The sequence below is a fragment of the Rhinolophus ferrumequinum genome, chromosome 13, assembly GCF_004115265.2.
Source record: "Rhinolophus ferrumequinum isolate MPI-CBG mRhiFer1 chromosome 13, mRhiFer1_v1.p, whole genome shotgun sequence".
Taxonomy (NCBI): domain Eukaryota; kingdom Metazoa; phylum Chordata; class Mammalia; order Chiroptera; family Rhinolophidae; genus Rhinolophus; species Rhinolophus ferrumequinum.
In genome coordinates, this window is record NC_046296.1 from 37,692,790 (window position 1) to 37,836,968 (window position 144,179).

Consider the following 144,179-nt stretch of genomic DNA (forward strand, 5'->3'; position numbering starts at 1 on the left):
CATCCTCAGAAATAATGACACCTTCACTGGTGTTTGGTTTCTGTTGTCCTGACTATGGTTTTCTCCAAGCAGTCCCTCTCCTCCCAGGCACCTTTGAAAGACGGGCATATGGCTGTGGCAGGGGGGTTGACCAAGGTATTTCCTAACCTGAAGTGAAAGAAAGTTGCTTGAGATTTATCTGGGGAGAAGGTGAAGATTTCAATCACCCTACAAGGATTGTTTATATTTGTTTATTTTACACCCCTCTCGCTCCCACAGGGGTTCAAGAAAGCAGGCCTAACTCCTGGCACAGTTCTACCCACAAAGTACGCATTCAAGCAACATCTGTGGATTGAATGGAACGGAGTGACATGATTTTAAGAGGGTCATAACACTCCCCCCCACCCCAATTGTTTTACAAATGAGGAAACAGAGGTTAACTTGCTTACGTTTTACTTGCCAAAAGTCACAAAGCAGCTGGATCACTGAACCCTGTCCTAGAGCTGCAGACCATCATCTGCTCCGGCTATCTTCCCAGGAGGACCCCACTCGCCTGAGGATTTGCACAGGGTTCTCCGTTCCCCCAGCTTTGCCTGGGCCAGGCTCCACGGGGGACACTGCCACTTTGTGTCACCCTCGTTGGCATACGATGAAATCAGGTGGTCCCCATTCTTCCTGTTCCACTCTGCCAAATCTATCTGAACACATTTCCTGTGCGCACAAGCCAGCTCACCAATTATCTGCTCCAATTAAGGAGTGTGAGATGTGGTTAATTCAGTCACTCCAGCGGGGTGACCAAGGCAAATGGTGTGCTGGCCGTGCTGCTGCAGGTCCCCTTAGTGGTCCGGGCCATGCTGTTTTCCTGGCATTCTTCCCCTACCCCCAGATGGCCATTGTAGTGTCTTCACCTTCCCTCTCTTTCCTTGCTGAGTCTCTGGAGTTCCAGAACTGTGCCTTGCCCTGCCTCTCCTTCTATCAACAGACCATTCTGTCCTAATTCTGTGTCCTCTGATAAACAAATTTGTAGAGTTGTCAGTGGTAGATCACGGATTAATACTCAACTCTCTCAGAGATAATTGGCTCTCAAATGATATTGCACATGAGGCATCTTCTGCATCGATGCCCAAAGCCCAGGTTGCCACAGATGAATATAAAAATCATGCCTCTTTTGCTTGGATATATAGAACCCAAACACTCAGCTCTCTATTGCCAGTCCTTTCTGCAGTAAAACAAAGAAGGCAGACAGAATCTGAGCGTATGTTAGTCTGATCATATAGGACAATGAGCACCATCAAGACCAATGGCTTCTCCCCACTTTTCAGAGTAAATATTATTATCCTGAGATGAAATGTGTGGATAACATAAGCAACCTATACCTACCTTCTCAAAAATAAAATCAGCATCATGCCTTGATTGGAAACATTCAAGAGAAATAAAAGAAAGTTTAATTTATAACAAAGTAATATGTATTTCAATATGGAAATGCTTGGACCCAACTGCCTTAGGAGATAAAACGAAGGAGTCAAATGCTGTAATTGTTTGTACGTTCACCATGAATGGGACAACCAAACCATAAACACACATCAATACAGGTGTGGTACATTGCGTACAACTAGTGTTGCCATTGGTGGTGTAATTTTGTTGCCGTTGGTGATGTAATTTTGCGAATGGTGAACAAATCTTAGTAAGTTCCAAAAAACAAAGCACAAGATTTCTTTGTTTTACATGGCAGTTGCATTCCGGGAAAATTAGGTGTGTATGAAACTCATGCAAAAAAATACATTTTGTTTATATGTAAAATATAATTAAGTTCAAGACACAGGTAATTATAAACATTTTATTATTGTTTTAATCTACATGAACATCTGGAATAGGACATCCCAGGCTCTTGTCTACTATATACAAGTAGTGCTCCCATTTATTGTAACAACAAAAAAATACAACCCTACCCAATTTTTTTTTCTACAATGCTCCGAGAGGGTAGTACCGTGCCCTTAACCCCACAGAAAGTTATTCCATTAGCAATTACCTTTAGCCTCTACTAAAAGCATCCTCAAGTGACTTTAGCTTAAACAAGATAGGGGTTTGTTTTTCTCTCAAGTAAAATAAATCTGGAAACAGGCAGTCTTGGGCTCATTTGTCCAAGGCTCCTATCTGCTCTAACATCCCTCATATTGATTTCCATCCTCAAGTTTATAGTCACAATATGGTTACTGGAACTCCAGCTATGGTATCTGTGATCTAGGTAAGGAGAAAAAAGAACAGAAGAAGTCAGGAAGAGTAAAGCCCTCTTTAAGAGTGAAGGCTCCTTTAAGAGTGTTCATGGACATTTCATTCACCAGCCCCCTTTATATCTCATTGGCTACCCCGTCCTCAAAGCAAACCTGGAAAAGTAATGTTTTAGTTAGGTGCTTAGCAATCTCTAATAACATTAGATTCTCTAGTGAAAAAGCAGAGTGAATGGACATTGGGGAGGCGGCCGGCCATCTCTACCATATTGTTTCACCTACTGACAACGTCCAGGGAACCTGCCAAAGCCCAAATGCAGATTCAACACACAGGTCCTAAAAGAGGTATGCAATCTTTTGGGTTACTTGGCTCAGGGTCTCAAGCTTATATGGGCTTCAATTTTTTTTTTTTTTTTTTGTCTGCAATTCCATGCAAGGGAGCAGAGTGAAGCCTCCTCACGATGATGTATTCTGACTAGATCCTGGTACTGAACAAATGTGGGGATAGCCGAATGATCAGAGAAGGGGCTCAAAACCCTAAATCTGCCTGAGCTTCTAGTGTGAGAGGTCAAGATGACAGAGGTTTAGCTTCTCACATTTGACATTAGTCATTCAAATATATGTACGAGTATGTGTGTATATTTTCCAGAGTTTGTGCCAAACTTTTTAGAATTTTCCTAGGGGATTTCTGTTCAGTTTCACAAACATGTATTGCATCTACTGCATTTCTCCTGCTGTGTGCCAAGGATGGAAGATGAAGCCAATCAAGGGTCTTCCCTGGAGAATCTGGGCATGGGGGAGGGGGAGGGGAGAGTGGGGGTGGCAGAGACAGGCTCTCTAAAGTGGTCAGTGCACTGGAAATGGATGTGTTGGGCACTGTCTGTCTACGACAGCCAGCACCATGCCATATGCAGTAGGTGCTCAATAAATAGTTGTATTTTGACTTGGAATTCTTCTCCTCTGTGATGATTGGAGAGGAATCTGTTGGATTCCAAGCAAAGTTTTCCTGGGCTGAGGCATTATTCACCACTGCTTCTATACTGAATGCTCTGTTTTTCTGTTTCAGCCATCTATGTATGCTCTAGTAAAAAGTTCCTGAAATATGTTTTTATTTTCAACCTTGCAGAAATCCTTCTTGGATTGAAGCCATGCCAAAACTCTTGGAACTGGGAAATATCCAGAGATATGCAAAGATGATAAAATTAATCTCTGCACTTGGAAATTCCTAATTCTTCGTTAGCGTCAAAATCCCTCTGGATGGTAATTTGGCAACAATTTTCAAAGTTTTAATGAAAAATTCATACCTTTTGACCCAGCAATTTCTCTTTTAAGAACTTATACCAAGAAAATAATTAAGTATATACACAAAGATGCAAAAATAAAGATATTTGTTAGAGCCTGATTTATAGTATGAAAGATTGGAAACCACCTAGATATGGTTGTTTTCAATGTATTCTAACCAATAATAGGAGATCAATGAATAAATATAGTATATTCCATACAACACATTGTAGTCACATGAAAATGTTTCATTTAACAATTGTGTATTGATTACCTGCTATGTATCAGGCAGTGCTGTAAATAGAAGGACGTATTAGTGAATAAAAGAGATAGCATAGATCTCACAACTGGCTACATGCCATAATTGTACTTATTGACATGTGTGGGAAAGATGTTAGGCTAGGGAGATGTTAGGTTAAGAAAATTCGCCTTCATTGGCTGATGCTAACTTTTGTCTGTTAGGAAAATCTCCTTCATTGGCTGATGTTAACTTTTGTCTGTTAGCTTTTTGTTCCGTACATGAGATGCTGTTGTTTTCCCCTCATGTGAGGTAATGGTTAGCTTTTTGTTCCCTTATATGAGGTGCTGTTGTTTTTTCCCTCATGTGAGATGATGGTTAGCTTAGGGTTAAGAGAATTCTCCCTCGACTCATCCCCGGCAGGAGGGATATGAGATGATGTTGCTTTCTGTCTGTTTCGCCCACATCAGCAGATTGAGGTGAAGTAACTAAGTTATATCAGAATGACGTGACAGGCACGTTGCCAGGCTTTGGAAGGCCTTGGGCCGATGGTCCCAGGCAAGAGCAGTAGATATCGTTTGTCCAAATGAACTGGACCTTCAGCCAGATAAACAATATTTTTATCACAGTAACTGCCGAACCCTCCTGGAACTGGCCATTTCCTTGTAGAGGAGGCAGGAACAAGGAGCTTGGCTCTATGGTACATCTGAAGAGATATATAAGATAGACCTCAGTTGGCGGTATATTCATCATTCGTCACTGGTGATTCTTCATCATTCTAGCATGCTTGGGAACTTGCAAGCAGCAGTGGGAGAGGCTTCAGTTTTCCAGCTGCGGACCTGACAAGGTTTTGATTCCTGACCTTTCCAGATTTGTTTCCCCATGGTTTGGTGAGCTTCTTTGGCATAACATTGTTATTAATGTGTATAGTTTAGTCTTAACTGCCTTTCTTGAAAACTTGTATGCAGCTTGCAGCATCAGGGGACGCCCTGATCTCCAGCCGCGGGCCTGGTGAGATGTGAGCAGTTCCCGACCTTTCCAGTGTTGCTTTCCCACAGTTTGATGAGCTTTTGGCATCTACTGTAATAGTTGCTATCCTACAGAATTTATTACTTCTTGTGGATGCTCCCTATTAACTTTCTTTATATATTTAGCCAAGTGATTTTTGATCAATAGTAAATATATATATACTAAAACCTTTTAAGCTTGTGTATGTGTGTATGCCTTTGTTTTCCCCATTTGTCATTACAATGTGAAAATATATTTAGGCTATATTGTTAAGTGAAAAAGGCAGGTTACAAAATTATTATTATTGCTGCTAATAATAATAACAGTTAATAGTTATATAGCATTTATTATGTGTCAAACACATCATGGTAGAAGCTTTACATATACCGTCATTTTAATTATATAAGAGCCTGGGTATGACCCAATACTTGGTTTAAAAAAACTTTTGTATTCATTACTATTTTGTTAAAAAAGATAGCACAAATGCAATAATAAAGCAACTGTTCCCCTTCTCCCATATTTTCTTCAAACCTGCTCTCTGGATTTGTCCTTTTCCTGTCCCTGGATGAAATCTCAAGCAGATCTTGAAGCTTTTCTGGCTCCTTTCAATCAGCTGGACAGTCTTACTTCAAAACTTAGAATGTCTAGTCCAATCTGAACTTCTTTCCTCTGAAAGGGAATCCCCTCCTTCAGGCCAGCTTTCTGTGAGCTTAGAATCCTAGAAGGGTTAGTGGTTGCTGTCTCCCTCTCACAGCTTCTCCTCTCCGATCCTTCCAAAGCAGGGCCCCAGGATGGGACTGAGGGAAGGACAGTCTTCCCTAGAAGACATACCCTGGACCATCATTGGTTCCCATGGATTTGGCAGGTGGACCTTTGTAGCCTTTTTCTTGGGCAGGTGCCTTTGCTGGTTGCTCCCAAGATTCTTTGTCAAGGATGCCATCTCTCCTCCAGCTGGAAGCTTCCAGTTCTTCCCCCAGCCCATAGGGTTTCCAGCAGTCTCCCTCATACTAAGCCTCTCCTTTGGGTCCTTTGTCCTCCCACTCAGGAGTCCTCTTGTGTGGTTCCCTTTTGAAACAACCCAGGCCAGGTCCTTCCTCAGGTCCACATAGTCCTTGGTGAAGCTCATGCATCTTTGCCTGCCACTGTGGAAGTGCAGTCCCTCTTTCTCCTTGCTAGCAGATATGCTGAGTTCCAGCCAGTCTCTCACCTGTAGGCTTCTCTTAGCCAAAGGAATACCAGTCTCCAAAGTCCAGAAGGCACATGCCAAGCTTTCTGAGTGGGTCTCTGAAAGGCCCTTCCCCTTGATTTGGGATGAGGAGATGTACCTCTCCTCTTCCCCTGAGAGGTAGGGCAGAACCCAGCCCACATACAGGTTACCCATGAAATTTTCTCTCACTGCTCTTCAACCCTCACTTTTATAAGCTGGAAAGGTGATTGCTTAATGCTGGTAGAACCTGTTTTCATAATCTCTCAATCTACCCTGCACAGGTTGCACAGGAATTACAGCACCTCAATTTGGATATTTAGGATGTGGGTTCCTTGGGCACCCATTGTATTGTTATCAGCCTTTAGGGCATCAGCCTAAAGCAAGCAGAAAGACTCCCCTTTTAACATCATATATATATGTATATATACATATATATACACACACACACACATATATGCATATGTATGTATATATGTATATACCTACATACGTTTATATATGTATGTATATACATATATACATACACATATATATATATTTTATCAGATGTGTGTGTATGTATATATACACACACATACCTGAAAGTTTTACTTTAAAATGTTACCAGTTATCTCCTGGTCATGGAGTTATTTTCCTTTTTTTTCTTTATCTTTACTTTATCTGTACTTGCATTGAACATGTATTAAGAAAAACAATTCTTAAAAGGAAAATATTCTTCCACATGCAAAAAAAATAGACCCAGACTTTACACCCTTCACAAAAATTAACTCAAAATGGATCACAAACCTAAATGTAAAATGTAAAACTGTAAAACTCCTAGAAGATTACATAGGAGAAAATCTACCTGACCTTGTAGATGACCTTACGTATGGTGATGACTTTTTAGATACAATCTAAAGGCACAATCTATGAAATAAATCATTGATAAGCTGGGCTTCATTAAAATGAAAACCTTCTGCTCTGTGAAAGATAATGTCAAGAGAACGAGAAGATAAGCCACAGTCTGGGAAAAAATATTTGCAAAAGACAATCTGATAAAGGACTGTTATCAAAATACACAAATTCAACAATAAGAATTAAAACAACCCAATTTAAAAATGGGCCAAAGACTTTAACAGATACTTTACCAAGGAAGATATACAGACAGCAAATAAGAATATGAAAAGATGCTCCACATCATATGGCATCAGGGAAATGCAAATTAAAACAAGACACCACTACACCCCTATTAGAATGGCCAAAATCTGGAACACTGACAACACTAAATGCTAGTGAAGATGTGGAGCAACAGAAACTCTTATAAATTGCTAGTGGGATGCAAAACGGTATAGCAACTTTGCAAGATAGTTTGGTAGTTTCTTAGTAAAGTAATCATACACTTACCACACAATCCAGCAGTTGAGCTCCTTAGTATTTACCCAAATGAGTTGAAAACTTATGTCCACACAGAACCATGCATATGGATGTTTATAGCAAGTTTATTCATAATTGCCAAAATTTATCCTGGAAGCAACCAGGATATAGGTGAATGGATAAGTAAACTGCAATACATCCAGACAATAGGATGTTATTCAGCACTAAAAAGAAATGAGATATCAAGCCATGAAAAGACATGGAGGAACCTTAAATGTGTATGCTAAGTGAAAGAAGCCAATATGAAAAAGCTACAGACCATGTGATTCTAATTATAGTACATTCTGGAAAAGGTAAAATTATGGAGACAGTGAAAAAAATCAGTGGTTGCCAGGAATTGGTGTTGGGGGAAGGGATTAACAGGTGGAGCACAGAGGATTTGGAGGGCAGTGAAAATACTCTGTAGGATACTATAATGATGGATACATGTCATTATTAATTTGTCTAAACCTATAGAATGTCCAACACCAAGAGTGAACCTTAAGGTAAACTATGGACTTTGGGTGATAATGATGTGTCAGTGTAGTTGTATCAATTGTAATAAATGTATCACTCTGGGTGTGGGATGTTGGTTTGTGGGGGAGGCTGTGCCTGTGTGAAGACAGTGGGTATATAAGAAATATCTGTCCCTTCTTCTCAATTTTACTGTGAACCTAACACTGAAAAAAATTAAGTCTTTAAAAAGAGGAAAATATTCTTTTAGAAAAAATGTTTATGTATATACATTTATTTTCTATTTTATCTTGAGTCAGTTTCAGTAATTTGTGTCATTCCAGGAATATGTCCATTTCACCTAAGTTATCTAATTTATTGGCATACTGTTGTTTAAATATTTCTTTATAATTATTTTTAATTTCTATAAGGTTGGCGGCAATGTCCCTATTTCATTCCCATTTCAGTGATTTGTATCTTCCCTCTATCTCTTTTTTCCCTTGGTCAGTCAAGCTAAAAGTTTGTCTATTTTCTTGATCCTTCCAAAGAACCAACTTTCGATTTCACTACTTTTCTCTGTTGATTTTTATTTCCACTCTTATCTTTATTATTCCCTTTCTTCTGCTTCCTTTGAGTTCAGTTTGCTCTTCCTTTCCTACTTTCTGAAGGTGTAAGATTAGGTTATTAATTTGAGATCTTCCTGCTTTTCTAATATAGGCATTTAGCTATAAACTTCCCTCTCAGCACTGCTTTAACTGTGTCCCATACGTTTTGGTACATTGAGTTTTTGTTTTATGCATTTATTTTTCTACTTTTCTTATAAGTTTCACTTTTAAGAAAGCTTAGTTGACCAGAGTCAAAATAATAAAATGGGAGAATAGTCTAGATTCAACCAACCTAATAATGCCTTTTAGACCGTGTCCTAACCTGCCATGATATTTTGGCTGTCCAGGTTCCTGCTGGGATCGGTTTGAACAATGGGTGCTGTTTTACATATCTAATTTCTGCTTAAAATTGCTTCAAATCCCCTTTTGTTGACTGGTTCTAAGGTAGCCAGCTACCTCTTCAGTACTAAAAGTCTCCCATGGAATAAAAGCTTTGAAAATTTAAACGCATTTTTGTGTCTATTCTTTTATTTTACCTTTATATTCTCTTAACAAATATTTATTGAGCATCTACGATAGGCTGAGTATTGCACCAGTCCCTAAAGACACAAAACTCGAAACGCAGTTTATGTTTTTATTCGTTTATTTTTAAGATGGGGGACCATATTAAAATACTTTAAAGTCATGAACTTTGAATATATAACACATTTATCTATACTTCTACACATAGAAATTTGGAAAAACTTTTCTAATCTTCATTCAAAGGTTTCTAATAAGTTACAGACAGCACAGAAATTAGAGTTTGCCAGTTACTTTTCACATATACTTGGTTTTGGCTATGCAAGGGCGAAAAGTTTCATTTAGACATTTTTCATAAGTAAGCTAAACATTATACAGATATACAAGGACATCAGATTCAGACTCGTTGTGTACATCTATCCAAATTACAATAGTTAAATGCAAACAGGGCATATGGACAGGATACAGACCAAATGTTACAGTGTGATAGTGCCATGTCTGGGTGCAAAGGGATCATGCAAAAGGGATGCCTAGCTAAAGTTTTGGGGTCAGAAGCAAAATGACATCTACTGAGATCTGAAGGTTGCTTGGAAGTCAGCCTCTGGAAGAGGCCAGGGGTGTGCCATCCTCCCACATGCCACAAAAAGTGTCACCTAGAGACAGAGCTCAGTTCAGCCACTGGACTTGTCTAAAAAACACACAATCTTAGAAGCTCACATTTAGTGGTTGAATCCATTGGAGTCCCTGACCTTGCGGTCTTTCTGCACTTACCCTGTCATCTCTTCATGAGAGAAAGTCTAACAGATACTTTTTTTTTTCTTTCTAGAAACAAACCAAAACAATTTGAATGAGATGATTCTGTAAATCCGGTTTGGAAACAGTATCACCACTCACACCTGGCTCTGTCCAGCCCTGTGCTAAATTTTCTAGCATAGACAAGTGTAAAAGAGGAGGGATAATCTTATAGAACTTTCTGGCTAGTTGGAAAAATAAGCTGTTCTTGCTGGGCCTGAAAACTCATACAGCAACTTTGTGCAAATTACAAAAAAGCACCCCCTCCAGGCACACAAATTACAAAGTGGTGCTCCATCGGGACAGCAAATTAGATAATGACTCCTCTCTTAAGACTGCTTGCACAAGAGTGTGTCTTGGCCCATGGAGCACAAGCTGATTTCAGCCCCACTCACCGCCACTCTCCCTCCAAGGCACAGACTACACACCTGTGTGACAGCCTGGCTTATGGGGAGCAACTGAGCATTGGTTTTAAACACACCAAGGAGATAATCATGTGGCTTACACTATGACCCCTGTGAAAAAGAGGTTGCAAAAATTTCTAACTTTACCAATCTTTTCAAACTAAGTTAATATCCACAGTCCTCAACAGAAAGATTCCTCACATTGCTTCTAGAAACATAGCATTAGTAAAAAAGCTGCATTATTCATATGAGGCCTTTTGTCCAGAGATTACTGCCATTTCAATAACAAGAAGCCCCGACAGCGTGAGGGTTAAATGTTTGAAAATTCTCTTCCATTGAAGGCTGGATCCTGTTGCCTAGTGACTGTTACGTTCCTTGCTGCTGTCACTCACCTTGTCTCCAGAGAGTTATCCCCCACTCTCATAAGGAAGGTTATGATTGGACAAAGGTGACATCATAGCACATAGAAGAACGGCATCTCTTTGTCAAGACAGCACCAATAAGATGACTCAAGAGTTTGTCGTAAAGTGTTTTGGTTCCTTTGTTTTGTTTCTTTAATACAGAGCTAACAAATTTGATGAAACATTTTCTTTATTTCTCGCAGAGCCAATTTTGCAGGTGTCATAGTGGATTTTTGCCCATAAAAATATTCCTTGACAGCATATGGATTATTACCTTCACATCTATTTAATCAAACGCTATCCCAGCCAAAGCCTTTTACCCCTCAAGCACTTGGTCAGCACTTGCAAAGCTGAATAGATTACAGGCAGAAAATGACGACCCTTTCGCTCATTATCACACCATTAGTTTCAGAGTGGAATTTCACACAAGGCAGGTTCTTCTTGGTGCTTATCTGAGAAGTACCTAAAGGGGTTCCAAAGCATCAGTTTCAAGGACAGCCCTATAATGACTTTAGGCATCAAAAAAGTTTTAAAAATCAATTAAAGTTGAAAGCACATATACTTTTAAAATCAAGCAGTTGGAGAAATCTCAGGAATTTTTGATAATAAACAAATATAAGATCTTTGATTACTTTTGAAATTTACACCACACGTTTTCACTGCTTTGAAGAGCAAGCCTGATAATCTTTTATTTATTTTTTGCTCTGACTGGAGCTACCAGTGTACTCTTCAATATTTCAGCCCTTGAAGACACTAGCTATGTGACTGGAGTGTCAGTTGCAGATTCATTATGCCAGGCTGCTATATTAAATCATCTGTTAAATGCTTTCTTTTCTCGGTAAATATTCAGTATACAGCACAGTCACAGCTGGTATAATTGGGTAATTGCTTCCAATTAATGCTCTATTTTGAAAGCTGCAATTCCATATAAAGCTTATAGTTGAGCTGTAACAAAGGCACCCTCCTCCCCCAAACAGAAGAGAGAGTGAGAATTTCTTTCTGCAATTCTACTGGAAAGCAATTAGAGAGAGAGAGAGTACTAATAAATTATATATGGCCCTGCTTTTACTTCCACTGATAAAGAACCTGTAGTGTGCGAGCTGAAGTGTGTAAGTACACCACTGCCTCTCCCAAGAGCTGGCTGCAAGTATTTGAATATTGCAATTTCTCATTTGAATAATCAAAATTGTTTTTAAAGTGAATTACAGCTGACCATACATTTCATGGGGAAAATTCATCCAAAAGAAGGGAAACGTAGTATTTACCCAGAATCAAATTTCGAGGAATCACTTATTCTCAGAATTATCATCAAACACGTACATTCAGGAAATACCACTTTCCTATATAATTTCCTTTAAGAATTCAGATGGGTGTGCAAGTGAAAGCAAAAAGTGGGTGGGAGGTGTTTAAATGAAATTAATAGATGTGAAGGGAAAGTTCTGCTGCTGACATGGTTCATTTGACTAGAAACATATCAAACATCTGGTTCTTAACGTGTCTGCTTAGTAGCAGTAAATTATGGTGTTCTGGAATCAATAGTGCTAAAATTTGATCAAGATTCAGTTTTATATTTACTTTACCTAGTAAGACATTTAATGTTGTAAACAACAACATGAACAGGGTACAAGCAAGTATGTCTGTCTGACCTCTGCCCTAGAGGGAGCCATTATCTTTATTATACTAGACATCAAACTGTCCCTGGAGGGAGAAACTGTCTTCTATGGCTGTTCACTATACAAACATCCTTGAAAATGTAGTCTGGAAGAAAAGGCTGTCAGTGCCTCTGTTTTAAAGACATGCAAAAACGTGAGACACCCTCTTTCACCCCCATCAGAATGACTATTATAATAAAATGATAGAAAAGTATTGGGGAGGATATGGAGAAATGGGAATACTTGAGCCTTGCCGGCAGGAACGTAAAAGGGTGCAGCACCTGTGGAAAACAATATGGTGGTTCCCTCCAGAAAGTTAAACATAGAATTACCGTAGCAGCCAACAATTCTACTTCTAGGTATATACCCTAAAGTATTGAAAACAGGGATTTAAACAGATGCTTGTACACCAATGTTCACAGCAGCATTATTCCTAAGAGCCAAAAGGTGGAAACAACCCAAATGTTCATCAACAGATGAATGGGTAAAAAAAAATATGGCATGTATTATGGTATGTATACACAATACACACACACACACACATATACAATACATATTATTCAAATTTTAAAAAGCAATGAAATTCTGATACATACAACTGCATGAATGAGCCTTAAAAACATTAAGTGAAATTAGACACAAAAGAGCAATTATTATGATTCCACTTATACGAGGTATCTAGAGCAAGAATACAAGGAGGTAGATTTATGACTGTTGATGTTGACCAAGGTCACCAGGCTGAAGTAGTGCTTGTCAGGTTCCTTCACTGTAAAATTACTCACCTCCACCCTGCTCACCCCTCGCCCCTTCTCCATACTCTACTCCTTGTAAGGAAATGTGCAGTTCACACTCAAGAAGTGAGTCATTAGGCTCCCTGCCCTTTAGGGTGGCCTAGCTACGTAATTCATTTGCAATTCTTCTGCATGGGATATTTGTCTCTTCTCCCCCATTTACTTTATTCAATCATTATTTATATCATTGCAAACATGTGGATATTTACGTTATACTTTGGGTTATAATCCAATACCATTTAGTTTATTTTGCTGCTTAAAATGTTGCAGCTTTGGCCATTGGGAGCTCTCTCAATTGGCAGTATTTTTTGTTTTTGCTTTGTTTTTAATTAATAGACTTTACTATTTTAGAGCAGTTTTAGTTTACAAAAAGATGAATGGAAAGTACAGAGGATTCCCATATACTCCCTTCCAGCTCTGTTCCCCCCACCCCGAGTTCCCCTCTGATGAAATCTTACATTAGTGTGGTGTATTTGTTACAATCGATGAGCCAATACTAATCCATTATTATTCACTAAAGTCCATAGTGACATTAGGGTTCACTCTTTTCTTGTACATTCTATGGGTTTGGACAAACGTATAATGACAAATGTATGCACCATTACAGTATCATCCAGGGTAGTTTCACTGCCCTAAAAGTCCTCTGTGCTCTGCCTGTTCATCCCTCCCTCCCTTTGATATTCCTGAACACTGACCTTTTTACTGTCTAATTTTGCTTTTTCCAGAATGGCATACAGTTGGGATCACAATATGTAGCTTTTTGAGATTAATCTCTTTCACTTAGCAATATGCATTTAAATTTCTTCCATGTCTTTTTGTGGCTTGATAGCTCCTTTCTTTTCTCCCCTTCCTTCTCCCTCCCTTCTTTTTCCTTTCTTTTTTTCCTTCCTTCCTTCCTCCCCCCATCCTCTCTCTCTCCCCTTCCTAATTGTGGTAAAATATACATAACATAAAATTTACCATTTTAACCATTTTTAAATGTACAGTTCAGTAGTGTCAAGTACATCACATTGTTGTGCAACCAATCTCCGGAACTCTTTATCATCTTGCAAAACTCAAACTTCGTGCTCATCAAACAACTCCCCATTTCCCTCTTCCCCCAGCCTCTGGCTACCATCCTTCCACTTTGTTTCTATCAGTTAGACTACTCTAGGCACCCCACATAAATGGAATCATACAGTATTTATCTTTTTGTGGCTGGCTTGTTTCACTTAGCATAATACCCTCAAGATTCATCTGCAATATAGTATGTGTCAAAATTTCCTTCCTTTTTAAGACTGAGTATTTCATTGTTATGTATAATACATTTTGTTTATCCATTTATCTGTCAATTGCTTTCCTTTTTGCTACTGTGAATAATGCTGCAGTGAACATAGGTGTACAAATATCTCTTTGAGAACCTTTTTCAATTCTTTTGGGTGTATACAAAGAAGTACAATTGCTAGATCATATGGTAATTTTAGCTTTAATTTCTTTATACTTCCATATACTTTCCATAGCAACTGCACCATTTTACATTTCTACCCACAGTGCACGAGGGTTCCAATTTTTCCACATCCTCATATGAGGTGGTATGTCATTATGGTTTTGATTTGCATTTACCTAATTACTGGTGATTAGCATCTTTTCATATGCTGTTATCTATTTGTGTATCTTCCATGGAGAAATGTCGATAGCTCATTTTTTATGGCGGAATAACATTCTATTGTATGAATGTAATAGTTTGTTTTTTATTCATTTACATATTGAAGGACATCTTGGTTGCTTCCAAGTTTTGACAATTCTGAATAAAGCTTCTACAAATACCAAGGAGCATGACTGCTGCGTTATACAGTAAAAGCATGTTTAGTTTTGTAAACAACTGCCCACCTGTCTTCTGTAGAGGCTGTGTACCCTTTTCCATTCCTACCAGCAGTGTAGGAGAGTTCCTGTTGCTCCACATTCTTGTTAGCATTTGGAATTGTCAGTGTTTCCGATTTTAGCCTTTTAATAGGTATGTAGTGGTATCCCATATTTCTTAAAATTTGCATTTCTCTAATGATATGATGTTGAGCATCTTTGTGTAATATTTATTTGCCATCTGTTTATCTTCTTTGGTGTCTGCTCAGATATTTCGCCCATTTTTAAAATTTGTGTTTTCTTATTGTTGAGTTTTAAGACTTTTTTTGTGTATTGTTGATACCAGTCTTTTTTGGTGTTTTGTAAATTTTTTCTCCCAAACTGTGGCTTATTGTCTCATTCTCTTAACAGTAACTTTCACAGAGAAGTTTTTCATTTTAATAAAGTCCAACTTATTAATTTTTTCCCATGGGTTGTGCTTTTGGTGTTGCCTCTGGCTGAAAGGTTTTTAAATTACTAATAATTATTAATTCAATTTTAAAAAGGCACTAGATCATTCAGATTTCTAGTTTTTGATTTAGGTTTGGTATGTCTTAAGAAAGTTGTTCATTTCATCGAAGTTGTTGAATTTATTAGCATAAAGTTAACAATATTCTTTTATTATCCTTTTAATATATGTAGTATCTGTCTTTATGTCTTCATTTTTGATTTTGGTAATTTGTGTCCTCTCTTTTTCCTGTTAATTACTCTGGCTAGATAGAGGTTATCACTCTTATTGATCTTACCAAAAACTGTTGCTTCAGGGCCGGCCTGGTGGCTCAGGTGGTTGGAGCTCCATGCTCCTAACTCCGAAGGCTGCCGGTTCAATTCCCACATGGGTCAGTGGGCTCTCAATCACAAAGTTGCTGGTTCAACTCCTTGAGTCCCGCAAGGGATGGTGGGCTCTGCCCCCTGCAACTAAGATTGAACACAGCACCTTGAGCTGAGCTGCCGCTGAGCTCCCGGATGGCTCCGTTGGTTGGAGCGCGTCCTCTCAACCACAAGGTTGCCGGTTGATTCTGGCAAGGGATGGTGGGCTGTGCCTTCTGCAACTAGCAATGGCAACTGGACCTAGAGCTGAGCTGCACCCTCCACAACTAAGACTGAAAGGACAACAACTTGACTTGGAAAAAAAAAAGTCCTGGAAGTACACACTGTTGCCCAATAAAGTCCTGTTCTCCTTCCCCAATAAAATCTTTTTATACAGTTTTCTGAGTTGTTTATCAAAGGAGCTTAAGTAAACTGCACTGCGTTTACCTTTAGTGGCTTCCCTAGGTTCTTAAAAGTCAAATCTTTAATTTGACCCACTTGGTTTTGTAAAATCTGGCTCCAGCTCTTTGCTCTGTAGCCACACTAGCCTTTTAATTCACTGAAAAGCTCATGTTTTCTCCTATCACAGGGATCTCAGGTGAATGGGCTTACGTCCACCCAGAACAATTTGCCATACATTCATTTCCAAGTTAATACCGGTTTAAGATCTCAACTTAAATCATTCCTCAGGGTAGCTTTCCGTAATACGCCAGGTTAAATGTTTTATGCTTTCTTAGCTCCCTATTCTTTTCTTTTATGGCAATCACTATAATTCACAATTGCATTTACGTTATTAAGAGTGAAATTGTCTATTTTTGCTTCTCAGTGTATATTATACATCCAACACTTAAGGCCCAATGCTTGAGTGAGAAGATGCTCAGTTCACCTCAGGTGTGAAACTTTTTCACAATTCCTCTCCCAATAAACAAGATTACTGATATACAAGATTATCATCTGAATTTAGTTACATTGCAGAGTACTTTAATCTGGCTGAAGTCTCTACTTAGAATTCTCATTCAGTAAACAGCAATTTTTCTTCAGGTTCTTAAATCTCATCTAAGAGATTTAAACTCTCTTTTCTAGCCAACTCCTCGTTTCCTCTTTTATTAAATTTTCCCAACAGGAATGATTTATAAGTATTTACTTGAACAAAAATCTCAAGGCTGAGAAAAATCTATAAGAGAAGCCATTTATAAAAATATTTTGTCTAAGAATCACTTTCAGTTAAGTAGGGATTTTTATTCACTACATTATGAGGTAAATAAGGCTTTATAAGTTGCCTTGAAGGTCAATGAAAAATGTTCCTATCTTTTCAACAACATATTTGCAAACAACTTTTGGAACACAAACTATCCTTAAATATGAGTTATATTCGGTGTAGCACGTGGCTATTTAACTTTTCAGTTGACAGTTTCTAGATATTTCTAAACTTAAAAATTCATGAAGCATAATACTATTATTTTTAAGATTAGTAATTGTTTTTATTCTTGAAGATTTTCACTTTTACATCTAAATTTTTGTACATTTTTTTGCTAGCTTTATTTCCAGTTAAAAGAAAAAAAACTATTAAAATCGTACGTCCTGAAATTCTTGAAGAAAAGACTAAATGTATTTTTAACCCTATTTTAATAACAGCTATTTTTCTAAACATGATGTATCTTTCCCCTTCTGAATTAGTATGAGCTACAAATGGCGAATGCAATGGTGAGAATAAAACTCTCTTAAGGAACAAATACATGATTCCCAAATGGCTATGATTTTTAAATAACTTTGTATTTCAAAGGGATGCCTTGGAAGGAGAGTTTAGGTTGGTGGTAGTTTAAATCCCGATGGCTCTCTCATTTGACTCATTTTAAATAAACGACTCTATGCAGATAATACCATTTAAATAATTAGCATAGAACTTCAAAGGGAAATGGGTGGGTGGGGGGAACCAAAATAAAAATGTTGGTTGTCAATTATTCCATTTTAAAATGGATGCTTCAATTTTTAAACGTATGGTATTACTGGTATTCAAAAATAATCTTAAGAACAAATTGGGTGTTATAAAATAGTCATGGGGATGTAGGGTATAGCATAAGGAATATAGTCAACAATATTGTAATAACTAGGTATGGTGCCAGATAGGTACTAGATCTATCAAGATGATAGATGGGAATAGGGTTGGGGTCAGGGTAAAAAAGGTGAAGGCATTAAGAAATATAAATTGATAGTTAATATAGTATGGGAAATATAATCAACAATGTTGTAAAGACCAGGTAAGCTGCCAGATAGACACTGGACTTATCAGGGGGATCACATCATAGACTGTGCCTGGCCAATGCGCTATTCACCTGAAGAGCTGAAGTAGAATAATATTGAACGTCAACTACAGCTAAATATATAGGTATATATAGTCACGGGATGTGGAGTAGAGCATAGTGAAGATAGTCGATGGTGTTGTAACAGCTATATAAGATGTCAGAAGAGTAGTAGATGGGGGGGCGGGTTTATCACTTTATGAGGGGTTTAAATGTCTAAGTATTACGCTGCTTTGTATACCTGAAACTAATAAAAAAAAAGTTATGTAGCAATTGAAAATATTATTAGACTTGAATAGAAGAGCCCTTATTACATGCAAAAACAACCAATAATAATTTCATATTACTCAATTCTTCTTAGTTATATTTCAAGATATCTCATATATATGTACGCAAATTAGAAAAGGTGTTCAGCGTTAGAAAGAATAATTTAATCAACACTATTTTAGCTTTCAATGATTAAATGACATGTAAAAACCAGGAAAAACAGTATTTAAAAAATCAGATTTTTTAAAATTCTGGAAGATTTTGTTACTAGACTTAATCACTTCTACAGGCATATAAATGCTGAACAACTATGCTGTACAGCTGAAACATTCAATATAATATTGTATGTTAGCTATATTTTGATTAAAAAAATCTCTTTAAAAGAAAAACCCCAAAGCCAAAACCACCCATTAAATTCAAACTTGCCAGCGACATTGGATTTACATACTTCAAAATAAATGCAGAAAAGAGAGAAAAAATTCTGAAATTGAAACTTCATTTTTCATCTGTATGACTCCAACCTTCTAGCACTAAAATGGAAAGTGTGTGTGTATAGGAGGATGAGTCACCTACATCTATCTACACACACTATCCGCCCCAAAAGAACAGAGAAAACACAGCAATTTTATAAAACAAGGTTTATTCTGCAATACTTTATCATAATGAATTGCATCTCTTTGGTAAAAATAAACTTTATAAACATTTTAATAATCAGAGATTAGATACAAAAACTAAACATTTGTTACATTGTTTTTAATAGGAGCAAAGACTGGCAACTGAGAAGTGGTTCACTTGGACTGGTCATCTACTGGCAGTTAAAACTCAAACTCAGGGCAATTTTTATGCTACATTAGAAAAGAGGATAACGAAACGGTTTAATTCAAATTTCTTGAATCAGATAGCATTCTTACACTTTCATTAAAAATAAATAATAGTTACAATGAATTGGCAATTATACATTTTTATACAATATATGATGGCAACATAATACTTTAAAATTAAACACTTAGTTTAATAAGAAATGTACAACAATTACAAAAAATTTTTGACAATGGCACTGGCAGTTAGGCAAAAAATGTGCTTTAAGAAAAAAAATGGCAGGTGTAACATTAAAATACTCTGTTTTTCAATAAATATTTTGATTACATCATTAACATATTGAAGTAAACTTTGTTTAAATCAAAGCTTACACATTTCAACTAACAAAAACTATAAAATATATGCAAACCAGAAAGCCTCAAATTTTCTTATTTAAATGCTATGGTCTTCACAAAAGGTTGTTAAGTTACTGTAGTATGTAAGACAGTAGTCTTTACAGATTTGTGAAGTATTCACATCTGTCGCTTAAATTGCTGGGAAAGGCCTCCTGGTCTATCAAGACACATATATTCCCTCTTTAACACTTTCTCTAGCTTTGAATTCATGCTAACATATATTTAACTGACCATCTAATATGAACCCTTTACATAATGCCTCAGAAAGTAGCAAAAGAAAAAAATATATATTCTAAACTTTGCTATATACAAAGAAATCTAAACTAAGAGAAGTCATGCTGGCTATAAGAAAAGGAAAAGCTCAAAGGTGGAAAAAAAGGAGGTGATCCACCAATATTTAGCTTTTCTATGAGTAATGTTTTCTTTCTCTGAATTTTAAGAGTAAATAAAATATTAACTAATTTAGTAATATATTGCACAAATAAATTTCAAAAATATAGAGTATTCAAGAAACACTGATTCTATGTGGGATATGAAAGATGAAGATTGTGTTGAGGCAAAACTTTTACTAGGGATCTATTTATAAACTGGAATTGGTTGTAACGATTTGTATTGATGTAAGGCAAATTATAGGTTAGCTTAAATCACAGTTTTAAAATACGTTGGAAAGTATATAACTTCTCCAGGATTGCCAAGTTGTTTTTATTACAGTAAAATTTGTTAGTAATATGTTATTGGAAATACAATTTCCAGTCCATAGGACTTGAAATGACTTTCATTAATTGGGTGGTTATTAGCCATGTTGTTATCTCAATACACCTGAGAAATAGGATCATAATGTCTATGGAAGTAACAATAGGGGGCTGTAATTAAAAAGGTTCTTCCCCTTGAAAATAACTGTGTTGGTAAATCAGCAAATGGAGGCACTGAATTCTGTACAATAATTAAATGTACAATATTGTGTAACCACTTCCTGTTAGCTTTTAGTGCAAAAGTGTTTATTGCCCTTACTAGTGATGAATATAACTTAAACTTAAATTTGTGGGAAGAGTAAATGAAGAGAGAAAATCAAGTTTAAAGAGTTGTTATTATTTATATTAAGACAAAATAATTTTGCAGATCCCTATTAGAACTGGGAACAACTCTCCCCCTCTTTATCTTAGATCATTTTCCTTTACTTACAAAGAATAATTATCTAATGGACAGGAACCAGAGAGAACATTTGTGGTACAGAATTTCAGTAGAACAAAATAAACTGGAACCAGATCATTGAAACCCTGTTACTAAGGTCTACCCAGAGGGCCATGGTAAATAGCTTAAAAATATTGTTACTAAAATGATTTTTATAATCAGAGTACTATTTGATACTGTGGTTAAATAATTTTCAGCATTATATTCACTGTCTACAGTAGGTGGTGTTCACTTGGGTTAGCCACTTTCTGTAGTAGAGGTGACATACAGTAAGGAAAAGAATCCAATACCTCATCCTGCATACTCAGGACTATTTTTCATTATCATCAACAAATTTAAAAATTACCAAATTTCAATAGCACCGATTCTATTAATGTGGCTATTCAGGTTCAATTACAATTAACAGAAAAACAGGACAGATAATATTAATGTTGCTATCCCTGGCTTAAAGTCCTGCCAATTGAAAAAGATGTTTTCATTATGCTTCTCATTTGACAGTTTTGCCCTAATAGAATTTAGAAGTTAAAATATTTGTCTCTTAAAAAAAATTCAAGGAAATGCGTTATAGTCATAGAAACAGCTGAAAGTAACAAATAAAAATCATGAGACTGTGTGTGTGTGCGTAGCGTGTGTGTTTGTGTATCTATGTATGTATGAAATTGTCAGAAAATGAAAACAAGGTTACTGTCTATGAAACAGGACGCAGCCTAAGACTGAACTTATAGAAAGTTACTTCTGCCATTTGTAAAAATATATTTAAGTTTAGTTTTATTAGTATCCCTTATTCCATTTGAATAATATAGGCTATACAAATAATATGAAAAAATGTCTCACAAGCAGATTTGTTCAAATACTTAAAATGCCTTAGTCAATGCACATTTGGAACTGTAATATAAAATCTTTTAGCATTGATTAACGGTGCATAATAGGTATTACACCGCCTCCTCCACAGGGTGTATTTATAAGATTTAATTTTATACAAATTTTGAAATCCATGAAGGTATTGTCTCTATAGTTTTGTTACATTCTTTTAAATTTAATTGGGCATACATACAAATTTAATTCATACAAACTTGGACAGAAGTTTCTTTCTAAATGATCTACCTTTATTTATGATGACATAAGTAATAAGTATTCAAAATGTTTATATTAGATTACACTCCATTCCTATTACAAGATTCTCAGAATGCAGTACATTTAACAAGCAAATTAATGATCCTCTTATTGCAAAAGTGTGTCAAATGGGTGTTAACTCTGTAACATACTCTATGGCTATATCCTCTCATGGGATAGTTTCTATTCAACAAAGAAAGCTTGTGGCTAATATTTAAACAATGGTCGCAAAGCACTCTGGGAAAGAATAAAACGCCCCAATAAATGCTATGCAATATTTGGGAAGTAAAAAAGTTTCAAAGAGAATAATGTAATAGGAATTGGAGTACTCTTATTTGAAATTACTCCACAAAACTGCCTTTTCTAAATCTTAGAAATCCTTGCTGTATTCTCTGCCTGTGTAACCAAAAAGAATTTCGAGACATCTAGGATCTTTTCCAATTTGTATTTAACTTTGTCAGGCTTCAACAACAAAAAAAATTAAGACAAAATAAAAAATTCAAATCTCATCCTACTGGATTACATGTATTAGAAGAGGAATATGTGAGAAAGACATCAGCAAAAATTTTAGCTGGATCAGCAGTTAATTACAGATTGAAAAAGAAAATAGAGTTGCCAGTTCTTTCATTTTCATATATTAATAGAGTAAAAGATTTTTTCCTACAAGTTTAAGACAGAGGCTAGGGATTTTCTTACATAAAAATTTCAAAATCTTGGAGACACTTACCACAAAAATTATGCTTTTAGGACTTCACATCATATTTATGGTTCGGCATTATCCTAAGAGCAATTAGTTAATAAAAATTTAAAAACAAATAAAAGTTTTGAAATAAACAAGTAATTAGCATCCCTCCTCCACTCTAAAACAAAAGAAGTCCATATGGCTTTGATATCCCTTGTAAAGAATTAAGTAGAAGAGTATTGCCGCACATTAAAATAATTTCTGACTAATAGGTATTTCTATTTTTTCCGCTGCTTTTGATTTTGTGTCTTTGCAGTACTTATTAAAGAACCCAGACATGTACGAATTCCAGCAAGGTGGAGCAGAGACCCAGCTGCCTCTTTGAGCTCCTCATCAATTTCTTGACATGACTGTTTCCGCATCTTTTTGCCTGGCTGTCCTTTTTCAGAGGTATCTGCACAAGCCTGTGACACATAGCCACTGTCTCCGAGAGGATCATCTTCGTAATCGACGTCTGTATCTTCTTCACTGTGAAATCCTTCACTGCCATCACTTCCCACATGGCTACTCTTTGGGATAAATTCATATACTTCATCCACAGAAGACAGGGAAGACATGCTAGACCGGGACGCACAACGCTGTGCTGCCATGCTACTTGCACTGTAATTGTGGTCTTCTTTTGGATCAATGCTGGTGGCTAATGAATCATTTTCTTGTAATCGCATAGCACTGGGATGATGAAACGCATTGCCATAACTCCTCTTTTTTTGCATTGCTGTTTTAAGAGGAAGAGGCTTCTCACCTGTGGAAAATAAAACTTCTACCAATAGGTCAAATGCATTTGATTGCAAAAAATAGGCCAATTAAAACTACTGTATCATTCCTGGATAGTAAATGCTATAGATTAGTAATGTTTTGTAGGTTATTTTCTTTTATGCAGACCGTATCATCCTACAGGTATTCATCTGAAACATTTTTAAACCACTTAATGATATGTCTTGACCGTCCCATGGAAAATATAATTATTTTGAGCTGCTTGCACAGAATGCCTCAATATGAATGTATCACTACACTGAATGTGCCGTTACAATGGTTTGCTAACCATTTCCTTGTTGATATTTAGGTTGTTCCTAATTTTTCACTACTACAAATAACACTGCAATGAAAATACTTCTAGATGCCTTTCCTCACACATATGCAAATATTTTTCTAGGAGAAATATCAAGAAATAGTTATTAAGTAAAGGTATCTACACATTTAAAATTATACTTGGTATTTCTAAATTGCTCTCCCAAATGGTTGTTCCAATACATCCTACAGTATGTAACAATACCAGTTCCCATACTTAACACCTAGTAGTATCAATCATTTTAATTTTTCATAATTTCATGGACAAAAAAAGTATCTCGATATTGTTTCATGATGCATTTCCTTGATTTCTGGAAAGGTTGCATATCTTTTCAAATGTGTGTTGTCCATATGTTATTTCCTCCTCTGAGACGCATCTACTCATATATTTTGCTGGCTTTTCTGTTGAACTGGTTTTTTATTTCTTACCTATAGGACCCTTTTATACATATGTTCAGTATTACCCCTTTGTTTTATACAGTAAAAAAAAAATGTTCTCCAGGTGTTTTGCTTCTGTTACTTTTCCTAACAATATCTTTTGTTGTCAGAACTCTAAAATTTTGATGTTTAATTAAATTTACCCATGTTTTCTTTCATGGATTTTGCAGTTTGTACTTTAAAGAGGGATTTTCCTATTCCAAGGATTTAATTATACTTTCCTACATTGTATTTATAGCTTTCATTTTTATTTTTAAATCTGCAAGCTTAATTTCTCAACATGCTATTTATTTCTTCCTTTCTTGGTCAATGTAACATGATCTATCATAGAATTAACCTCAATCTCTCAATTGCTCATCAAATTTATGGAAATATAATAGAACAGAAACTAAGTTATTCATATGAAAACAATTTAGATGGAAAGAATAATTTTGCTATAACATTTAAATATCTTGCATTCTAAATTACATTTGAAAAGGCACTCACAAAAATGTATTTTAAAAAGAAAAGCATGATTACTTACATTCTAAAATTCCTTGTTGTATAGAAGTATTTAAAAGCATCATTGCAGTGGCAGCATCAATATCAGATTCTGAAAAAGGAAAAGAGTGACAACATTAATGTCTTTTATCATAAGTATCTGCATGCACCCAAAGGTAACCAACGTTAAGATTTTGGTGTATATTCTTCTACTTAAAAATTAATTAATTAAACAAAATGTAGCACACATTATTTTGCAATCTTCTTTTGTTCATTTAAAATTATGAATAGTTTTGCAAACAGTACTGCTGTGTAAAAGATTGAAAGATACTATAGATAAAGAGTTCTCTTCTTTATTCACAATGAAAATAAAAACCTAAACTGCCTTTCAATAAGGTTTGCCCTTAAACAGATTAAATTACCTAAGAATGTACATTAAGGCATTATTACTTTTTAGCATTTAAAAAATATTCTTTCCTATGCATGTCTGCAGTTATAAAGTACTCCATTAATCACATGCTAGTTACAGGAGATAAAAAGTACGTAATTGGTCAGTCTAGATCATGTGAGTCTATAAAAGCCAAATGATTAATTACTGCCAGCACAAAAATATTAGTACTAATGTCTTTAGTCTTAATTATATATAAGCCTATAAGTACTACAGATTTATATAATACTCAAGAAGTCAAACATAATTATGGATATTCCATAAGAAAAATGAGCTTTAAAAGACTAGTAAAATCAGCAGGTTCTCCTCCAGATAAGGTCATATGCCCTCATATCTACTTTTATATTGAAAGTTCCTCTCTATCATGGTGATCTATTAGTCTGAATAATTGTGATTGAATAAAAGTGAAATGCTATAATCTAAAATGTGAAGAAAAAGTTAGAAAATATTTAAAAATTTTGATTACAAAGGATAAGTTTAACATAACACTCAGATATGAAACCTCCCATTTCTATCTCAAAGCTGCAAAATTTTTACTATCCCAAAGTTTCCCATTTTATTTGCAGTATCTAATTACAAAGTTATTTTAGATAATAAAGCCATAAGGATATTGGCTTTTTTCCCTAAGTTGACTATAAATTCTGTGAAGGCAGGAAAATGTTTTTACTGTTATTGACTTCAATAAACAAGCTTAAGTAAATCAGAAGATGGTTGCCATAAGGGAGCACATAATATTATAGCTCTTTTCCCTTAAGTAACATGTGACCTCATGAAACAGTCTTTATATGAATATCTTTCCAATTAGACTGTCAGCTTCTTTAGGGTAGCAACCATGTCTTATCCTCTATCTTCCATAATGCCTGGAACAGTAGGTCCTTAATAAATGTATAAAAAACAAGTATATTACATCTTTGCTCTCCTTTCTTAGATTAAGCTAATTATCACCAAATTACTAATATTGAATACTTTCAAGGTCTTGCCATGTTTTAAATATTATTAACTCATCTACTACTCACAACTTTATAAGTACTATTAGTATTTCCATCGTAAAGATGAGAAAACAGATATAGAGGGGTCTCTAGAAATGACAGAGGTAGGATTTGAACCTCAGTAGTTCACCTCTAGAACCCAAGGATTCAATTTGTACTCCAGTATCATCCCTTAACACTTAGTAAGGATCCATAACTAGCACAGGAAATTCCGCAGAAAATTACAGAATATACTGGATATTTTCTGCTATTCATTCAATACATTGAGTGTCCTGTTATGAGCCTGACATCATTCCAGGCTGAGGGAATACAGCAAAAAACAAAACAGGAAAATCCCTAACCTCTCAAAACACAAGAAATAATTAAAATACAGTATGTCAGGGAGTGATAAACACTAGGGAGATAGAGAGTATTGGGAAAGGTGGTTGAAATTTTAAATATAGAGGTTAAGGAAGGCCTCAAGGAGAGGGTAACAGTTGAGCAAAGATCTCAGGAAGGTCAGAGAATGAAACCATATGGCTATCTGAAGGAAAAGCATTTCAGGCAGAAAGAACAGCAAGTAAAAAGAATTTGAATCAATGATTCCCACATGTCATGGCCAAGAGGCTAGCAAAACAAAGACCTCTTTAATTCCTGTCTTTTAGAATGAGACCTGACTTCAATTTGATAGAGGTTCAGTATTTTAACATGTTTTTGAAGAGAAAAAGGTACAGCCGCTCGCCCATATTGTATCTCTGTGTGAACTGGAAAAAAGGCATCTCTGCCTCCAGGTGCATGCTTCCCTGCATGCAGGCACACAGCGTGAAGACGGGAGTGTGGGCTGGAGTTCAGACGCCACTCCCTGTCTCAGCCCTTGTTCTTGTGCCGGCACAACTGCATGGCATTATGCAAAGGCCCTTACAGAGGAGACTCCTGCTCCAGGAAATAATTTTTATTTTAATAGAAAGAGGTCTTCCATTTTCAAATTTATTTTAAAAAATTTTTAAAAAGAGGTGGTGGTGAGGGAGAGACTAACACTGAAATGCATTATAATGAAGAAACAATTTCAGAAAATTTCTAATCTTATAAATGAAACACCCATAAAACCTTATTTAGAATTTTAGTATATCTCTAACTTGACTTCTTAAACTTTCATTACAAATCAAGGAATCATATTTCTGAAAACTGTATCTAAAACTAAAGAAAACTGATAAGAGGCTTATCCTGACAAGAAAGTTTCATGAATACCATTTATTTTCTTAGTATCCAAATATTTAAAGTGATAACAAAATTAGGTACTGTTTCTAGTTATAGAAACACACTGCTGTTAAGCAGAATGATATGTGTTTCTTAAATACATTTATTTCTTTTAGAAAATTTATTATAGCCTAATTAATAAGGACTCCCCCATGAAATTAGCTTTATGGAACCAAAAACTTCTTCACAAAAGGATTTTATCTACATCTGATTGGTTTGGAACATTTGTAAATATGCTTCCCACAATGCCTTGCTATAACTCTGATAAAAAGTTTTACTTCAATGTTAAAATATGCATTAAAGAAATGACCCATAACATTTGGTAATCAAGAACACCTGATTATCAATGATTTATCCAAGATACAATCTGAACTTCTTGGAACAAAAACAACAAAAATTCTCTGCATAGGCTTTACAACAATTTTTATTTATAGTATCCAATCTGTGTTGGTATTAAAATTAAACTGAAAACTTATTTGTTTATTGTCACAATTTAAAACTTCATGTTATTTTTTCATTGGTAAATATTTAACGTTATTTTAAAGGTGGCTCTATTTTTAAAACACATACTATTAGCTATATTATCTAATATATCCAGTTCACAAAGAATGAAAATTTTTTTATCTTTTGTATATATTTTCTCTGACAGATTAAGCAAATAATTCACTTTCAACTGAAAGTCATCTGTCATTAGTCTCAAGAGCCATCCGAATAGTGTTTTGTATTTAAAAAAAAAAAAAAAACTGAGTTCAAAGTCATATTATTTTCCTTTTTGTCCTTCATAGTTCTGACTGGAGTTCAAAACATGATACTGATTTAATAACTGGTTCAAATAAATTTCTGTCAAAAGTGTTAACTTGCACCTTCTGGTTTATATTTCCCTAGCCTTGTTGCTGGGAAATTATTCACAATAGTTGAGAAAAAATTTAAAAGACACCAATTTTAAGTCATTATGAAAAACTGTAACTGAAACTAGCAGGAAAGACTTGTGGAAGCGTCTGCTCCCCAAAGAAAGAAGCAGAATTTAGATGGAATGGAACAAGAGCAAGACAAGATTCTAAATAAACCCTAGAATTCCCAAAGAAAATGTTTTCAAAATGTTTATTTGAATTGAGCTTGAAAGACTAAGGGTCAGAAATTAATGAGGTAATAAAAAGATAAAGAAAATTGAAGCACTGCCAAAATGTAAAGAGAAACCATATTTACCCATCAGGTAACAGGAAAATGGATACTTACCTTACGTTAAGACAACATATCTGAAACAGACTTCATATCTGCCTAACTTCTTTGCAGAGTTCTCTTAAGCTTTTTCACATTCTTTCCCTCCCTTATTTTTACAGACCATCACTGCACTGCTTCCTATGCTCAGCTTAGTAGTTCCAAAAGAACCAAATGTCTCTGATACACAGAAAGACTTTTGGTCAGAGAATTTCTATTTTTAAAGGTCATAGGAATGCCTCTAGGTACCAAAGAAACAATGCTAGTAAGTTTTATGTTAATACATCACTACTCTATAATAATAATTATGAGTCGGGGGGAAAACACTAATTCAGAATTTTGGTATAAAAAAGAAGCCTACAAAATTCTAAAAGTTAACTTACTGTCTTCTTAAAGTTATATACACTTAAATAACCTACAAAAGAAATATTCCGAACTATATTCTAGTCCAGTGGTTGGCAAAGTTCTTCAGCAAAAGGTAAGTAAATATTTTAGGTTTTACAGTCCAAGAGGCAAAACCAAGGATAGAATACAGAAGTCTCTGTTGCAACTACTTAACTCTGCCATTGTAGATAATTTTCATAAGCCTCGAAATATTATTTTCATTTTTTTTCAACCATTTACAAATGTAAAACTATTATTAAATTACAGGCCATAAAAGAACAGGTGGCAGGCTATAGTTTGCCAACCCTTATTTTAGTCTAAGACGTACCTGAAAAGATAACTCTCTACTGAGGATAGTACTGAGAAATATTTTCCTATTCTCTAGGGAAAACACACATAAAAGAAAATGAAAAATGGGATATAAAACTGTATATACAGTATGAGCTCAGTATTTGGAGAAAAAGTGTGTGTGTGTGTGTGTGTGTGTGTGTGTGTGTATGCATGCAAACATATCTACTCACACGTAAGGCATAAAAAGGACCAAAGCAATTATCAAAATGTTAACATTAAAGGGCAAATTTTAGTTTCTCTTCTATAAGTATTTCTATTTTCCAAATTTCTGCAATAAATGTGTAATTGTTTTATAATTTAAAAAAATTTTTTTTTAATTTTTTTACCTGAGTTTTTAATGATTCAAAATACATACATCTTATACATACCTTTGAGGGTTCGCACCTGGTTCTGCTTGAGTACAGAACTTAAGTAGTGAGGTGATAAAGAGCCACTGAAAAATAGAGAGATATAACAAATGTGCTTATAAAAATATTTATTTCATTTTTTATAGAACTTAGTCACAAACACAATTTGTTCAAAAACTCCACCACAAACTATTTTTACCTTGTTTTCTTTGCTAATACAGTTTAAGAAGAGCATGCCAAAGCAGAAAGAGCTTAAGATCCAAGATTAAATCAACCATTTGAACATTCTTAGACAAAATAATTAATCTCTTAGTTTCTCCATCTGTAAAATAGGAATAATTAAACCTCCCACATAGGGTTACTGCGCTAATTAAATAAGAATAAAGGGTGTTTTTGATGGTATACAAAAAGTTGTGCCAACTGTCCCATTTAATCTTTAATAAAAATATAATATAGCTAAATAAAACACAAAAGTAACCACCACAGAAATTATCATTAGTTTCTAATTATTTTTTAACTGGAACATAAGCACCAACATTAACTAATAAAGATAATAACTTCCAAACAATGAGTATATAAACTCTGATAATTCTTTTCTAGATTTCATTCATAAGGATAAACTACTGAGTAGTTCTTGTTACAAAGATTCTTGTATCTACTAATATGGTAAACAAGCTTAAAATCTCAAATAGTAAATATATATATGACATTTCAGCTTTAGCCTTACTAATTTTTTACTGTATTTGAGCCACCACCACTCCTCTGAAAAGTATCTAATAATACTTTAAGAAATTAACCAGTATATGAAATGGTAATAATTTCCTATTATTGCAGCTGGGGAGTTCATTACTTTATAACTTATAAGTATTCATTACTTATAACTTTCTCCCTACTTTTGTGTGTGTTTGAAATTTCCATTTATTATTTTATTAAAAAGCTTTAAAATATTTTCAAAAAACAAATTAACTATTACAGACTACCCTTAAAAGTATCCTGACAAAATGTGTCATTTTTAACTGAAATGAATGTAATAGAATTCAAAAAAAGATTCTGAAGGTTTCTTTAGGAAAGGGAAACAAAATCAGATTTAAGTAGGTTGTATCATTTTCAGATGTGCCTTAAAATGGGAAAGCTATAAGACAAATGGGGAAGCTATAAGAGTCACTGAGTTTGAAAACAAAAGCCAAGGAAATACATTACAATTATATTTACCAGCAAACACAAAACAGTATGTTACAATGACAAACTGTTAATCATCTTATTTAAAAAAATTTAAATATACTTTTAATTTCCCACATCTTTAGGTCAGCATTAGTACTGCAGACAATTAAAATGATTTAACCTTTTGCACCTGACATCATATAACTTTCTTTATAGTTTAGTTATAATATATTCAGTATTGATTACATTTTCCAGAATTTATATTCTTACCTATCCAATATCCTGTTTTCTAATAACACAAGTGAGACTATAAGTAAAAAGGCCTTGGGCTAATGTCTGATCCATAAATAATTCTTTATACAATAAAAAACCCAAAAGCCCCTACAACTTTTTTAAGGGTCTCTATCTCATACAAGGAAGTCTTATAAATCACCACTGCTGCTTATATGGAAGATCCTGTACCTTTTTGGAGATGCAGGAGGGGTGTAAATCGTTAATGCTGAGGAACAAGGCTGCTTCTTCAGGGCCTGCATAAGGTTGGGTTTATATTCTGGATCAACACACCATAAGGAACCTTTTCCATTAACCTAAAATAAAATGCACAAGAATTAATAACCTGGAACTTTAAGTATATACAATACAGTGTCTGAATGTTTTTCATAAATGTGTGAGGGAAAAACCTCCTATACATAGTACCTTTTGAATACAATGTAAAAGTTGAGGTAAGCTTGCTGGCAATTCAGGAATGCGCTGTGATTTAAAGGCCTGGAGGCCGACTCCCTGGGTTCTTATCTCCAGATCTGCCATTTACCTGCTGTGTGACCTTAGGAATGTTAACTAACCTCTATCACTCTGGCCATTATTCCCTCACTTCTAAGGTAGGACAGTAACAGCACATACAGCTCATGGTATTGTTCTATGAATAAAATTATGCATAACGTATTCTGCACAGTGCCTGACATATAGGGCCACAGGACTGCACAACGCAGGACATGCCATTCACATCACAGTCTGTGAGAATGGTACAACCCCAAGTTGTGCAGTGAACAGCTGTACAAGGTGGCCTTCCCCATGCTAAGATGTCAATAAATGTAAGCCATGATTATTGTTGTTCCACAAAAACCAAAAAGAAAAGGAAAAAATTAAATTTTCTATGCAGCATCATCTCCCCAAAAGTGTCAAGGAATATGGTATTAGGTGAGGCATCAAAGAATAATTTTTATTTTTTAATGGCATTAACAGTAATGTCTTCATTTCCCATTTAAAGTAAGTTTAAATTTAAAAAGCAAACAATTTAATGAAAAGCGTGGCAAAAGAGGTATGGAAAAGACTCCTGTAAAAAATGAAGAGGAATTAGCATCTTTGCTTCTCGCAAGACGGTTAAATTATAACATCTGACGGACTTCCAGATAATATGGCAATGAGAACACAAGCCCAGATGCCATTTGAAATAATCAATAGAATCTACAAATAATCGAATTTGTATGATTGCTGGAGACTAGAGAAACTATAGATAAACGTGCCTGCTAAATTACAAGTGGGAGGTGCCTGAAAGAAGGGTCTGCCTGATCCACAGTTCCGGTAATATGAAGGAAGAATGTAAGTGGACAAGATACCTGAAGAACCTCACTAATATCTAACATGCAGAGGAAAGGCCAGGCTATGGGATAATTCCTTTGAATAGGTTTGAAAATGCTGCATATTTTACCTCCCTCCTTCTTAGGTCGTACTACATATTAGCAGATTAAGGGATCTAAGTAGTCCTGCTATATAGTTAAAACTGCTTTATGTGGTTTCCCAAAGTTATTTGAAACAGAACCTTTTTCTCCCAGGTAATATTTGAGAAGTTATTAATGTTCTGTGGAATACCTATGAGAAAAACTGACATAATTAATGAATTCTTGTAAAATACACTTTCTGAATATTAATGGAAAAAATATAAATAATGATTAGACCATGATGAAAAATAAATTCCTCTTTAAAGATCACAATTTTAAACTCCAGTACAAAAAGAAAAAAAATTAACAATCCCAACAACAACAAAGTTCTCTGACCATTTGGAAATTTATAAACCCTTGGATTACAAAGACATCCAAACTACAATTATAGATTATCTAGTAAATAAAGGGTATAAGAAACATTGTTACAACAAAACTAAGCAGATGTGGCCAAAGCTCTACTTAAAGGCAAATTTATATCCTCGTATACTCTCACTCTCAAACAAGAATTGAAATATCTGAAATAAGCTTTTACCGCATCTAGGGGGAAAACGGGAAAAGAAAATTATATAACATTATGTAATATAAACATATTATATAAAATTATACAAAAAGAAAATTGATTAGAAATTAGGGAAAGAAAGAAATTGGTAAATAAATGCAAGAGAGTATTCTTAAGAAACATCAATATGCTATAACACTAGTTGAGTTAGGCAAATGAAATAACTGAAGTACTTTAGGAACTGTCACATCACCTACTAACTTCCTTCAAGATAAATCTTTTCTATCTCCTTGGCTGAACATCCCTACTTGCACATCCTGAACAGAAATCTGACAACAAGCATATCCCTACAAATGTACCACATCCACACACAGCTTACAAACAAAACTCCACAGCCACATAAGGAGGAAGTCTTCCTTATCCCACTGCCCGAGAGCTAAACACTATTTGTACAGTGGTTAAGAGTACAAGCCTTGGAGTCAGATGGTTTACTCTGGCTCTTTCACTTAACAGCTGCGTAACCTTTAGAAAAATGTCTATGTTCACTGTGTATTAGTATGCTGAAAATATACCTATATAGAAAATAGTGACTATTTCAAGAATGACTGTGTTATAAAAGTTAATTCATAGGGCTTAGAACACTGCCAGACTCATAAGCACTCAATAAATGTTGGCTACTAGATATTTTTTTCTCTATAAATGTCGAAAATTAAACGTAAGGTATAAACTGTGTCCTCTCCCACCATGTGATGGACAAATCTTCCTCAGAATCTTAGAACTCATGAGATTAGTGAGATTCAAACTATTAATTTTTTGTTTTTATAATACAATTTTTCTATTTCAAAAACTTTCTTAAAATTTGAATTACTTTAAAACTACATTAACAATTAGACAACAATAAAATTTACCCGTTTTCTGTTCCCCTGCTCTCTTTTGTTTGTATGAAATCCTATATGACGTAAGCCATTATGAATGCCAAAGATTTAAAGTGATGAATTCCAGAGTGTTTCCATTTCCCAAACTCTTTTACATGGTAAGTCTATTACTGAGGAGCTTTTATCTTTGAATACCATGTCATAATTATTATAGCAGAATGGCACAATGAAAAAACACTGTTCCGCAGATTTAAAAACTGAGTTCCTTAACACTGCTTATTGATTGGCTATGTGATATTGGACAAATCAGTTTCTCTCTCTGAGTCAATCCTCTCATTCATAATTTATCTACAAAATAAACCAGGCCACTTGACTGAGTTTTGATGAGATTAGAAGAAGATAATTTATATGTGTGTGACGTAGAGCTGCAAAATAAATGAATACTAAGGGGTTAATCTGAAATTGGCATTCATATATTGAGAGTTTAATAACAGTATTATTTCTACTCCTTTATTTCTAAGAGACAAGGAAGTTTTTTAAATCAGCAACAAAAATCAATTAATTCTGAATAAAAGACGAAAGTTAGGTAGTAAAGAACAAGGGATAAACTAAATTTAGAAGGGAAAAAAGCTCCTGTCTGTAGAAAAGTACCGTAATTAAGTGTAAGGCAGTTTTTAACACCCTAGCAACTTATATATATATAGGAAAAGAAAAACCATGGTTGTCATATCACACTGTAATATGGAAAGAAATATGCCATATATTGGCTTTCAACAGCAAGATATCACATGAACTACACTAAACAAGTATTTGAAATCTGGGTTTCTTCCCCAAAGGAAGTCAAGTTTTACAAATGTATTTTTAGATTAAATGATGAAACTTCTTAAATTAGACATATATATTCAATCACTTGGCCCAAATGATTATGTTTTGATGATAAAGAAATAAAACTTTAAAAATGTTAGCACCCACAACATTCTTCAGTTTCATAAAGTTATGCCTGAATTATTTTTCATATATTGACTAAGAATTATTTTAATAATTCTAGCCATGTTCTTTCTTGGTATTCCTGAGATTACACTCCAGGAAACTGTATAGCTCAAGTCTACTTTTCAAATTCTATTGTGAGAGAATTGCAAATTGTTTTGATCATGGTACAATTGCTATTTCCTTGAAATAGCAAATTAGAAGAACTGGTACTAAAACTTGAAGTTCAGGGCAGTTAAGTATCTTGAATAAGGTCTCCAAATAACAGTCTGGTTTCTGTTACCATGGCAGCACTTCCTTTCACTGGGTTTGTTCATGAACTATCAGTAACAAGAGATAAAACTATGTATTTGCTAATCTATGTTTTAGAGTCTACAGCAAAAAGGAACTTATTATTAACTAACTCTCACCTAAAAACTTTGCCTCTTCATTATTGTGCTTAGGTGATAGAAAACAAGTAATAAAGAGCTTTAGAAGTTAAGAATTGTTTTAAACTAAATTTGCATGAAACAAATCTTTTGTACAATGGCAACAGGAAATGTTCATTCTCTCGTTTACTCTTATACATTTTGGAACTCTAAGGCTTCTGGACTTATTTGGTAGAGAATCACTGAAGATTTTGAAGAAACGAGGAACATACCAAAAGCCACACTTTAAAAAGATTTATCTAATGGAAATTGTAAAGAATAGATTGTGAACTATTCCTGAAATGTTTTTATGTACTTGCACTACACATTTTAGTAGAGTTTCTCCCCCCTTCACTACCTTTTCAGTGGTTTTTAGTACAACTGAATTAAAAAGAATTAACTAATTAAAAATGGCTTTCATAATTCTTCCTTATAGCATGAACTTTTATAATTGTTAGCATGACTTTTTTCCCTGAGATTCAGCTATCGAAACAAGTCATCACCAAACAAATACACAGACTAAAATTGTACTAAACCAGGTAAAATGTCTAATTTCATCTTTCACAGCTAAAATCTCACAGTTATGTTTTGGTTTAGCTTTATAAAAATTTGGAAAAGTAGATATAAGGCTTGGATATTAATGTTTAAAACAAAAACAAAACTAGAACAAAAAAACCACCATGTCTAACTTTGTAATTTTAAAATCCAGACAGATAGATACCAAACCAAGATAATTTAGACATGTCTTTTGAGAGTAACTATGGTATGAGTGATAGGAGGAAAATATAAACAGCAGCTATATTAGTTGGTTGGGTATCACTTCTTTGTAGTTTGACCTGGACCTCGTCATCTCGCCTTCTTTTTGACATTATCATCTCTACATAACAGCTATTCATCAGACAATTGCTGTCAAGGTTGCCAAATTCGTTTCCAACATTTAATGGCAATAAGTATAACATTCTGCAGATTTGGAAGAGAAATACTGTCATTTTGAGGCATGGATTCAAGTAGTATTTCATAAATTTTTAAAAATCTATAAGCATTCCCAATTCTATTTGAATGTATTACTTTCTGTCCAAATTTCAGACATCTAAGCAAAGTATTCTATTGATTTTTGTTTATACCATTAACTATCAGTTCCTTTTTTCCCACCCTGACTTGTGGTGATACCTTGTTAATTTTTGTCCCAACATATAACAATTTCTATATTTATCCTTGCATTCTTTATCTCATGATTTCTTTTTCTTTATCACACTCTCCCTGTACTCTGAACTCTATGCTTTCCCACTTGCTAGCTCTCACTTCCTTAATTACTTTCTTTCTCTGAGCATTCAAAAACACTCATGAATAATGCACACATTTAAAATTTATGGACAAGAACAAGTCCCTTTTCAGCACTACCACAAATCGTACCACACTGGACGTATTGTTCTACAAGTTTTATTACAAACAATACCACAGTGAATATTCTTACATACATCTCCTTGCATGCAAGTACGAACATTACTCTAGGGGAGAAATCAGAATCTGATCCACTAGATCAAAGGATATGCACATTTTTAATTCTAATAACTTCTGCCATGTTGCCCTCCAGACTGGTAATACTAATTTATACTTCTTTGTAATCAATGTTGTGAAATTATTGATATTGATTTATTTCCCCATGTCCTCATCTAATTTGATATTATAAAAACAAAATTTTTGCATTCTAATAGACAAAAACTGATTTTTTGTTCTTTTAACTTGTATGTCCCTGATTCCTAGCGAGGACGAACATCTTTGCATATGTTTATTGGCCATCTGTATTTCCTCTTCTGTGAACTGCATGTTCATATTCTTGTTTATTTTTCTATTAGGTTTTCCTTATTGAATTATATGAGTTCCTTACATACAGAGTGTGCTGCTGATTGTAAACATCTCATCAACTTCACATTTAAGGTTGATAGCTTGAAATTGGCCATAATGGAAATATTTATACCATAAAAATCTGCAAAAGCTACATCCCAATCCCCACCCAATTGTTAAATGTTTACCAGCACACCACTGCTTATATATTTTGAATCCTAAGCTTTTGGCTGCAACGTCTCAGTGACTTTTTAGCCAATCATTTTCTAGTTTTCTGCAACATTTGCTCATTCACACTTAACCCCACCCTCCTTGGCTTCCATTCCACCCTTGCTTTCCTGGATTCTTTTACTGAAAATCAATGCTGAATCCCAAAATATCACTACTATTCCTGTACCATATTTCTAAATACCTAGTAGACAGTTCACCTTTTAGGTGTAAACACACAAACTAGAAAAGAATTAAAGTGATATAATTAAAAAAATAAAATCTAACGATACACGTGGAAAGGAAAGGAAATATCCAAAATTTCCAACACTTACAGTCATCTGAAAGGAACACTATACTGGGGCTGCAGGAATCTGCTTTCAAGATGGCTCACTCACATGGCTATTGGTAAGAGGTCTCATTTCCTTGCCACATGGGGCCTCTCCATAGGGCTACTTAAGTGTCTTTAGGATATAGCAGCTGGCTTCCTTCCCATAGATCAAGTTATATGAGGGCCCAAGATGGAAGCCATGTTTTTCATGATCTCACCTCTAAAGGCACAGTCCATAATTTCCACAATATTCTTTGTTACACAAGTCAGCCCTTATTCCGTATTGGAGGCAACTCTACGAGGGCATGACTACCGGAGGCAGAACTCATTTGGAGGCCATCTTGGTGGCTGACTATAACAAATACAACTTTTGAAATTACTGAGGCTTTTTTAATGGCACAGTACATAGTTGGTCTTTGTAAATATTCCAGGTATAGCACAGAATGTGTAACATAGCAATTTGTTACAAAGCAATAGATAACTAATAGAACCTCCTGTCAGTTAACTGTAAGATGATGGTGTGTCCTAATGTCTTGCTACAGGGTGTGTCCATGGCATCAGGATCGAGAGAGCCTGTTAGAAATGAGAGCCTCAGTATCCATCCTAGATTTGCTGAATCACAATTTGCATTTTAATAAGATATCCAGGGGATTAGTTGGTACATTGAAGTTTGAGCAGCACTATACTATAAAATCATTCACTCACCTAAACAAATAATTATTTGCCCTTTTAATTTTTCTTTCAAATAAAAATAGGAGACTTTTGCTACCACTTTGGGTATAGAAAGCTATAAGAGAACATCATTCCCAGCCTAACACGCAAAAAACAAAATAATCTACAAAATCATAATTTTGTATGAGCCCATTCAAGAGCTAAGGCTGCAAGACAACTAACTGAAAGAACTGAATTCTCAAGTGTGACAGGGCCATATGAGGAGAGATGGAACATATAAAGTGTTTTACCTTTGGCAGAGCATGGAAGAAGGAGCAGTCATAAAAGAAGGTAAAAAATATATATATATCTACTCAAAATTTAGCAAATTCTTAAAAGCCAAGTGTGAGCTAGCAAAATTTAGCATCCCTGACGATCTAGACAGGAGGAGGGTCTGCATCCACTGATCTTTTGTTCTTTTAGATCAGCCAGCATTTTACCAGGGGCCTCCATCAGTGCTCCAGGGGAAAACTGTAAGCAGGGCAGGAGATCTAAAAGAAACACCCTTGGAGATGAAGAAAGATGTATAGAATCTACCAAAGTTTGAAACTGGAGTAAGGATATCAGGCAAAGTTCACCATGCTCCAGGCCCTGAATGAGCATGAAGTGAGATCAGATGTCACTGTGGGACAGGCAGGCACGAAACCTGCTTATATCCTAGACAAAGTTCCAATATGAAGCAAAAGCTATCTGCCACTGAGATAGAGACAAAATACCCTACCCTCCTCAGTCCCAGGCAAGGACGGCTGTTACTGGGAGAGAAGTACAAAACCGACATATCCTCACCCTTTATGACACTAGGAAATACGCCATGTGTCATTAGGAGACGGGCAGGAAATCTGCTCATGCCTGGATCGTCCAACGATACAAAGCAGAAATCTGCTGCCACTGAGAAAGGAAATGGCCACTCATTTGTACCCAAGACCTCCCAATGATATTAACCAGAGTTTACTTACCATGATGGGAATGAGCAGGAAGTTGGCCTGAATTCTGGAACAGCGCTATGCAGGACTTTCTACAATGACAGAAATATCCTATATCTGTGCTGTTCAATACGCCAACCCCTAGCCACATGTAGATCATTGGCTATTGATGAGTGCAACTCAAGATTCCACTCCAAGTAGATGGGAGAGATTGTCTGCTCCCGGAGGAGGCAAGCAAAGACCCACTCCGAAGGCATACATACAGAGCCTGCTTGAGAGTAAAACTGGAACAGAAGAACTAAGAAACCCACCCTGCACATCAAAAGCCTTGCACCAAGTAATAAGCAATAACAATCTCTTGCTATGGGAGGGGCAAGAGCAAGGAGAGAAATGTCCAAAGTCTCCTTCTGCCCCTGAGTGTGGCACAAACTGTAAAATGAAGGTGAAGTAGAAATGCTGAGAAAAATCATCTGATACTCCAGTCCTCACACTAAACACAAAGCATTGGCAGTCCATCTCTGTAGGAATTTGAAGACTGCAGTACACTGTTGGTAACTATGACAACCACAAAACCCAATCCCAGTTCAATTGTTAACTAGGTTGACCAACACCTGTACACACTAACAACCTGACAGAAGTAGAGGCATGTCTATTTCTCAGTAGAAATATTATTTATCTCAGTCTCTCTCATTCTTTCACAACCAATCTAAAATTATGAAACACACAAAAAACAGGAGATAAAAGTCACCAAAACCAGACCTAGGGATGGACCAGATATTGAAATTATCAGACAGATACTATAACTATAATTAATATGCTTATGGATCTAGTGGGAAATTTTAGCAGAGAGATGAAGGACTATTTTTAAAAAGGCAAATGCTTTTATGTTAGAAATAAATGTTAGAAGTAAAAAATATGAAGAAGTCCTTTATCAGGCTATCAGCAGAATGAACATAACATAGGAAAGAATGAACCTGTAGAAAGATCAATTGAAATTATCCAAACTGAAACAAAGGGAGAAAACAGGAAGAGAGGCAGAACAACTAAGAGGTGAGACAACAGTAAATGGTCTAACATATTTTTACTTGGAGTCCCAGAAGTAGGAAGTGAGCCACAAGAAATATTTGAAGAGGTAATAAGCAAAAATTTTCTAAATTTAATGAAAGACAACAAACCACAGATCCAAGAATCTCTTAAAAAAAAAAAAAGCAAGATAAAAAGAAAGAAAAACACACGTAGGTCAAACTGCTGAAAAGTAGTGATAAAGAGAAAAATCTTGCAGACAGTAAAAAAAAATTACAGAGGAACAAAGAATGGCAGCAGACTTCTCATTAGAAACTATGCAAGCCAAAAGACAAGACAGCAACATCTTTAAAGTACAGTAGTCCCCCCCTTGTCTGCGGTTTTGCTTTCCACAGTTTCAGTTAGTCATGGTGAACTGTTGTCCAAAAATATTAAATTTCCCCAACCATAGACATTGTCTAATCTTCAGGTCCAACCATTGATGCTGTCATGGCTCAATGATGCAGGATCACCCGAAGCAGATGATCCTCCTTCCGACATGTCGTCAGAGGGTTAATAGTAGTTTAACGCTAAGTCACAATGCCTACATCATTCACCTCACTTCATCTCACCATGTAGGCATTTCATCATCTCACATCATCACAAGAAGAAGGGAGAGTACAGTACAATAAGATATTTTGAGAGCGAAGAAAAGAGTGATCACATTCGAAAAGAGTGATCACATTCACGTAACTTTAATTACAATATATTGTTATAATTGTTCTACTGTATTATCAGTTATTGTTAATCTCATACTGTGTCTAATTTATAAATTAAACTTTATCATAGATATATATGTATAGGAAAAAACAGAATATAGGGTTCTGTACTGTCCACAGTTTCAGGCATCCACTGGGGTCTTGGAACATATCCCCCATGGATAAGAGGAGACTACTGTGCTTAAAGAAAAATAAAAACTGTCAACCTCAAATTCTATACCCCGCCTCGACAAAAAGATTGGAAAACAATTTCATTGCTAGCAGACCTGAACTATAAGAAATGTTAAATAAACTTCTCCAGGGAAAAAAAATTGATACAAATAGGACATGAGGATTAGTCAACTTTTTCTGTAAAAGGCCAGATAATAAATAAAATGGCATAATATTATTTGAAGGTAGACTATAATAAAGATATATACTGAAAACTGTATAGCACTAAAAAAAAAGTAATAGCTAACAAGCCAATAGTAGAGATAAGAATGAATCATAAAAAAAATACTCAATCCAAAAGAAGGCAGGAAAAGTGGAGAAAAGGAAAAAAAAACAGCAAACAGAAACAAATAGCATTGTAATAAATTTAAATCCAACTATGTCAATTAAATTAATGTAAATAGTCTACACTCCAATTATAAGGCAGAGATTGTCAGACTGAATAAATTATATATTGATACAATGATAAGAACACTATAGAAATTAATAGAAAATTGGAACATTAAAAAAAGTAATGTATGTGCCTATTGTAGACTGAACATAATTCTGCTAGATTTATATCAATACTCAAAATAATTAAAAACACCTCAAATGAAAGCAAATGATGAACATAATTAAGCTCAAGCAGAAGTAATCTGACGTGGCTATTTCTTGTCTTTCTTTGATTTCCCCTATTGTAAGGTCTCCACGTTAACTCTCCCCCACCTCCCCAAATACAGCAATGTTCATAAACACTGACCTTGCCATGACTTCTTTCCACTTTCTGAAAACATTTATTCAGGGACAGATTATGTCGAACAGAATTCTTCCAGCCTGTTGGTGCAGTCGCAAAATATGGGAAGTGGTCCAGAATCCAGCTATAAATTTCTTTGACAGGCAAACATTTATTTGGAGAGTGTTCTATAGCCATATAAATGAGAAGACTAAAAGAGTACGGGGGCTTTGAAGTTGCTGATTTTTTTTCTGGGTTCTGGTAGCAAGACGGTCCTAAGGATGGCACATCATCTCCCTCTATGTCATATAAGGGACTAACAATTGGAAGACCCTCACTTCCGAAGCTGAAGTTTGTTAGAAGATTAGTACTTTCATGAAGCCAGTTCAAGTTTGTGAGCTCATCATCTGCTGACTCACTGTCCACTAGAGTGGCCTTTGGCCTGGCAGCATCAACAGCTTCAGGCAAGCTTCCCATTTTGTAAATCTGGCTTAATCCTGCAACCTTTTCAGCTCCTGGAGTTTCAGCTCTGTTTTCTGGAGTCATTCCAATTATTGGACCCATTTACTCTTACAGTTCTGCAAAAAAGGAAATAATTATCAATCAGTGTAATACTTAATATTCTTATGTTTGTGGTAAAAGAAAATACATACTTAAATATCCACAAATCAGAGAAATTTTGCAATCAATTATTCCACAAAATATTTAAGCACAATATTTGTATAACAAAGACACTAAAGGTTGCAATACAAGGAAAAGAATTTATTTCATATTATTTGAAATGGCTGTAAATAAAATGTAGCATTATAACAGCATATGTATGTGTGATATAAACAAAATTAAATAATGTATTTTGAATATTTATTAAAGTCCCTAGCCCACAGTAACTGCCTAATAAGTAATAATTATTATTATTAAAATTGAACAGACTATTTCTTTGAATTATAAGACTTTATAATCTATTCATTTTAAGGACCTATGTCTTTAGTATAATAGTCATACATATTGCTCAATACAGAAAATAACCAAATTTAAAATATTGCTTAAATAATAACTCTAAAGAAATGCTTTCCTCAAATCTGAAATATTTATTATAAAGAGATAAAACATTTCTAATATTTTTATAGCATATCATACAAAAAGATAACATTTCTTATTCACTAAATTCATTATCAGCTAAATTATATTTACTATAAATTACTTCTTTTGTAAATTCCAATACTTTTTTTAAATTCCAGGATTTTTAACTTTGCATTCTATATTATCTCATCAAGTACTGATACTGAAAAGCTGACATTCTCTTATACAGTTTGAACTGTCACTGTAATTTCAAAGAGAAAAACCCAGTTTCTAAACTATCCTTTTTTATTTCTATTTTCTCAATTGACTTTTGTTTTGCTTTCTAAACACACTTCAATTCAAAACACTTATCCTGGGAGAATAACTGACCAAAGAGGAAAGTAATAGCACTAACGTGCTATATACTTCATTTTCAATGGTCCATAAAAGTACTCATTTCTGAATTCAGTGGAAAACCTTGTTTTTCATTATCCTATTAAATTTACTTATGCTTATATAACTGAAGTAAGAGAAGTACCTCCAAAGTTTTATTCTGCTTAGACTACGACTATAACTGGCAGGTTACTCCAAGAATTAAGAGAAACGGTTAATTTTGATGTAGAACAGTCTATCTGGGTTCTGGTAACTCCTAGCAGATGTAGTCTCAGAGCAGTTAATTATCAACAGCATTAGCTAATAATTTGGGGGCCAGCCATTGTGTTAAATGCTATACACTGTATCTCAATTAACCACCAATTAAACTCTATAAAGTAGACACTATTATTAACCCAATTTTATAGATGAGGAAAATGACTCATAGAAACATCCTGTCTGAGGTCACCTGGCTAGTAATTGGAAACACCGGAATTTAAAGCCAATCAGAACGACTTCAGAAATAAAACTCTAGCCACTACAATATCCTGGTAACAGTATATATGCGTACACATCACATGAGTCCCAATAACCCAAACTTATCCATTTAAAATTTTATCATTCTTCTCTCCATAGCTAGTTCCTATATATCACGTATACCTATAACTTCACACACCAAAACACTGTGAAAATGAAAAGATCAAACTATAAAAAATTTGGTTTCTATTTCAATTATGAAAGCCACACATACATAAACATATGCACATGTGCACATATGAGTACACAATATATTTCAGAGATGAGAGCCTATCCTATGTAACTGACCAAATTGTTCATTTACAACAAAGTCTTTCTACCCATAATTTTAAAAATGTGATGGATGAGAGATGAGAATTCATTGGTTAAAGAAAGTCTTGCTTCCTTTTTAAAAAATAATAATACTCTTATTATGTTTCCCCCAAAATAAGACCTAGCTGGAGAATCAGCTCTAATGTGTCTTTTGGAGCAAAAATTAATATAAGACCTGGTCTTATTTTACTATAAGTTGGAGTCTTATATAAGACCCGGTATAATATAATATAATATAATATAACATAATATAATATAATATAATATAATATAATATAATACCCGGTCTTGTATAAGACCCGGTCTTATATTAATTTTTGCTCCAAAAGACACATCAGAGCTGATTATCCGGCTAGTTCTTATTTTCGGGGAAACACGTAGCACTTTGTGTCCAAAGGAAATAACTAATTTCTAATTGCCCACTTTTGCCTTTTCACTTATATCTCCATTTATCTTCAATCAAACATAGAAAATAGAGTACCAAATAACACTGGCTAACATTTACTGACATATTACTATGGTACAGACACTATGGGCTTTAAAAATGCATCATCTCTACTTGACTCTGCATTTCTACTTGGCTTTACATATGGTCCTTTCTTTCCGACGGTGAATTCCATTAAGGGGCAAGAGTCTTTTACTTTTGTATTCCTAATGAATCTTAACAAAATGTTGGTCATAATTAAAGCACCCAAAGCATAATTAATTTAAACTGAAATTAACTTACAATCAACACAGATGATATCTACTATGCACCGAGAGCTGTGCCACCTGTCGTAAGAGTTATTTTATTTTAGAAACAACTCCTTAATGCTAGGAAACATCCTCACTTGGTACCATACGGAAATGGAAGTGAAGCAAGCCATTTGCCTCAGGTGCTAAAGCTAATAAAAAGTAGAGCCAAAATTATAAGCCTGCCTGAATTCAATATGCAAGTTTTTTGTCCATTGAAGTACACTAGGAATTTATATTTTAGCAATACTACCTAAAACAGATAGATATTGACATTCTCATCAGAAACCAATTTAGATGCTTGCAAATATGTTATTCCTCTGAATTACAAGTTTAGAATAAAATCTTATCACTTTAAGATGTACTGCAATATTATGTCAGCAAATATGCCAAAGATCACACAAAGTATACAGTCAAGCAAAGTTAAAAAATCAAGTACTGACACTGAAAGGCTTACATGCTAATCTTAGTAAGGTTTGAACTGTCACTGTATTTTCAAAGACGGAAAAGAGCTATTGCTAAACCATCCTTTTAAAATACTTTATAACACCATCCACTTAGAACACTAAGTCCACCATAATAAACAAGCAAAGGATCTTTTCTCACAAATAAATATATAAATAGAAAACAAATATACTAGAAAATATTCAACTTCACTGATTATAAAAAATGCAAAAATGTAGTATTAAATATAATGCAGCACAGTACCTGGTATGTAGTTAGTACAAATATTAGTAATAACAATAACATATCTATTTTTGCCCAAATTAGCAATGGTTTAAAAAAATATGTAATACATAGTTTGGGGCAGGGAACTAAGCCCATTTTGGAGGGCTAACTGGCAATATGCACCTAGAATCATTAAAAATGTCATATTCTTTGACCCAGTAATTCCATTTATGAGGTACTTCAGTGAAGTACTCCTACGTAGGGAAAAAGATTCTCTTCTCTCTCTCCCTCTCTTTTACACCATGCACACTCACAAAAAGACGTTCATCCAAGAATATGAAAGATAGTAGAAAACAATAAACAACTTACATATCTTTTTATAGTTAAGAAATAGTTAAGTAAACTAAAGTACATCTATCCAATCCAATATTTAGTAGCCATTAAAATGACTTGAAGATTGTGAAGTAAACAAAAAAACTTATTAAGAACTGGTAAAAAAAAAAAAGTAGAAAATATACAAAAAGCTAACAGTGGTTTATATTAGTAACTTGGCAATTTTTTTCTTTGTTCTTCTGTTTCCCAGTATTTCTTTAATGTGTTTATTATTTCTATAGTTTAAAATTAAAACAAACTCAAGGGGAAAAGGTTGTGCTAGATTATTTTTAGTTGTAGTATTTCCATTCCACAAAATCAAATCACAAAAACGTCCCGGACTTATCAAAGGCCTCAAGTCAAAAACAGAAACCACCCTCAGGTGGTTGGAGCTCCATGCTCCTAACTCCAAGGGCTGCCGGTTCAATTCCCACATGGGCCAGTGGGCTCTCAACCACAAGGTTAGCGGTTCAACTCCTCGAGTCCCGCAAGGGATGGTGGGCTCCGCCCCCTGCAACTAAGATTGAACATGGCACCTTGAGCTGAGCTGCCGCTGAGCTCCCGGATGGCTCAGTTGGTTGGAACACGGGCTCTCAACCACAAGGTTGCCGGTTGGACTCCTGCAAGGGATGGTGGGCTGCGCCCCCTGCAACTAGAAAAAATGGCAACTGGACCTGGAGCTGAGCTGCGCCCTCCACAACTAAGACTGAAAGAACAACTTGAAGATGAACGGCACCCTCCACAACTAAGATCGAAAGAACAACTTGACTTGGGAAAAAAAAAAAAAAAGGCCTGGAAGTACACACTGTTCCCCAATAAAGTCCTGTTCCCCTTCCCCATTAAAATCTTTAAAAAAAAAAACAAAAACAGAAGCCACCCTTTATATTCTTAGTACAGCCTATTCTGTTATCAAGCTTTTCTGTCACACAAATTAGCTCACTAATAAATAGGGGAATGATTTTAGTACAATGTGAAAATCACTTTGGTTTGTACATGATTTTTCCCAGCCTATGTTTTTGTACTACTAAATAACAATAGCTGAACCCAAAGTAGGCTAACAATGGAAAGCAGCAAGCTGATGAAAATGCAGTACTGTACACAATTCTCATTCAACCCATGTTCTACCTCTTGGCACAGCTTGGTCATATGCATTTTCCTGGAAGTGCTTAATGAGCTTTCAAATTCTTTATGCATTTTATTCTGGTCTCTATAAACCTGTATCTTCAACACTTCCTAGTGCACACTTCTACCAGGCTACCTTCACCTTTTTTTAAAAAATTGACTATAGCACTTTTTTTATTTGTAAAAAACTTAATAGATCTTATAAAATATTCTAGAATTCTTATTAAGATTTATTTTTGATAGTGTTCTGGTTATAAAGCTTTATACGTTTTGGATGAGTTGACCCCATCAGCTGTGCACAATTTTAATGTTTTCAGAAATATACAATATGTAATATTACAACAGAAAGTTCTGTGTATTTCACACCATAATCAAGAATATTTTAAATTTTATTTATATGGAAAATTCTAGTTTTATGAGAAACTACTTTTTAAAATGAACTAAAACCATTAATGGAAGGCAGATCATTAAAAATGTGCATGAAAGTTTACTTCATAAAGGAAAACAAATAAAGAAATAAAAGGAAATCTGGGCTAGAGATGTAATATTTCCTTTGATTACTCTTTTAAGAAAAATACTTTAACAAACCACATATAATTATTACACATAATAAATGTCACTCAAAATAAGGACTTAAGGCAAAGCGAACATGACAGATTTGAAAAATGTACTCTAACTTCTTAGGTGTATAACGAGCATAACCCAAGTAATGACTACATCCACTAATGAACCAACTTCTAAAACTAAGGCATTGTTACCAAAAAAAAAAAAATGTAGGTAAATGTACACGACAATTTAGCAAAGTACACATTTGTGTTAAGACTCCAAATAGTCTACATTTTAGAAAGAACAGTTTCCTCTTACAGGAGAATTTTAAAAGTGGAGAGTTCAAATAAACCAAGTACAATCACTCTGGAACCCGTCTAGAGCTTCACTGTATAACAGCTATGGCAGTTATCTTGAGAAGAAGGCTCAGGATTAAAATGTACCATTTTTTTCACAGCTATGCAGCTCACGCATCTTTCAAAGGTGTCTACATATTATGTTCAATATTAGTGATATTCTACACTAGGACAAAAACACAATTCCATATGGGAATTCTTAGATCATTTCCCAAAAGGTTAGGGAGCACTTTTGCTTAGGTTGGTATTAACACTGGTATGAGAGGAAATGCTTGACAGAGACTAAATGAGAAGGGAAACAAAGGCAAAGTATTTTCAGTATTATCTAAAACATAAAAGGTTGCATTATACAGTATTAGAGGTGTTGCCCAAAATAACTAAGAAAACTTCGAAACAGAAAACAGACTCTCTTTGATCATCTTCTTAAAACTCAGACTTTCTATTACCATTTTCCTTCTACTTAAAAAGTGGTTTGCTGGTAAAACTTTCAGGTTTTCTCTGAGCATGTTTATTTAGCCCTTGTTCTTGAATAATATTTTTGCTAGCTATAGAATTCTAGCTTGAACTACAATAATTCATAGTTGTTAGATTTCTTTTCACTGAGTATATCATTTCATAGTCCTCTACATCCACTATTATTGAAACCTAATAGTCCTTTGAAGATGTTCTGTGTTTTCGCTTTAAATTTTCCCTTTTATTAACCTCTTTTATATTTTCCATTTTGATGCCTGTGTTACATTGTGGATTTCTTCAGTTATCTTTAATTATATCAATTTTTCTTCAATGGGGTCTATTTACTTTTATCTATTCCTTGAATTTTAATTTCAATTACTGTGTTTTCATTTTTAGAATTTTTGATTCTTTTACAAAGTGTTTCCTCTCTTCCTCATTTTTAAGCATTCGTTGAACATACTATATTTTAGGTTTTACATTACATCTGATAATTCCAAGATGGGAACTATTTTCAGGTCTGATGCTGCTGATTCTTTTATATTGTGCCGTTTCCTTAGATGGTTTGTAAATTTTTGTTATAAGTTAATAATCATTTTCATTAGAACTTGACCAATGGCAATTATTTGATGATGATGATCTGAGTTGCTTCTATCAGGCTCCTGGGAATAGTAACAAACCAGGACCATTTTAAATTTTGAGCTTGAGGTTCAGTGTGAATTCAGGCTGCAAACCAGTGTGAGTGGTGGTGTGTCGTAATAAATTTTCAGTAGAGAAAAATTTCAGTAGGGAAAAATTTTTATTTTTCCCATTAGCAGAAATATTCTAGAAAGATAAATTTCTCTGTTATCCTTGGGTACACTAAGGGAAAGAATTTCTAGATCACTCTTTACTTAGAAGGTACAGGCCGTATGAAACGCCAAATAAATGGGGAAGACTATTTCCTGCTTGATGCTTTACCTTGGCTGTGTCTGGGCTTTGCTTCCTGATCCATGAGCCCCACAGGCCATGAAAACAGAAGCTTACTTGATTTGATAAACCTCCTCAAGGCAATAGCCAGCTTCAGCTTACCTCACTAGGTTTCCAATTAGCGTTTGGTCTAAATATTTACTTTTGTGCAAGAGCACTAATGCATTTTATCCAACATTTTAGGTTGCTTTCAGCAGAAAGGTTGCTCCAGGTATTTAGTTCGCCATGCTGCTGGAAACAGATGTTTACATTAGTTTCTGATGGCAATATTTCTAACATACATTATTCTGATCTTAGAGCATTGTTTCTTAAGTTTCTTCTGCCTCAGCACTCGAGGAATTGCCTTACTCCTATCAGTAAAAGTGGCTCATTGGGGTGGCCGGATGGCTCCGTTGGTTGGAGCGCGAGCTCTGAACAGCAGGGTTGCCAGTTCAATTACCGCATGGGATGGTGGGCTGTGCCCCCTGCAACTGGGGATTGAGGACGGCGACTGGACTTGGAGCTGAGCTGTGCCCTCCACAACTAGACTGAAGGACAGCTGCTTGGAGTTGGTGGGCCCTGGAGGGGCACACTGTCCCCCAATCTTCCCCAATAAAATTTTAAAAAAATGTTGCTCATTATGACAGTGATTTCCAACTGGAATTAGGTAGAGGACATTTCCCTGGAGATTGAAGGTAATTATCAAAAACTCATGCAGATTTTTTAAAAAAACGATGCTTGTGCTGATCCCTTTTTAAAACCATACTCTTTAAATACAGTGAAGATATTTTAACCCTTTAACTATGATTTAGGTCCATCATTACAAATAAAGACTTCATAAAGAATAATCCTTATAGGGGCTGCTCAAGTATATAGAACTATTTGACACTTTATCAGTGTTTCTCAAATCAGGGTGTTCCAGGGATATACTCTGGGGGGCACAAGTTTTATAAATTTTCATTTTGTGCTTTCACTTAATAACAGCATAAAAATGTATTTTACCACTTTCAAAGAGAAAAATGAAAAGACTTTAAAAAAAAAAAACTACCTGAGGTACTAAATTTGGTAATTCTCAAAATGGCATCTGTAATTCTTTTCTTTAGAAGCAATCCATATATTATTCAAGTTGAGAAATATTGCTCCACACTAAAAGGCCTTTCCACTGCCATGCTTGCGTTACTGAATTAATCTGCTTAGTTCTATGCCCTAGTCCTCATTTGTACTGTAGTCACTGTACCTGATTATACTTACCTAAAATCCGTGAGGGCAGATACATTTCAGAATTCAGAATATTTTGGATTTTAAAAAGGAGCTGCAATGAAAATATGATATGCTGCGTGGTATGTCACTGAAGTCTCAGGCAGCACCCCATAATAAACATATTAATATTTCTGAAGTAAAATGTACATTCACACTAAAAGGGTACCACCAATAGTGTTAGTTCAGATGTTTTGCCACTAAATAGGTTAAGAGAAAACTTTTGGTTTTTCAGAGCATTTTGGATTTCTAAACCATGGAGATGGAATTATATGACCATTATTTGCTATAAACTAGAAAGCCAGATAAATTTCATTAGAATTTCATATAAGATAATACTAAGAAAATCTGGTAAGGGTAAAGAGCTCTCCTTAGGTGCATGAATTTAAAGCACAAACTTTGAAATTTTTTTCCCTTCAACTATTTAGGAGTCTCTTTTTGTCTGTGGTTTAACAGAAGATGAAGAATAAGTAAACTGATAAGCAGATGTATTATGAATTCTGAAATGTCAAAAGTGCCTAAATGTATATAGGAATTTAATATACATTCCAAAGGCAATGTATTAGCCAAATTGGATTATGATTACAATAACTCTACAGCTAGCACTGTGGATAAAAGGTAGAGAAAGAGAAGTATAAGAATATACTATTCAGAATAACCTCTCCTGGTCCTTTTCTAAGAGCTTCAAAAAGAATCCTCTTGGGGCGACCGGATGGCTCAGTTGGTTAGAGCGCCAGCTCTGAACAAAAAGCTTGCCGGTTCAATTTCCGCATGGCATGGTGGGCTGGGTCCCCTGCAACTAAGATTGAAAATGGCGACTGGAATTGGAGCTGAGCTGCGCCCTCCACAACTAGATAGAAAGGACAACGACTTGGAGCTGATGGGCCCTGGAGAAACTTTCTGTTACCCAATAAAATTAAAAAAAAAAAAAAAGAAGAAACCTCTCTCACTCCTACCTACACACATGGCTCTGTTGTCATAGTTGTTATTTTATGGCAAAATAGTATAAAACTGTAAAATGAAAGGCTTCTTTCTTGAGAAAGGAATTAATACATGTAACACCTAGGAGATATTAAACAGAAACTTGAGGGGGCAGTATATTTGAAATTGTGAAGGGTAAGCAATTCATATAAAAATCATAAAAATAAAATCTAAATCATTCTTCTTGGTATCATCACATCTGGAGGCAGTGAAGCACAGGGTTAAGGGCATGAGCTGTGAAGAGATATTGCCTAGGTTCAAATCCCAGCTCAGCTACTCAGTAGGCTATAAGACCTATCAAATTATAATTCTAACAGTACTTACTTTTATAAGATTGTTAGTACAAATCAAATGAGAATAAAATTAAAGCACTAAGAACAGAAGTAGAGATTAATATACAATAAATACTAGCTATGGAGATGGTAATTATTATTAATTTTTAAAATTATTACTAGCTTTCTTCCTAAAGTACTAGGTTTATAAATGCAGTATCTCTCAAATATAAAAATTAGGGTACAAAAGTCAGTAACAATACTTTGTTTCAAAGCCTGGAAATTTAAAAAAAAATTATGGTATTAAGGATGGGTCTCCCTTATGACCAATGACACCCAACTGGCAAGGAAGCCAACTGAAATAGGTCTTCTCAGAAGAGTGCTGCAATAACAGTTTCATCATTTTCTTTATGATGCGACTTTCACTTCCTTATTCTATTTGTGTCCACACACTTTGTTAGGTTTTGTATGTCAGTATTTTACCAAACATGCTACATGACAGAACCCTTCAAATCTTTCTAGTTTAAATAATATAAAAGAACTTAAACCATATAAAATTTTAGAACTTTTTTAGTATTTTATTATTTAATGGCCTTCCAAAGTCTAAGTTCCTTTACTAACAGCTCTGCCTGATACTAAAATTCTCTCTCTCTCTCTCTCTCTCTCTCTCTTTCTCTCTCTCACACACACACACACACAATTTATAAAAAAATAAAGAAAATAATTACCCTATCTCTGAAATAAAATGTTGAGTTTTCACTAGTAATGACATTTTCAATAACAACAAAAAACAGTGGCAAATATAATGCTATAATCAAAACCATATAGGTATATATATATCTACATATATAATTACATTCATTTGTATCCAACTAATTCAGAATCTACTATCCTGTTAAAGAATTCTTATCAAGTTAAAATATTCAAAATAATAATTTTTCTCTACTCTCAACATAATACTTTAAAAATATGGGTTCGTGAACATAAAATTTAATGACAAAAAAATCAGGCTCTCAGTCCAGCAATTCTCATGAATGTAAAAAGTTGTTTAGTGTATACTTTAGTAAGTAATATAGCTCCATAGCAAATAAGGAATAATTGCAATTAACTCAGTTCTATTAATGATGTTTAATACTTTTAAAAAGTCCTTTTCAAATTATATTATTGAATCTCTTCATGTTACATCTTTCAATTTTAATTAACTTTTTTTACCCATTATAATTCTTAGAGCCCTAAATCTGTTATCATTTGCAAGATAATTTTTTAATTGTTAAAAATTTATATTTAATGAATTATATTATCTAAGAACTCTTACTAGGAAATAAAAAATAACCCTGAAAAAAGATTCAGATCAAAATAAAGCGATAGCGACAGGCAATTCTTATATCACAATGCAAATTTATTCCAATTTATTTTTTCCTTGCACCCCCCCCCCCCCAAGCCCACCATTGAATATTTCTTTCCTCATTACCCAGAAAGGGTAATAAGAACAATCAATTCTTTTTTTTCTAAAGAGCTTTTACTACACTGGAGTGAAAAGGAACCATGCCATCTGTTATGTTCTACCAGAACTGGGAAGAAGTTGAAACCAACCCTTGAACAATTATACCAAGAAACCCTGAAGAAGACTTATAGTCAGTTCCATGTTAAAGCAAGGGATGATCAACCTTGAACTACATGGTAGCATCTGACTTACAGATAAGTTGTTTCTCACCATTTTTACCCTACTATTCCAGCTTCCTACTTAAAATCATCTCATTATAAATACTTTAAATATCTGAATTCTTAAAGTATGTGACAAATGAGCATTACTTTTTTTGGTTACATTTAATTAAATATATTTACAGTTTCTAATCGTCTTTTTTACATGATCTTAAGACACATGGAAACTTTATTTTTATTGACTTGCCATTTTACCTCCCACCAAGAACTTAACATCATCAGTAAATCAAACAATCTCATAAATGTCAAAAGAACAACCAGAGAGTAGGCCCCATCTCAAATTTGTGGTTTTCCTATCCAATCACTTTAAATTAACCAATATTAAAAACCATTTGACTTGGGCTAAGATAACCCTGGCAAAGGGGAACTATTCACTTAGTTCAGATCACTAAACAATGTTTTTCATATAAAAAATATCTATAACAGAGCTATGGCATAGCATAAAATCCAAATGTTAGTGCATTTTATTAGAACCGCCTGGCAATTACCTCAGTTCTTTAGTATAATTTAAGTTTTGCCTCGGATTGAGATATACTATATAATAAAAGAAATGTCCATTCAATTTCCCTCTCCTTTCCTTACCTCCAATCTCCTTAGGAATGAACCATTTTTATTAACTATAATAAGGTATCATTTCTCAGGACTGGAAGCCACTGCATATCCTAGATTTATTCAACAGTATAATAAGCTTATTATAAGCTCAACATAATCAATATAAAATATTTTAGTAGTTTAGTAAATATTCAGATACTAATGATTTTCTAAATCTTGAATTATTCATTTTTTAAAAAGGAAAACAATTTTGTTAATTTATCACATTCGTAGCAAAAATAAAGTGTAACATTTGAGCACATTATTATTTGCAAAGCATTGTGTAATAAACCTAAAAAATGCTAGCACTTTAAAGATATTCTATTAACTCAAAATATCTGATAACTTTAGTAACACTTAGTAATAAAAAAAATAAGACATAAATGGAAGGAACTCACAACCTTTCCTATTGAATTAATACATTCTTTGTTTTAATTAAGATTCTCAATTATAAATACTGTCTATCCCATAAAATCCAATACTGAGATTAGAGGGTAGATTCAAAGCCCAAATGTATTGCAAAAAGACGTATGTTTGATTGTAATGCTACATGATGTCATGTATCCAGGACAACTGAAGCATTATGGTCTCTTAGGGATAAAACTGCCTCTTGGTCATAGATTTAGGTGACACAGCATGTGATCCATTGTCTCTAAACAAAAATTGTGTGCAGCTGCATTTTCCAGTCAAGAAAGGGGGGTGGGAACAGAATACAAAAGGGTCAAAGATTTGTCTCATAGGAAAACTGTTTTTCAAATAGGAGTTAAAAAAAAAAGAGAGAAAGAAAATTGAGTACAGAAAAAAATTCTGTTGTGGTAACCTTCTACTGAATCCACTTTTCTCCTACCCTAACTTGCCCAGATACACTGTATAAACTATGGTTTAAATGCCACTTCTATCTAAATAATTTTGTACTATTTGTATACAGTATTTATAGAGTTCCTCTAAACATTGTTGCAGCATGTCAAAAAAAAAAAGTCTAAGTAGTTCATCAGTTTCTTGGGGAAGTTAAAAGGAAGCAATTGCTTTACAAGTAAAAAACTGAAACATATTTGCTTCTAATGAAGCCTGATATTTTCTGTATAAATACCAAATACTTTTCTTTCCAATGAATCCCTAGCACATAACCCTGCCTTTCACAGAGAAATACTGATTTTAAAAAGCAGTACCACAGAAGATCTAACTTGTAAACTTCTATTAGTATCTAAAATATAGCACTAATTTACATGTTATCAAATATAGTAATAGAAAAGAAGCACTACTAACAGAGTAAATCTAGCTTAGAAAACCTACCTTCTCAACTTTTAAGACTGCAATCAATGGGGTGTCCAAACAAAAATATGTTAAAGGCTGAAAAAACTGACAACACGGAAATCAAAAAAACAAAAATATTCACTAATGGAGGAAAATATCATTAGCATCTAGAAGTAGTAGTAGTATCACCTGTGCTACAAACCATATAGTCACTGGTGAGCCAACCAGCACTTTGGTTCTTTGACAGCCTTGTACTGCACTTAAAACCTGAAAGACAACAGATCTAATGTCCCAAAGTACAAAGGTAAATTTGGTTGGCATTTGAATACAAACATGGTATTCTTTGTCATCAAAATTTATTTAAGTGTAATATGATTTTCAATGCCTTGACTGTAAGCCATAATTATTCAGCCAATGAGTAAATCTCTTACAGCCAATTAAACTGTTCGAATGAAAATAAGTATCTTTTCAAAGCACAATCATGATCAGAAATACATTTAATCAACGCATCAAGTGATAGCCTACTTAAAGGCCTCAGTGTCAAATTTGGAAAGGAAGAGTAAAACTTAGTATAATAAAACTGTAGTGGTTTATTTAAAATACCGATTTTATATGTAATTCTATAAACAACACAAAAGTATGATTAATTTAACGCAGAATTAAGTCCACTTTAAGTAGGAAAAACTAACTCTATATGTTCATTTACTGAAATAAAATATATTTCTGCTAAAAATTATTAAAGATATTTGTTATTAAATAGATGATCTCCAGAACACTTTAGAAAGTAACACTTGCCCTAATAAACATTTAAGTTTCTGAATAAACTTAAATGGAATATAACCTAAATTCTAAGTGGCCATATCAACTGCAGCTATATACAGCTAAGCAGTCCTACTCAGCACTACTAGTGGACAGGATGAGCAACTGAGCAGAGTTTAGTCCCACTTGATAATATAAAGAATATTGAGCAGTGGCTGGTTAGCTTAGTTGGTTAGAGCGCGGTGCTCTTAACAACAAGGTTGCTGGTTGGATCCCCACATGGGCCACTGTGATTTGCGCCCTCCACAACTAGACTGAAACAACTACTAGACTTGGAGCTGATGGGTCCTGGAAAAACACACTTAAATAAGTAAAAAAAAGAAAAAAAAGAATATCGAAAGAGAAATGGCTGTTTTTCTTCATGGAGGTAGATCAATGTTTGTCACAGTTTTTTGTTTGTTTTTTGTTTTGACCTGTTGAGTTTGAGATGTTTGTGAGATAGTCAAGTAAACGGGGCATTTGAGATCTATGTGATCTAAAATTCAGGAGAGAGGTCTGGTCCGGAGATAGATTTTGGAGAAGTTAAATCTGAAAGCTGCCCATCTCTCTCCATTTCCACGGTTATACTGTTGTTCAGGTCAACACCATCTCTCACTGAGCCACTACAATGGTGGCCTACGTGAATGGTACTCCCTATGGTTGTGTTCTGCACAAACATACACATTGGCTCTGACAATAACTTCCTAAACTAGTCTCCCTGCATCTATGCCTGATCCTCTCTTAATCTGTTCTCAAAAATATATCTAGAGTAATCCTATAAAATGCAACTCTGATGAAGTCCCTTTCTTGCTCAATCCATCAAGGGGACCCCATGGTCAAAGTCCAAAGTTCTTAACACTGGATACAAGACCCTGCATGACTTAGCCCCTGTGTAACCTCTCTGGCCACATCTTTCCCTTGTTCTCCCTACTTTAGATTTCTGAATAGGCCATGCTTTCTCCTCCCTAAGGTCCTTTACAAATGCTACTCCCTTTGCTTGAAACACTCTTCATGTCACCTAACCCTGGCTAACTGCTATTTATTACTCACATCTCAGCTTTTAAAAATCTTAAAGAAAACCTTTTCTAACATACCATACAAGAGAGGACCCCAAATTATATTCTTCCATAATATGCTGTATTTTCTGATAACATTTATCACATCTTAGATGGTTTAATACACCTTTCCTAACTGACTAAAAAGCTTTATAAGGAAAGAGTTGGTTGTCTGGTTTGTTTGCTGCTCAAATATTTGTTGCCTGACAGACCTTGGTTCTAGCTCTGCTACTACATAACTTTGACATCTATAAAATGAGATGGTTGGACTTTCATTCTAAACTAATCTAAATGCTATTAAAAACTGAAACTCAAATATTACTAGTTTTCCTGAAAATACATATGTGGTAAAACCTACATTTCCTTCCTATATGTACATTTCCTACATGTCTCAGTGTGTATGTATAAATTATATACACATAATTAATGTAAATGTGAGAAACAGTACTTTCTTACATTAAAAAATACATTGAATGCTTACTGATACCATACATCATTTTAAGTGCTTCACTAGTACTAACTCCTTAACCATCATAACAACCCTACCAAGTAGCTGCTATTATTAGTGTCCATTTTCCATGTAGAAACTGATAAAGACAGATTAAATGGTATGCTCAATATCACAAACCTTGAAGTGGCACAAGTGGGATACAAGCTCAGGGAGTATGGCTCCAGAGCTCACATTCTGTACTACGTTAGCTGCCATCCTGCCTAGATTGCTTTGTAAGTACAAAACGAAAACTGAAAAAAAGCACATACTACCTATCATCAATAAATCTGACTCAATACCTACATCCTCAAGCTAATGCTCCTCTACTTGAAGTTAGTCCAAACTAGACTAATCCTGTTCAAATACTTCCTGTGCATTTCTCTATTTATGTGCTTGCTCCTACTATTCTAACATCTGGATTGTCTACCTTCCCTGCTACAATTCAGCCAAAACACTAATATTTAAGGCTAAACTTAATGACAACTCCTCCATGTAATTCCCACCCTAACCTCTTTTAGAGATTGTTTTCTCTCTCCTACTAGTGTGTTCCAATTGCATTTATGTCCTCTTTTTACTGTTGTTTTATGTCTCAATAGCTCAAAAGATATACCAGACATGAAATTACTTCATAAACACTAAAGATCTATAATTTATAAAGTACTTAATCCAGACTAAATAAAAAAACCCGGTGAAGGAGAGTAGAAAACAATGGACACAACAGCTCTAAGCAGAGTACTTCAAGCAAATACAACCTAGTTCTAACTTGTTGCCAACAAGATTAAAAATGCAAAGGGAAAATTATACCATAGCGTTAAAGTTTTCTTCAACTAAACCAAGATGATATTTTTATCATGCTATATGGAACAAAAACTTGAAGGGTGAAATATGCTTTTAAAAAATATTTACTGCACAATCAACATTCAAGCACAAAATACTAAGCTAGATATTATGTTTTCCATTCTGCTTTGTGATCTTTTCACTTCCTAAATTTCAGTTCTCCACTTACATATTTGGGAAATAGTATTCTCACAAAAGAAAGCTTTTTAAACATTAAGTATTTTAATTCCATCTGAATAATATGCTATTTTGAAGTAATAATTGAAGGAAGTCGACAGTAAATCCATTTGTGGAAAAGTTTACAAAAACAAATAGAGGTAAGTTTATTAAAAGTTAATAGACACAGCATTAATAAACTTCCATTATGACTGTAAAACCCACCCACCCAATCCCAATGCATGGAAAAAGTTAGTTCCTATTTTCTCTGTTCCCACAGTACTTTTGAATCTATGTCTAGAAGGGTATGTCTCACAATTTACTTACATGCACCTGATTCTTAACACACAGAAAGCATTTGATATTCATTAAATGAGTAACTTCACCTTGTACAAATTATGTAAATCTTTTTGTTTTTCTAAACATCAAGAGAATTTCCCATTAAGCTTTCTAATTATTTTGTATTTCTAATTATCTTTATATAAAGGAAAATCAAAAACTAAATTCTCAAAACCATAACCAATTAATAATAAGCTGTTAAACCCAATTCTTTCTCCATAATTTAAGACTGGTCCTAGATGTACACAATGAAGGTTGGCTTTTAAATACTGGAAAAAGCTAAAGCATTAAATATCAAAGCAACTAACACCTATCTGCAACAAAAAGATAATCCCATGACCCTTTCACAATTTTCTAAAAGATCTTTAATAAATTTAATAAAATTCTTTCCAACTAAGAAGAAATAAGGCAAAACAACAGGTTCAGAGCTTTGGGACACGTAAAAATCAGTGGACAGCCTTAAGTGGCAATAATACCAGAAGAAATTAAAGTTTTTTGCCAAGATTTTAGGAAAAAAGATACGACCACTCCCCAAATTAAAATCATCAGGGAGAGGATTATGGGAAGATGGCAGCTGTGGTGGCAGAAAATTTTTGATTCCATGTGAATCTTCACATGAAAACAGAGCAACTAGAGAGCAACCCCAAAAACCCATGAAGTAACCTTTACAACAAAACTACTTGACAAATTCTCCCCACAAACCCCAAAATACAAAGGACTGAAACAAACCACCAACAGCCACAGACTTATTTTCTATCAGTGTCTAAGTGAGAGAAAGCAAAGGGAAGCAATGAGGTGTCTGAGAGACTTGAGAACAGAAGCACAAAATCACCAACAGGTATTCTGGAAAGCAATGAGACACAATTTGTGAGCAGAAGCTAAAACCACTGCAATAGTGGGTGAGTGCAGGGGTCCACAGCGAGGCCTACAGGCACCAGGGGTAGTCTAGTCCCTTAGAACTCTTGAGACTGACACTTGGGGGTCTCTTCCAAGATAGATCCTATACTTAAAGAGAAAGTACTAGGAATGGAAATAAAATTGAACAGGAGACAAACAAAATGAAAGAAAGAGAAAATCCAGATACAAGTGCCAGAGTAGAAGAGAGCCAGGATGTCTCAGAAAGCCATCCACCTTTTTTTGTTTTTAATGATGCACAAAAACAACAGCAGAGAACTCGGTGAAGTTAGAAGAGCTTTCTGAACCAAGCCTCCTCTTAGAAGTTCAAGAAAACCAGTTTCACACAAAGAAAGGAGTCAAAGTATTGATGTTGAATGTCATACAAAGTTACAGTAAGAAAAAAGAAACAGAAAAATAGTCAAACTCATAGAAGCAGGGGAGAGGGGGAAATGAGTGAGTTGTTGTTCAATCGGTATAAAGTTTCCATTATGCAAGATGAATAAGTTCTAGAGAACTGCTGTACAACTTATTGCCTATAGTTTGACATTGTATTGTACAGTTAAAAAGTTGTTTACTATGGTAGATCTCGTGTTAACTGTTCAAACCACAATAAAAAAAATTTTAAAAAATGAATAAAAAATAGGGGGAAAAAATAACATCCTACAGACAATGAAAGCATGCCAGAAAAAGATGCTCACAGGAGAAAAATTAGCTTCTATTTAAAAATGAGCTAAAAAAATCATATAAGACATGAAAAAAAAATGTATCAGATTTAGAAAAGTTCAGAAATCAAGTGACAGAGCTCAAGAAAGAATTTCAAATAAAATTTGAAAAAAATAATTTCAGAAATGCTTAAAGGAATACAAGAAAAAAATAAACATATAAGATAAAGCCTTAGAGAAACAGACTGTGAAAAGGAAGAAAGCAATCAAAAAGAAATAAAGAGGGAGGTTGGCGGCGGAGGGTACAAGAAGGCTTAACTATAGTGTCTACAGATACATACTTAGGTAATAAAACCAAAAAGAAAATTAAGTGATTTTCAAAAACATAAGTATAGTGGTTATTTTTCGAAGAAAGGGAGTTATGTTTGGGAAGAGAAACATGGAAGGGCTTCTAAGGTGCCTGGCAACGTGCAATTCCTTAACTTGAAAGATGGCTACATGGGTGTTGGACTTAAAAAATAATAATACATTAAGCTACACATTTGTTTTGTGTGGTTAAAAAATAATAATACATTAAGCTACACATTTGTTTTGTGTGGTTTTCTGCCTCTACAGTTTATTTTACAATAAAAGGAATAAAAAAGGAATTTAGGAAAATAAAAAATTACAGATAATTTAAAACAACTTCTAGATGTCAGATAATTCCAAACAACAAAAGGTTTTGGAATTGTCTTCAAGCTAACTTAACAAAATTACATGGCAAACCAAGACACCAATTTTCCCATAATGTTTTGTCCTGATGTTTGGCAAACAGGACAATGATTAAACATCTACTATCTTATTATATAGTATCTACCTATTTTATCTCTCACATGTAACACATGCTTTAGAAGTATTTGACATTTACTTATTCTTAGAATAAATTGCAACCAATATTTAGAATGTATAGAAAAGATTTTTTTCAGTTAAGATGTACTCTAAAACTGAAAACTAAACTCATCTTTGTGACAAACGTGGTAGTCTTAAAATAAATGCAATTAAATTCAACAATCATTTACCTAGCACATGTTATATATCAGGTATTTACAATTTAGTTGAAGGGATAATACATATAACAGAAATCTATATATAGTAAATACTATAAGAAATACAAAGTTCCATGTTTCAGAAGAAGAAAAGGTCATCTTACCTATACAATTGCATTAAAATTCCAACCAGATCCTTCTCCTATTCTTCCTATCTACCTTTTCCAATACTGGAGAATGATATTTCAAAGACCAAAATCCCCTTTTAAAAACACTTCATGAAGCACAGTACACAACAGGCAATTACAATGCCTTACTTGGACCAGGCAGGGAACAAATGAATGAAACTCATCTGGTGTAAGACAATAATGGAGACTGCCAAAAAGAAGGCAGCTACTTACAAGCTAGCCAATTACCACCATGTTAGGAACGTGAAACCAACATTGTCACAATGTTCAATTTTTCAAGAGATGACAGAACTCTAGATATTTCCTGTGACATGAATGAATATTTAAATGTTGGCAAATAATGCAAAATTAAAAAAAAATATTATAAGCCAAACAAAACATAGTTATAGGTAATGTTTGCCATAGTTATAGTTAATATCAGAAATGGGTCTGATATTAATATTTCAATAACTGGTCCCTAAATGTCCCCAATGAAAAACGGTTGTCTTCCTAATTCATAAAAGAAAAGTAAACAACTTTTTCCCTTATGTTTTCTTAGAACTTTAGTACTACTATCATTAGTCTGCTAGCATTAGCCAGCAGATGACAAAACGCACACCAAAAAGTAGAAAAGGAACATTTTAGTCACCTCAAAACTGCTCAACCATTTTTGGGTTGTGATTGTTTTTATCAACAGTTGAGCTTATAGTCATATGTCATGCTTCATATATGTTATATGGTCACTTTTTCTGTTCCTAAAATTGTTTCCAGATTGTATGACAGAATCAAATATATAAATGTATTTGCTCTTTACAAAAGAATACCAAGAAACTCCAGAAAAATCAGAGGCCTAATAAAATGTAAAATCTTTGGTACAGTAGCCTACAAGTTCCCTAAAAAATCTGGCTCTGTTTGCCACTATTTCACACCACCCCAAGCTTCCTGAATATACCATATTCTTTCATTCCTTCATGCCTTTACATGTATTTAAGACTCTCTATCCCATGTGTTAGAACTGCTGAAAGTCATCTCTCTGGGAGCCTTGAATTATTTGCTTTTTCCATTATGCATCCTATATAGAATCCTATTATAGAACTTAACTTGCTATTTATGATTATTCATAATTACCTGCTTACATTACTATCTCTGCCACTAGATCAGTAGTTTTCAAACTTTTAATGCTATCTCCCAATAAGAAATACATTTTTAGAGATCTACTATACACATACATATATAACTGAAACAAAATGAAATAAACTCTTTTATCCTTACCACATACAACACAGAAATTTTCTATTCTTTTTTTTTTTAAGAAATGCTGGTCACAATTTACTACACTGTTTCCATCATCTACTTAAGAAATATTGAACTAGAATATAAATCCTTGTAGGAAGAACCCCCAATACATTCATTTTTATGCTCCAGCACAGACCATTTAGTAAGCAAACGTTTAAATGAAAGAATATAGCAGCAGCCTGTACTAAAAAAGTGAAAAAGGCTTCAAAATAAAGCAGATCCATCAGTCACCAAGTTACTTATGCATCTTTGACAAATGACTTAACTTCCTTGAGTCCCAAGAAATAACACCATTTACTTCACTCACTGTAACAATAAAGTTAGTAGCATTCCTGCCACAGAATAGGATTCTAGAAACATCCGTTTTCTCACCTTACTCTGTATTCTCCCCTACTCCTTCCAGGGGATAGAGGAAGATGCAAGCATCTAATACTGGCAAACAGACATTTTTCAAAGACTTCAGATTACAGTACAAAGAACATGAATTTTCAAAGTCTGACAGACTTGTGTTCAAATACCCAGCACTGCATTTACATGACATCTTATTATGCTTCTTTATCTGCAATAAAAAATTTCCTGTAGGGTTGTTATGGGTAATTAAATTATATGTTCATGTGTCTAGTGTAATACCATGCCAGAACATAGGAGGCACTCAATAAAAGGTCATTCAATGATGATTCAATATGATTGTTCAGTCAGCGTAGAGGAGGTTTAAACTAGACTTTTAAGGATGGAGGAGCTGGACAAAAACATTGGGCAGGCATAACGAACAGTAAAATCTTAATTTACAAGAAATCTCTTCCCTTTTTTTTCTGTATTTCCTCTTTTAAATAAACCACATGGATATAAGCATATCAATTTCCTCACTTTTCTACCTCCAAAGTTATGAATATAACTCAAAATTATATTGTTTCGAAATTCTAATTTAAATATTAAATTATGCTCAGTGGGATGTACAATATAGTATGAAAGCTGTAAATGCATTAATACATTTCAGAAAGAATTTCAGTAAGTTCGAAGAGTGCTTTGAGTTAACCCAGTTAACTAGAAAAAATTAACTGAAATCCTCATTCAACAAATCTTTAATCAGATTTTATTCTCCTATAAAATTGATATTGTTTTATTAATAATATTCCCAATGAGTCCCAATGTTAGAATGGCATCACTCTTCTACTGTTCTATAAAGTACAAGTGACTCGCCTCCCAAAAATTTCAACACTTTCACAACTTTGATTAATGTTCTTATTTCCCTCAATCTCACTTCCTTATCCACAAATAAATAATTACAGCCTCTCATAAAGAAGAGAGCTCAGGGTCTGTGTTCTTTTCCTAATGTGTTTTCCACAACACACCTTTCAAATCTCTTCTCAGAGAAAAAAGGCTTCTAAGTGGCAAAAGCACCAAATACCTCTGAATATACAATCAAGAAGCCAAGAATTTTCTTATACCATTAATTATTTTCATATCTTACAAAGAGAAGCCAAGAATTTTCTTACACTACCTGCAAACTTTGTAAGACATGAAAATAATTAATGGTAATTAAACTGTCCTGGTAATTTAACACTAATACATGTGCTTAGGGAGAATCAAAGTAATTTTCCATTATCTATGTTGGTAGCAAAAAGGTGGTTATTTTTATGGTACATACATTTAACCTTTATGATAATAGCATATCTTCTGAGTAACTCCTTAAGAGCTTTATTTAGACTTTTATGCCTTACAGTAATACTATGTTTGTAACTGCCAGTGAAATCAAGACCTGTGTAGGTGATAAGATAAATTCTATTTTATGTTTACATCAGGTAGACCCCAGAAGAGTACAGATGAAGTCTCCAACTCACCGCTATATTCTTAGCACTTAAATACAGTAGATGCTCAATAAATAGCTGAGTTTAATGTTTATTTATGTAAAAGCAAATTAGGTTGAGGGAAATAAAAAATACACAAATCAAAATTAGGTTAAGGCCTAGAGCATGGGCTGTGCTTAGTGGCTTGATTCAAGCGTGGAGTATGGAATAGATAGGGAGGCTGGGTGTGAAACCTGGTAAACAGGTGATCAAGGTTAACGTAATCAATGTTATCATAGTGTTAATATATACCCTTGATGTAATGATGGGAATGGATGGCACTTCACCTCTGTTGTCTTGCTCCCTAAAACCCAAGACTCCAGTCTAATCGTGAAGAAAACATCAGACAAATCCCAATTAAGGGACATTCTATAATGACTAGTACTCCCCAAAACTGTCATCAAAAATAAGAAAGGTCTAATAAATTGGAATTCTAAAACAGAAAAAGGACACTAGGGAAAAACTAATGAAATCTGAACAAAGCATGTAGTTTAGTTAATAGTAATGTAGCCATTTTGTTTCCTTAGTTGTGACAAGTATGAGAAGTTAATAATAGGAAAAACTGGATGACATATACTCTGTGTACCATCTTGTAACTTTCCTGTAAATGTAAACTATTCTAAAATAGTTTATTTAAATAAAAGAAAGTTAGGATAAGGAAAATAAGGAATACATAAATCAAATCGCTTGGAAGCAAATGATAATAAACATTCTTTTGGTTTCTTTATATTTGGTGGTAAGACAGAGATAGCATTCTCATCTAGTGGAAATAGTTATTACTAAAATAATATAGGTATTATCCAAGTCTACAATATTAATTATGAAGTCACATATGACCAAAGCAAATGCCCCTTGAATTCTAGCTTCCCAAAGCATCATTCTTAGTCCTCAACACTTCAATTATTAACTGTGACTAAAATTTGTGTGTAACATTAGCTGTCAGCTCTGTATTGACTAGATTATCCCACACCTCTAAACTCTAGTAACTAAAGGTCAAACTTAACCTTGATATCTCCCACTCACCTTACACTCAACTAACTAAACTCACCATCTTATTCATGATGCTATTTTTCCAAACCTTCTTCTCAAAGTCACTCATTTTTTTATTCAATAGAGCTCTCTCCTTCCCATTCCTCTCCATTCCCACAGTAAATAATTAGTCCTACACATAGCTGTGAAATGAAACTTACTCAAATAAGGATTTTATCATATCATTCCCAGGCTCAAATGCCATTTTTTCTTTTTTTGGTACTAAACCATACTTAAATTCAGAAGTGATGTCTTCAAGGCCATCCATAATTGGTTATTCTTTTGTACACTTCACTTGTAAACAAAGACCTTTCTGTCTGTCTCTCTCTACCTTTATTCAGAAAATAATCAAATAGTCACAATATATCTGAAAAGATAAGAATTTTCTGTGTGGTCAAAGACTTTGTAATCTTGGGATAATATAACCTAAAAAGATAACTAACAAAGAATATGGTATTTTCCGGAGAAATCCAAAACTTCAATTCAAAAATCTTTATGCACTCCTATGTTTATTGCAGCACTATACACAATAGCTAAGACATGGAAACAACCAAAATGCCCATCGGTAGATGACTGGATTAAGAAACTGTGGTACATTTATACAATGGAGTATTACGCAGCCATAAAGAAGAAAGAAATCTTACCATTTGCAACAACATGGATGGACCTAGAGAACATTATGTTAAGTGAAATAAGTCAGACAGAGAAAGATAAGTACCATATGATCTCACTTATTTGCGGAATCTAAAGAAAAGAATAAGTGAATGAACTAATCAGAAACAGTTTTAGAGACAAAGAGGAAAAACTGAGGGTTGCTAGATGGGCGGGAGGGGTGGGGGATGGGGGGGAGGGTGAGGGGATTGGAGGGCAGTCGGTGACCACAGGATGGCCACGGGTTTGAAAATTAATCTGGGGAACGTAATTTGGTAGTTACCAGAGGGTAAGGGGGTTCGGGGGTGGGGGATGAGGGTGAGGGGGATCAAATGTATGGTGATGGAAGGGGAGCTGACTCTGGGTGGTGAACACACAGTGTGATTTATGGATGATGTGATACAGAATTGCACACCTGAAATCTATGTAATTTTACTAACAATTGTCACCCCAATAAATTAAAAAAAAAAAAAAAAAGAATATGGGATTTTGCCTTATTCAAGTCTGGGTCCTCAGTTCCCACAACAGTGCCTGGCACATGTTAAGAAACACGTATTAAATGAAAACAAGGCGGGGGCAGCCAGTTAGCTCAGTTGATTAGAGCGCAATGCTCATAACACCAGGTTTGATCCTCGCATGGGCCAGCGGGAGCTGCGCCCTCCACAACTAGATTGAAACAACTACTTGACTGGGAGCTGATGGGTCCTGGAAAAACACACTTAAAATAAATATGTTTAAAAACAAAAAATGAAAACAAGGCAGTACATAATGCTACACCTTTTAAAGAATTATGAGCTATTAAATAAGGGAAAGAATTTTCAGCTGGAGAGATGAAGGCAGGTCTAAAAGTCTATTATTCTAAGGATCTCAGGGCAATCAAAATTTCAGCCAACCTGCAAGCTTGAGTAGCTCTTCAGTAGTTAAGAGGATGTGTGTAGGTACATTTCAGTAGAAAAATGTTATATCAGCAAAGGTAAAAAGAAGTAAAATTGTTATACCATGTTAAAGTAGTGAATAATAAACAGTTTCTATAGGTGAGTGGAAGATAAGATGGGAAAAATCAGGGACCGAAGTTTGAAAAGTCTTGATTAGAAATTTGGTATTCATGGTATTCATCAAAGGTTTTGGTCCTTAAATACAATCTTCAGGAAGATTAATCTAATGGACGTAACATGAAGGTTAGACTTTAGAAAGCAAGCGCCTTATTTCTTCAAGAAGCCTCCCCTATCTATTCAAGCCCTCTAGTTTTCTTCTCTTAACTCTTACAGCACCTGCCTTCATCATACAATTTAACTCATAACTATATTCTCTCACATTGTAAACTCTTATTTTCCTGTGTGTTAATCTAGTCTCTTCAAGAACTGGGATTAAATCTTAGACCTCTTTTTCTTCCCTAAGAAATAAGCAAAGCATTGGGCCTTCCAAACTTTATTTTTGGAGGACATTTTTGCATTTATGCAAAACTCAGTTACTAAAATGACAACAATCAAAAAGCAACACACACACATAGAATGAGTAGCTAAGCAAGAACCTGCCGTAAGAAGATTAAGTCCTGTTTGGATGGCACTTTTTAAAGTTTCTTTTGATAGCTGGATCCCATAACTAACAATATAGTTATCCTCCTGCACTGGTTTTCAGTGCTTTTTACTTTATGTATTTCATGACCTCATTTACTTTTCTTTCTTTCAGTGGTCAGTGCACATACTCATTTCTCAATTGAAATATCTTTTCTGCACTGAAGCCTCCCCAATATTTTTATTTAATAACTTCACTGATTGAGAACCACTGTCATGGCATAATTGAAATTCTAATAAATGATGCTGCCTAACTTCTCTACACAATTTTTTTTTTTTTACACATTCTAAATGTTTCCTGTGGTTTAGCACTCTTCAGGTAAAATCGATTCAAATAAAAACATGTCATAGAAATAATTCAAATCCACCAAAGCATTCACAAAATGAAACATGATGCATTAGTAACCAGGGATTGTATTTAAATTCTAAATTTTTCCGAATCCAAGTTTGGATTTTTTATCTTCAACCCTCAATTTACTTTTACATATTCTAAAAATTAAATTTCATGGCTTTAAAATAAAATCTGTTCATGTTAACATTCATGTTAACTGCTGATACCGTTCCAAAAAAAGAAAAAGCTTAAGAAAGCACACACAAAAATCAAACGAGTATTTATTTCATCCCTAAACAACTACTTTCACTGCTAACATATTTATCTCTTTTCAGGTCATAGTTTTTATGTAAAAAGAAAAAAAATGAGATTTTTATAAAACTACCAAGAAGAAGTCCTTCAGAATGTGATCATTTCTGATTACATTAGAATATCTCATTAATGGTTTTGAAAGTCAAACGATTTTTTTCCCCGAGTTGGGAAAACTCCATAATGTACTATTCTGTTCCCCACCACTCCTTAATGGTATCTAATGCTGCTGAGATTTTAAAGATGAATCATCAAAACGGCAGAGAAGGGCAAAAACGTCAATAGGACTGCAAGGAAACAGGTAAGTCTTACGTCTCAGATATATATGTACAGTTCAGCTTTTTCCATTTCCCCATCTCAGAAAACACCCAAATAAATGTGGGTGCAAAGCTACAGCACGGTTACAAAGCCCCTGGTTACCAGTGAAGCCTCAGCCCTTGTGGCGCTAGGGGAGTCTTTTACACTCGGCCGGCCACGTGGCTGTCACAATCAGAAGCAAGACAGGAGAAACAGCGTAAACTAACCTGAAATAAATAACCGCCCTCCTCCCCCACCTTGGAGTTGGGGTAGAAGAAAGTGTCATTTTTTTGCACGCTAAGACTTTTTTTTTCCCTGTGAAGAGAAAGAGAAGTACAGGGCAGCTTTAAAGAGACTTTAAACAGAAAGTCAAAGAAGATCCCGAGAGTGTGCCTCCCATGAATTAGATACCCCAACTCCCGCGAGCAGCAGTGGAACAGGCGTTCTGCAAAGGGGTAAATGGGGTGGAGCTGAGTAAGATGGAGCATTATGCACATGGGCCGCTTTCCCCTGACTCCCACGGTCCTCGCAGGTCCCACACTCGCAACTGCAGCGGTGGGGCGAACTCAAAGACTGAAGGGGCTCGCAAACTCTCATCTTCCTAGGAGAGAGGACTAAATGGCAGAGGTAACCACGGTCCCAAGAGAGCAGGCGAACAGGAAGTGTCCATATTGTAGGGCTGAACACTAACTCCCACCCAACCAAGGAAGCCACCCTCAGAGGCCCGCAGGGCGCCCGCTGAAGGAGGGGCCAGAGGGTGCCGGGGTCTGCCACCCCCACATCCAGAACCCTAACCTGTCCACCACAACGTCCCGCCGCCCGAAGTTCACTTCTGGCGGCGACCGGCGCCTCCCGGGACACTACTTGCCCCGGCCCAGCCAGTCCGCCTGCGGCCCCGAGGACTCCACGCCCCGCACGTCTCGCTCCACTACAAACCTGGGGAGGGGCGTTGCAAAGCCGCCCAGGGGCTCGGGGCACTTCCCCAAACAGCAGATTCACCGAGTCGAGCGCTAAGCGTCCTCGGGGCCACCCCCGAGCCTTCCAGGAGAGACGGCACCCCTCGCCGCGGTTTTCGCCGCGAGACACCCGCTCCAGGGGTGTCATTAACTCTCAGGAAAAACTCCGAACTCTTCACGGGGCCGCACTCCCCTCAGTTCGACACTCTCGCGGAGCCCACACACGACCCAAGCCACGCACTGGGCAGACCCCCGCGCCGGCGCCAATTCCTCACAGGACAAAAATGTCTGGGCGCGTCACGGGACAGCTGCCTCCGGGCCCCACGCCCGAGGCCGGTCGCACGCGCTGCCTCAGCGCCCGGGAGCGTAGCCGCGGGTCGGGGCGGGGAGCGCGGACGCCGGGCGGCGCCGGCCCGGGAGGACGCCGCTCAGACCAGGACTCACCGTCAGCTCGGCCGCCACAGCGGGGAGGCGAGGGACAGGTAGGGGAAGATACAATATGGCAGAGCACCGCAGCTGCTCCCGGCAGCTTCCAGAAGCCGCCTCCGGGAAGACGCGGCAACTAGCAGGCAGCGGCAGCTGCGGTGGCGGCCGCGGCAGCACCACATCCCCCTCCGGCTCGCTTCCTCCCTCTCCCTCAGCCCTCCCCCGTTGCCATAGCAACGCGGCGCCCAGGAGATTAGCCCCACCTCTCCCTCCCGTCCCCGCCTCCCTTGACCTCTCAGGAGGGGTGTTTGGCCCGCCCCTTCCCGTCCCCTCCCATCTCCTACCGCAGGGCGGGGCCCGGAATCCGGAGGCCGCCCAGAGCTCCGGGTGGAGGAGGAAGGGGGTGCCCGGAAGGGCGGGGCTCTCACGGAAGGTAGGGCGGAGACGTGGTGGGTCAGTGCGGGTTTCGGGCTGAGGAGGGGTTGGGGAAGGCGGGAAAATGGAAAGGGCTCGCCAGTCCTGGAAAGGACCTATAGGAGTGCGGCGGAGCGCGGCGCGGCCGCTGACAGGCCGAGAAGGCACAGGGGTGGAGCGGTTGAGGGTGGCAGTCTCGGCCGGTCGGACCTCGGTGCCTGTGCTGGGATTGCAGCGACAGCCCCCAACAGCCCGAGCTTTTGTGGGTTTCCCCAAGAACTTTCTGCAAGACCTTTCCGCCATTGGCGCGGTTTTTTGAAAGCGCTTTAGAAACGATAAAACATTAATGTTAACTTAGAGTATTATTACCGTTGCTGACTGAAATTTTATGTGGAAATTTTATGTGGAAGCTCAGCGTGTTTGTGGTGAAAAACAACGACTTTGGAATCAAAACCAGAATTTATTAAGAATAGAATTTACTGAGTCCTCACTAAGTGCTAGGGACTTAGTCCTCTACGTACATTGTCCTAACCATAATGCTAACACATTGTGTTGCCAGGTAAAATACCGGAATGCCCAGTTAAATCTGAATTTCAGGTAAACGTAGAATAATTTTTTAATGTAAGAATGTTCCATTTGGGATATTCTTACTGTTTGGGGATTTTTGTTTGTTTGCTAAATCTGCCAACCCTATTCTAAGTCTTACAAATTCCGACTTTACAAATAAGGAAACTGAGGCTTAGAAAAATAACCTGTCCAATATAAGGTGGCAGAACTAAGGATCCAGTTTATTATAATTATACTGATGATTAAATCTCTGAATATCTAATCCACATCTTCAAAGAGCAGTGATACATCACAAATATGTTGAATAGATTAAAAGAAAAAGTATATGAAAGAAACTTGGGCAGTGACTGTTGCATAGTAGGTGGTAATAGAAGTTTGTTTCCTTCCTGAATAATGAATGTTAACTGGATATTCACTGTGAGCCAGGATCTAAGTATAAAGTGAGCTGAGTATGGAACAAGTTGTGTACTGACAATAAAACAAGTCAAGCTGCGGGGATGACAGAGATGTAGAAGAATTAATGGGCATCAGAATATATGAAAACAAAAATGTGTTTGATTTCCTCATTCCACAAATAAAAACGACTGCATTTATATGATTTGTCCAAAGTCATCTACTAGTTCCATTTGTTTTTCATTATACTGTCCTGAAGGGTCTCATAGCAGCATTCAAAGTAAGAGACTGTGAAGCAAATATACAGTGCACTTTAGCTGAAGCAACAATTGCTTAATATTCCCCCGTCAGAGCAATTACTGTTGCCTTCTCATGTGGACAAATTGAAGGAAGTTCCTGAAGGAAAAGTGTAATAGAAAGGGAGCAGAGGAAAGAGGAAAGGAAGATTGAGAGAAAGTGGCTTTTGGAGAACCACAGCCTCCTCAGAGACATGAGTCTTGTTTTATCTCTGCTGGCCATTGTCCTGGTGGCCATTAACATAATAAAGGTCTTCATCACCTTACAGATTATTGTACTAATATCTCATATATTGAACTTAAGTTTCATTTTCCTTCTAATCTATTTTAAACTCTGGTGGCCAAACAGTCCCCCTCAACTCTAGAAGAATTGGAGAATTCGAGATCTGGAAGTTATATATACTTTAGAGGTATATCATCCAGGAGCCAAATGTATCATGGGTAAGAAAAAAAAATCCAGAAACGATATGTATCTTGTCAAAAGCCAAATGATGAATCTACTGCATCCTCATTCACTAAGTTCTCTGTACTGGCCCTCTTTACTCACTGATTTACCCCCAGAGAGGCTGAGCACATTTAAATAGTCTCTATGGGTAAGGTTCAGGTCTCTTAGGAAATCTGCTACACTTGTTTAGAGTCCAGGGACACTAGTATACTTAGAGGCTTTTCTAGAGGACTTTGAACACCTACCTAGGAAAAGCTCTGATTAAATGTAATGATGATTCAGAGCGAGTAGCTTTCCCTAGGAGTTTATAAGAGTAAGAAGATTTGGAAACCAGAATTTAACTTTTTAGGAAAAAGAGGATCCTGGCATTCAGGAGCTCTTATAAAGTTGTATTATTATTTCTCCAAAATACTTTAAAGAAGCATATTCAATAGTACACTTTATTGCAAGACAAATGCGTTAGAAAATAAATTGTTCAAAATGCCCTCGTGTTTAGACTGAAAAGTGATAGGAACTCAAATATATATGTTTATATTTTAAGTGTATTTATCATTGTATTACATTTTTTTAACAAAAGACTTTTTGATCATAAATTGGTGATTCTAAAAATAACCAGTTAACCAATAAGGAATCTAGACTTCAAGTCTCTTGAGATCAATGATCATGTCTTTAGACTAAAAATTAGTCTAAATTCTTAGAACAGCTTTTGGAACAGAGGTGATGTTCAATAATACTTGTCAATAAAAGAAGTAACTTTCCTCAAATTACATAGTATCAGGACTAGCATACAACATTTCTAAGTATTGGTCTGCCTGCCACTTGGGTTAAAAAGGTAGAATTGTGAATGAAAGTCTTTTTCAATGCACTTAAAAGCAACTACCTGTATTTAATAATATCTGCATGTCTATTAAGTCCCGGTGTTGGCAGTAATATGAACCAAACCTCTTACTGAGGACACTAGAAAAACTCAACAAAATATTTAAAAATTCACTAATTGAAAATAAGAACTCAATGATGATATGATAGTATATTAGACACAAATAAGATAGAATTAGTGAACTATAAGATAAGTCAGAATAAAATATGCAGAATGAGGCACAAAAAAGAAAAAGGATGAAAAATACCAAAAAAAAACAAAACGGGAAAAGCGTATAGAAAATACCATGATAAAGTTTAATATATACATAAACGGAATTCTAGAAGGAAAGAAAAGACAGTATTGGGCAGAAATAATATTTGAACTAATGAATCCCCTGTCAGGATAATTTGTTCTAATCCACACAATTGACATATAGACACATTGTGAAAAAACTGCTTAAATCCTAAGACAAAGAGAAAAATCTTAACAACAGCTAGAGAAAATGAGTTGATCTTTAAAGAAATAATAATTACACTTATAACTTACTTTTCAACAGAACTATCTGAAGCCAGAAAATGATGGAATGATAACTTTAAAGGATTGAAAGCAAATAAGTTAACAATGAAGGTGAAATTAGGAAATTTTCAAACAAACAAAATAAAGTATTTGTCACTAGCATAATGGCATTTTTTAGGTAAAAGGAAAATGATCCCAGTTGTAAGGTCAGAGATACATGAGGAAAGAAAGATCAATCAAAATGATAAATATGTGGCTAAATAAATGAATATTGATATTGTCTCTAGGTATAAGACAATGATAGTAATGTCTTCTGTATTTAAAAATATATAATAAAGGTATAAAACTTGGGAGAGGATAAATGAAATCCAGTGCATTGTCTAAGAGGATGGAAAAAGTTATAGTTAATAGTAGACTGATAAGTCAAGATGCATCTTGTAATCTCTAGAAGAATCACTAAGAGAATAATAAAAAGCTATCTATTAGTCAAGGTCTGCCAGAGAAACAGAACCAACAGAATGTGTGTATATACATACATATGTATATACATATACATATGTATACATATGTATATATATGTGTGTGTATATATATAAATATATATGTATGTGTATATACATGTATGTGTGTATATGTGTATATATACATATATACACACATATGTGTGTGTGTGTGTGTGTATATATATATGTATATATAGAGAGAGAGAGAGAAAGAAAGAGAGAGACTTATTTTAAGGAATTTGCTCAAGTAATTGTGGAGGCTTGGTAAATCCAAAATCTGTAAGGTCGGCTGGCATGCCGGAGACTCAGGGAGGAGTTGCAGTCTGAGTCCAAAGGCAGTCTGATGGCAGAATTCCTTCTTGCTCAGGGAAGTCAATCTTTGGTCTATTAAGGCCTTCAACTGATTGGATGAAGCCCATTATGGAGAGTAATCTGCTTTATACAAAGTCCATCAATTTAAATGGTGCTTTCATTTAAAACTACATGGAATAATGTTTGAACAAATATCTGGGCAATGTGGCACAGCCAAGTTGACGCATAAAATTAACCATCACACTATGCAATTTTCCAATTTAAAAAGGAGAGAAAGGGAATGGAGTAATAAAAAGTAATCAATCTAAATACAAGATAGGAGAAAAGTGAGGACATATAGCAGTTAGGACAAATAGAAAGTACTTAAGATGGTAGATTTAAACCCAAATATATCACTAATTACCTTAAATGAAAATAGGTCCTAATTTAATGAAAAAGATTGTTTTGGTTACCTATAGCTATGTAAAAAACTACTCCAAAATTTATTAACTTTAAACTACAGCCATTTTATTATATTTCATGATTCTGTGGGTTGGAACTTTAGATAGGAAACCAAAGGGATGGCTCATCTCATCTCTGGGTGATGACTACTGGGGCTAAAATGTCCCAGATAGCTTCTTCTCTCTCATGTCTGGCACCTCAGCTAGATTGGCTCCAATGATGGTGGTTAGGTGGACCAGCTTGACTGAGAACGTATGTATGGGTCTTTGGTTCTCACTTTTGATTGGGTTCTTTGGTTTCTATATAAGTAGTTCCATGACGTTTTCTTCTCCACATGGCCTTTCCACATAGTCTTTCCAGAGAGATAGACAGACTTCTTACACATAAGCTCAGGGCTTCCAAAGGATTAGACTTGGAACCAGCATATTGTCACTTGTGCTACATCTATTAGATAAAGCAAATTACATGCCCATCCCAGAGTCAAGGGGCGGGAACTATATAAGAGTATAAATATTAGGAAGTGTGATAAACCTAGGGCTACCAATCCACGTAACCAGCTAGCACAGACTGTGAGACTAGACAAAAAAAAAAAAAATCAAAAATCATCTACATAAAAAAATAAAATAAAATAAAATAAAAAAAAATCACCTACGTGTTTTTTACAAGGGATATATCTAGAACATAAAAATAAAGAAAATTTGAAAGAAATGGTGAGAAAAAAAAACGAAACCATGCAATACCACCAAAAGAAAGCTGGAATAGCTATATTAATATCAGATTAGGTAGACCCTAAGACAAAAAGCACTACTAGATATAAAGAGAGATTTTTCGTAATGATAAAGATTTAATTTGCCAGGAAGATAAAAAATTTTAAATTTTATTCTCCTAAAAACATAACCTCATGGTACATAAAGCAAAAATTACAGAACTACAAGGAGGAATATAAAATCGACAATTTTAACAGGAGATGTTAATATATTCAGTAAATAATAAAATAGGCAGACAGAAAATTCACTAAGGATATGGGTTTGAACAACATTGTTAGCAAGTTAAGTGTAAAGGCATATTGGGTACATTTCTATAGTCCTTTACATAGAAACAAATTCATTAGCTTGTATTATTTCTGTTTTGGTTCATGAAGCTGGAAGGAACATCTAAAGATCCCGAACCTTCAGGCTGGTGAGAACCTATTTCTATTTTATAGATATATTTACCATGTGTACCTTTACCTCATTCTTTAAATAAACATATTAAGTTCCTACTATGTGCCAGGCCCTATACTTAGCACAGAGATGAAATGTGTAATTAAAACTGCAGTCAAGCAAATCAGAAAATATAATGTGGTATGAAAAGTGCAGCAATAGAGCTTTACATAGGAGCAATGGGAACCAAGTCTTAACTCAGCCACAGGAGACAATGCTTGAGCAAAGTTTGAAGAAAGAAAAGAATGTGGAAGCGAAGTGGCAATGTGGGTGTGGAGAGTGGAACCACACCTAGCAAAGCCTAGTTGTGTGAGAACGTGACAGTTTGTCAAAGAACTGCCAGTCATTTGGAATGTCTGGACTATAAAATGTTGCTGGAGTTAGGAGTTACTGGTTGCAAGAAACACAAGCTCATGCCAGTTAGCTAACGTAAACGAGAAACGAATATAAAAATAGGCAGGGATTATGTGAGACAACTGTGGGAAGCACAGCCAACATTAGAAAAGGTCTTCCTCCTTTCTCTTCATCTGATCTCTAGTCTCAGCATTTCTTTGTACATCTGCTTCATTCCCTCTGTAGACTGGCTTCCTTGCTCACTTATCTGCTTGCATGTGGGCTACTATTGCTGTCCCAAATAGTGGCTCCAGCTCTCCACCTCTGGCCCCCATCCAGTTTGCCTAACTTTCCGGTTTAGCAACCCATGGTTAATTACTTAACTCAGTCTCAGGATCCCAATTCCAAATTCCCAGGAGTTGTAATCTGATTGGTACAATTTCAACATGCATGTAGATCAGGGGTCAGCAAACTATGGCCTGGGGAAGAGGGTGGGCCTGTCTTTTGCTGTTGTAACTAAAGTTTTAATGGAACATAGCCACACACACTCATTTACATATTGTCTATGGCTGCTTTGGCATTATAAGGACAGAGTTGAGTATTTTTGACAGAGAACCTATAGACTGCAAGGCTGAAAATATTTACTATCTAGACGTTTACAGAAAAAGTTAGTTGGCCCCTGCATTAGATAGTTGGATGTGGAGACGTAGGGCTATATAGAGGCTTAGTAGGCTTCAGCTCTGGTAATTGAAGCTGTGAGAGTGGATCACCCCTCACCCATTTTTGCAGAGAAAGGATAATGTGGGGAAAAGGCAGCTGAGGAAATATTTTGAGAAAGGAACAGTTTGAAGTCTCTAACATAGGAAAGAAAATAATCAGTCTCAAGTATGCACTAAATTTTTTACACAAAGGGTGGAAGAGTGCAAGACAGTTTTTCCTTAATCTGGAGAAGTTCATTAAGATGCTAAATTTAGGAGAGCATATCACTGTAACTACCTTTAAATAACTCACTTGTGGCAAATTTCCCAGACCCTCCATAGTTAGCTCTTGCTGAGATGAACCGGCTGAGGCACAATGTTCACTTTACAGAAACATTTTTAAATGCATGTTCAGAAGGTTAAATGTTATTTACCTTTCAAAAGAGGGGAGAGAAAAGAGGCCCTGAGATAATGAAACAGATAGATGGAAAGACAGAGGCAGATAGACTGAGACTTGGGGGTCAGGGAGAGAAGAAATCTGGAATGTACCATTTTGGTAAACTTAAGATGGTTGTGGGGCAAATCTTTCATAAGCAGTCTTTTTGGTTGAGTAGAAGAACGATTAGAGTTTTAGTAATCTTAGAGATCATTCTAGTCCTTGCTATTCAATGTGTGGTCTGAGGACACTCAGCAGCATTGGCACCACCAGGGAGTTTATTAGAATTGCAGAATCCCAGGGCCCATCCCGGACCCACTGAATAAGAATCTGCATTTTTAAAGATCCCATAGGTGATTCATATACACATTAAAGAATGAGAAATTAAAGCACTGAATTGGCATAGTAGTTTTTAGACCCTTCAAAGTAGAATAGTTGTGGTTTTGTTTTGTTTGAATGAAACCTTACATGGAGTCCAGCTCTATAAAACAGGTCAAAGTGGGCCTGCTCTGATCAAACATGGGCAGATGCTGAAAAGGCAGAGAAGGACTAGAAAACCTAGGCATTTCCATCCAGTGTTCCTCCAGGAAAACAGTGTGAAAACCATTGATCTAACAGAATGAGCAGAAAGTAATAGAATCTTCAGGGCCAGGCTCTGTCAAACTCCCAGACCTTCTTCTAGTTCCACTTCATTGAGAACTTTGTGCTACAGTGAATCCCTGTTAGTGATGGAATATGTCCTGTCCTGAGAGAGTTGGAATTTTTAAAGACTTGGAAATCACTGTTTAGATCCCTTCTCTCAGCTTAAAGATGGGGAAACGAGGACTCAGAATGTGACTAATGAAGCACCGTTAAAACACAGCCACATCTAAAACTATACTAATTGCTAAAAGAAGATGCTGCTGTAGATTGAATGCTTCTATCTCCCCAAAATTCATATGTTGAAATCTAATACCCAACGTGATGGTATCAGGATGTGGGACCTTTGGGAGGTGATTAGGTCATGAGAGTGGAGCTCTAAGGAGTGAGATTATGAAGATGGCAGTCTATGAACCAGGAAATGTGTTCTTATCACTGAATGGTAGGCCTTTCTAGTCTCTAGAAGTGTGAAAAATACATATTTATTGTTTACAAGCCACCCAGTCTATGGTATTGATAAAAGTGAACTGACATCTTGGGATGCTTAACCATGGAGCTGGGAGGATTGTGGGGTGGAGCTGGGCCCCCCTCTAGTCCTGACTTCCTGTTGAACTTTGTGGTAACTTCCGGGGGAGGGATGCTAATAAATAGAATAGCCATGTTGGAACCGGGTCATTATTTTCTTTCCTCATGTGGGAACTGGTTGGAGCCCCAGGTTGGAGGTGTGTGTGTTTCCCCCTCTGCGGTGGTGGTTTTTGTTTCTTTTTCCTTTTTTCCCCGGAATAAACCATTTTTCTTGTGGATTTATCTGGAGAGTTATTTTTTGCCAGTTGACAGTATTTTGGTATAGCAGCCTGAATGGACTAAGACAGAGGCAAATCGAAAGCTTCAATAATTCTTAGGGACTAAAGAGGTTCAGAACATGCTTCTCTGAGATGTGCCACTTTAGCAAGTGAAGTAATTTGAGCTGAAGGCAGTCGTGACTCTGTGGGCTCATGAGAAACTTTTACCTCTCCTTAAAATTTGGGGCTTTTCCCATAATCAGAGTTATCACCAGGAATAACTTTTTGTGACCTATCTATAGGGCTGGGTAAACTGAACATTTGTTCTTCTTATCATCCTGCAAATGGCCTTCCTCTCATTTGAAGCCCCACGATGCCTTAATTCATCCTTAGCTGAGAATGCCATATATACCTCATTTTAACCTTCTATCTCTGAACCTCTCATATATGTGCGGTCTGTGACTCTCTCATGTACTTGGGGTTCCCATACATAGGTATGTAATTAAATTTGGTTGTTTTCTTTTGTTACTCTGTTTCATGTCGATTTGATTATTAGACCAGCTGGAAAAACCTAGAAAGATAGAAGAAATTATCCTCCCCCTCATAGGACAAAAACGTGCTAAAATTCAGTATCTCTTCCCTGGTCCTTCCCTACTTAGCAATCAAGAGTTGAGACAGGTGTGTGAATTTCTTAACAGCAATAGACTTAGACTCAGGTTTGAACCATGGCTCTGTTGCTTATTAGCCCAGGCAAAATATTTCAACATTTTCTTAATCTCTTCATGTCTAAAGTGGAGATAATTCCAGCCTCAGAGGCTGGAATATTTGCTGTGAGGCAAATATACCATGTATATGAAACAATTTAGCACATGGCCTGGTGAATAATAAGTGCTCAATAAATGTTTGCTATCATTAATATTATTTTTAAATGAAAAACAACTACAAAGTCAACCTACTTCAGTCTGACAGTTGCCTAAAAGCCTTACACATGTGAAGCTAAAGACTGTTTTCTACTGCTACAAGAGTAAAACACATTTTATTTGCAGCAACAGGTTATCTAGTCAATAGAGTTTATTCAAAGTTAAATACTGCAGTTGTCGGGCTGGCCTGGTGGCTCAGGTGGTTAAAGCTCCATGCTCCTAACTCCGAAGGCTACCAGTTTGATTCCCACAAGGGCCAGTGGGCTCTCAACCACAAGGTTGCCGGTTCGACTCCCCGAATCCCATCCAAGGGATGGTGGGCTGTGCCCCCTGCAACTAACAATGGCAATTGGACCTGGAGCTGAATGGTTCCCTGCACAATTAAGATTGAAAGGACAACAACTTGACTTGGAAAAAGTCCTGGAAGTACACACTGTTCCCCAATAAAGTCCTGTTCCCCTTCCCTTAAAAAAAAAAAAAAAAGAACTTTAAATACTGCAGTTGTGAAAGTGGTTTTTGATAAATGTGGTAAATATTTAGGGACGGCAGTAAATATTAAAGAAATTCCAAATTATATTATAGAAATGTAACATTGTGTTCTACAAAGTGCTACTGTATTTAGAAACTATCGTCTATTGCTTCAACCTGCCTTTATCGTTGTGTAAGCCCCAAACCTTGGAGACATCCTTGGCTCCTCTCTTTCTCCCATACCTTCAAAATATGTGTACAATCTGACCCCTTCTCCTCTACCTCTACTGCCACCACCCTGCTCAAAGCCACAAGTCATCTCTTACCAGAGTGACTTTAATTGCCTCCTAAACCCCTGCTTCTACTTTTGAGCCCAGGCAGTATTTTCTTACCACAGCAGCCAGAGTGATCATCTTAAAATCTGTCAGTTCACGTCACTCCTCAGCTCAAAACTACTCAATGGTTTCCCCATTTCACTCAGAATAATTTAATGCCCAAGTCCTTATAATAGCCCACAAAGTCTTACATGATCTAAACCCACCACCACCACCACCACCACCACCATTGGTCTATCTGCTCTTTCTTGACAATGACAGGCACACCCTATCATAATAGCTTTGCTCTCTGCCTGGAATGTTCTTTTCCCACATAGCTTACTCTCTCCTTTAAGTCTTTGCTTAAATTTTTACTTTCTCAGTGAGGCTTACCTTGACCTCCTTTCTTAACACTGCAAATTACACCGACCACATTCTGGAAATCCTAATCCCCTTTCCCTGTTGTACTTTATTTTTCCCATAGCAATCATCTTCTAACACACTAGATAGCTTATTTATTATGTTTTGGTTAAGTCTGGCACCACCACTAGAAGGTAAGCTTCACAGGGGCAGCAGTCTTTGTTTTGTTCACTGATGTATTCTGAGCATCTAGAACACTGCTTGGCATATCGTACACATTCAGCAAACATTTGTCAAATTAATTAGTTTTGTGATTACTAATTTTGGGTGTGTTTGTTGCACTGTCTTATTTGGGTAAATACTAAGCCAAATTGACAATAATTTAACAAAGCAAATAATTGCATGAGTTGGAAGTTTTTCATTTTCTTTCTACTTCTCTTTGTTTTCAGTTTCTTCTTCATGCTATAATAAAACTCCCAAATGTCCTAAATACAACTCTATTTTAAGCTGATGTGTATACATTTTCTCACCTAACAATCCATGCTACTCATGTTGTTTAATATACACTTATGCCATTCCCACTCCTTTTCTAGTCCTCAGCCATACCCAATCTATGCACAGAACAGATTGTTTATGTCCAAATATCCATTATTCTTAGGACAATCTAGTCTTATATATTGACTGAGAGGCACTCATCCTCAGGCCCCTCAGTCTAGGTTGGGACTATTGCAGTAAAGAATGGAGAGAATAGGAGTAGCAATGCAGCGATGAAGATGTGGGAGTTCTTCCCTATATGGGAAAATGTTGAATCTCTATTACCCCTCACTCCATGAAAAAAGAGGAAGAAGAAGAATGCGCATTAATAACATTGTGTGCTATAGGCTGTAGCTTATAAAACTCTCCCTTGTCTCCTTTAGAAAATCTTCAACAGAATCTACATTGCTTATAAATATTTGAAGGGTGGATTTTCATATTCTCATTCCTATTTCAAGGCTGACATGGGGCAAAAATGGCAGGGCTACACAAGAGAAATTTTAGGTGTAGGATTAACAGAATTAATAAGGACCTATTCAAGTAACCCAGAGAAGTGTTAGGAGAGGGACCATAAACATGACAAAAATTTGCATAATTGGAGTCTTAAGGTTAGGAATCTTCCAAAAATATGTTTTGATTGTATAAATGTTGCCAACAAAGGGAGAAATTGGTAGGGTGCATCCCATCTTTCATTAATACACTTGCTGAGGTTAGTTAGCTTTTTAAATAAACAGTGAGCAAAGCCTTGAGAGAAAAGGCAAAAGCAAAGTATTTCAAAATTAGGATGGAACAGAAGTTTCATAAATGTTTGGAGGCAAAGTATACCTCCAACAGAGTTAAACGGGCATTGGCACCACAGTGTGTGCCCTGGCAATGGGAAGACGGCATAGTTGAAGGTGCTGTTCTTTTGTCTTAGAGGTGATCATGTTCTATTCGATTGCATCACCAATTTTTGCCTAATTATCATTCTTAGCCTGAAGTTTTATGATCATGGATGTCCTCATCTCCCACTGTCCTTTTATTTCCAATGAAGATCTTGCTTTCATTTAAGTAAGTTCTTAACAACAAAAACAATTTGGAACCCTTTTTTTTTTTTATTGATTCGGCATATAAAATATAAGGCTGATTATTAAGCCATGAGTAGGGAGATAAAGAAATAATAAGCACAGAAAATACTGGAAGATCCTAGTTTTCTTCTTAAGTAAAGTTCTGGTTTAGAAACAACACACATCGTTGAAAGGTAATGCACAATAAACAGCGGTAATTACGAGACAAGCTCATTTCATATGACTTTGGAATAGTTGAGGAAGGCCTTAAGGAAAAGATGGGATTTGATTAGACATTAAAGATTGGTGAGGATTACTAAATAGAGTGTGGGAGAAGAAAAAGAAATGACATTCCATTCCAGATAGTAGAAGAAATTGATAGTTTCCTGTAATTGAAGACTTGAAAGCCTCTAAAAATCAGATACATAATTGTCTGTATTTCGGATTGTAACTAAAAATCCTTTTAAAATTTTAAACATTTTGTACACAATGTTTTTCCATCTGTTTCTTTATCAAAACTCTATAATGTTTTTGGAAGAATTACCTTTATTATTTTGACGGCTTGGCACTGTAATTTGATTTGAATCATGCCAGCAATAGTTTTTTCATCTAAATAGGTATTTCAACACAGACACAAACATGTACACATAAATATATACATTGGTATTTGTGATTTTATTTTTGGCAAGCTCTGAAAGTAACTCTAGTTGCGTGGGCAGGGCTGGGTTCACGGGTACGTGACCAGTACAGTCGTGGGGGCCTGGTGCTCAGAAGGGCCTGCTGTAGGTGTGTACTGTCTGCACTCTCCACTTAAAAGGTTTAATAATTTTATTTTTGAATTTGTGTTTTGTTAAGCTCGATGGGACAGTGGAACATATGATGGTGACTTAGATCTTTAGTTCACATGTGGTCCCACTGCCTGCCATCTGCCTGCCTCCCACGATAGATTCTCAGCTGCTGGCTCCTCTATGCTCTGGCACCACAAGCCCCACCTGGCCTTCCCCTCTTTGTCCTTGCCCAGGGTGACAAGAAGGTCATGAGGGAGTGAGGGGAAGTTGTGTCCTGTCAGCACCTTCAGCCTCCATCAAGGGTGTGGGGAGGGTTGAGGGTCAGGTTCATAAAGCCAGCAGCATCTTGGGGAAAGGCATGACGGTGGCCAAGCCTGCTCTGGGCTGGCAGCACCACAATGTTTGGTGGACGTCTTGGCTGGAGGGAGCTCTCACCCACCCAATTTAGGTACCACGTCCCTCCCCAGTGTGGAGGTTGCAATTTTCTGGGTGTTGTCTATGTGCCATGGGTTGGGGTGGCCGGCCATGAGAAGGGAGGATAAATTCCTGCCCCTACTCAGGGCGCAGTGCATAGGTCCTGCAGCTGACAAAAGGTGAGTGCACAGTCATGGGACCTGCCCCAGGACCCACAAACGGCTGCATTCCCCCTGAAAGTATCCCCATGCAAGGGAGCAGACACTAGGTAGCAGATAAAAAACACCAAGAAGAGATGAGAGAGAAAAGAAGAAAGAAAAATGGTTTATATTCTAGTATCTTTAACATTACAGTGTGTTGGCACTTTTCCTGCTTTTTGGACATGGCACCGCATTTTCATTTTTCAAGTGAGCCCTGCAAATAATGAGGCTGATCCTGCCTGTAGGCATTCTACTTCTTTTTCCTTTCCAAGTAATAGACTATAACGTCACAAGTGATGATATGTCTTCCATTAGCGAAAAGAAGCCAATTTTTACAACACATAGTATTTTTAATCTTCAATTACCTTTGATGGGTTTAACAAAGGGGAAGCAATTTTTCCCATACCCATAAGAATTGCTGTACCATTAAATTCGCTTTATTATATGATTTAAAATTAATAAGCAGGGAAGAAAATTTAGTAGTTGTCATTAAAATTCCATTTTAAATTGCAGTAATTTCTTTTTTGGATGTTCTTGATAGCTAGCAATCATGATATAAAATGTTGATTATATGTAAATACTATAACATAGGAGAATTTATTTTCAGTTCTGAGACACTCAAGTCTTCTAAGAATAAAATAAGCATTAAAAATAATTGAATCTTTGAAATATGCACTTCTTGCTGATAAGATTGCTGTCTCTTGTGTTAGGGAAGTGGTATGGCTTGGTAGAAAGAACCCAGGATTCTGAGTTAGAAGAAGAAAATGGTCAAGTTAGTTAATTTTTCTGGATCTCAATTTTATCTTGTTAAATGAAGACCTTCAACTAACTAGAAAATTTCTCAGGTGTCTTCCAACAATGGAGTTCAATGACATTTGAATAGCATGCTTTAAATACTATACACATACATAAATTACTGAATGAATACAACTACTATTAAACTATCTTCAATCACTATGGGAATAGAGACCTATTAAATTTGTTCAAGTAAAATTTCTTTTTCTCCTTTTGAGAAATTGTATCATGTAGAACAAGATTTATGAAATACACACGTATGAACATTAAAAACAACTGTAAAGTAATCACCACCCAGACACCACCATACAGCACTGCTATACCTTATTAGTCCCTTGCTTGGACCTCTCTGAAAACATCTATCTCTCTCCCCTCCAGAGGTAACCGTTATATTGCTTTTTTGAGATAATCATTCTCTTGTTGTTCTTTACAGATTTTAATATCTGTATAGGTGTCATTAAATAATATGTTATTTTAAAAGGAATTACATTATAAAAATATCATTTTGCAGTCCACAAAGAAACAGGGAAAACAGAGTCACAAGAAGGACAGGAATCTATACATTTCAGGACTCTCAGTATCAAGACTTTAGAGATCTTACCTCTCCTGCTCCAGCATTAATGAGCCTCAGCTACCAAAGTATTGAGATAGGAAATCTGATTGGCTGAGATAGCTTGTTTCTCCTTAGTCAGATGCCTACCTTTGATCTGATCAACTGTGGCTGGGGAGAATGTGCTAGAAATGGGGCAGCCAGAACAGTCCCAGTCAGGATTTATTCAAAGGTAATAACTAGATACAATGTATAATTCAGCCAATGATGATATCTGAATGAGTCTGAATTACCATTGGCTTTACTAGTTATTTGTTAACAATTGGTGAATCTGAATGAAGGGTGTATGGGAATTCTTTGTACTTACTGTTCTTGCAACTCTTTTATAAGTTGAAAATTATTTCAAAATAAAAAGTTTTTAAAAATAAAACAAATCTTTAAACTAAATTCTCCCTCTATCCCTTAACTTCCAGCCAGGATCAAACACAACGACCAACACAAATTGAAAACCAACTGGAGAAAGAAAAGAAACATAATTTTTGAACTACTTGTCAGGTACTGTTTTTCTTTGTTTTATTTAATTCTTGTAAGACCCTTAGAGCACTGGTTCTTGACTTCATCTATACATTACAATCACCTAGGGAGTTTTAAAAACTCCCTATGCCTTGGCAACAACCATACTGATGAATTTAGAAGCTCTGGGGGTATAACGTAATCATCAGTATTTTTAAAGTTCTCTAGGTGATTCCATTGTATAGCCAAGGTTGAGACCACTGCCTTGGACCTAAAGCTTTATTATGTCCCTTTTACAATTGTCAAAGTTGAGGCATAGGGAGGTTCAGTAACTTGCTCATGGTTGTGTAGCTTGTGGAAGTGGCAGAGAGGGTAGAGGTGGACATGGTCACACAGGAAAGGAGGGGTGACCATGTGACCCCGTTTTTGTGCTCTCTCCGTCACACCTTCCGGCCTTCTTGGGTCTTCACCTGGCTTTTCTGAGCCTGGCCTGAGCTGGATGTTGCAAAATACAATCAAAACTCCTTTGGATTTTCAGGAACTTATAAAATGACATGAGCATATGAAAGCGAATGAATATTAAAAATTCTACAGAAGTGCAAAGCTGCTTTGTGAAAAGGTGAGATCAGCTCATGGGAGTAGGTTCAATCAAGAAAGGTTTCGTTGATAAGTGATCAAGAAATACTGATATCACTAAACATTCCTTCTCATGGAAACATATCTCCTTTCAAACTTTTATCCCTATTTTCCTCCTCGGCTCCTCCTTAAAGTTCCCTCAACTAGAAAAAACAGAACTAATTTTTTAAATTCTAACATCATAAATTTCAAAAAGGCTTTATTCCAAATTTAGAATAATTAAATATGTTTCCTTTAAGCCATGTTTCTCAATAACTAATAAATCATTAGGAAGAATGATCTCAGTTTAATCCATCTATTAATTTTTCATATTGCTGAATAGATAATGTTCATGTAATAAACCTTAATTGTTGCTGCTGCTAGGTTTCCCAAACACTTAGAAATAAACCTTTTCAAGTCTATTTAAGCTGAAGAAGAGGAAATTTGACCCACAGTTTATCACTTAGCTCATTAGCATACTAATATGGCTACAATTTGCATTTGACTGGGGGTTGTTCTTTCACCCCTGTAATCTTGTTGGCAGACTATCAGTTTTTGGTTGATTTTAAAAACAAATTATCTATGTACACTAGGGAAATAGGTGATGTTAATACAAGAAGCTTGGAAGTGAATTAATTGCTCTGAAACAATCCATGTTGGTTTAGCCCCTCAGGTGGTATTATTTGCACAGCTCTCAGAAATGTTCAATTCTCATTGGCATTTAAGCAAAATTAACCCTAAAACATTTCTCACGTGATTCCATTTTTCTTAGTCTCAAGTTACCTAGCTCCTGCAGTGACCTAGGATAGCTCTACTTGGATAAGTAGAAAGAAGTGTGGCAGAGGCTTTCCAATAGATTTTTCAGGTAACTAGCTCTTTCTAGCCATTTACCATGCAAAGCATTTACCTTGAGTGAATAACATAGGAAGGAAATTAAAGGGACCATGTTGATGGCAGTCTTACTGGTAATTGAGATTTTTATTATTAAAAATGTAATTAAATATTTTTAAGTAATAACAAGGCCTGTAGTAAAAAGCACACTCACTGTATAAAGAGGTGAGATATCTCTGGTATAATGATGCCATTGCTTTCCGTATGAGCTATAGACTGAATATTTGTGTCCCCCAAATTCATGTGCTGAAACCTAATCCCCAGTGTTACGGTATTTGGAGGTGGGGACTTTGGGAGGTGATTAGATCATGAAGATGGAGCCCTCATGAATGGGATTAGTGCCCTTATAAAAGAGACCTCCGAGGGCTGTCTTCTGCTTTCCACAGTGTGAGGACACAGCAAAAAGACGGTGGTTTATAAAATAGGAGCTGGTTCCTCACCAGACACCAGATCTGCCGGTGCCTTGATCTGGGAATTCCCAGCCTCTAGAACTGTGAGAAATAAATTTCTGTTGTTTAAGCCACCCATTTTATAATGCTCTGTTATAGCAGCCCAAGTAGACTAAGACAGTACGTGTACCAAGTGTACCGTACAAGGATATACCGTACAAGGATATATCCTTGTATGCCGTACAAGGATATATATGAGTACATGTATATATCCTCATACATACATGTATGTATATATGTACTCATACATACACATGAGTACATATACACATGTGTATGTATGTATACGTATATATGTATATGTATTTTATTGGACAATAATACAAATATATGTAAAATGTATATACAGCAGGTCCTCAAATAACATCTTTTTATGCAACATCATTTTGTTATAACATTGGTAAAAAAAAGAATATTGACTCCTGGTGGGGGGCCACAGTCTGCGGAGTTTGCACGTTCTCCCCATGTCTGAGTTGGTTTTCTCCAGGTACTCTGGTTTACTCCCACAGCCCCAAAATGTGCATGTTAGGTACTTGGTGTGTCTAAATTGTCCCCAAATGAGTGAGCATAGGGATGTGTGAGTGTACCCTGCAAAGGAAGGGTGTTCTGTGCAGGGTTGGTTCCTGTCTTGTGCCCGGCACTGGAATAAGTGGGTTGGAAAATTATCTTACTTGTTTTTAGTTTTTAAAAACATATGTATAGCTCACATTTATTTCAGTGTTTAATATTAGAAGTGTTCTGGGTCTTTTTTTAGAAGTTTGGTGATTTCTTTTTGTGACCAGAAATATGCTGTAGGAACTTAACTCTTGTTTACATCAGTTAGCCTGCTGTAAAATTGGTTTTGTTGTACATTGTTTTGCTTAAAGTTATAGTTTCCAAGAACTTATCAATGACGTTAAATGAGAATTCTCTCTGTGTGTGTGTGTGTGTGTGTGTGTGTGTGTGTGTGTATTGAGGGTTCAGAACAAGTCACACCAACATGTGCCCCTGTGGTTTGCAAGTTGTTTTGAGCTAAAGGCTACTTTAGCTGTGGGCTCAGGAGAAACTTCTGCCCCTCCGTAACTACCCAGAAGAACTGGAATAAGGCCTTGCCTATAATAAGAGATAACCTCTTTTAATCTATTTATAGGCCAGGGAAAACTTCTCTTTACTAAATATCTGCTCTTCTTATGACTCTGCAGCCCCCAAGTCAAGTTACCTCATCCCTAGTTAGAATGTCATATATACCCTATAAAAACATTAGAAGAGGTAAAAAGAAGACTGAAAAGATACCCAGGGAAAGATTTAATAGTATTTATTGGGATTACATTTGGATTAAAATTTCTTCTCTATATTATTCTACGTATATTTATTTATTCTTCTCTATATTTATTTCCAAAATAAATATATCCTTTTTGTTTAAAATTTTATAAATAAAAAAATTTTAAAACCCAGAGTACATTACAGAGACATGCTATATTGGCAAGGGCCTGGAATAGTAATTGGCACATATTAAAGTCTCAGTAAATATTTACTGAGTGAATGAATGAAATGGATGGATGAATAAATGAGACCTTAGCAATGATACAGGCAAGCAAGGAGGAAGAGAAAGCTAGTAATGGTGGAGGCAGGCTAGTGCCTAAGGCAGATAGTCCTATATGGCACAATGTACGGTGGCCATATTCCTGTTTCTAAGGACCAACTCAAGTCTAATCAGATTGATTCTGTCAGGTAGGGTTAGGCAGAGGCAGAAATGTTAATCTGATCACTTTTCTCCACCCTCGTCCACTCTATTCCTACCTTCCTTCTCATTCCCCCCTGTGTTGCTGGGAGTCCATCATTCCTAGCACTTGGTGCCGCATATCATGATCTGTAGGACAAGTGGAGATGTCTATGTATAAATGGCATTCATGATCTAAACAACTAGTCTAGGAACCTGGGCTGTGTCTAGACACGGAATGGATAAAAAGCTAGCTAATTTGCTCCAGTGTTATCTTAATTTGGGCTGTTATAGCAATGTACCACAGATTAGATGTTTTTTAAACAATAGAAATTTATTTCTCACAGTTCTGGAGGCTGGAACTCTGAGATCAGGGTGCCAGCATGGTGAAAGCTCGTGTCTGGAGTGCGGACTGCTTACTTCTTGTGTCCTCACATGGCAAAAACAGGGTGAGAGAGCTCTCTGGGGTACCTTTTATAATGGCATTAATCCCATTCATGACGGCTCCGCCTTCATGACCTAAATATTTCCCAAAGGCTCTACCTTCTAATGCTATCATATTAGGGGTTAAGATTTCAACATATGAATTTGAGGGGGGGGGCACGGGAAGGATACATACATTCAGTACATGACAAGTATCAAACCCCCCAAACATCATCTCAAACAATTCAGAAAGCTAGGGCGCAGGCCGTGGACACATTATGTAGATGCAGTAATAGATTTGCTTGCTGTAAATGAGTCCATATTTGTATTTGTATCAACATTCTTATATTTCCAAGCAGAATGATGTATGACTTGGTAATATTCTACTATATTAAACTAACAAGGTAATTCTTTGGGTCTAGGCGATTTGAGGAAAATACAGCAAGAATCTGCACAAAAAATAGCAGTAATCTAAATACAGCCAAGTCAATTGTATCTGTTGTGCAGTAACAGAAAAGACTCCTGGGTTTTAGTGATAGCCCACTATGCAATCATCCTGGCTGAATAGCCTCAGATACTTTGTTTTGAAGGGAGTGCAGAAATCCCGCAGGTTTAATTGCCAATAAATCAGCATGACCTCCACTTCCTGGCAGTCCTTTTCTACAATGATCTTTTCAACCAGAAAATGAAGAGATAGATTTTACAGGGTGTGCATACTGCCTATGGTAAGATAACAGAATTACGCTTGATGTTTTCTCCATTATAGTCTATGCTAGATAATGAAGGACTCTATTAATGATACGTTCTGTTTGCTTTTAGGTTATTTTCATCTTGTATTATAGTTACTTCTTTTTGTTGTTATGGAGAGCTGCCTTTCTTTAAAAAAAAAAAAGAAAGAAAGAAACCTCTTCTATCATTTGTTAGTTCAATATTTTACCATCATCAGAGATTATATTCCCTAGTGAATTCACAAGAATTTGCATTAAAATATTCCGGCTCACTCAAAAAGCTATTCACAAACTGATTGAATGGGGTGTTGCTCTTAGCTGACTTTCAGATTTGTTTTTAAAAGTAGCTATTTTAAATGAACATTTCCAATTCATGACTATAACTAATACAGAAATGTTAACACTCATCCACACCCAAATGTAACATAAACCTGCTATTTATACTTTTGAACTGTTTGTGTGTTTATTTTTATTTGAATGAGTAATATTCCGTGGTATATATTTATACATTTAGATTTTTAATTGTATGAACACTATAAGAAAACAGTAAAATTTAAAACTACTAAACAATAAGTTGCACTTCCTACTTAATTTCAGAGTCCTCCTGCCACCTATTCTGAATTTAGGAGGATACGTTTCTTGCCTGACCACAGGTAGCTGGACCAGATGATTTCTTGAGGTTCTGTCTAGCTCTAAGATCCATGATGCAACCTGTTGTGTCAGGAGGCCATCTTCTTATGGTCTGTGTGCTGAACAATACTGTTGTGCTTTAAATATACATTTAAAAACCGTTTTAAGGTTGAGAAGATCCTGTGATGGCAGCAGCGACATAGTTTTTTAAGCTCTCCAAATCCTCACATAACAACAAATAAAGCCTCTAGACAGCAAATTCAAAAACATTTTCAATAAAGTTAGGTGACAAGTTATCCCCAGAAAACCCAAAATGTAAGTGAATGAGAGCAAGCCACCAAAATCCACAAGACCCACCATTTGTGTGGGAGAAAGCAGAGGAAAGCAATAGAGCCTCTGATGAACCTGAGGAGAGAATAGAAAAGATAGCCAACAGATATTTACTGCAAAGTGCAAAAGACCAATTTGGGAATAGCAGCTGAAATTAGGAGTTATTTCCCTGACTCCAGTAGCAGATGAATGCAAGAGGCCTACACTGAAGACAGAAGGGACGAGAACAGTTTTGGTACCAATGAACTCATGAAACTGATCAGCCAGGGCTCCGTTCCAGAATAGAGCCTGACCCAGACTTCTGAGAGTGGATTCAAAATTGATCAGAATAAGGACAATAGAGACAAAGGAAAGAGAAGGTCTATAGCTAGGAAATCTCAGAAAGCAAGTGGCTAATTTTTTAACACTTCATGGAAACAAAAGAGGGAACTCTGTGAAGTTAGCAAAGCTGACCATGACTCCTAAACCATGACTCCTAAAAATTTAGACAAAGTCTTCACATAAAAATGAAGAACAAATCAGTTACCATATGAATAAAAGAGAATAAGGAGCAGAATGACATCACTTCAGACAGCAAAAACACATTAGAAACATGTGTCCACACAATACACCAAGATTATAACATTCAGTTTCAAAATAACCTAAAAGGTATTAAGAAAAATAATCTAAAACATATTAAGACATAAAAAATCATAAATTTATTTTAAACTCAGAAGTATGATGATAGAACTCAGAGAATTAAAAATATAAGACAAATTATTTCAGAAATGAAATCTTAACTAGAAAGAACACAAGAGAATAAACATATAAGTAATATCTTAAGAGAAATGGAAGGTGGAAAGAATAAGAGTTTTAAAGTTGAAAAAGAAATTTAAAGACATAAAAACAATTCCAGAGAAAGTGTAAATTAAAGGCAAAGATCTAATATGTAGATAAGAGGAAGTCCTCAAAAAAGAAATCAAAGTGAGAGGTGAGGGAACAAAACCAATACTAAAAAACATAATTCAAGAAAGCTTTCTTGAAATTAAAAAATAATTTTAATAATATAGTGAAATAATATACCATGTGTTTGAGAATATCCACCCCAAGCAACCAACACCACAATATAATATAGTAGAGTTATTGGACTTTAAAGAAAAAGGGGGAAAATAATTTAGGCATCAGGCAAAAGGAATGTGTGATTTATATAACAAACACAGTTAGATTATGTCAGACTTATCAACACTTTATGCCAGACAAAAATGGAGTAATATATTTAAGGCACTCAAAGAAAACATGCGAACCAGGGATTTTATATTCAGCAAAACTGACCTTCAGATATAAAAAACATAGACATATGTTTATCAACATGGAAGAACTCTGGGATTAATGCTCTTGTTTTCTGTCTGAGGAATCTACTGGAGAACAAGCTTTAGAACCAAAATGACTAGAGAGACATTCACATAAAGCCTGCTCATGAGCATTAAACAAATAATTACATGTAAGACAGATTAAATAAGGAGTGAAAGGGAGAACATGGTATGTAATGGCCATCTGACAATGTCGATTACAGTACTACTATTAAAACTGGGAATAGAATGGGGAGAGAATATGCAAAAAAAAAAATTTGCTGTTCTTAGTAATTGCATTTGTATTTTTCTGAGCCTGTGATGTACATAATATGAGGTAACATAAACAGCAATTATGGGATATTTGAATTCTGTTTTAACCTCTCCCCTTGAGAATTAGGATTTTCCAGTGTGAAAGAATAAATATAGGCAGGGTTAAATAAAAAAACCTATAGTCCTGAATTTGACTTGGAAATATCAATAATAATTCAGAGGTATTTTATGTTTAAAATGTATGTTTTTCTGTATCTCTGTGTTATTTTATAACAAAAAGTTTCTTTTAAAGGTTTTCTTTTTAAATTTTCATATCTCTGTCCACTGGAGAGGCCTAGAAACAATGGCCAATGCGGTAGCCTTTAGCATGCTAACAGCCAGATTGTATTCTTGGAATACTATAATACCATTTCTCCTTAAGAGAAATCTGAGTTTCTTGGGGAAATGGCTGATTTCAGGTCTCAGGCAGTGTACTAGTAGTTTGCTAGGGCTGCTGTAACAAAGTACCACAAACTAGGTGTCTTAAACAACAGAAATTTATTGTCTCATGATTCTGGAGGCTAGAAATCCAAAATTAAGGTTTTGGTAGGATTGGTTCCTTCTGAGTGCTGTGATGGAAGGATCTGTTCCCGGCCTCTTCTCTTGGCTTATAGATGGCTGTTTTTTCCCTATGTTTCTTTACGTTATCTTCTCTCTATGTATCTCTACATCTAAATTTCTCCCTTTTTTATTAGGACACCAGTCAGATTAGGACCTACTTTAATAAACCCCCTTTAATTTAATTATCTCCAAATAAGGTCACATTCTGAGGTACTGGGAGGTTAAGACATCAACATATGAATTTTGGTGATAAAATTCAACCGATAGCAAGTAGTAAATACAGGTTTCCCTGCTATCTTACAGTAGAGTGTTCCTACAAAAACTTGTGTAAGTCAAGATGGTGTTAAGTGAGGAGGCAATTACCTTAGGACACATCTTGCTAACAGATGCACAAAATAAGTCAAAGAACAAATGTCACAGACACAAATCAAAGCTATGGTGACTTGATGCTGAGATGCTGTATGTAGTTCCAAGGAAAGGAGTTTGGCAGAATCACTCTCACTGCTCTGAGTACGCACTGCCTCTATAACAGCTCGCTGAGAAACAAACACTGAAAGCTATTTTCACTTTTTGCCTTTTTTTTTTTTTTTTTGTAAAAGTGAAAATCCTCTTAGAATTTCTTTTGGTTAGCAAAAATAGGTACTAATGTAGGTCTTTTGTAAAAGTGAAGTGCCCTAAAGTGAACTTTTGAAAAGCTGGAGATACTTGTACACAGAATGAAGTTCAAAATATCTTGTTATACTAGATAGAGAAGAAGTTCTCAAGACTTACCAGGGTCATATCGAAGACCTAGGAGTCAACCTAAAGAGGTTCCCACTGGTCAAGATAGGACACTTACAAGTTGAGCTTCGAAGTTGATTATACATATATATACTCGTATACGTTAAAATTTGTATATCACCCTTTTGGAGGATGATAGGGAACTAATTCATTGTCTTGAAAAATGACAATGCAAAAAAATCAACTATTTATCATAACGTTCTTATATAAACAGTGCCATTATGTCACTAGATGGTAAATGAAGGGAAGCATCTTTTTAAAAAGGTATTCCAACTAATAAATAGATGACAAAAAAAATGATAGAATTAAAGTATCACCATTTTTCAACCATCAACAAATTAAGGATATAGACACTGAACATCACCAAGCTGCTGACATCACAAAAAGAGAGACAACCAGACATGTGCCTCCCGGTGAAAGAAAACATCATCACCTAGAGTCTTAGTCCATTTGGGTTTCTATAACAAAATGCTACAGACTGGGTGACTTATAAACAGCAGAAATGTATTGCTTGCAGTTCTGGAGGCTGGAAGTCTGAGATCAGGGTGCCAGCATGGCTGGGTTCTGGTGAGAGCTCCCTTTCCACGTCATCGATGGTCATCTTCTCCCTGTGTCCTCACATGGTGGGAGGGGCAAAGGACCTCTGGGGGCTCTTTCATAAGGGCACTAATGCCACTTATGAGTCCTCCACCCTCGTGGGCTGATCTCTCCTACCTACTGATACCATCACCTGTGGGAGTTAGGATTTCAACTTATGAATGAATTGGGGGGTGGGGGGACACAAACATTCAGCTCATAACACCTAGTTTTCCCAAAGCGTTCAAACTTGAATCTGTTCATGCCTCTGAATCCAGCTGCCAATATGCAGAAAATAAAAGAGGACAGAGAAACTTGTTGAACTGCACATGAGTATATAGTCCGCAACATTCAGAGTGTAGGAGAACATACAGGATAAATAGTCTGGGTTCTTCAACACATAGGTTGTAAAGAAAAGAATTGGAAGAGGAACTTACAGATTAAAAAAGTCTTAAAAGAAAAATGTTTCTTAACCAGTAAGACTAAATAGTAATCTAGGCATGCCCAATTGGATATTTTATTGCACTTGGGTGATAATACTGTAAAGAAAACCAAGATTGATTTAATACTCAGAATAGTGGTTACTTTTGGAGAGTGAGGAAGTTATCATCAGAATGGGTAGATGGAGGGGCTTCTCGGTGGGGATTGGGATTGGCAGATTTTTATTTCTTGGCCTGGGTGGTGGTTACAAAGGTGTTTGCCTTAATAACTCATTAAGCTATACCTTTTTTGTGTATGCTTTTCCGTGCCTGTTTTGGCTTTCAATAAAAAGGTTTGTCTTTTAGTTTTAGTTTCTGTTTTTTATGAGCAGTACAAAACATAAAGAGCTTTAGAAGAGACTTGTGCTGTATACTGCTTTCATTTCAGGACACTTGTCAGTGTCTTCTAAATGTCCTAGTGAGACTCCACTTTTCCATTAAACTCAGCAAAACTTGTTCTTGGAATAACAGACAAACACTCATTGCTGCTTCAACCTGACTTAAGGACAGGGTAGGAAGAAAGCAAGTGAGAGGCCAGTAAGGTTCAAAAGAAAAATGTTTTGCCATCTAAGCCTATTCCTGCAAAAAAATTATTAAGCAAATCTGGGAGGGCATAGGTATAGGTATGCCAGCATTTGTATGATGGTATCACAAAAATTCTCAGAGAAGCTAGAGAATCCCTCACTGTCTGTTCAAGTTTACAACTTCACTCCATTCAGAGTAAACAAACAAAATGGCTTTTATCCATTCAATCCATTGATCTTTTGACTTTAAACAGCAAAGGGCTACCTGGCGATCAGTTTGCAACTCAAATCAATCTTTAAGTTATCAGCAGAGATCTCTCTGAAAGCTACCTTTTCTGAAGCATTCATCAAAGCTGAGAACTGGAGTCCACTGTGCAGAGCGATAAACACATTCCCTGTAAGGAGTGAGAAGAGGGCTGTGGGATCTGTGTCAGACAATTTGCAAGTATTTACTGAGTACAGATTTTTCTACAGCCTCAATTTCAAATATGGATTTGAAGTTCCAAATATATGGTCACCATACCTATTCTGCAAAATCATTCCTTGTCTTCCTTCTTCCACTCCTAATGAAAACAGTGCTGGACTTGAAGGTAGATCTGACAGATGGGTTTAACACATTCTTAAATGTTTAGATTACTTAGAACCAACGCAAGAGATTCTGAGGATGTGCCCTAGAACCTCCCAGGTGCCACTTTGAGGAGTGGGATTAGTAAGCAGGCAGAGTTATTTAAATCCTATCAATTCTTTAAGTCCCAGCTCAGCATCATCTTTCTGCTTAAGCGCATTATAGGCTGAACCACACCTGACCTAGCTATCAATCATTATTGCCATTACTGCTTATCGTTCTCCAGCTACTTTAGAATTGTTAACTTTGTGCCCCTCTCTGGTTACAAAGCTTCCTGAAGGCAGCAATTATGCTTTATATTTTCCTTTATTCTCCATTGCATATAGAAAATGCTCAATATTCTTTGATCTCATGGCTTGACCCTTTAATTCACCCATTTCTTAAATCAACAATATTTATTGAGGACTAACTATGTGCTGTACTTTATGCTAGGGTTGTAGCTATGTTTGTGTTCTCTTGAAACTTCCATTTTAATGATTGGAATAAGGAAAAAGCCAAGGGTACGTTTTATTTTCTTTTCCAAATTATGGACTCTAAAAATGACTAACTTTTTAGGAGTAGCAGGGGCTTAACCACCCTTTGTCCAAAAATAATCCCCAGCTCATTCTGCTGCATAGTGGTAGGCCAACTAAAAGAAAAGAAAAAACAAAACAGGTTTAGCAAGTATGAATTCTTTCTGATTGCTCTTCCCTTCGGTGACCTGCTTACTTCAACAAGCCAAGTAGAACCTTTCAAAATCCGGGGATGGGAGGGGATTCATAGTTTCCCTTTGACTCCTGTACTTTTCCCCATTCCTTTCCCTCAGACATATACCGTTTTATATAACACACATATGTATGTGTGTGTGCATATATGTATGTATATAGGTATATAGGTGTACACATATGTATATATATGTATATACATGTATGTGTATATAATAAGGTTTTTCTCCCTTCCTTCCTTTCCAGAGAGACTTTTATTTTTAAAGCAGTAGTCATCCTCGTGCCCTTTGCCCTCTGGAGAGATTTCTCAAAGGCAGAGCAATGCCAAAGCTGTAAACCTTTGCCTTTGTGATTCTCTTTTTGATGTTGGAGCTTTCTCACCACCTGCTCTTTTCATCTAAGCCATGCCCAGTTTTCCACAAGCTTTGGAATTTGGCTACTTCTTAACCATTGTTATTTATTTCATCACAGTGTTGAAGTGGCAAATTTTATCCTACTGTGACAACAGTAACATTGATTCTCAAAGCAGATGTTTTCTGGGTTTTATTTGTTTTGACAAAATAATCTTTGACAGAAAGGAGAACTAAATACAATTGCCCCAGGTGAACTGCCTAAGCTTAATAGTGCATATAGCATAAAAATGGTAAAACTCTGCTCTTAATAAATAATTATAGGCAAATCAGTGCAATGCTTCAGATAATATTAAAAATCAATTAATAGATAGCTACATGGATACGGTTACCTTCTGAATAAGGAAAAAAGTGAAAAAGTCACAGGGTCCGCTCTTAATATATGTAAAATCACCTCTGTATGCCAGTGCTGCTACCAGACCAATGTATGGTAAGCACAGTAATACCTGTTGAATGAATGAATTCAATTCACTTCTTTTATCCACCACTCCCAGATCCCTAATGCTTTGAGTGGATTATCTATGAAGATAAGGAAAGACGTTAAGAATACAAATAATAGGATTATAACAAATCATCCATCATTTTAAACCAGTATCACTATGGTCAAATCTTGGTGCTCTAAGCCTAGGCTTGTGTAAAGAATTGTTCACCCACTCTTTGTTCATCATCTGAGTAATCTGATTACAGACAGATGGGAAGATAAGTTTCCAAAAAAAAAAAAAAAAAGGAATCAGGAGTATTTTTCTTGTGGAAATGCACAAACATTCTAGATACTTGCAACGTTTGCTCTAGGTGATTCATTTTTTGATACCCAAAGAATTTCTGTCAGAGGTGTTACTGCTTCAAGATGGGGTGAGTGTCTTTGAAGAAATATGAATCAATGCATTTTCCTGTAGGGTGATTGTTTTTTCTGTCCAAGTAGAAAGGGCATGTGGGAAGCAGATGGCTGTCACTCAGTACAGAATGGCTCCAGATGCCTGTACTGTTCCCAAGTTGAGCTCTGAGGAAGCTCGGACCAAGTTGCCTGTGGACAGATAATCGGTGAAACTTGTGGTTAACTGTGGAGAGTCTTTCCTACACGTACTCTGAACTGAACTTTATACTGTGCTGTTTCCTTGTGTACAGAGATTTGTTTACCTCACAGGAGACTTTTGAAACAATGCAAAGTCCTAAAAGATTAAGGGATTTTAGTTAAACAAGTACAGTTCATATCTCTTTTTCCATACCAGAAATGACAAAGAAAATATTGAAATCACTTAGGTCTCCTCTTTGTTCATACAAATGGAACAACAGTAACGCAGTGACCCTGTAGAGCTTTAGGCTGAGTTAAACAATTGGTCTTATCACAGAAGTTTCTCTAAGAGTAGATCATGGGCATGTGTGTGGGGGGGATATCTATATATTAGACAGCTAGTTGAGTATTTCTACCCCTTAAAGATATGTTAGTTTACAACCCTCAGATATGTTTTAGTTTACAACCCTCAAAGTAGGTATAGGACAATTAATTATATATTAATATGTTGCTCCTGACCGGTGAATTCATGCTATAATGTTCTCATATAACATATTTGAAACAGCAAACTTGCCTATTTCCATAGCCCAAAACTAGAATATTCTAATTTGTCTAACAGGTGAGTGGAGCTCAAAGTTTGGGGACAGGCAGAATTTGAAACGTGACCCAGTATCCAGATGGGTTACCTAATGTTCATTGACTACTGAGCTATATGGGAGATTGTTCCTAAAAAACAGTGTGAATTAAAGTGCATAACTTAAGAAATAAATCTGTGCATATACTTGAGACCTTTCTATATTTACCCCTACTTCTTGAGCTATGTTGAGTCACTTATTCATTCATTTATTTAATAAATATGCATCACACTCCTATTATGTGTTAGGTGTAAATCTAGGCACTGGGAACACAATAATGATCAAAACGGATAAAAATTACGAAGCTTACACTCTAGTGTATTTAGGATAATGATTCATTGTCTGAGCTGCATTCACTGAATTTGTTTCAAGATCGCTCCAAGTGACCAGTTTTACTTTAGTGTGTCTCTGAGCACTTTTGGCTCGCAATTATTCTTCAGTTTCTTTTCTGCCGAATCACTGTAGTTTGGCATATTGATTTACAATTTTCAGGTTGTTATTGATATTCCAAAAACTGTCTTTCCTTTCTGGTGTGTCTCCCTGAGAACAAATGACCCAGTGATAAATCTCCTGGCTTGCAACTCCCAGAGCCTACCCCATCTGACTAAGTCATACCAGAGATGACCTGGGCCATGAGCAGACACTAGACAATAGACCTGTACTTTGTTCTAAGCTGCAGAGTGCATGGTCGTACAATAATGAGTACTTCTGAGCACAACTTCTGCTTGGCCTACTGGAAGCTGAAAAAATACAAGGTTGTACCAGGGCAGAATTAAGAAGCAGTTAAAGATGACTTCCTCCACCCTACTCTCCTGTTTTCTTTCCCCTTTTCCACTTAGTAAACATTTTCTACCTTTCTACACACTGCTTTAGTTATTTTAGTGGCCAACAAAGAAAATGTCACTTCTCTGACCCCTTCTGCTCCCCTGGAAGGGAGCCCTAGCTGCAGCACCTAGAGGCCTGATCCCTAAGAGCTACTAGGCGTGGGAAAGGGCGCCTTAGAATTTCCTTCCCTGCACCCTTCACTCTAAGTCTTATTCATTATGCTATGCCAGGCACCAAACACCAGAACAACTACTCACAGGCCTATGTTTCTGTATAATAGTGGTAACTAGCATTGGTTGAGTGCTTACTATGTGCTAGGCTCACACTAAGAACTTTACACGTATTATCCTGCTCAATCCTTGCAACCTAATGAAATAGGTGCTGTTATTACCACAGAGTAAGCTCTGAGTGGACATTTCTTTTATTGCTGGTCGGGAATACAACACAGAGTTTTGGCTCTGGGGGCTGAGGTTCAACAGAGAGAAAGCTTTTTGTATTAGTTATGTATTGCTATGTATCCCTAAAAATTACCTCAAACTTAGCAGCTTAAAATAACATTTATCATTTCTTAGTTTCTGAGGGTCAGGAATCTGGGTGCAGCTTAGCTGGATGGTTCTGGCTCAGGGTCTCTCCTGAGGTTGCACTCAACATGTCGGCCTGGGCTGCAGTCATCTGAAGGCTTGACTGGGACTGGAGGATTTGCTTCCAAGATGGCTGACATCCATGACTCTTGGCAAGGAGACCACAGTTCCTTGACTCATCAGTCTCTTCACAAGGTTGCCTCAAGCCATGGCAGTTGCCATCCTCCAAAAAGAGTGGTCTAAGAGAGAGCAAGACAGAAGCCACAATGTCTTTTATAACTTTTGGAAGTGACATTCCATTATTTCTGCCATATTCTGTCCATCACATAGACCAACTCTGATACAGTGTAGCAGAAAACTACACAAGGGCATGATACCTGGAGGTGTGGATTCTTGGGGGGAGACACCTTGTGGTTGGCCACCACGTCTTTTAAAGCTGAAAACCACAAACCAGCTCTCTTCCATATTAAGAAATTAAGTCTTGGAGTATCTTTGGTTAGCTGACAGTATCTGGCCTTGACAATTAGGTATGTAAACGCTAGGCTGGCTAAAAGTGGTCTCTGCCCACTCAGTTGAAGTGCCCATTTAAGATTAGGGCTGTCAGTTGTCTTTGTTGTGTAAGAGAGGTATCCAATTGGGGATTTATTACGTAGTTGTTATTTTACAGAAGTCATATCTGTACCACTGTGAGCCTGGCCATCTCAAGTGTTTGCGATTACCATTTTATAGGCTTTGGGAATGTAGACATTTGCTCAAGGTTGTACTACTGTTAGTGGAGGAGGCAAGGATTCTAATGCAGGTGGTCAGACTGCAGAGGCCACTCTCACGACCAGAACTGTATAGGGCCCTACTTTTAAAGGGCAAGCCATACTCATAGTTCCTTCCAGTCAGCAGCTCAAACCCAAGGAACTGGGTAGGGGAAGCTAAGGCAGGAAATGGGATGCAGCCAGAGTGTTATTTAAGATTCCCTTGAGGATGTATATGGCAGGTCATCCTAGAAGACTGGATGGTAAATGTACAGTTAGATTAGAAGAAGACTCAGGGCTGGAGATGGAATGAGAGGATTGAAGAAAGAGATTTCCTGCTTCTGACAGGCTGATTGTGGGTCTTCATTTCCTGACATGTGTGAAAGTGACATAAAAAAAATCCAGTAGAAAGTATTGCAAAGATGCTTTTCATTAATGCTGTATAATTAAAAGAATGGAAAGAAGAAAAAAATACAGACACTTGTCTTGGCAAAGTAAAAGGAGCACAGATTGCAGTCATTAACGTAAAATGTTTGCCATTTGTGTCTGTCTAATATAACCACATTCAGGAATAAATGCAAGGAAATCATGGGGTCTGAAGTGCAGTTAGGAGACACTCAGAAATTCTCCCACTGAATATTTCTCTTGAGACTGGCTCTGCTCTACCTTTTCCTTCCAGAAATTAAATAGAAAGTAGCTATTCCTTTTTAAAAATGATGTTTTCCGTAGAGGTCCCATGGATGCTGACTCAGAAGGGTGCAATCATAAAAGAATTGTTAGAGATGATGCCAAGTTAAGAAGCTCATATGTGTCTTCCTCTTCTATACAGCCTTTCTGAATTTTGCCATGGTGATCCAAGCACTCCCTCTTTCTATTTTGCCCAAATGGGAGTTTGAATTAAGGGTAAGGAAGGAAAGGCCTTTTGAAAACATGGCACACTGGAGGAAGGAGGGTTATACTGCCCTAGGGCTTGTTGGGGAACTCAGAGTTTCTCGTCCTAGTCAGACTCTAGTGACCTGCTGCCTTGAACCTTTTTTCTCCTTTCCATAGGTCTGAGAAATTCAGCTTGCTTTCTTTTCTTTTCTGAACTGTTAGAACCCACTCTATTTCTTGGTTCTTATTTTCCTCCAAGAGTAGATGTGGAATGGGATATATCCCTGTCTTTCTGTTCATGAAAGTAAGTATGCAGGCCTTTTCAGTTTTAAGGACTTTGTTGGAGGAACCATGGCGAAATAGAAGGGGATTTAAAAAAAAAAAATAACACCATGAGGAAGTTATAAAGTCTCTAAAAACCTTACATGGTGTGCAACTTTATCCTTGTCTGGTACCCAGAAGTGTAGATCGCTCCTTTTCTGCGTCTGAGGGTGTAGCTCTCATCAGAACTCCTCCTTCCTGCACCTCTTCCCTCCCTTATCTTGTTCCCACAGACTCTTTTCTCCTTTCAAGGGCCTCTCTTTCAAGATGTGTCTGTACAGTTTGGGTGTGGAGACATAGACATTGAAGTAGGCCCAGACCCAAGGAGTCATTTACTGTCAGAGTCACTCCACGACAGTTGTCTTCATCTCTCTCAGTGCCTCCCTCATGCCACCTCAGGAGTTCTTCACTAGAACTAAGAACATAAAAACTGACATTGAGGAGAAGAGACATGGGAAGAGGCAAAGATGTGGGCTTTGGGCAGGCAACAAAGACACACCATTCCTACTTTCCCGTTTTGCTGAGGGCCCTGGGTGCCAGGAACTGGCCTGGGTGCTCCCAGACATCATCTCTAGGTGAAGCATTTAATGGCCTGTTCTCTGTAAATGTGAGTCTGGATACTCCAGATATTAGTGTGCATCAGAAGAATCCAACCTGGGGAACCAGGAAGCCAGTGTTTTCTGGGATAGACGAATGACTCACCACAACTTGATAACATCACACACAGGACAAAACTTGGCAGCCTTGGTTTGCTAAATGGGAATCAAAACTACTACTCATTTTTTACAGTAGAAGAGAGAGTGCATCCAAAGTCAACTTTTTAAAATGGTTCCAACTCTTGATGTGCTTAATGCATTCAACAAGAAGTGCAACGAAGAACGAAAATTGGAAGTTGAGGTTACTTCAAAGGACTGAGAAGCAGTTAAGTAACTTAGGCGTAGCTTGTTAGTAGTTAAATGTTTAGTGTTAGCAAATACATTTTATGTGATGTGAAAACCTCTTGAAGGTCATTCATATAGCTTATTTTCTCCTTTATGTTTGACTAGCATAGTCGTAGTGCTGAGTGCCCCTTGGCTTCAGCAGTGATGGCTGAGACTGCTCTCTAGTTCCCTGGATTTCAGCCTCTTCCCGGGGGGGGGGCACTTATATTCCGCATCCAGCCTTAGGAGAGGAAACAAAGGTAGGTTCCAGGACCAAAAGGATACGTGATAATGGATAAGCTACATTGAAAGCATTATGTATAAGTTGTAATGTATTAATATCTTTACAATTATTTAATATGGGCATATTTTTATGAGATAAAACTTTTATATGATATGTATACTTAAATAAAAAATTAATCTTACATTTGAAAAAAAGCTGATTTGAGATGGCAGCTGATGACACAATTGTTTAGAGAAGTTTTTTAAAAACAACAACAAAAGAAAACCCACTGAAGAATTTTGAGAAACTCCAGCCGGACTCGAACATGTTGATGGAGGCAGCGGGCGGCAATATGGCAGATGAGGTCTGACTCAAGTATCCATAATTTTCAAAAGGACATTTGAAATTCTCAGATAAGTTAAATTTTCTTAAAGAAGGAAAAAAAACTCTAGAATTCGTAATTCTCTGTCTTTGGGTTTTGAAGGGTAAATTGGGAGCAATGGACTTGCTGCCCTGTCCAAGACAGCTGGGCCATCTGTTCTTATTCGGCCATATGGAAGTGGTTATGGTTCCCGGGGTACTTCACGTGGTGACCCTCCCCCCACCTCCCTGTCTCACTCTTATCAACCCTACTGGGTTCTCATAACACCGTATACTTTCCTTCTGTGGCAATTAACACTGTTGGTAATTAGATATTTATTTGTTTGATAATTTGATTATCGGACATCAAGAACAGGGACTATGTGTGTTTTTGTTCAGAACTGTATCCTGAGTGCCAGCCTAGTACAAAGTATCTAGTAGTAATCGATAAATATTTTGGAACAAATGAGTAAGTGAGCTGTAGCAGACTTTTTTTGCCTCTGCTTGGGATGTCTTCCCTCTTCCTATTTGGCCGGTGATCTCATATTTATGTTTTTCAAAAGCCAGCTTGTATCACCACTTCCAAATACTGCTCCTGCAGAGGAAATTACAGCCTCCTTTCCCTCCACGTCTTCTAAGCATCTGGATTGCTATACTCACAATACTCTCCTGCAATTGTTTGTTTGCATGGCTCTCTTGACAATTAGACTGTGATCTCCTTGAGGTCAGCAATTGGATCTTATTTATCTTTTTATTGCCAGTATCCAGTGGCATATAGTAGATGCTCATAGATGTCGGAGAAGTAAAGTAGAAATAAATGAACCTTATGTTTTTTGGGTTTTTTTTGTTTTTTGTTTTTCTTTAGCTACTTCATCAAAGGAGAAGTCCATTTAGGAGCAGTGGTGAGCTGTAGGTCGGTGAATGTGCAGGACCAGTGATGCCCCCACTTAACAATGGTGTTACTTTTGTTTAGGGCCTTATGGTACAAACAGAGCTTTCCAGGCCACTATAGGGCAAGTCTGTGATGCAAGCCGGGACAGTCAAAGAATTTCTCTAGTTTTTGTCTTCCAATAGCAGTTCTTTCCTTTCTGATGGTGTGAGCACACTAACGTGGAGGTGTGAACACAGGTCATTCCCTACCACCCGGAGAATGTAGCCATCTCTAGAGAGAGTCCTGAGAGGATCAAGTGCCTAGTTCTGGGAAGATCTAACCATCCTGACCTTTCAATGGTTTGGGTATAGAAGCAAGTACATTTCCCTTTGACCTAAACTAGTTCAATTTCTAAGACTAACAGAGGCAGAGCTCAGCTTCTCTACTACTGTTGTTCCTTTTTGCCCCATGCAGCCTCCAGCCTTTCCCCTAAAAACTTCTTAAACAAATAATAAAGAATATCTGTTAGATAATAGAAAAATATATATTGGTCTCTGCCTGCAGTTCCTGGCACAGAGCTCGTAAAACCTCTATAATTTCCTAAGTGATAAGAACACTAGGAGCATCCTTTGTTCTAAGATTTGGTCCATGACCCCGGTTCCTGACACAGAGCTCCTAAATCCCTTAGAATTTCCTGGGTGATAGCAGTAACTCTTGGTGGGCTCCTAGATGCAGGCTAGTCACCAGAAAGATCAAGCCATGATTAAAGCTTGGAATTTTCAGCCCAACCTCCCCTTCTCTAGAGAGGGCCTGGAAATGGAGTTAATGATTGATAATGCCTATGTGATAAAGCCTCTATAAAGATCTCAAAAATACAGGGTTCTGAGAGCTTTCAAGCCAGTAAACACATCCATATACTGGAGGGTGAGACATACATACCTGAACTCCACAGGGACAGAAGCTTCTGCTCTCAGAACCTTCCCAGATCTCACCCTATCTATCTCTCTATCTGGCTGTTCATGTGTATCTTATTTTTTTTTTTTTTTTAAATTTATTGGGGTGACAATTGGTATTAAAATTACATAGATTTCAGGTGTGCAATTCTATATCACATCATCTATAAATTACATTGTGTGTTCACCACCCAGAGTCAGTTCTCCTTCCATCACCGTATATTTGATCCCCCTTACCCTCATCTCCCACCCCCAACCCCTTTACCCTCTGGTAACCGCTAAATTACGTTCCCCAGATTAATTTTCAAACCCCGTGGCCATCCTGTGGTCACCGACTGCCCTTCAATCCCTTCACCCGCCCCCCCCCCCGCCCATCTAGCAATCCTCAGTTTTTCCTCTTTGTCTCCAACACTGTTTCTGGTTAGTTCATTCACTTATTCTTTTCTTTAGATTCCGCAAATAAGTGAGATCATATGGTACTTATCTTTCTCTGTCTGACTTATTTCACTTAACATAATGTTCTCTAGGTCCATCCATGTTGTTGCAAATGGTAAGATTTCTTTCTTCTTTATGGCTGCGTAATACTCCATTGTATAAATGTACCACAGTTTCTTAATCCAGTCATCTACCGATGGGCATTTTGGTTGTTTCCATGTCTTGGCTATTGTGTATAGTGCTGCAATAAACATAGGAGTGCATAAAGATTTTTGAATTGGAGTTTTGGATTTCTCCGGATAGATACCTAGGAGTGGGATTACTGGATCATAGGGTAGTTCCATTTTCAGATTTTTGAGATACCTCCATACTGTTTTCCATAGTGGCTGCACCAATCTGCAATCCCACCAACAGTGCACAAGCGTTCCCTTTTCTCCACATCCGCGCCAGCACTTGTTGTTTGTTGATTTATTGATGATAGCCATTTTGACTGGGGTGAGGTGGTATCTCATTGTGGTTTTTATTTGCATTTCTCTGATGGTTAGTGAGGTTGAGCATTTCTTCATATGTCTGTTTGCCATCTGTATGTCCTTTTTAGAAAAATGTCTCTTTAAGTCCTCTGCCCATTTTTTAATTGGGTCGTTTGTTTTTTTGGAGTTGAGTTGAGTGAGTTTTTCATAGATTTGTGATATTAATCCCTTATCAGATATATCATTGGCAAATATCTTTTCCCATTCAGTAGGATCCCTTTTTGTTTTATTGATGGTTTCCTTTGCTGTGAAAAAACTTTTTAGTTTGATATAATCCCACATGTTTATTTTTTCTCTTACTTCCCTCGAGCGAGGGTATATATCAGTAAAAATCTTACTCTGGGTAATGTCTGAGAAGTTTCTTCCTATGTTTTCTTCTAGGTATTTTATGGTTTCAGATCTTACATTTAAGTCTTTAAGCCATTTTGAATTTATTTTTGTATATGGTGTAAGGAGGTGGTCCAGCTTCATTTTTTTGCATGTGTCTGTCCAGGTTTCCCAGCACCATTTATTGAATAGACTGTCTTTACTCCATCGTACATTCTTGCTTCCATTGTCGTAGATTAAATGGCCATATAGGCGTGGATTTATTTCTGGACTCTCTATTCTGTTCCATTGATCTATGTGTCTGTTTTTATGCCAGTACCATGCTGTTTTGATTACTGTAGCCTTGTAGTATAATTTGAAGTCAGGTATTGTTATACCTCCCACTTTGTTCTTATTTCTCAAGATTGCCTTTGCTATTCGGGGTCTTTTATGGTCCCATATAAATTTTAGGATTATATGTTCTATTTCTGTGAAAAACGACGTTGGTAGTTTGATAGGAATTGCATTGAATATGTATATTGCCTTAGGCAGTATGGACATTTTAACTATATTAATTCTTCCTATCCATGAACATGATATGTGTTTCCATCTATTTATATCTTCCTTCATTCCTTTCTTCAGTGTCTTATAATTTTCTGAGTACAGATCTTTTACTTCTTTGGTTAAATTTATTCCCAGGTATTTTATAGTCTTTGGAACGATTGTAAATGGGATTGTTTTTTTAATTTCTCCTTCTGATGTTTTATTATTGGTATATACAAATGCAACTGATTTCTGAATATTAATTTTGTATCCTGCTACTTTACTAAATTCATCTATCAGCTCTAATAGTTTCTTAGTGGAGTCTTTAGGGTTCTCTATATATAGTATCATATCATCTGCATACAATGATAATTTTACTTCCTCCTTACCAATTTGAATGCCTTTTATTTCTTTTTCTTGTCTGATTGCTGTGGCCAGAACTTCCAGCACTATGTTGAATAGAAGCGGAGATAGTGGGCAACTTGCCTTGTTCCTGATCTTAGGGGGAATGGTTTTAGCTTTTCCCCATTGAGTATGATGTTAGCTGTGGGTTTGTCATATATGGCCTTTATTATGTTGAGATATGATCCCTCTATTCCCACTTTCTTAAGGGTTTTTATCATAAATGGCTGTTGGATTTTATCACATGTGTATCTTTATGATATCTTTTAATAGGATGGTAAACATAAGTGTTTCCCTAAGTTCTGTGAACTGCTCTAGCAAATAATAAAATCCAAGGGGGAAAGGATCATGGGAACCTCCAATTTATAGCCAAGTCGAGTGGAAGTTGTGGGTAACCTGGAGACCTACTACTTGTGATTGTCATCTGAAATGTGGGGCAGTGTCATAGGACTGAGTCTTTAATCTGTGGGATATGACAGTATCCCCGGGTAGGTAGTATCAGAATTGAGTTAAATTGTACGACAGCTGGTGTCACAAAATTGCTTGTTGTGGGGGAAAAGAACCCACACACATCTGGCATCAGAAATATTATGTGTGTGGTAGTAGTATGAGAGTAAAGGAGAAACACAGGAGGAAAAATAAGGTTTTTTTCTTGATATAGTATCGATTTGGAAAGCTTCCAGTTTTAAGATAACAGAATAAAGATGGTTCTGCACCACCCCCTTTTTCTCAAAAATTGCCCTAAAACAACAAGAACAAGAATAAGAAACATAGAGTTTATCTTTAGTAAAACTAGGAGACAGTTCTGCCTCTAAACCAGAGGAAGATGTTCAAACTGAAGTTCCTGCTCAGGGAGTTGTGAATCAGAAGGAGCTGATTCTCTCCACCCAACTGCAGAAAGAAGGCTCAGGAGCTGGTAGCGGAGTCGAAAGGGGACTGGTTCAGAGTGCGTAAGGAACAGAGAGACCTCTAGGGTCCCACCCACTCTACAGGGGGGCTATTTTTTCCCCACCCTCAAAGATGAGAGTAAGCTTTCTGGAGAAGCTGAGCTAGAAAGTCTCAGGGAATCAGGTACAGAGGAGCGCTGGTGGTGAGGTGCTGTACTCTGAAAAGGGGGAAATGAGGGCCTCGGTGCCAGGTTCTCATAGCTCCCTTCCCTCTCCCTCCTCCTACAGGAGAAACTGAACACCGTCAGAGAAGAGATGTACCTATACTGAAATCGAGGGATATCAAATGAAAAAGTTGGCTAGTCACCTGCTCGTATTAAAGGTCACCAGGAGATAAGCCCACGCTCATATGAACAGCTTCCAAATCGCTTTTAAGTACCTCATTTTCAGTTATAAATGGACAGACAAAGATCACTGGAGGTCTGAGGAAAGCATTCAATGTGGAAGTTAGAAACCAGAGTAGTAACAACAACAACTCAGAGCGGGGGTAAAAATTCTTTCAGAAAGAGAAGAAAATCATTCCAAAGATTTTTTTGGGGGGACAAGAATAACACCAGACGTCTCAGCAACAATACTGACAGCTAGAAACAAATGGAAGAATGCCATTAAAAGTCTGAGTAAAAGTTATTTTCCACCTAGAATTCTACACCCACCCACCCAAATAAACCATTGATTATGTGTGAGAATAGGATATATACATTTTCATACAAGCCAAATCTCAAAAAGAGGTTTCTTTCACATATTCTTTCTCAAGAAATTATCAGATATGTTCTACCAGATGAGGAAATAAACCAAGAAACAGCACAGTGGATCCAGGAAACAATGGATCCAACACAGGAGTGAGGCAAAGGGCACCTTTAGGATGATGGCAAATGAAGTACCAGAAGAACTCCGACAGGCTAGGGATGTCATAGACCTAAAAGTGATCTTGTAAATTAAGTGGGATGAAGGGCTCCAGGAAGGATGCCATCGGGGGGGAACAAAACAGAACTACTAGATTATCTAACAGGTTTGGTCATGTGAAACTTTTTAGTGAGAAGCATTTTATAGAACTCTTGGTGGGTGTGGGAACAATTACAATTGGTTCAGTGGAATCGACTAAAAAAACAGGCATCAACTTCAAGAGAAACTAAAAGATATATAAGAAAGAAAATGCAATTACCATACATTTCTTGACTCACCAGCAAACAGTACTGACAGACATATTAATTAACACTGAATATGGGTTTAACCAAAACATACGATACAACTATGTTGGGAGGATGAGGGAAGGGGCAGCGGAAGAACGCTTAATTGCCTCACCAACAATGAAAGGAAATCAATAGAAAATATTTAACTTGATGAGTAGAGAGAATCATACACCCAGAAACTTAGAGGCAAATAGAAACAACTATAAAAGCTGGAAATGATTGCCTCTGGATAATAGGATGGTGGGGATGGGACAGAGCTGTGTGAAAATATTGCTGTTTTTTGTTATAAGCCTCTTGGCGCTACTTGACCTTTTACATATACATATATTGTGTTGATAAGTAAAAATCAGTTTAAATATATATTGAAGGGGCACCAAATTATTAGCTGGCTCAGTTGCCCACATGTGTCATCACAGCTCTGCATTTATGCTTGGAGGCTTGAGGAAGTGGTCAGAGGGGGTCAGAGGACAGATTATGAAGTGTGTTGTTTACCAAGCCAAAGAGCTCAGATTTTATTTTACAGGGAATCCTTAGGGATCTTAATGGAATAATGGGATCAGACACACTCTCTGAGCATTAGTTTCCTAGACGGGGTTGGCCTAGGAAGGAGTATTCTGCCACTTTTTTCTGCCTCAACATTTTATTATAAAAATTTTCAAACATTTTATTAGTTTTAATTTTTTATTTTACTAGTATGTATTATATATTATTAAATAATTATAAATTATTTATCTGTACTGTGAACATTTTTCAGAAAAATTAAATTATACAACGAACACCTATATAACTACCTAGATTCTACAATTAACATTTTACTGTATTTGCCTTGTCACATAAATGATCCATTTATCTATCTCCCTGACTATCCAACAATATGATATTTTTGATACATCGACAGACATTAACATACTTCAACTCTAAACACTTTAGCATGTATGTAATTTATTAGAGGGTTTTAAATAGTTTTTTGGGATAAAATCTGCATACAATGGAATTCACAAATCTGTAATGTACCATTCCAGAGTTTTGACAAATGCATATGTCCATATAACCTACACTATTTTCAATATATAGAATATTATCATCACCCCAGAATGTTTCTTCAAACTAAAAGTTCTGCCACTTTTTAGTTTCTCTGCAACCGGGAGTTTCCTACAGGGCTGGGTGCTGACACTGAAGCATTGCATGAATGTAAGGAGGAAGAAGAATGTAATGTGGTGGTGGGGCTGTCAACACAACTACCTTCCTTGATAGGGTTTCCAGGAAAATCAGAGACATTGACAGAGGATAAGAAGTTCATCTTGGTTAAGGATATCAGATAAAGGTTTAAAATTGACTGGTTGGCAAAGCCGACTCTAGATGACCTCTAAATCCCTTCCAGCTCCGATGCTGTATCTTTGTTTTTGGGCTTTGGAAGCTGACTTTGTTTTCAGTGAATTTCACAAGCATTTAAGTGTACAACTGTAATAGGCTCGTAGTACATTAGCTACTACTAATGCCATCTGCTGATGGGCAGAGTTAACTGGCTTTTGCTCTGGCTTGGGCTTTGGTTATATCTGTCTGATTTTGTAAGGTGGGAGTTGGGAAGTTGAAGAGCTTCTGTAATATACCATCCTTGACATCTGGTGATGGCATCTCTTATCCACTTTCCGTAAAAATTACACTGCGAGTAACTGTCTTGTCATGACTGATGATGAACATTTGTAAGATTGCTGCCTAGAGTTAGAATTTCAAGCACAGAACTTTTCTCAGTGTGAAAACTAAGTGATCTCAGGACCTGCAGTCTCATGTCCTTCTTAACCAGACAAGACTTTAATAAACACACAGTAAAACATTTGGTAGAATTTAATCAGAGCTCTCTCTGGCACTTCTACAAAATTACAGATTATTTTCGGAATGGTGAAGATCAAGAAGTGGCTTTATAAGCATAAAAAAAAAAACCCAATCAGTCACGCAGTGGGTTCTGAGCTGCTAACTACATCCCCTGGCCCTGGGCTGGGCTCTGTAGGGGATTCAGAACAACTGCAAGAAGGACTCTACTTTCACAGAGAAGACAGAACTCACACCAACCAGGCAAACACCCAAGTGCTCAACTTGTGTGCTCACGTTTCTCCCCTGGAGGGCATATCCCCTTTGCTACAGACCCACCTTCTCTATCACAACATTCTTCACACTTACACTTAGCCTCAGTGTCGCCAGACTGAGCAAAGATCTGCCCCGTTCACTGCTGCATTCTCAGGACCCAGGCCAGTGCCTGACACGGAGCAGGTCGCCAGCAGATATGGAATAAATAAATGAATATAAGTTATACAAAGATGTTTGTATTAAGTAAAATAGTTGAACAATGCAAGTTGTGTCAGGTTAGGTTTTTAAAGGCCTTCCCTTTACAACACAGGTATGACATTCTCCAAAGCCACCAGATCCCTGCCCGCAACCTCATTCTCACAAAGGCGGGTCCCACTTCTGTGCCTGGACCCTATTACACCCTAAGCATCCGTTAGGCTATACATCACTCTCTACGTTATGTATTTTTGTTTTCTTGTCTGTATCCCACAGCCGACCTTGAGGGCAAGATCCCTACATCTTTGCATCCTAGAGTCAAGAGGTAGTGGTTGAATAAATAAGCTTTCTTTTCCTGAAGTTATTAAAGCTGAACCCATTTATTAAACATGCTGTAGGCAGGGTTAACCAGAAGCAAGAGCTTATAGTATTTTTATAAGATTTCCCTCAATGAATATTTATTGAAAACTATTAAAGATAAATGATTAATCCATTGCAATTAGTGTTCCCAATGGCTTCTAAGAGCTCATTTCCCATTCTGAGTAAACTCTATCATCTTCCTAGATCTAAGCCTTTTTCACTGGAAAGAGACAGATTTCCTCGGATGGTGCTTTGGACAGTGATGGTGAGTCTCACTGAGAGAATGTTTACCTTCTTTTTCGTTCAGAAAACTATCAAGACTCCAGGTTCTCTGAAGTTGACATATGAAGGCGAATAGTTTATAACTAGTATTAGAACATCATAATTACCGGGGGGAGGGGGTAATTGTTTAACTGAAAAACTATTTGTTTAAGTTACTTAAGAACATAAAAAAAAAACCAACAACAACAACAACAAGAAAAAACAGGTTATACCAATGTAGACAGAATTTGGTGCTCTTGAAGGCCAGGGAATAAACACTCAATAATATCACTCTTTAAAAATAAAAAAAACATCAAAGACCCCCAAATCTACTGTTATGCTGAATAATCTAAGAGCAAACCATGTCTTGAACCAGGTCTATCTGATTCCATAGTATGTGCTTTTCCCCTCCCTATATCATAACTCTGGAGAAACAAGTGGGACAACTTACATGAAAGTACTCTAAGAATGATTTATATCCCTTTATAGACTTTGATACTATGTTAAAAATCTCCTGCCCTTGGCTTCAGCGGCTTAACAACGAGTGTTACTTCTCTCTGAGTCACTGGTGTAATAAAAAGAGCATGGACTGGTAGTCAAGTCTCAACTCTAGGGCCTGAAGGTGAAATGGGTAATCTTCATGTTCCTTATTGCTGTTTTCAGACTATTGTCCCTCCCTTGTCCCAAAAGTTTGAATCTCCCTCCCAAAGTTTGAATCTCTTTACATGAAACAACTGCCAACCCTTCATTTTGCAGTCGTCTGCAGACCCCAGGTCGCTCACCCTCATTCATTGAAGAGTTTAGCTCCTGTCTCACTGTCACTTTCTCCAAAGATAATCCTGTCTTACTTTTGGGTAATTTCAATACTATGCAGGTGACCCTTTCTATACCCTGGCCTCTCCAAGTCTTTGATCCCTGCTTCTCTTCTCCTCCAATGATCTCGTCCTCCACCCCCTCAGTCATCTCCTCCATGGTCATGCCTTGTCATTACCAATAACTACAACCTCTCTGTCATATCAGTTTCAAGTAACCCACTCTCTGAGCCCACCTTTCAACTTTCCCGTGCCCTCCCTCTAATACCTGTCAGGATTCTACCACCATTTCATCATCCCTCATCTCCTGGTCTCACTTCCCTATTCTCCAACCTTCATTACATAGTTCCTCTTTAGAATCACTCTTTGCATATCCATCTAGTCTTATCCTCTCTCCTTTCATTGTTCTGACAAAATACCAACCCTGATAATGTCAACTTCTTACCTCCTCTGAACCACTCACATAAATAAACACAATTGGAAAACATGCTGTTTTCACTTTAAATTCTTCACCATCAACTCAATTAGGCCCTCAGTGCTGCCTGGTAATCCTCCTACCCTTCCTTAATATATTCATTTTCCCCATCTCTTAGGTGACTATCTCACGTTTCACATTTCTTCTCAAACCTCCAACACTTCTGCCCTTTCTCACCCTCAGCTGAGGATCTTGCTTCATATCTTACTAAGAAAGCAAAAAGAAACCACGAGAAGAAAAATTCCATACACTCCCACTCTACATCTACCCTCCCACGTACATTTGTACCTGTAGATCCACCCTGTCCTTCCGTCGTGGGTGAATTGTCTACATTCCTGAGGCCAACTTCTGCACTTGAGCACCAGGTTCCATTCCTCTTTTCCTCTTAAGGGCATCACCTTCCCATGTTGTATCATTAATTTTTCCCTCTCAAAAAGGATTATTTCCTCCACCACACATTGTTATTTCTCTAATCTTAAAAAAGTAAAACAAAAATACCCTTCGTCAACACTCAATTTTTTCTCCTCTGCTTTGCAACAGAACTCCTTAAAGGAGTTTTGTCTTGTCTTTATCTCTCTCCAGTTCCTCTCCTCCCTCTCATCTGCATTTGTCTATGCATTCTCATTGTATTTCTGTATTTAAAGAAAATACAAAAAAGAGAAAATGGTCAGTTAAATATGGCTGTTCTTAGTGAGCGTTTTATAAAAGGTGATTAACTTAAGTGAGATGATAAGTAAATGTTGATTTCCCCGCTAAATAGTTGAAATCTAAAAATAGTAATATAATAAATAATATTTATTAAGGACTTACATGTACTAGACCTTACTAGGTGCTTCAGATATGTCATTTTCTTTAATTTTACAACTCTATGAAGAAAGTACCAACATATCCCTCTTTATAGTTAAGGAAACCAAGGCATAGAGAATTCAAGTAGTTAAAAGCTGTTTTCTCTCAGATGCACTCCAACCAAGCACTCATCCCCACCATTCCACCAAAGCAGCTCTAGAAGGTCACGACTGACTTCCATGCGACGAGGTCCAACAGTACAATCTCAGCCCTCATCGATCTTGTCTTGTCATCAGAATTGGACACAGTTGCTCACTCCCTCCCTTTTAAAACATGTCTTTACACTTGATTTTGAGGACTCTCTTTGTTCTTTTTTTATCTCTGTGCCTGTTCTTTCTCAGTCTTCTTTTCTGGTTCTGCCTCATCTCCCTGACCTTTGACTATTTAGAGTGAGTGCCCTTGAGGACCCCATGGCTCAGTTATTAGACACCTTCTCTTATCTGCACTCACTCCCTTGGGAATGTCATCCAGTGTCATGGCTTTGAAACAATATATAAGCCCAAACTTCCAGTTTAAGTCTTTAGCTGCACTTCTTCCCTGAACCTTGGAGTTTTATATATAATAGTCAGTTGATATCTCTACATGTAGCTAATGAGAATCTCAAACTTGCTGTGTCCAAAATCAAATAATCTGGTTCCCTGCTCTTCCTAACAGGCTCCCCATCTTAGTGAACGACAGCTTGATGTTTCTAGTGGCTCAGGCCAACAACTTGGGAGTCACTTAGGACTATTTTGCTTTCTTTCGCACCTGGTCTCCAGTCTATCAGCAAATCTTGTTGATCCCCTTCAGCATATGTCTAGAATGTGACTTCAGCTGCGGCCATCCCAGTTCATGTCACCATTAATTTTTTTCTGTATTATTATATTGCAATGGTCTCATAATTGGTGACACCATTTCCACATTTGCCCTTCTAGTCTTCTCAGCAGAGCATACAAAATGATCCCTTTAAAACCTAAGTCAAGTCATGTCATTCCTCTCGTGGCTTCCCTCTCACGCACTGTACCTGCCATCATCCTCACCATGGCCTCAAGTGGCCTACGTGATGGGCCCCAACACCCACCACTTTCTCTTCCAATACTCTTCCCTTCCCTTCTCATACTCCAGCCACATTGTCCTCCTAACTCACACGGCATATTCCCACCTCAAGAACTTTCCACTTGCTATTCCCTTGGCCTCCACTTCTTCCCTCAAGGCTCCTTCCCTCCCTGCCCCTAGTCCTCTGCTCAGATATCACTCTGTTAGTGAGGCCTTCTTCAGCTACGATTTAAAACTTAGAGATGTCCTTCCCTCCTCCCGAACCTGCGTTTCTTTTCCCTCTGCCTAGTTGTTCTCTGGAGTCCGTACCGTAATGTGATATGCCCCGTACGGGCAAGTCTCTGCATCTACGGTCTGTCTCCCCGAAGCTTTACGGCAGAGGCACTTTTTCTTGTTCACCACCATATTTCTAGCACATAAAACTGTACCCAACACTTAGTGTTTAAACAGTAGTGGGATAAGTAATATATGTATTGTAATGTATTATATCACTATAAAATGTTATTATTAACGTTAAGATAGTTCAGATTTTTCCTTCTTTAGCTGGCTAACTTCTGTTCACCCTTTAAGACTCCACTTAGGAACATCAAATTCCAACAAGCTTTCCCTTCATCTCCAAGGCTGTGTTAGCTGTCCCTTCTCCAGGCTCTCATGGAAAGCTGAGCATGTCTCTATCAGAGCTGTGGTCACATGATGATGTCTGTTTACCTGGGGTGCTTCCTCTCTGCCGGATTGTGAGCAGGTCGTAGTATCTTTTGTCTGAGACTCCCAGGACCTCTCATAATGTTGAGCATGCGTTAAGTAGCCTACAGATGTTTGAGGGAGGGGAGAAGAGAGGGATCAAGGAAGAAAGGAAAGAAGGAAGGAATAAAGGGAAGAATGGATGGAAGATAGGCTGTGATTTTCCTTTTTATCAAAAAAATAATCCTTTATAAATTCATTTCAGTAATGCTACAAGACTTCCTTTTTAAAAAAAATGTGGTAAAATATATGCACAAAAAAATTGTCATGTGAATAGTTCAGTGGTTTCAATACATTCACATTTTTGTGCAACCATTACTGCCGTACATCTCCAAAACTCTTTTCGTCTTGTAAAACTGAATCTCTGTACCTATTAAACACTAATTCCCCATTTCCCACTTATATGAATCCTTGGCAACCACCATCCTACTTTCTGTCTCTATGAGTTTGACTACTCTAGGTACTTCATGTAAGTGAATCACATAGTATTTGTCCTTTAATGACTGGCTTATTTCACTTAGCGTGGTGTCCTCAAGGTTCCTCCATGTTGTAGCATGTATCAGAATTTAATTCCTTTTTAAGATTGAATAATGTTTCATTGTATGTGTATACCACATTTGTTTATCCATTCATCTGTTGATGGACACTTGGAGTGTTTTCACTTTTTAGCTATTGTGAATAATATTGCTATGAACATGGGTGTACAAATATCTGTTCAAGTTGTTGCTGTCACTTATTTTGGTTATATACCCAGAAGAGGAATTGCTGGATCATATGGTAATTCTGTTTTCAAATTTGGGGTTAACTGCCATACTGTGAATAGCGGCTGTGCCATTTTACCTTCTGCATAGCATTGCACAAGGGTTATACTTTCTGCACGTTCTCACTAATGTTTGTTTGTTTGTTTTGATCGTAGCCATCCTAATGTGTGTGAGGTGCTGCAGACTTCCTTTTAAAATCCGAGTATATCTGCAAATACATTTAAGCACCCAATAGTGGCTCTTTAGCCTGAAAGGTAGACAGTGGAACCGAGGGGAGCTTCTGGGATTTATAGACACTTCTTCATCTCACTCCACCTGCTTGCTCCGAGCAGAGCCCCACCAACTACTGTTGAGCCGCTTCAGTGGTGTAAATTCTCATGATTTTGGTGCCCAGCTGTTCGGCAGCATTAAGTATACGCTGGGAACCTTGCTCTCCTCTTCTGCTGCTGCAGTGCGTTCTCTCTGCTCGCCCAAGGGTAATCTTTCCAGAATCCTCGTGGGTCCAGCCCCTCCCTAGGATTACATCGTTTACAAAAGGAAACTGGGAGCGAGCTATACAAGGTTTGCTTGCAAGAAAGAGATAACATAAAGGTAATAAGCAATCTGAGTGAGTTACAAAATAAGAGAGTGAGGGCAGATTTTGAAGACTCCGTACAGTGCCCGGCAGGCCCCTTCCTCCAGCCACGTACCCCGTCACTCCGTCAGCTCATCACCCCTGGTGTCTAACTCTGTTCTTAGGGAGCTTCAATATGGATTATTTCCCTCATATTGCAGACAATTCTAAAAATAGGCCACAAAACTTACACGTAGGCTAATGGAAGGGAAGCTATGGTTTAAACATTTTCATTTCACAATTAACTGTTACTCTGGGCAAGTCAGTAAACCTCACTATGCCTTGTTCTCAGCTAAGACATGAAACAATTGGACAAGAAGTCTTTAATGGCCCTGCCAGCTTGATATAATTTTAATTACAAAACTAACTTTGCATGATCCAAACAAACATTTCCTTTTAGCTTTAAACATTATATATATATATGGTGTTTCCCTGAAAATAAGACCTACCCGGACAATCAGCTCTAATGTGTCTTTTGGAGCAAAAATGTGTTAGGCAGAATAGGTCACTTGGGATTATGCAGGATGATTATGCTGCCAATCCATCCACCAAGTAGCTAATTCACGTATGGTCAAGAATTGAAAGGCAGTTAACCAGTTGTTAATAGGCCTGAGAGTCAAAGCAATTCTTATTCTGCCCTCGATGGCAACCTCTTTGAGTATATCTCTCAAAACTCAGAATCAGATGTTTGATGCTGTTTGTTCTGTGCCAGAAAATTGTCAGTTTGTGTGTCTGCGTTTGTAGAGTTGTGACTTTTCAGTCATTTGCCCTCTTATCCACCACCACTTCCAAATCTTTCTTTTCTAAAAGCGCACACCAAAATATCACTGGATTAAATGTAAATATAAAACACTACATCAGAAATGAACATATTATATCAAGTATGTACTTACTCAGTGGTACTCAAAGGCTATAATTGCTCTGGTATCACTCTCTTTCACTCACTATCAAATTCATATTGCTAACAATTCTAAAAAGAGACAAAATTCAGAATTGTCCTCGTCTCCCACTGTATCACTATGACTGAAAGGTAACGAGCCTGTTATTGTTATGGGTCAGAGGATGTTTTAATGAGTTTCCCAGCCTGCTGAGAATCATTTCAGGACACCAAGTGCTCTGAACCCCCCAGTTGTTTCTAACATACCTTCTAATTTATGTCACCAGGCATTTCTCAGAGAGTAGAATAAGCCATTGCCCACCTGCTAGTCATATTTATTTTCATCAATTTAAATAATAATATTCGTTTATTGAAAATAATCCTTAATTTTTATTTATTCACTCATTCCATGTTTTGGATGAACTTTATAAACAAGGTTAAATACGCTGCCCCCGCCTTCCTGTGTATGTGTTGATGTGCCTGTAGTTGTAGCACACCCAGAAGAGAATACCATAGATAATTCTGTTTTTAAACCCTTTACCACTCACTTTGGTAGCATACATTGTACAGGATAGATACAAATTAAGTAAATTACCTTAATGATTCTAAAATAAGGTTTGCAGTTTCTTTATGTTGAAAGTCTATGGTATTAGTTATATCAGTTAAAATTTAGTTGCAGGAAACAAATCACTGCCTATTTTAGGCAGAAGAGCATTTCATACAGGGAGTTGGAGGCTGACAGGAGTAAGATGAGCTGGGTCCTTTCTTATGACCCCCAAACATCACCACTGAACTGTCCTGCCAGAGGAGGGCCGCAGTCAGGAAGGTGGGAATCAGAACCCTGCTCTGGAAGTGCTGAGTTCAAGGACACACAGCAGAGTGGGATCCAGGGATGAGAAAGCTGCCATTGCAACTACCTTTGGACATCTGTGGGGCTAATCTCTAGACGCTGGGATGCTGTTGCAGAAAACCCCGATAATTCCATGACCATGAATGTTAGCAGCACAGCTAAGAACAAGAGAAGGTGGTGCCAGACACCTCTACTTTCCAAATCTTGCATTATGCACTGAATTGGTACAATCTATTTCACACCCACAACCAGCAGCAAGGGAGTATGAGAAGTGTGCGATAGTTTTTAACACAAATAATCATTATTTCCTAAGTATCATAAAGGCAAAGCAGAGAATGCAGTGACAACATATAACAGAGTGATCTGTTACAGGAGTCAGAGATATTTTTCTCCCTGTATTTTTATAACAAATTATACACTGTCTTCTACAGCTTGCCTTTTTCATTTACTAGACTATCTTGAATATTATTCTATAAGAACACATACTTTTACATTCTTTTTTTTTTAATGACTGCAAAGCATTCTACAGTATGGATGTACATATTATGTGTTACCATTCCCCTCTCAGTGGACATGTAGGCAGCATCCAGTCCTTTACTATCACAAATAATGCTGCAGTGATTGGCCTCATATTTACATAACTTCACAAGTACATCCATAGGATAAATTCCTAAAAGTAGAATTGCTTAGTCAATGGGCATGTTGTTCGTAATTTTTAAAGGAAATATATGTTATTTTATTCATTAGTTCATTTTTTGAATAGCTAATACATTTTCAGAGTAAAAAGACAAATAAAAAGGTAGATAGTAGAAAGTAAATTTCTTTCATAATCCATCCAGAGATATTCTATGTATTGCAAGGACATAGACACACATATACATATACACTCACACGCAACATAAGAACATATAAATTAATATGTAGAATTTCTCTTCTTAGGGCCATTTTTTTTTCCTTATAGTCAATGGGGGCCAGGAGAGTTTCACCAAGATATAGAGCGACCCGAGCCTTCAGCGTACCGTTGTGTTAGAAACATCTTTTGTTATTGTCTCATCAGTTCATCTTTATTGTCCGTGCATGGGCTTTCACTGTGCCTATCGTTAGTCTGGAGGCGAGAATAGCTATGATACAGGCTGTCCACGGTCCTTGCCCTCAGAGTTTCTGAAAAGATCTATGCTTTGTGTAGTGGGCTCCATCTTCTCCATAATCTGACAGATTCCCTTTGCTTCTCTCCTGCATTGAATCTGTTTCATGAGGCCCATGTGCTTTGCTTTACTCCCTTCATTTGATGGAGCATATTTCCAGCAGTTTTCTGAAAAAGGATACATGGTGGGTAAATTTTTTTCAGATCTTGGATGTCTGAAAATGATTTTATTCTACCTTCCCACTTAATTGATAAAGTGACTAGACATAGAATTCTGGATTAGGAATAGTTTTCCTTCAGTTTTGAAGCCTTTGCTCCATTGACTTTTAGTTTTAAGTGCTGCTGTTGAAAAATCTGAAGCTCTTCTGATTCCTGCGATGTGACCAATTTTTTAGTAGGCTTTTCTCTTTGTTCCCAGTGAAATTTCATAATGATATGCCTCTGTGTGAGTCTAATTTTCATCCATTCTCTTGGGCATCCAGAAGGCCCTTTCAGTCTGGAAACCCTGGGTATTCTCTTAAATTATTCATTGCTGCTTCCCCTCTGTTATTTAGATGTTGAAACTCCTGACTGGGCTCCACTTTTCTTATCATTTCTCTCCTATTCTCCTTCTTTTAGTCTTTTTGCTCTATTTTCTGGGAAATTTTCCCAACTTTATCTTCCAAAATTTCTATTGAGTTTTTTCATTACTGTTTTCATGTTTCAATTTCTAAGAGCTCTTTTTTTTGGTGTTCATTGATTTTCTTTTTCAATATATTTTGTATGCAGACTCTTCTCATCTCTCTCAGGATATTAATATAATTTTTTTAAATGTTTAATTTTTCCTAAAAGGTCTCTTTTCTCTATGTTGCTTTTTTTCTATTTGTTTGCTTTGGTCCTTATCTTACATGTTAGGGTCTTTCCTTAGATGTCTCGTAGTCTTTAGTTGTCTGTTTATGATTTAAAGTGAGGAAGTAATTTTCTGGGGTGTTGGAAATATTCCATATCATGTTATGGGTATGAGTTACACAGATGTATGTGTACATTTACCAAAACTGTTCAAGTACATTTAAGGTCTCTACAATACTGTATATAAATAATACCTCCCCCAAAAAACTTATTTAAAAAAACTTAAAACAAGTGAAAAATGAAAACACTGGTAGCTCTGAGCAAGTGGGTGGGACTTACCAAGCCAGAGATTTACCTTTGGGACATCGAGTGGACCATTTGTTGGGTACAGGACCCAGCTTTCAGTGGGGACTGACATTCCCCAGTACTGACATCCGCTTTTACTTCCATAGGGAATAATTCCCACCACACACACACACACACCCTGCTCTGCTAAGATAAAAGAAGGCAGTTACTCTGCAGTGTGGAATGGAAGAGGGATTCTAAGGATCTAACTGTTTCTCAAACATTGTTCACTCAAACCTCCTTATTTCAACGCGATGCCCCTTCACCCCAACTTCACTATTATTACCTCGTACAATGAGTTCTTGAACCTTTTGAGAATACTGTAATGTAAATTGGTTTATTTCTCTGCTTCCTCATATGCCACTATGCAGCTTCCAAAATATTGTTCTTGCCTCTTGTTTTCCCAGCACCAGAGGTTTTATGTCTTTGAAAAAGAAAAAAAAAAATCTCTTTATTGTACTTTTTGTAGGGTTTCAGGAGGAAGCAAAGTTAGATGTGTATATTCAATCAACTATCTTAACTGAGGAGTGCGGAAATCAGAAATATGCTTTTTAACTCTCCAGTTTCTGCAGTGCAGGAAAGCCCTTTAGAGGGATTTTGGCATACATACTACCAGTGACTCCCCACAGCTGCCATAGTCTACCCCTTTGGCCATTTAACATCTATACATACCCTTCTACTCATACTTTAATTTATAAACAACAATAGCAATCTGAACATGCTTTCAATTAACAAAATGTAGTGATCCTTTGTGTAAATGAAAACATTTTCAATATTTTTTATTAGTTTCAGATGTACAAAACAATGTAATAGTTACACGTTTATCATTTATACCCCTCACAAAGTGATAACCCCTCACCCCCATCTACTACCCCTCTGACATCACATACAGCCATTACATTTCCAGTGTCTCTATTCCTTATGCTGAACTCCACTTCTTAATATAATATATATATATTAAATTATATTTGACATTTGTTATTATTCAGCTTCAGCTTCAGGTGTACAGCGCAGTGATCAGGCATCTACATCATCTTATTAGGGAGAGCACTTCAAAATATGACAAGTGTCTATCGGATACCCTACAAAATCTTTACATTATTGATTACATTCCCCAAACTGACTTTTGTATCCCTATGGCAATCTTGTGGTTGTCGATTGTGCTTTCCAATCCCCTCACCTTCTGCCTTATCCCCACCACATCCTCCCATCTAGCAACCCTCAGTTTTTCTCTGCATCTCTGAGATTGTTTCTGATTAGTTTGTTCATTTATTCTATATTTTAGATTCTACATATAAGTGAGATTATTTGTCTTTCTCTGTCTGACTTATTTCACTTAACATAATGTTCTCTAAGTCCATTCATATTGTTGCAAATGGTAAGATTTCATTCTTCTTTATGGCTGCATAATACTCCATTGTATAAATGTACCACAGTTTCTTAACCCAGTTGTCTACCAGTGGGCATTTTGGTTGTTTCCATGTCTTGGCTCTTGTGTATAGTGCTGCAATAAACGTAGGAGTGCATAAATGTTTTTGAATTAGTGTTTTGGATTTCTCTGGTTAGATACCTAGGAGTGGAATTGCTGGGTCATGAGGTAGTTCCGTTTCCAGTTTTTTGAGATACCTCCATACTGATTTCCGTAGTGGCTGCACCAATTTGCAATCCCACCAACAGTGCATGAGGGATCCCTTTTCTCCACATCCTCACCAGCACTTGTAGTTTGTTGATTTATTGATGATAGCCATTTTGACTATGGTGAGGTGGATCTTATTGTGGTTTTTAATTGCATTTCTCTAATGATTTGTGAGGTTGAGCATTTTTTCATATGTTGTTTTGCCATCTGTATGTCCTCTTTAGAAAAGTGTCTCTTCATGTCCTCTGCCCATTTTTTAATTGGGTTGTTTGTTTTTTTGGAGTTGAGTTGAATGAGTTTCTTTAAATTTTGGATATTAACCCCTTTTCAGATATATCATTGACAAATATCTTCTCCCATTCAGTAGGATCCCTTTTTGTTTTATTGATGGTTTTCTTTGCTGTGAAAAAACTTTTTAGTTTGACGTAATCCCATATGTTTATTTTTTTCTCTTACTCCCCTTGCCCGAGGGGATATATCAATAAAAATATTACTCTGCGTAATGTCTGTAAACTTTCTTCCTATATTTTCTTCTAGGAGTTTTATGGTTTCAGATCTTACGTTTAAGTCTTTAATCTGTTTTGAATTTGTTTTTGCATATGATGTAAGGAGGTGGTCCAGTTTCATTTTTTTTGTGTGTGTTTGTCCAGGTTTCCCAGCACCATTTATTGAATAGACTGTCTTTATCCCAATGTAAATTCTTGCTTCCATTGTCGTAGATTAAATGACCATATAGGCATGGATTTATTTCTGGGCTCTCTAGTTCCATTGATCTATGTGTCTGTTTTTATGCCAGTACCATGCTGTTTTGATTACTATAGCCTTATAGTATAATTTAATGTCAGGTATCATGATTCTTCCCACTTTGTTCTTATTTCTCAAGATTGCCGAGGCTCTCTGGAGTTTTTTATGGTCCCATATAAATTTTAAGATTATATGTTCTATTTCTGTGAAAAATGTCCTTGGTAGTTTCATAGGACTTGCGTTGAATCTGTATATTGCCTTATGCAGTATGGACATTTTAACAATATTAATTCTTCCTATCCATGAGCATTGTATGTGTTTCCATCTATTTGTATCTTCTTTAATTTTTCTCTTCAGTGTCTTATAATTTTCTGAGTACAGGTCTTTTACTTTTTTGGTTAAATTTATTCCTAGGTATTTTATAGTCTTTGAAGCTATTGTAAATGGCACTGTTTTCTTAATTTCTCCTTTTGATATTTTATTATTGGTATATACAAATGCAACTTATTTCTGAATATTAATTTTGTATCCTGCTACTTTACTGAATTCATTTATCAGTTCTAAATTTTTTTGGTGGACTCTTTGGGGTTCTCTATATATAGTATGTCATCTGCATATAATGACAATTTTACTCCCTCCTTACCAATTTAGATGCCTTTTATTTCTTTTTCTTGTCTGATTGCTGTGGCTAGAACTTCCAGAACTACGTTGAATAGAAGTGGAAAAGTGGGCAACCGTGCCATGTTCCTGATCTTAAGGGGAATAGTTTTAGCTTTTCCGCATTAAGTATGATGTTAGCTGTGGGTTTATCATATATGGCCTTTATTATGTCGAGATATGGGCCCTCTATTCCTACTTTCTTAAGAGTTTTTATCATAAATGGCTTCTGGATTTTGTCAAATGCTTTTTCTGCATCTATTGATATGATCATATGATTTTATTTTTCATTTTGTTAATGTGGTGTATCACATTAATTGATTTGCGGGTGTTGAACCAACCTTGCATACAAGGAATGAATTCCATTTGATCATGGTGTATGATCTTTTTAATGTATTGCTGAATTCTGTTTGCTGATATTTTGTTACAGATTTTTGCATCTATGTTCATTAGGGATATCAGCCTGTAGTTTTCTTTTTTGTAATGTCTTTGTCTGATTTTGGGATCGGGGTGATAGTGGCCTCATAGAAGGTGTTTGGAAGTCTTCCTTCCTTCTGGATTTTTTGGAATAGTTTGAGAAGAATAGGTGATAGTTCATTTTTGAATGTTACAGGTAAAATTCACCTGTAAAGCCACCTGGTCCAGGGTTTTTGTTTGTTGGGAGCTTGTTGATTACTGATTCAGTTTCCCTGGTAGTAATCAGTCTATCATTTTCAATATTTTTGAAAGGGAAATTAAAAAGTCTTCTTCCTTGGACCTCTCTTGGTAATGTTCATTCTTCTAATTTAGGAACAATCTCTCCTAGATATCCTATAATCTAAGAACTAAATTATAAAAGTAACCACCACCAACATACCTTATATGAAATAGTAAGGAAGAGGGGGTACTGGTTATTATCTATAATTATGTGTGTGTTGGGAAGAAAATAGGGGTGGCTGTTGCTATAGTCCTTGTTTCTGCAACTGGTCACAAGGCCACAGTTAGTATTTATAATTTCCTTCCTTTGTACCAGCAATTCAGTTATTTGGGATTCATTTTGTCTGTTAATTCAAGTGGCAGGGATAGACATTTTGGACTGCCAACAAGAAAATTTTAAGTGGGTCCTCTCTTATTTTTTTATTATTTTCAAAATGTAAATCTCCAGACTTCTGGCATTGCATGGAATGTTTTGATATTATCGATTCCTATGAAAAGAGAAAAGCAAACAGGGATCGTGTGTTGTACTTTTCTGTGTAAATGAGAGTCCCAGATGAAAATTACAGCTTGACAGTTGAGCGTTTTTAGAAAATTAAGCAAAATGTATTCATATTCCAATGGAAGAAATATGGCCATGCCTTGGATTGAAAGCTAGCAAGTGGTAAGGTTGCCACTGTTCTTCGTCCAAACTGTGAAGCTGAGCCTTGTGTTCAGGAAAACCACCAGCCTCAATCCAGAGATGGCGTAATTAGAAGCAGAATTAAGGTGGTCCTAAAAAAGCAGTGTGGGAAAAGTAATAAAATTTGTTTTGGTGCCCTTCTTCCTCCCTCATCAGCCTCAGCTTTTTCTTCTCTCCCTGACCAATCTCTGCTAAAATATTTAACTGTTTATAATATACCATCTGATAAAAGATTGGTATAACCTCTTCAAGAGATATTTACATTACAATAGAATATTCATCAAAAACCAAAACAGTTTTGAAATTAAAAAGAGTAGCACTTTGCTAATAAAATAACAGATGATGGGATCCATCTACCCCACCCTCACTTGATTTTGAGCAGAAGGTAACCTGTAAAACCATTCCACTGAATTGATCTGTAATATAAAGTATAATTAATGATGGGGCCAGGGTTATACCCACGTCTCCTGACATCTGGCCCACATTCAGACCCTATTGTCATTGAGTTCAAGGTGGCCTTATTAATTTATAATTCTATTTTTATCAAGCCCAGAGTATGTGAGTTGTGGTTAGCTTGGATGTTTAAGACATAGAGCTATATATAGTCTGTCAACACAGGTTATATCTCAGACTATCCCACCATCTTCCAAATTCATTCCAAATTCATACTGTTTTCCAAATTCAAAACAGTACCATGTTTCCCCGAAAATAAGACCTAGCCAGACCATGAACTCTAATGCGTCTTTTGGAGCAAAAATTAATATAAGACCCGATTTTATTTTAATATAATATAAGACCGAGATATAATAAATTTAATATAATTAATGTAATATGTATAAAATACCGGGTATAATATAATACCAGGTCTCATATTAATTTTTGAATTAATATAATATGAGAGAATATGAGGAGAATTGGCTTAGGAATCAATAGTAATGTTCCCAGGTCTCTGTTATCTGGTAATTTAAAATCACATCTTGGTGCTATTTTCACATTGGGAAATTCTTCAGCAAGGTATTATAGAATTGAGAAACCAGTGAATTTTAGGTATTATGTGGCCTACATTGATGTTGGGGATTTTCCAAGGCAGAAACAGGCAAATACTTTCAGAGTAATGCCCTAGACTCCGGGGCGCAGAGAAAGGAGTGGTAAAATGTAAGAGGATTACTTTAGGTTTGCTTTAGGGAAAGGAGATGGGGGAATCCTTTGGTGCTCCTTGGGAGAACTAAAATACACACCGACCTCTGCCTTGCACAGGTCAAAAGATGCCTCCAGCTGTTAGATTCAGAATCCACTCATTTGGAGTTTGTGATCTTTTGACTTTCTTTACCTTTGTGCTATCTCTGAGAATAAGTTTATTAAACAATTGACTAAAAGGGAGTTTTCAGAGGGAAATAATGAAACTATTTTAGAGAATGAATTCTTTTCACAGAGACAATTGATATGCTAATTGAAATGAAGGCAGTTACTTAATTATAACAGACCTAGAAGGCCCTTTCCTTGAAATATTTTATTAGCTTTAAATGTAGTTACTCTAACTGCTTACCATTAATTACGTTACACCTCTATGGCTGAGTTTATAATTCATGCCCCTGTCTCCCAACAAACAGTGCAAAAAGCCAGATTTTATTAAGAGTCTGAAATCAGACCATGTGCTACAGAGCCAAGACTGAAGAAAACCTTCATCCTTGCCCAGGAAGAAAGGGGCTGGTGGCAGCAGTAAAGAACTTTCAGAAGGAAGGAAGCAAATGATTTAGGTAAAGTATTTGGATGGTCTGTCAAATAACAAACCAGAGGAAATTGTGGGGTGGGTCAGGAAAAAGGTCAACTGCAAAGACCTTCAAAGTAGATGTAAACAATCTGATAGGAGTGAGTGCACTTGTGGGTTTAGGTTGCCATGAGCCTAAATGCCTGATGAATGTGAGAAAATGGACAGTTTAAGAATAAAAGGCCAGGGCAATCCATGCTTTCGAAAGCTTCTAGTCATTTTGTAGTCTTTAAACCTTGCAGAGCAAGTTGGTCCCAGAGAAATTGAATATAGGCTTACCTCGGAGATATTGCAGGTTTGGTTCCAAACCACTGCAATAAAGCAAGTCATAATCTTTTTGCTTGTGAAGGGTCTTGCCTTCAATTTGTAAAAAACAAACAAACAAACAAACAAAAACCCAACATGTGAAGTGTAGTAAAACGAGGTACGCCTGTACAGAATAGGGAGGAGATTTACCCTGAAACTTGCTGTTAGAATGGATACATATTAACATTAGCCTAGCTGTATCATGGGGTGGAATCCTGTTTTACTGTATGGCGATTACACCAATAAATACTCTCTTATCTTGGTCTAAAAGAGTTTTATACTGCAATTAAAATATAAAAGTATTTGCTTTACTTCAACTTGAAAGTATAGTGTTAGCGTCTTTAATTAGAGGTTTTATTAAAGGAAATGAAGTAAAAACAAAACAAAAACCATTGTAATTGCTGTATCTATCTAGGTGGATGCTTTGCTCATAGTACATGTGTGTATATGTGTTCAGCAGCCAGCCCTGTGCCACGGAGACAGGGGGGAGAACAGAGTGACAGAAACCAGGCCACTTGCTTGTTTAAATGCTTATTTATGAAATAAGTTTAATATATGAATCAGGGAAAGGGGAGGCTGAAAATAATTTCTTCTGTTTTTGTTCACTTGTCAGGTCTAGGAGTCTCTCTACTCATTTCTGTTATGAAAACAACTAATATTGATAATACCGGAAATTAACTTAATTATGTTCGTTGCATTTTTAAAAATATGTAATATGCGTGATTTTCCATTGGGATGCTTTATTTTGGCCCTGAAATTTTATTTACACCAGCTGGCTTGCTCAGTTAACAAATGTCTTTCCCCCTGCTAGACTGGAAACTCCTTGAAGGCAAACTTCCATCCATTCAATCCGCAAGATTTTTTTCCTTTCCCTGTAAATCAACCACAGATATTTTGGGATGCTGCCAGTCCTGGAGGCATTGTTTTGGTATTAAAAATTGCTGGATGGTAGCCAATGTGCCAAATAGCAAAAATAAGCTGGCATCTGAAATTGTGACAGACGTTATCCTAGTCACACTAGAAATCTCGACCAGTGCAAGGAATTATAGGGAAAATGCAAGATAACCAAGGCTCCAGGGGAGCATGCCAAGGTGCAGTGAACAAAAGGCCTTCTTTGTTTACTGCCCCAGCACTATTGCTTATGACATCCACTAACAGATGCCACAAACCTGGAAATCGGCACCCCCATGGACTGTGTTCTGGAAAGCACTCTATTAGCACCACTGTCTCTAAAACATCGAGGAGATAAATGCATTTCAAAAACAGCCCATTAATAAATAAAATCATGTACTCTTTTGATTGCTTGAATCATTTTCACCTTGGAAATAGAGACAGCAGATGCCAACAGGGGAAATTGCACCCAGTGTTCTGAAACGGCGGTAATCAGATCAGGCACAAATCTGAGGAGTTTGAATGACTTTCAGGACCTCCAGCTGATGACCCTGGAGGAAGCCAGGGCCATCTGGAAACCCAAAGACAATTCTGTCAGGTAAATAGAAGGAGTAGAGGTTATTATAGCAGTAAATAGAGCTCAGAGCACATGACTGGTAGGAGCCGTGCTGAATGGTACTTTGTCTCTCACCAATGCCGGGTGAACCTGGCTGTGTGGCTGTTTCATTAGGAATGACAGTAATTTGATTTTCTCCCTCTATAGCTACTGTGACCATTTAAACTGCTATGTGTAAAGGAGAACTGATGAAGTCAGTGAGCCCTTTCAATAGTTCCTTTTGCATTTCTCTTGGCTGTGAAGCTCCTTGCTCCTCAGTACCACCAGCTAACTATCTTGGGAAGAACCGCATGATTGCCCAAGTTTGCTGCCTTCAGCCCTGCTGTACCGCTGATGCATTATGAGCCATCTAGGAGCACTAGTCTCATGTCACTCCCCCAACAGGAAGCAAAGTGAGGTCCCTGGACCAGCAGCAGCAACAGCACCTGGGAACTTTTTAGAAATGCAAATTCTTTATCCTCCCCAGGCATACTGAATCAGAAACTAAAGAAACACCCCAGCAATCTGGGCTTTACCAAGCCCTCCAGGGGATTCGGACTCATGCTAAGGGTTGAGAACTACTGGCCTGTTGGATCAAGTGGAACCTCTTTTTCTGTCCTTGGGGCTCTTGGTCATCTACTCTCGCCTATCAACTCAATTCTGCTGGTATTTAGTATGCACCAGTTCTCCGCTGGGGATTTATAGTTGCCCTCTGACAAGCCCTAATTTGTCAAACTTTGTATTGCACAGTAAGTTTTTTATTTACTGACAATATCAAGGAATAAGGTGTTCCTTGTATATGAAAGAAAATCACATATGACCAAGACATTCTTTTAGATGCCAAAATGTTAAAAACTGGTAAAGATTTTTGCATGAAGCATTCCTGTATTAATTATCCTTTGCTGTGTAACAAATTACCCTCAAAATTAGAGGCTTAACACAACAAATATTTAGCATTTATTATAGTTTCTGTAGATCAGAAGTCTGGGTGCAGCTTAGCTGAGTGTCTCAGTCTCAAGGTATCTTAGAAGACCCCAGTCAAGGTTTCAGTGGGCTGTTGAGTGATCTGCTTCAGATGCTCGCACATGGGTTGCTGGCAGATTTAGTTCCTTGTGGGTTGTTGGCCTGAGGGCTTCAGTTCCTCACTGGATCTTGCCAGCGGACTCCCTTGTGAGTCTCTCCATAGGCAGCTCATAACATGGCAGCAGGCTTTCCTCAGAGCAAGCCAACAAGAGAGACCAAGAGAGGACAAGCAAGACAGAAGCCACAGTCTTACTGTAACCTAATCTCGGATGTGACATCCCATCATCGTTGCCATACCGTTTGTTAGAAGCAAATCACTAGGTCCACCTGGCTCATTCTTAAAGTATTTGGACCTGTCCCTAAGTGACTATGCCAAATACCTACATTCTAAGTTTTTTACTAGAAAACATGATTTTGAATTATCTGCTATTCATTTCTTACTTTTTAAAACTCCCAAAGGGATTGTGAGGTAAGATCTGTGGACCAGTATTTCAGAAACATCAGTCTAGAGCTGTGCATCTTGAAACTTCAGTGTCCGTAAGAATTACTTGGGAACCTGTTAACAATGTGTATTCCCAGCCTTTATTTAACCCAGGAAAGGCTGGTTCAGAAGGGCTGGGTGGTGACTTGATGAGCTCTTGAGTGCCACTTCATGTCCTCTCATCCTCCTCTAGCTACTGCCATGGAGACCAGTTCTATGGCTTCCACAGCTTCATGCAGGTGTGACCTTGACGACACCTTGCCCTGGGCCTGTGTATCTGTACCTCTCACTTTCTGTTCCAGAGCTTCTCTGAACACCTAGGTGAGGGATGCCTGAAGGAACCAGTTGGCATTCACCTACAACAGTTTACTTGATGTACACAATGAAGACCTATGTATTCATTATAGCCAATTTTTTATTTGGATAATGAATTTTCATAAACATTTTTACCGGATTTTTATACACGTAGTTAGATTGCTAGAATTCAGATGATAAGAGATACCCACACTTGTGGAACCCGCCCTCCCATAATCCTAGGGACCTCTTTATTCTGGTATGTCTATCACTCCCTTGAATTTTATTTTCTTGCTTTAATCTGTGAACGTGATCCCCTAGCTAATTATTTCATTATTTGGTTTTGCTTGTTTATAAGTCTTCTTAAATATTTTGTGGTAGGAAAAACTGGAAAATCACTTAAAATAAATGTTGTGCTTGCATATTTATTCCAACCAAGTCTGGGGGTTGATATTACAGGTGGGCTTTACTTTAGTAAATATTAAAAAGTAGAACTTAACCAAACAGATCCATGGAGGTAGAGGTTGGAGAAGGGAATTGGAGATCATTTTAATGACACACAGTATTTGCTATATAAGAAGATTCATTTCAAAATGTTCTTTTAGTAATGGTATTCCTTGGTAAATGTTTGTTTCAGATGTTCAGAATCATATTTTGTAGTGAAGTTTGGTACATTCTTCTGGTAGATACTGCTAGTTCCCTAGCTAGTGTTCATCAGAACTCTCCTTCTTATTAATAGTAATATTATCCTGATTTTGTTTAGGGTAGCCATATGCTCAGCTGAAAAATTTAGTCCAGTTCCTGCTAATGAGTTGTAAGTGGGAATTGCTAGGTGAGACTTCTCGGAAAACTCTTTAAAAGGAAGCAAACTAAGCTGGCAGTTAAGTTTTACCCTTTGACCTTTATCTTCTTTCTGCCGGCAAAATTGGTGCAGTGTTACAGGAGGAGTTCCCATCTGCCATCTTGCAACCATGAAGCAACAAGCATGAGGAAGAAAGTCCGTGGTGAAAATGGCTAAGAGTGGCATGCTTTGCAAGCATTACGATGCCTTACTAGCTTTGGAGCAACTGGTTTTGGACCTCCTGATTCATGAGAAAAATAAACCCCTTATTCTTTAAGCCACTATGATTTGGTGTTTCTGACTGTTACATGCAGCTAAACCTATTTTCCAATAAAATTCCCTAAATCCTTTTATTTGAGATTGCTAAAGTTTCCCTTTCAAATTTCCTACAGTTATAGTATTTCTATTTTTAAGAAGTACAAATTTATCTACAGCTATATCTTACATTAAACTAGTTCAGTAAGAAAAGAATATAATTTATTACAAAAATGACCTGGTATTTTGTCATTTTCAAGCTGAAGTAAACCTTAGAGATCACCTAGTTACTGAATGTTTAATCACTACCTGAAAAAATATATAACGTATAAGCTTATTTGCTTGTTTATTATCTGTCTTCCTCATTGAATAGAGGACCACAAGGAAAGGGGCGTTGTCTTGTTCTTCACTATACTGTCATCACCTCAAACAGTGTCTGCCACATAATAGGCATACGATACATGTTTAATCAATAAATGAAGGTACTTTTCTAATTTCAGCGAGATTATTATTTATCCAGCACCACAATCTGTTCAACCATTTGTGACCTATAAAATGGTCATTTCATATGGTTCAACCTAGAAGTGGCAGAATGGGGATGAGAACGAAAGCCTTCTGATTATTGACCCACTGTTCCCTTCATTGCAATATACTGACTACTGGTTATGATTCAGATTACAAAATTATTCTTCATTAAAAAAATAATTTACCTTCTATTAGAGCTTGTAATCCTGCATATTTAAGATAGGGCCCAATTAATAAAAATGTCACTTAAACTCAACTTTCTAGGGAAAAGGAGGAAAGGACCTTAAAATTACTTGAGGGAGAGTTAGGCACTTAATGTGTGTCATTACACTTAATCCTCACAGTAGTTCCATTTCACAGATGATAAAACTAACATCAGTTGGGCTAAGTAGGCTTGCCTGGGCTTCCCACTTACTAACGGTGAAATGGATCTGAGACTGGGTGTGTCTCATTATAAAGCCTGTGACCTTCCTAGTAGAACAAATACTATTTTTCTGATTATAATCTGTAAAGCACTTGATAAATATAAGTTGTTAAATTACCTACACCTTCTATTTAACTGACTTCATTAATCTCAGAAGCATAGTGATATTTATATCTAATAAAGAATATTTCTGCTACCTTTAAAATGGATCCACCAATAATGTTGCATAGATTATGTAGGGTGCCAGGTGGGTACTGGACTTTTTGGGGGGATTCACTTCATAGATTGTATAGATGCCTGACCACTGCACTGTACACCTGAAGCTGATGTAGAATAATATTGAATGTCAACTATATATATATAGTCATAGGATGTAAAGCACAGCATAGGGAATATAGTCAATGGTATTGTAACAGCTATGTATATAACAATGTCAGAGGAGTAGTAAACTTGGGGATTATCACTTTGTGAGGGGTGTAAATGTCTAATCATTATGTTGTTTTGTACACCTGAAATTAATATAAAAAAATAAAATAGAGGAAGAAAGGAAGGAAAGAAAGAAGGAAAAGAAAGAGAAAGAAAAATAAAATAAAATGGATCTACATTTTTTAACTGCAGACTGCTTGTGGGGACAGAGCCCCGGAGAGCAGTTTCCAGGCTCTCGGTCTCACGTGGAGGGGTGCTGGCTCAGGTAGTAGATGGCCGTCAGCTGTAACCAGTGAGCCATTGGCCACTAGTATAACTGCCATGGCTTTGCTAGCAGAAAAATGGGAGCTAGCAAGAAGATGGTGGCTGAGCCTGCAAGTGGTGCAGTGAGGGTTGTAGCGGACAGTGTGGCTCCTGCTTCCTGTGTCTCCAACCCAGCCGCCAGCGAGAATATAGTGGTATGACTCCCCTACCTATGGTTCCGTGGGTGTTCCTTTTTGGCCTCACCATGTCCTGCATTCTTATGTGGGGAGCAGGAGAAGAGACCCCGCAGGCCGCCCCGTGTGACAAATGGCGCAGCGAGCAGGGTCTCCTGCATGACGCCCCGCAAGACACAGCTGCTTCTGGTTAGACAAATTTCAAAGTTAGAGCATGAAACATTGTAAGGCAAGACTAAAATTTTTCACCAGTTCTTATTCATGCATCCACTCTACAATGTCTTTATCACATAAGATTTGTACGTTCTATGCACTTGGGTTATCTAGTGGTTTAGGAATAAAGGAGAAGTGTGAATTCAGAAAAGCAGCTGCTTCTAAATAGAATGATATCAGACAGCCTCAAAATAAGCTTGGTCTGAGATTGCTTATTCTCCTATGAATTGATTGGTACTTTTTGAAACTTACTTTGCAACGATTATATTAAATCACCTTTCTATTTCTGTAAGATTAAACTATCAGTGGTTTCAAACCTATTTGTAGAAATGACGCTTCTTTTTCAAATGGAATCTTATGTGGAGCATTAATATAAATCAGATAAGAATAAAAGAATGAGGGAGGGCTGTAATGGGAGCTTGGAGGGACATCAGCTGGGCTCCAGCGTGGGCTGAGAGAGGAGGCTGCAGGCCCTCTACGGAACCGTCACACAAGACCATCTCTCAGGCCCTGCGAGAAATTCTATCAACCAATGGCTCGGTTGGGTATGTGTTGGTTATCTTATTGCCATGAAAACCAGTTGCAGTCAACAAGGGGAAACTAACAATAAATATCTTTCTCTGAGAACATCTGGTGTGGAAATTAGAACATTTTAGTTCTAATCCCAGCTCTGCCACTATTTAGGTCTGTTACCTTAGACGCTGTTTGCGTATCTATGAAATGAAGATAAAACATTTCCTCCCTACTTTATTTTCAAATACATTGTCTCGTGAGGTTAAAAATTCCCATTTACAAAGATAAAATTAGAGTACAATTATAAAGTATTTCCTTTAGGAAGCTGTATAACAGAAGGTGTGGATATTGACTTTTCATTTCAAAGTCACTACTATACAGTTACCACCTCTGTTTATAATTATAATAGAATTAAAAGCTTACAATATAACTTCAGTTAATGCCTCGATATTGGGCATTCATTTTCATTTGTGCGTAGTTACAAAATATTTCCAGAAAAAAGTGGGAGAATTCCTTTGTTTAAAAAAAAAGTTTAGTTTTTACAGAGTTGATATATTTTATCAAATTAAGACATGATCCTTATTAAAATACAGAAGCAAAAAAAATTTTCCACCATTTAGGTCTACAAAAGGTGACATGTGTTGAAGATCTTTCAAGACCCTCTATATGCATCAAAGATATAGACAGAAAGATGGTAGGTTAGGTAGGTAGGTAAATATAGGAAGAGTGAAAGGGAGTCATATTGGTAGATAAAAATGGGAATTATACTCTACATGCTATTTTAAATAAAAAAATACATAATAACTTTATACTTTAATGGAGGTAAAGGAAATTGAAATGAAAATTCAAGAATTGATGAATGTTAGATAAATGATTCTTCACTATGAAAGTTATTAGTTCCAAAATTTTTTTCAAGTTATTAAAAACATTAAGAGATTGGAATCATTATGTAAAATGTTTTAAATTCTATTTTTAGACTATATCTATGGATCCCATGTGATGCAAGATGAAAAAATTAGCACTTTTACTCTTTACCATATTTTTTATTTTGTTATCACTTACATTTTGTTTTGTAACCATAATTCCTAGTTATTTAATCTTAATTTTGTATTTAAGTGAATTAAAATTTCTTCATTAATTCTTTTACAGTGACTTCTGTATTCCCTCTTCCCATGTTATTTTGATTTAATTTTTGTTGGCTGAGTTTCATCATCTAATTTTCTTCCCAAGCTTGAGAAGTCTTGTGCCTTTTCTTTATATCTGAGGGACAGCTGCTTGGCATGATCATTTAAGTTTGGCTGAATATAAAAAATCTTCCCCCTGCCCCCCCAACACAGATACACAGAAGAGATTTTAACAAGTTGGAAGTTTATTGTTCTCTCACATAGTAGAAGTCCAGAATTGTCATGATGGCTCCATGAACCCAGCAGAGACCTGCAGTCTTTCCAGCTCACTGCTCTACCATTTCTTAGAAGGCTGCTTGAGTGCCAGCCATCACATACATACTTCAGGCAGCAGAACAAAGGAAGGAGTCAAGAAGGATAGGCCCCCACCTTTCAGGAGACTTCTCTGAAGTGGCATACATTTCCACTTATATTTCACCAGACAAAATTTAATTACATGTCTATGAGATACATTGTCTTTTAGCTGATGGCAATTGTACAGCTCAAAATCTGGGTTTTTGTGTTAAAAAGGAAAAACAGAATGGATATGGAGAAATAACCAGCAGCCTTTGCCTGCAATACCTGGATATGGAGTTTGGGGTCATGCTTTCATGCTCTCCAAACGGTAATCATGCACTACTATCGTCAGATATTTGAATATCACTGTGGAGACGTCTGAAGTCAACATAATTCTTTCCTCCTTGTAAGCAATCTGTGCTGCTTGGACTCTTGTACAATTAGCTATTTATTCCTGAAGATGAATAGTTTCTGCAGGATTATCGTAGGTTCATCTTTCTATAACGGTTTTAAAATATATGATGTATTTTTTTGATCTGCAGGGTTAAGTGATTATTTTAAAAAACATTTCTTCCATTATATCATATGTCTATTTTTTAAGAAGCTGAATCTCCTTTGTACACCTTTTCTGTATCATTTTTCTATTTTTGTTTCTTTATTCTTTCTCTCTAGCCTGTCCCTCGTGTCTTAACATGCTTTTATCATACTTTCCCCAATTTTTGATTGTTTCTATTGTAGATTCATTTCTGTTATGACACCATCAACACCGGACTCCTCTCTTCCTCCTGATTTTTGTTAGTAATGTCACCATCACCAACTCTTTTGACTCCCCAGTCCTCTCTTTTTCCCTTATATCCAAATGATGGCCAAGACTGGAAAGTTCTTGCCTTTCCATTATAGTCCCCATCTCTCCTCTTCAAGGCTCGTTACTTCTCTTCTGTACTCCCTACTCCTAAACATTGTTGTTAATAAATTCCAGTCACATCATTTCCCTGTTCAACATCCTTCGGTGGCTTCCTATATCTATGAGATTAAACGGACCCATAATCCAGCATGTAAAGCTCTCCCCAGTAAGGCTCCAGTCTACCTTTTCAGACTTAATGTCTCTCAGTTTTGGTAACAGGAAACGTTAGAGTTGGAAGAGAATTTGAGAGCATCCAGTCAGACTCACTTAACCTATAGATGAGGAAACAGGCCCAGAGAGGAAAAAGGATTTTTATCAAGGTCACATATGTGAGGCGTTTGAATAATTTTATGGCAATTGTGGGTACTTCAGGAAAAAGGCAAAGAGGCTTGTGATCTACTGTTCTGAGTTAAGGACAGGAGAGGAGTAGTTGTAGGCAGGGAGAATAAGCGTGAATATACCACATCGAGAGAATTACTGAGATATTGGACTGGAAGAATAGAACCATACAGAATGTACTCTTCTGTTACTATGTTGAGTATAATAATTATTGCACTATATTAAGATATAATTGTTCTTTGGAACTGAAAAGGTGAAACTGTTCTTGAAGATAGTTGTTGTGCCTAAGAGGCATGTCTTTCAAAGAAGAAACCAGAAAGAGGAGATGGAGGGGCCCTTGATAGGTGGTTTGAGTAGCAGAGTTGAAACTGAAATGTCTGTCTGTGTCTTTCCTTCTCCCCAGCACTTCCTCTTCTCTCTCCTCATCTGACAGGCTTGCTTGTGAAATAGCACTCTGTAGTATTTACTGAGTGTTTTCCATTTGCTAACTGTTTTACCTAGATAAGCTCATCCAATCCTCATGTCAACTTTATGAGGGAGGTACTGTTGTTATCCTCATCTTACAGAGGAGCCCATCGGGCAAAAAGAGAATATACCGAACAAGTGAGTATTTTGTTATAAAATGTCACTCTTGATCTTTAGACAATTTGAGGAATAGGAAACAAGAACTCAGTATTTATGCCTAAAAAACTTGCTGTGTTTGTTGGGCTGTAAAGTGTTGATATTGTACACGCGTTGTGGAGTAGGACAAGTCTTGAGCACCTTGGGACTGAGGTCATGTCAGAATGATTCAAAATTTGTAATGTGTAAATCTTGCAAACTTTTTTCTTTGTGTTTGTTTTCCTTTTGGCTTCTCTTAGTCATTAATAAAGCCTGTCCATTTTGTGCTAAGGTGATGTAAGAGAAGCTCTTCTTCATTTATTCACCTTGAGTCAGATTGCGTAAGAGATCTTTTTCATTTATTCACCTTGAGTCAGAGTTCTTAATAAAGCTTGTCCATTTTGTGCTAAGGTGACCTAAGATCTCTTTTTGTTTATTCACCTTGAGTCGCCTTGAGTCAGAGCGCTTAGGCACCTTAAGCAGCATGCATGTGGAGGAGGAGAACTCCTTGACCAAAGCGAGGTGACAGTCATGGAGTAGCCATTCTATTACTTGAAGAGCTTCCCTGTCTCTCCTGGGGAGTTCCCTTCCAGTGCTGAAACCTGAAGTTCCAGACAAGTTCTAACCAGAAAAAAAATGTTGACCTTTTGGAACTGAAATAGTTCATGATAAAAAGCAAGTAGGAAAGGTTATGGCACAAGATGAAAACAAAGGGTTGTCATCTTTCAACTGTCAATCAGTTAAAATTAGTAAATATTTATTGTGAGTCCACTGTGTGCTAGTGTAACGGTAGACATGATCCTTGCCCTCAAAGTCAAACACCAAACATGAAAAGGTAAATATGTACATGAGTGGAATAGAAAAACAGGTTTAAAATACAAGGCCTGTTGTAAGGCAACATGTCAAATGAGGGGACAGATAGTAAATAGGTTCTGTAGGGTATAACAAGGAAAAGCGAACTCACTGGGCTAGGTGATCTTCCATTGTGAAGGAGGAAGGACTTGAGGTAGATATTTTAAAAATTATAAATGTTGGATAAGTGAAAAGGAAGGAGAAATGGCAGGAATGGAGATGAGGTTAGGAACATGTGAAATATTTAGTAGGGGCAATGAGCATATTTTTCTGGCTTGAAGTCAGACTTCCTTTAGGGGGTCCAGTAAGAGCTAATGGTGGAGGGCTTTGCATGACAGGGTGAGGAGCTTGACTTCATCCTGTAGAACATGGATACTTTTAAAGATGCTTGATACAGGCAGTGAAATATGAAAGTTACTTTTTACGATGACTGGTAAGGAGGGAGATGAGTTAAGACATTGTGGTAGAAAACCCTCAACATTTCAACCATAAATGAGTCTTGAGAAGACTTTTAAATGTGCAAATGTTTAGGAAATTCTGAATTTTTTTTTCTTATGCTAACTGCTAACTTGTGTCAGGGAGAAATTAGAGAAAAGGGCAGGCGCAATTTTATCTAGAGCAGAAGACAGTTATTTTGCTATCAGGTATTTGCATTGCTGACATTTTGGGAACAACTGCGGCAGAGACCACTTCCCTAGAAAAGTTCTCAGTCCACCTGTGGGAAGATTGCCTGTGGAAGACAGAGGATCCTCAAAATGGAGGCAAATAAAGGCCTCCAAGGCCAATGTGATGTTTCTTCCTCTGCTAAAATACATTTCAGCTTCAGTAAACAAACAAAAAAAAAAGCAACTTTGGTTAAACATCTCTTTGTATACTAATATGAACAGGACACTTTTTTTTTATAGAGAGTGAAATAGTTCCCTCTTCTTAGCTAGAAGTTGCTGTAGGCCCAACATGTGCCAAGACTTCCTTTCGAAATTAAACACTTCATAGACAGGGGACTCCCTCAGCTGATACAGACACTGGCTGTCACTCTCAGAGATCAAAGTGTTGCCAGTATTGCCAGCGGTGATGACTTATCAGTAATGCTGGGAACGCTTCATTACCAAACAGACCCTGAAGGGGCCAAATATCTGCTCTAGGCCATCAGAGTCAGGTGGAGGATGGATACAGGTTCCTAGAATCAGGGATGCTGAATTGAAAGCAAGGAGGCCCCATTGGATCAGATTTGGGATCCAGGTGGAGGTCACTGGAAAAGGGGGATAGACAGGACTTAGGAACAGTTCTCTGGTCTTCTGGCCCCTAGTCCAGTGCTCTCTCCTCCACACCAGGCTGTATATATACCTATTATAAGGTCTAGAGCCTTCTGCCACTCTCTTGCCTTCTCCTTGGCCACCTATGGTTGCTTAGCTGAGTGAGAGTTTTAAGCATGCTCCCATACCAAGCCTGCCTAGGCACAGACTGGAGGAGGCAGGTGTTGCCTCAGAATCATTTATGTCACAAGCCTGATTGCTTGATCTGACGTATCCTTTATTGGTCCTAACCTCTGCTAGCCATTATCCATTAACCTACCTGCCTTCTGTTCTTCTGACATCTGATAACTAAGGGCTAGTACCAGCTTGATACTGGCCAAACTTCTGGTCTATTGGTGCTCATCACCCTGAATTAAATCTATACCAATATTCATTTTTCATGTGATTGCAGAGTTGTGCTCCTAGACCCAGTTATTCCAGGCAGAGCTCCCATCTAACCTGTGAGGTGAATTTCAACCAAAAGCAGGTTATGAGAGCCCATGGGGCACAGTTCCGTTTGGGATAAGTGCTGACAAGGAGAGCTGGTACCTAGGAACCAGATGAGACTAATGGGGGAAGCGCCCCTGGAGAACAGTCACCGCTGCAGGTTCTAAGAGCAAGTTCAGTCCTGAAATGTATGTGAGAGATTGGAGGTACAGGCACATACTTCGTAATTGGTGGGAACAGGAGGTGTTCTGAAAGGTTAGCAGGCAGCTTGGGAAGTCTAGAATTGGGTAGCAGAGACCCGACCACATGATTCAGTTTAGGGATGGGTGTTGGTGATGGCAGTGGTGCTTGGAAAAGGAAGGCAAAGATTTGGTTCTGGAAGAATAAGGGCTCTGAACTTGTTCTCAGCTTTTTTCCCACCCAGAGACTTGGTTATGGGCTGTCCTAAAAGATGTCTTTAGTTCTGTCACCTCAAGGGAACTCTATAATCCTGCATCCTCTCAGCCTGCTCATCCATCATTTCTGCACTTGCTCTCAACCCAAACTGAGGGCTCTGGTTTTGTTCTCTGCTTACTCCCTTTGAATGACCATTGAGTTTTTCTCTCTTCGGAGAATATCCATATCAGAGGAAGGAAAAGAGCTCTTGCCAGCTTTGTACGTGTTTAGATCAATCCTGGTTCCAGATACCCTGACTCTGGTCAGTGGCCCAGAACCCCTACATACCAGGAGGAAGAGTTTGAGCATGATGGAACTAAGTAGTTTACTGAGACAAAGGTGAGGTCAGAGGGGTAGGGAGCTGGTGACCAGAACTAAGGTCCTGGGAGAGGGTAGACTGGATTGAGAAACAGGGCAAATTTTTACCTGTTGAAACTAGGGCAGCAAATCGCAAAGTTTGTCTCAAATTTTTCTCCCTAAGGTCAGTGCTTACCCAACGTCAGTAAGCTTCAGAGCCTGTACCTGCACAGATTCTGCCTGTAGGCCTGGGATGGGATTACAGTCTAGGAAGTTGCTATTTTTCTCATATAGCTTTCTAGAAATATTTTATTCATATGAAGCAAAAACCTATGTGTGTTCTTCTTTTCATTCGCATGGTAGCAAGCCATGCACACTGACCTGGCCCTTGTTTTTTTTTTTTCACTTAACAATGTTCCTTTGAGATTATGCTATACCCAGTGTGTAAAATTTCCTCATTCTTTTTAAATTTATTGGGGTGACAATTGTTAGTGAAATTACATAGATTCAGGTGTAAATTCTGTATTACATCATCTATAAATCCCATTGTGTGTTCACCACCCAGAGTCAGTTCTCCTTCCATCACCATATATTTGATCCCCCTTACCCTCATCTCCCACCCCACACCCCCCTTACCCTCTGGTAACCACTATCCTCATTCCTTTTTGATGACATTGTATTCCACTGTGGGAGTATAATAATTCATTTAACACTCAGCCCCTGATGGGTATGCAGGGTGTTTCTCATCTCTCCTAACGGTAACAATTGTAGCAACAAGTACCATGTACATATATCATTTCACACACAGTGATTATATCTGGATAAATTCTTAGAAGTGGAATTACTGGGCCAAATGATAAATGATTTTGTGATTTTAATAGGTATTGCCCAAACTGCCCTTCACAGAAGTTATATCAATTTATACTCCTATCGGCATGAGTACCATTTTTCATCAATT

The 144,179-nt window shown here is 36.8% G+C and overlaps 1 protein-coding gene across 3 annotated transcripts; it reads right to left on the reverse strand.

Moving 5' to 3' along the window:
- Positions 1-19,597: 19,597 nt before the first annotated feature.
- Positions 19,598-70,701, reverse strand: FOXN2 (forkhead box N2). 3 transcript variants are annotated; one of them, XM_033125233.1, is made up of 6 exons: positions 70,507-70,701; positions 41,822-42,372; positions 31,048-31,172; positions 29,446-29,510; positions 24,495-24,563; positions 19,598-23,207 (listed from the first exon to the last, which is right to left on the reverse strand). In XM_033125233.1, exons 2-6 carry the CDS (start codon positions 42,356-42,358, stop codon positions 22,684-22,686), a joined length of 1,320 nt encoding a protein of 439 aa, XP_032981124.1. In that variant the 5' UTR covers positions 42,359-42,372; positions 70,507-70,701; the 3' UTR covers positions 19,598-22,683. The 3 variants fall into 3 exon arrangements, with proteins under 3 accessions (XP_032981124.1, XP_032981126.1, XP_032981127.1); XM_033125235.1 differs by lacking the exon at positions 70,507-70,701 and adding an exon at positions 70,043-70,161; XM_033125236.1 differs by having other exon boundaries at positions 23,088-23,225.
- Positions 70,702-144,179: the final 73,478 nt, after the last annotated feature.

What these genes read in the sequence shown, in the direction of transcription:
- FOXN2 (XM_033125233.1), bottom strand. Translation starts at nt 42,358, where the DNA reads ATGGGTCCAATAATTGGAATGACTCCAGAAAACAGAGCTGAAACTCCA. An exon ending in CCTCCTGCATCTCCAAAAAG is followed by an intron (nt 29,511 to 31,047) that starts GTACAGGATCTT and finishes TCTATTTTTCAG; the next exon opens with TGGCTCTTTATCACCTCACT. An exon ending in CCAGGTGCGAACCCTCAAAG is followed by an intron (nt 24,564 to 29,445) that starts GTATGTATAAGA and finishes TTCCTTTTTCAG; the next exon opens with AATCTGATATTGATGCTGCC.